Source organism: Haemaphysalis longicornis, unplaced genomic scaffold, assembly GCF_048455015.1.
Source record: "Haemaphysalis longicornis isolate Haplotype H1 unplaced genomic scaffold, Haemaphysalis longicornis Haplotype H1 scaffold_7, whole genome shotgun sequence".
Classification (NCBI taxonomy): Eukaryota; Metazoa; Arthropoda; class Arachnida; order Ixodida; family Ixodidae; genus Haemaphysalis; species Haemaphysalis longicornis.
Window position 1 is genome coordinate 26,243,996 of NW_027526422.1, and position 120,646 is coordinate 26,364,641.

A 120,646-nucleotide genomic window follows, 5' to 3' on the forward strand; every position below is an offset into this window, starting at 1 on the left:
CGTGGTGTCATGTCTTTTTCAGCTGCGTGGTATAAGCGGCGTCAAATTATTTTTTTTTCTAAGCAAACTTACCTGCGCGTTACAATCAAGGGTGCTTTAGAATCGTGCAGATACGGTGAGATGAGTGCAAAACTATGCTTCTGCACCACGGCCTGTTCTGTGTGCACGTTTCGTGCTGGTCCGCAATTTGGCGTCTTAGTCGCCAGCTTGGTTTCTGGAGTTTGTTAGTTACGCATGAGTCCTGTGCAACCGCAATAAATCGACTTACTGACCGACACACAATTCTATAACAATATACATAAAGAGAAAAAGACGCACAACAAAATGGCTTTTCGTATGTATCGAGTTCTGTGCTTTGGTTCTACCTCCCATGCCGCCGTCCCCCCTCACTTTTAGGGGCTAAGATACCGAAAAAAAAACTGCGGGCAGCCGTCATAAATGTAACTGTCGTGAGTACTTTTCCTTCATAATTAATGATTATGTTCAGTGACGTTTACGTTAGTTGTTATCCAATATAACGCATAATCGAAAGAATATTGAGAAAGGAGTGGGTTCTCTTCTCTTTTCGAGTGCGCCATATGCATGTGCGTAGGGAAAAATGAGAGAACGAGACAGGTAATGAATAATTTTACAAATTTCGGAACCAACGTTTTAAAGATTTACCCTAGCTTTCCGTCCACATCTACGCTTTCGGGTCATACCAAGAAAAAAAAGTGGACTAGACCACTTACCTTCCAATTTCAGAGCACCCTTTTAGTTATCCCACCTTTGAACGTTTACACTGCTTACAGGTGCTTGTTTGCGCTGCTTGAAGGTTGCCATTGCGCACGCAAACAAGTAGAGGAGAGGAAGAAGGGCCAGAAGGTAAGGAAAGGAGAGATGCCATGACGGGATAAGGATGAAACGAAGAAAAGCATGCAGATATGATTTTGTGCCTATATTGCGGTAATGCATCGTAGTATTCAATATCCGCGCACACAGTGGAAGCAGCATATTTGGCTTGCTCGGGTCATGCATAAAACAAAAGTTCGCATATTTGATTGTACATTTCCTTGTGTTTTCAGTGCCTATATTGGCCAGTAAACTGATTCGAGAAGATAAGTCCACAACACTCCTCTCCCAGAAAAAAGACGCATGCACAAAGGTTGTGCGTACGAATAAAACTGACGCCAAAAATTGTTTGGATAGAGTGAATCAATCAAAATGCATAGCCTCTTGTCAGAAACAGTTTCTGACCTTAGCGCGAGACTAGGAATGGCCACGGGGGAGTGTCTAGAAACGCCGCCATTGGTCGAACTGGGAGATGAATATTCCAAAGCTGTATATCGAGACGCTGATTTTGCAATGTTTTCTGCCGCACGGTTGGCATAAAAATTTCCCAATAAATAAGGATAAAAGGCGGAACCAAAAGAAGCGTCAGAGGATCATACGACTACGAAATCCAAAACAGTTTCAGGTAAAGCTTTATTCAATTTCAGTCTGCAAACCAAGCTGCAGTGGTGGAGCGGAGTTTGGCACGTAAGCGTTGCATTTCTTTGCTAGCACTCTTGCTGTATATGTATAGCGCAAAAAAAGACGAAGGACAGAAAGGATGCACAAGGACAAAGCGCTAACTTTCATCTAATGCTTTATTGACGGCAGCACTTATTTATTTGTGCTCCTGAGCATGAGGACGTGGGTTCAATTTCCGGCCGCGGCGGCCGCTTTCCTGATGGAGGTGAAAAGCAAAAATGCCTGTGTGTACGAGATTTTGGCGTACGTTAAAGATCCCCAGGAGTCAAAATTATTCCGGAGCCCTCCACTACGGCGCGCCTCATCGCCTACTTTGCTTCTGCGCGTTAAACCATACAATCAATAAATGAAAGCACTTGGCAGAAGTCGGTAGCAGTCTCTTTACTGGAGAGGCTCAATAAGCTAACTTGCGACGATCCGTACATGATCGAAAATTCTGAAGATGTGATTAATATTTCAAAATGCAATGAGAAGAAGAGTCCAAGTGCGTTTTCAGTTGATATTGAGGACCTATTTTATTCGTTGCCTCATGCTGTCATTATTAGTTGTTTTGAAGATGCTTCTGACAGGTATGGTGATGTTTCCTTCCAAAATGGTTCTGGGATCAATGTAGCCGGTTTTTTAGAACTAATCGATATCTATTTTTAAAGCACCTACGCGGGAATGGCACTTACCTGCAAAGAAACGGCATTTGTATAGGCTCATATATCGCCCCGGTCATTAGGGATTTTACCTTGGGTCCTGTGTCAACGCGCTGTCCGAAAACTTGGTTGACTCTGGTATTGTTAATGCTTTTAGATGTGTCAACGACTTTTTAATATTAATTGATGCGGCCGACGGCCCTGTTGAAAACTTGGTTAAAACAACTTTATCTGTTTTGAGTCAATGTCTTAGCACTTTTGCTTTAACGCACGAGTTTCCCGAAGGGAACAACATAAAATGCCTAAATCTCAGGATCCGTTTTTAGCAGTACCACGTGCGCTGGCTTTACGAGCCGCATGCCAAGAAGGCTTTTTTTTTTACCCGCCGCGGTGGCTCAGTGGCTAAGGCGTTGCGCTGCTGAGCACGAGGTCGCGGGTTCGATTCCCGGCCGCAGCGGCCGCTTTTCTGATGGAGTCGAAAAGCAAAAACGCCCGTGTGTACGAGATTTCGGCGCACGATAAAGATCCCCAGGTGGTCAAAATTAATCCGGAGCCCTCCACTACGGCGCGCCTCATCGCCTGCGTTGCGTCGGCGCGTTAAACCCCACAATCAAATCAAATCAAAAGAAGGCTTTTTTACCATTTAACTCTGCGCATTCGAAGCTGGTTAAGACAAGTATTGTGCGGCTGTGCTTCAACAATACTCTAGAAAATTGCGCACCCACACGATAAAAGAAAGTTTTAGCAAGGAAGAGGAACGGCTTTCTGCCTCTGGGTATCGGAAAACTTTACTTTTTCCAGTGGGTCCGCAAAACTTAAACATGGAGCTAAAAACCAAGAGCAAGCGCGCAACGCTGATGAACCACGTAATGAGAGCGTCGCAATACCATATTTTCACAGGTTATCCCAAAATCTTAAAAAGGTTAGAAAGCGCGCAAAGGGTGACGTTTTTCTTTCGTGCCAAATAAGCTATAGCGGCCCTGCAAACAGACGGATCCAGTTGCTCCAAAACAGAAAGGGTGCTCGATAAAGCACAAAAACCAGTTTTTACCATGCGCAGAAGGTGTGGTGTACTCCTTTCCTACTCGGTGTGGCAAGGAATGCGTAGGCCCAAACCGGTGGATGCATAAACTGCAGATTGAGGGAGCATAACAATAACGTGCGGCAGAAGCAGGGACACATTGGGCAGCACTGTCGGGATTGTGGATGCGTGCCTTTGTTTCGAAACTGCAAGATATTGATAAAAAGCAAGAATCAGACAAGTAGACATAGTGGAAGCGCTGGAAATTTTTACAGCCGGAGACAGATGTATTAGTCAAGTATCTATTGCTTTATCGCCAAAAGAGATTGCTTATTTGGAAGCCTGTGACTCGAGAATAGGGCAATTATTATGCCTAGAGGGATATTAAATTTGTTTCTTCTTGTTTTTGGTTTATTTTGCTTAGGTTGCTTGCTTTTATGTACTCCGTTGATTGATTATTATTATTGATTGTAGGGTTTGACGCGCCGACGCAACGCAGGCGATAGGGCGCGCCGTAGTGGAGGGCTCCGGATTAATTTTGACCATTTGGGCATCTTTAACGTGCGCCGAAATCTTGCACACACGGGCATTTTTGCTATTCGCCTCCATTAGACAAGCGGCCGCCACGGCCAGAAATCGAACCCGCGTCCTTGTGCTCAGCAGCACAACGCTTTAGCCACTGAGCCACGGCGGCGGATTTATGTACTCTGTTGTTATAAATAAGTGCTTTCTTCAATAAACCAGTAGTTGAAAGTTAGGGCTTTGTCCTCGTTCATCCTTTCTGTCCTTCGTCTTTTTTTTGCGCTATATACCCCCTTAAGTATGATCGACCGACTAGCCAAACTACGTACCTTAATTGTTGTTGTTATGGCGAACAAGGCAACAGACACTGTCATAAACAACACTTTTGTGCGCGAGATAATTGAGGAATCTTTCTACGCTGTGGTAGGTTTTGTTTCCAGCGTCTTTATATTCGGCAGAAATTACAAAATTACGCGACTGTAATGTAAGCATGGCGTTTAACAAGGGTATATGATGCGTTAAAGCGCGCCTGAAACGCGTTAGCGTCCAGGGGTAATGCTGTAAACAAGTAGTGATCTATATAAGTAGCCTTATACTTAAGTCAACGTTTCGACCGCCTTGAAGAACAGTCCTTCTCGTGTGTTGCAAGCAGAGGCGCGACGTTCTTGAGCACACATACTCAATGTTAAGGACGGTATTTTGGAAATAAGCTAGAGAGGTGTTTTTCTCAAAGAAAGAAGAAAACGAAAAAGACAAGAAAAAACGAGAGACACAGACGTCAACTTCCATATAGTACAGTTTGAAGTTGGCGCCTGTATCTGCTGTTTCTTGTCTTCTTCGTCAACGTCTAGTTTGCGACACGTTTTCTCCTTTCTTTAAGTATGTACCAACTGGCTCAGTCACAAGTTTTGCCAAATGGTATTATTCTCTTCGCTGATGTTTTGTACATTCTTCCCCCCCCCCCCGCCCCCTTGTCACTTGACGGAATCACTTGGCCGCCGCGACACGAAACTGCAACCTGTGATTCGCACAAAAATGTCTCCGCTCCTTGAATTCCGAGACGTACCAAAACCCCATTCCAGAGTTGTACAGCACAGAACAAAAATAGCCTTTATTCATTTGTTTTGTGATGATGGCTGTTCAGATGAGTTGCCTATACTCGATTGGAAGCTTGTAATTCGCCATCGCATTCTATTCTGCGATAGCACACTTTATTTCTTTTGTATGGTGCACAGCTTGTAAGATCACAGCGAGTTGATTTGGACACTTCCTATTTTTCGCGGGTCTCCTTGGCTTACTTCAGGTAGTGACACGCAGGTCAGTGCCCAGATGCTAGGAATACATACACATACGCAGAAATTGGTGAGTCTGCCTGAACACTCCTCGCCCAGCCCACTAGGTAGGGTTGAAGTTTTACTGCTACTAGGGGCGAGCTCACGTCACGAATTCTTGAAAGCTATTCCGAGGGCCTATATGCTACAACACACCTACGGCCCCGTTGCAACGATAAACTGCTGATATGCAGAACTGTATGCCACCCCAACACCAAACAAGTGCTGGCTGTCTGAACGCACTACGATACCTTATTAAAGTTCTTCTCAGAGGCTAACAGGTTACAGAACACCTGTTCTCAAGTACAACTTCTGTATTATGCTGCAGAGCAAACTTTTGCTACCACAGCCTTGCAGGGGCAAACATGCCTTTGAAAGAAACCGGTTTTGAAGTCTCTCACATTGGCAATGCGAAGATATAGTTGAACCAATATGGTTTACTCTTTACTTTGACACGGAAACAAAATTTGGAGCAGCAAAGACAAGGACGGCGAACGGACACGACGGGAGCTAACTCGCAACTGGATTTTATTGAAAACATTGCATGCATATATACTTTCGGCGTAATCACATATGTGCACAAAAAACCATACAGGCTTCCCATGAAGGCAAACAAAAAAAAACACCAAGAAAATTATCAAGAAACGCACACTCTTTATCGTAGATCAACAACGATGGCACGCTCAGGCAATCATGTCCCTTTCGCTTGATGTAGAAAGCTTCCTCTACTTCACGTGCCGTGACCTCCCAACATCGTTTCCGAATTTGGTTTTGTACAATTCGGGTAAACTGTGTCCTTCTTTGCGGTGGTGGGATTCGATACCGTTTTTTATAGAGAGGGCCGTCTTTGTCTTTGCTGTGCTAAATCTTATTTTTTTTATTATGAACAGACTCGCCCAACAACACGTCTTACTGATTTACTTCGACATTGTCTCCTTATCATGTGTGGTAAAAGCCATAGAAAGTGGTCATAATTTAATGCCAGTCCAAGCTTTGGTAGCTTATGATTTAAGAGCCTGGGATTAATAAATTTTCTAACGCATACATTTCAGACTGGAACACTTATAAAAGGCAATGGGGCCAAATGCATTGCGTTTAGGTGGCAAAGTCATTATTTGTCAAATTATAATTGCAATCTTTTGGGTTCCCGCTTGTGTACGAGCGGTAGACAATAAGCCAGCGAACGAAGTTAAGCCAGGAGGTAAGTTTTTTTCTCTTCCTACTATATGAAAGCACAGAGAATAGGGCCGAGAATGAAAAAAAAATTATCTGCGGGAAGAATTAGCAGGCTGCAGTATTTTCTGGCATCGGATGTCTTTTTTTTTTCTGGAACATACATACGAAAATCGTTTATTACGTCAATATTTTCCGCACGGAAAGCATTTACATTCAATAAGAACCAAGCAAGAGAAGGGCTTTGGGTGACTAGTTCTGAAATGCTGCTGCTTAAAGAGCAACACGAGATTTCTTTCTCTATGGAATGCTGTAGAATGACCACCTCAATTTCGTAATGAGCCCACAAAGGGTTTTATATTTACTCCTAATTGTGCAGTAAAGCTTTGCACAACGCTTGTTAAATTTAGATATATTAATCATGAAAGTAATGCAATGATCTACGAAGCTGACATGTCTTGATTGATTGATTGATTGATTGATTGATTGATTGATTGATTGATTGATTGATTGATTGATTGATTGATTGATTGATTGATTGATTATGTGGTTTAGCGCGCCGACGCTACACAGGTGATAAGGCGCGCAGGAGTTGAGGGCTCCGGATTAATTTTGACCACCTAGAGAACTTTAGCGTGCGCCGAAATTTCGAGCACACCAGCGTTTTCGCTTCTCGCGCACATCAGAAAAGCGGCCGCCGCAGCCGGTAATCAAACCCGCGTCCTTGGGTTCACCCGCACCACACGTTAGCCACTGAGCCACCACCGCGGGTAGCTGATATGTCTTGCGGCGCTACAAGGTGGAGTCAAGGTTCAAAAAAATTACTCGCATATCTGCTCACTTCGTCGCCTGGAGCCACTGCCAAGTAAATGTTTCCCTTCTTTTCCCGCTCACATCTCATGCTGTTCCTCTGCCGTTTCGCTCCTCCCAAGATAAATAGGCCAGCGGTTTGCTCAAGTCAATTTAAAATTACCGTGTTCCACTGCTCCACGCCGAATGCCTTGCCGATTACCGATAGCAGTACGGCGGATACGGGCGTGAATTGACGCACCCTACTTAATCCCCAGGTGTTCCAAGCAGAACGAGAAAACTATCTAGGGAAACTTTTCGCTACTGCTGCCGTTTGTCTCAATACCCCCCCTCCCCCCCTTCGCCGCTATAAATACTCTTTGTAAGATGCGTATCTAATTGTACAACCTGAACCGATTACCTAAAAAAAGAAAACGAAAACAGAAAAGAGACTCCGTATGGTTTAAAAATACGTCGAACAGGCGCGAGATAAAAGCAATACTATAATACCTGTGATTCTATGCACGCTAGTCAGCAAGCTTAAACGTAATGACAATATAAAGAATAGAACCATTTGTTGCGGCCCTTCACGCATCACTGAGTCTTATTATTTCTCTCAGGTGGTGCTTCCCAAGACGACAAAAAAACTTGTGAGGATCTCGAGTGCCAAAAAATGTGTAAGATTTATATTTCTTCTACAGTGTATTTGATGCCCTTACTACATGCTTTTCTACGTAAATTAACTTTGCTGATTGTGGATAAAACGTATCACCGTTACCCATGTGATACTCTGTTTATCACAAGTTTACTTTGTAGTAAACCTTTATCTCTTGTGATGGGGGAAACTTTCATAACACACTGGATAAGTGTTGGGTAAGCCAGGGTGAATGGGGATAAAACACTACGCCATGGCACTGAAGGATAATAATTCTATATGGCACTTAATTAACTCCGATAATTTTTTTCTCTACTATAAATAAAAGCCATATTTTACTATGGCGGGAGAACCTTCACTAGTCTTTTAAACATAAATCCATGTAACCTGCACAAATTTTTACGTTGTAACACTGAAAACGTACTTTTGAAGGCGTTCTAACAAGAAATTGTGTTGCAGCTGAGATGATTCTACATCAAATGGGAAACGAAACGCCTTGCGATGATTTTCATGGTTACGTCTGCGGAAATTGGACAGGCGAAAAGGAACTGAAGCCAACCGTTTTGAAGAAAAAAGTTGTGTTTACCCTTGCAGGCAAGTGAAATTCTATCTAAATATGCATAAACAGGTTTAATACAGTGGGAAAAAATAAAAAAAGTATGTATTTCTGCGGTCCTTTGAATCCTTTGTGTTCTTACAGTATCGACACATTGCGCGTTCGTTCCCTTTGAGGCAAAAGTTTCAATTACTGAGAAAGAAAAAAAAAAAAGACGGCGCTGCACTACAATAGATAAGAGCAAAGATTTCGTGAGTAATTTCTCAACAGTGAAACGTATTATGTAGCTCTATAGCATAAAGAACATCAGCAGTAAGGGATGTAATATATTTTTAAACAAGGTGGGTATCGCATAACCTCCACTAGCCTTCCGTGCACCGCTACTATGTGTAAGATGAAAGCATCGGTGTTCTCAAACACACAATTGTACAATGATAAAAAAAAAAAAAAACAATGTTTTGTTGATACTGCAACGAAAAGCGTTTCTGACTCAGTGAGGTTAATGAAATTTCACAAGCATAGCTACCACAGTAAAAGCTCGCAATTCTAACCGAAATGGGATGTCATCTCATTTCGAATTTACGAAAGCTCAAACTAATGAGCGCGTAGGATAACACCAGTACATCGTCATTGGGAAGCAGTACGTCATTTCAACCAGTAGATGTTTGCAGAATTGCGTGATTGCAGTCTGTCTTTTGTCCTCGAAGGCGACAGCATGCACTTCTTTCTTTTACGTGCGAACGTAGCGAAAGTCTTCGTCTTTGCCGTCTTCGAAACTGGAGCAAAAACGTGCGGTTAACCCACCACTGGCCTCAATACTGAGGATCCTTTACAAACCCTGATTTCCCGGTTTGCCACCGCAGCGACGCGATCGCCGACCTACACCACATGCTGTGGTCCTGTTTCACCTTGAGGCCGACGAGACTGCGGCACCTTGCGGCGATGGGCCTCCGCGTAGATGACGCCTCCGCATACGCCGCATGGATACATAGGCGCCATCATCGTTCACTCCTTGACTTCATCCGCGACGCGAACATTTTCTTTTTCATCTAATCGCCATCAACTCATACCCCCATATATACGCCCTGTGGCAAAATAAACGGCCATAAAAAAAAATCCGGCCATTACTTCCGAGCAGACAACCGCGCTAGTGCTTCGTCCTCATCGTCGTCGTCACTGGCATTCACAGTTTCTGCTCTTCTGACCTGAAAAATGACGTCCTTACAGGTCAGAGCACCACACGCACCGCTACTCCCGCGTTTACGTTCATATAGTCCGCAGAGAATACGTCTTACAAAATGGAAGCTATGGCGGTTTCATATTGGTTTTTCTCTTTTTTACATTCTCCCTCCGCTCTTCTCTCTGTTCAGAAGCTCATGAAGCTTCGTATGCAGGCATTTGGCGTGTGTGCAGTTATCGGGCTTCATCTTGTTAAGACAGAGAGGAAAAAAACAAGCAAAAATGATCTCAATCGTGCGATAAGTGATGCGTGACGTCAAAGCGTACGACTCATTGTAGTTCCAGCATGCCCTCTCCTGGACTGTATTTTGTTCGTGACGTTCAATATCAAGACTGTTTGAAATAATAAAGAAAGATTTTAAATATGCTGATCATAACATAAGCATTAGAACCACTGGTAAATACTGTTACTCATTAGTATAAACCAGTTATTTTACCCACCCCTTTTTTATTTGCTGTAACGTACCCACTAAACAAGTTGTTCTGCCACAGGTCTCTTAACGCAAGTCTGGGAGCCATTTCAAGAATCGAACGCAACAAGTAAATTGCTTCGCGCTTTTTATTCCTGCAGATATATGGGTGAGTATTCTCCCTTTGCTGCGTATCTTCTATTTAGCAGGAAATTAACAGCACAAATTTAAGAAACAATATTACGTTATTACTAGACTCAATTTTATGCCAGGAACGGCGGCTGCCCATGCAACTCGGAAAAGTTACATTTACAAGGTTAAGAAAGTATTTAAATACGCGCCAGTGAAATCAAAGCCCTGTAAAAAAATAACACAATAAATGGTAAACACTTTTTGCGACTTTTGACTTACTTCGTTTAATTTTTACTTTCGTGAAGGCAGAGACCAAGACGCCCTAGAAGCCTCAATAATAAATGTCATTGCTCAGTACAACATGTCATACAAAACATGGCCAATCGCTGAAAATAATCAAACTACGTCACCACGGAAAGAAAGCAATGGTTACATAAATGTTCTAAAAAAAATGGGGCTTCGCCCCGTGTTCTCTTATTCTGTATCGGAGCAAAATGGTAAACCCATCCTTCTTGTAAGTAAACTTTCATTTAACAGCTGTTAGCTTTCGTCGATCGCAGTCACTTTGTATTAATTTTGAACGTTTCGTTGCGCAGCTGACCAAGCCTAAAGAATTTTACGTATTTGATTTGGAGGAATATGACTCCACGATCATGGATGGCGAAGAAGAGACCACAGGCTCAACAGTGGAAAATTACGAAGACTACTACGATTTGTTAGCCGGAGATGAAAGAGCGTACAAAGAATTCATCGTAAATACCATATTGTTGATAAATGAATTGTTCAGCATAACAGAGGCGAAAGATGTTGCAGATGGCATCATTGGGGTTGAGAAGGGCCTCTCAAAAGTGAGTTTGCATTTAATAATTGTAATCATTTAAATAATGCACTGATCGTACATACTAACGTAGTAAAAAACTTGTAAAATGTACATCGCCGTAGAAACTGTGATGCGAACAACTGCAGCTTCCGTTCCGCCAATTCTGAAAGAGAATAATTCGGCCGAGTCATCTTGACGCGTGCATCCAGAGACAATCAGCAGTCTACCTTCAGCCCAGAAAAGAACTTGGAGGCAGTTGCCTCCAAACGAGAGCAAGTGTAAATGCGTCCTGTATAAAAAAATTACGGCGTCTTCACCCTTTGATAATGATAAATGTGACTTCGAATAATGGTGCTATATAATAAACTCAAAAGTGGTAGAAATTGCAAATTGAACCTGAACATCTATTTGAAACATTGGCCGATGAATTACGTTTCTGCGTAATGCGATTTTTGAGTGCAGCTGGCATTACAACACAAATAAGCAATTAATAGAGCATGCTTCGCGGCGATATAACAGCCTCAAGTGGGAATAAACGTGACTGCTGGGGCGGTCTGTCAATATTCTAACAGTAAGGACTGTAATCGTTTTTTTTTTTCAGTTGGCCAGTGAGGCGACAGAGAAAAATACAACAAATATGAGCCTTTCGCAGCTGGAAAGTGTCCTAGAAAACAAGGTAAGTGCACCGTGCGTTGATTCTTGTTTAGTGCAGTGGCCACTGAAGCATTTCCCGTGGCCTGTTGAATTGAATGTGAAGAGGCTTGCCTATATGGCAGACACATAGCTGTCATTTCCCGGTACTACCAAAACCAGCTGAAAAAAATGCTGCCGCGCGAGATTGAACGTAAAGCACGCAAAATGAGATACCAAAATCCTCTTTCCTGAGAGTATATTCTCTACACGGGAAGCTTCGATTCCCGGCCGCGGCGGCCGCTTCTCCGATGCAGTCGAAAAGCGAAAATGCCCGTGTGTTGGAGATTTCGGCGCACGTTCAAGATCCCCAGGTGGTCAAAATTAATCCGAAGCCCTCCACTACGGCGCGCCTCATCGTCTGCGTTGCGTCGGCGCATTAAACCCCACATTAGATCCATCAATCAATCTATAGGGGAAGCGTCGAAACCACGTTCCACTTGTTTTCGGCAACCTTAGGCAACTATAATGCCGGATTTGACGTATGCGCCGTGTGCATTTCACTCAACTTCAGAAAAGAAAAATTTGGGTATTCGTTGCGAAGAAATACAGTTTCATGGCATGCGCTGCGACAGCGGGCGTAATATCGGACAGGTCATATACGACCTCTTACGTGTAGAAGTAGTGTTCACTTCCCACCATTTACGGGCTCGAACAAGAAACCACATCATTTTGGCCCAAACAGCAGTGCTATAGGCCTCGTAGAATATATGTGCCCGGTGGAAGGTTACGTTTTCGCTCGAGAAAACTAATTCTAACCACGGTAAGCACCGAGTTCTTGCAGAAGGACAACTTCGCATTTTATTGTGAAACTGACGCGTCTACAACAGACGCACGCACACGCAACACACGCGCACGCATATGCATACGCATACGCGCACACACACGCATACTCATACGCGCGCCCACACACCTACACACGCGCACGCACGCACGCGCACGCACGCACACACATAGCTTCGGCCACCGGGCCGACTGCAGGGCATTCGTTCGAGCAGTGAGCGATTTCACATCGGTTTCGCACCCCGCCGAGCAACAAGCAAGCCACACGACGTATTTGAAAACATAAGAGCGAAAAAATAAAATGAGTGCCCTTCCATGCTGTGAAGATGGATGACCTGCACAACTGGAAGCAGTCAATGGAGTTCATGAAACAAACCACGTTTGTTTGTAATTTGCGATTGATCATACTTCCTAGCCATTTAGCTGAATGAAAATTGGAAGGACTCGAGCTTTATTCTACCGAAAAAATCCCGGGCCATCTCCACTAACGTAAGACCTCGGGAGGGGTGAAGCATGCAGTGTGTAAGTGTATTCTTGACGCCTTGGCGTTTTTACCAACGGAGATGAAACCGTTGGGGCGTAGAGGTATACAGCTTTGCTGTAAAAATCTCGTGTCATTGAAGCACAAAGCGTTCTAGCGCGAGGCGTTGGAAAACAAGTCTCCCGGTGTTTTAGTACCATGACTACATGAAATGACGACGACGACAGCAGACACCGACAGCCTGAGCCCCTAGGGGCTTCGCCCCTAAAAACATGGGATTTTCTGTTACCCTACTGTGTCGTAGGTATCTTACTGTTTGTGTAACACACCAACAAATTCCGCTCGGCCATTGAGAGGACACCGGGCAGGTCACACTGGACGGTTTGACACCCACACTTAAACCTCCCGCCAGAACAACGCACATGCCATCAGTAAGGGCATGAAATCTATAGTGAGGATGATGATGATGATTTATATTGGTATTTTCTTTGTAGCGGAGTGATGACGTGTCATCTTACAAAAAAAAAACTGAAAAGAAACTAATGTATCCATGTTTTACACTCTTCGTTTAATACTAGCGCGGCTCTTAGGGCAGGCCCAAACTATTCAAGGTGGGCCTCGTGCGATCGCCTCAGCGTTCGTCATGTGCACTGACAGGGGATGTACACCACTACGTAATGTGTTGCCCAGAGCATGACGTCGAGCGGACTGCAATGCTCAAAGCAATCTGGAAGCTGGCAGCTCCACACACCACTCTGGACCACATCGTCTTTCCAAGGGGACATTGGATGCTGCGGGGAGACGTGTCGCGCCTTCTCCTAAGCTTCTTCAGGAGACGGAACTGGCGAACCCGTGGTGAAAGGACCCTACCATGGGCTAATTAGGAGCAGCTTGGACGGAGCAATTGCCGGCATATCCAGCCAGGGTCACCCCGCCTGATCCTACACAACAACAACCACCACCACCACCGCAAAAAACTTATTAGGAACAAAATGCTTATTTTTTTCTGTTACAGGTGGTAGTTGTCCAAGGCAATATTTTCATCTATGCATTTCGTCCACCAGTATTCTAATCTACTTTTCGTCACCTCGACAGCCTCTTGAAGTTAACTCCCTCTGTGCTACCCTTAAATCCTAGGGCTTCTGGAAGCCGAATATGTTCCTCTAGATGTGGATGAAACCCTCGCATTCTAACACCATGTGCCGCATAGTTTCTGTTTCTTTTCCGCAGACCACGCATACCCCATCAATTTGTGTATACTTCCACAAGCTCTTAGTTCTCAAGCAACCTGCTCTAGCCTCAAAAAGCAAACACTGCCTTTCAAATTATGCTTGAAATTTTCCTTTCTGATGTCTAATTTCTCAGCCGTGTACATGTGTAACGAAGTTTTAGCTTCTATTTTTTTCTCTCCATTTATTCGTTTCTATCTGCGTTGCCCCTTTTTTTCTTTCCGTATTTCATAGTCAGCCTTCTAGTCTTCCTTAGCCACTGTTTGTCCACGCTTTTCATGTTTAGGCACCTAAAAACGTTAGCTGTAACCTACGTTGATCTATTGCTCTCAACCTCCTCTCACAAAACATTTATTACTGCGCATTTCTCGAACTTCAAACGACGCCCAACCTACGTCTTCTTGCACTGCTTCGTTAGTTGTTTTTTCAGGCGCTCCTAAGGCCAAACGGCCTACCGTTCTCTGGTTCACTACAAGGCCTGCTAGAGCGTCTGATATTAAGCAGAGTACTGTATTCGCAAACGTGAGACCCGGAACCATTACTCCTTTCCACATTCCTCTCACTACTTCATATTTGTTATACCCCACAGAGCTCCATGCTTCATTATAGCTGCGTTTCGCTTTTCCTTACCCTATAGTATAACGGGTACACCCCCTCCTCCATCCAATCCCCGCACGTGCATGCATAAACTGGCAACCGCTCTTGTGCTCGTGCTTAAATGGGAAAGACACCGACAAAAAAAGGGGTCTGCGGTGGCGAAAAGGAACGCCGGAGCGGTGCCAAGTAAAGTGGCTTCACCGGAATGAAGGGGTTCAACATATACTGCTTCGCCGTAAAAAGAATAAACAGCAAAGTGAAAATTGTCGAATAAACGCTTAAGCCGCTTCGCGGTACAGCGAACGACTTGAAATTCGGCTTGAGTACTGCGCGAATGTGCTTAGCTGGGAAGACATTTCTCTGGGGCTATATAGGAGCTCTTACCTCATGTATCCCCAAGGAGCACTGTACACTGAGCACTTTACAGTTGGCTTCACTACGATACACAAGTGTAATAATGTATGACGGCCGAAGGATCATTTAATAAATACGTACAAAATACCCCAAGTATGCTTATTAAATCCTGTACACAGAGCCCATTTAAAGTTTGCTTCATACACACATGCGTCGCTAGGAAGATATTTTCGGCGGGTAGTAGGAGAGATTTGACATCAAAATCATGGCGTCACGAACCTAAACAGAGCCCCGCGGGAACACTCACCCAAACAGAGGCTTCCAAATGACGCAGTGTTAAAAGAGAATTTATTACAAACCGCACATCAGGGCGCAACGAACCGTGGTAATAGCGCTGTCCTCAAAACAGAAAAAAACCCTATCAGTTTCCAAGTACTCCGTGCATTTAACAGACTACACAACAAATGTGTGTGGTGGGGAAACCAGCTACTGCAAAATCAATTCACAGAAAGCTCACAGGTGTCCAAAGAAAGTTCAGAAACTAGCTGAAACTCAATACGGTACTATAGATATACTCAGAGTCAGGATGTTGTTCCTGACCACTATGACGCGCGCGGTCAAGCGTAATAGAAAGGCTTCTTCGCCTAGAGCAGCCTACTCGGGCTCTAAGTGACTCATCAGGATCGACCGTACTCACCACAGCAGTGTGAACATAAATTCCGTTTCGGTCAGGCTCGAAGAAACGCGGCTGTACGATTTCGCTACAATACAGAAGCACCAGCACACATCAGAAAGTTCACCGACACGCCATTTGAACGTGCGCTAATTCGAAGTGTGAGACCAAACAATCTTCTTAACACCGTCCAAAACGCTTCCGCTACACGACACTGAAACAAGGCATGTTGTCATGTCTCAGTGTGACCGCAGTGCGGGAAACTTGCGGTACGCTGAACGCCGAATCTCGCCATACGGTCACACATCGGATGAACTGCCCAGACAGGCAACCATCCAAAATACCGGGAGTACCAATATCAAGGGAGCTGATGCCAACGGATTCAGCGTGATCTTGCTATCTGTTCATTGTCTATTTAGTTTATTGCCAATTTTTCGCATAATTCGTTCGCTGTACTTTCCCTAAAATGTATGCATGGCAAGGTAGACTGGAAGTTTCTCACTGTTTTGACAACGTAGGCATAAAATAGCGGCGACTTCTGTGCAGACAGACCAGCAATGCGTTCTTCACACTGAGTGGGAAGTTCCCAGAAAATACTGCGGCGGCGCCCTCTCCGGGTACTTAGTTGTGTCTACAAGTTCGAACACTGTGCGTACTGCCACCTGGCTGCACATGGTTTGCGAGCAAGGTATACTGAAACCACCCATTGAATTGCACTGTTTCCGTCTTGTCCGCCCAAAGGAACGCCTTAAACTTTTTTTTCTTTATTTCCAAACGTGTCCCGATCGTACGAACAGAAGCAGTAGTACAAACAAAATAAAGCTGAACTACATAATAAAAAATCACAATACCCACATTGAGGTATCGCGCCAGTGGCTAAAATATTTTCTTCTTTGTTAGTCGTGGCGAGCTGACGGGTGAACCGGCGCGGCGGTTTCGCTACGCGTGATACATAAAAAAAGCGCCACCGAGACGGACGACTTAATTATGTTGCGTTGCCCTGCAAGTGAAAGTCCGAACTTTGCTGCAACCACAAAGCGATGCTCCGCAGTCTCGAGGAGACACTTCCTCGTTCTACGCGCCACTTTACCTAAGGAATGGAACCCCACATCAAGCACTAGAACATTCATCGCCCATTTTACGTCGCTCGCCAAGCCAGACGCAAATGTGCCAAAGCGCACCGCCATAGTTTTGCCCCTGCTCTTTCGAGATCTAGGCAGCTCACCGTACTCATTGAATAACACCATATTTCGGGATCTAGGCAGCTCACCGTACTCATTGAATAGCAGCATAAACGCTTGATAGCTATCCCCGTACCGGATGAACAGAGACACGTCGTCCGCATAAGCGGACACCTTGACTTGGCCTATGCCTGGCAACGGGAAGACGCGGATGCCGGCGTTCGCATGTTAGCATCAATACGGGTGACAGAGATCGGACTACTTAATAGCCGGTTGAGAAGGTGTCGAATACTCTCGTGTCGCGTAGCTGAACAAATCCCGCGTCAATGCCAGGGACGAGAAAATCGGGCGACCCTCACGGAAGGATTCTGGCCTCACTCAGCGCACCGTGAATGGCCGTGAAAAACGGCTCGTAAAGTCCCGCAGGAATCCCGTCAGGCCATAGCGCCGACACACCATCCAATTTTTCGACACACTCGCAGAGCTTGTCAGCATCCACCGAAGCACACAGCTATTCAACAAGGTTATCTGGCACGCACGGCAGCACCCCACAAAATGCGCTAAGCTTGTCCTCAAAATCCTCTGCATCCCATGACGCGCTCTCGGTCGAGAGAAGGGTGGCGAAATGTCCTTCGAATACATCGGAGAGAGAGAATCATTTTAATGAAAACCAGTGATGTTAGCCGAGCCGCCGGGCTAGCTTGCTACGCTAGATGAGAGAAGAAAAAAAAAGAAAAAAAAGAAGACAAATGTGAAAGCGAATAGATGTCATTTGATGCGGCCAAAATTTTCAATCACAAAACTCTGTCCAGTTCTGTGCTCCGAAGAAACTCCAAAAGAGCTTTGATTGCACGCGCAGGCTGACTGGGACCCGACCATGGACCCAAAACAGCCCTCAGCTCAAGTCCCGCACCAAGCTGCCTGCACAAAGATAATATGAGTTTCTGTCTGTGCGCGGTGTACTTTGGACACACGCATATAACATGATGGATGTCTTCTCGTGAGTCACATCTGGAACAAAGAGGTGAAGATGCCTGTTGGATTTTGTACAGGTAATGTCCCGTGTAGGCCACATTCAAGCGCAGCCTATGCAGAATGGCTTCCTTGCGCTTGCTAAGTCCAGGTGGCATTCTGAAGGTGCACTTGGGATCAATCTCATGAAGAGGTGCGTATTGCTGCCTTGCATCAGTCCAGATAGACATCTGCGCATTTCATGCGGTTGATGAGGCGAGTAGTACCGCATCATTTCTCATGAATGGGATCGGCACAGCTTGAGTGCAGAGACTGTGATCAGATGAGGCGGCTTTGTCAGCTGCGTCGTTGCCGGCAACTCCGCAGTGGGCAGGAAGCCACTGCAGACCTATGCTGTGTCCCCTTTGTATGGCTTGCAAGTGCAAGAGATTGATTTCCCAAGCCAGCTGTTCTTTTGGAAGCGTCTTCAAGCTTTCGAGTACTGACCTGGAGTCTGTAAATACAGCCCATTGATTGGCCGGCTGCTTTAGAATATACTGAAAAGCAGCGCGCAGCCCAGCCAGCTCAGTAGCTGTCGTCGAGGACTTGTGGCTCAATAGGGCGCAGATGGTAGTGAGCGACGAAGGAATCGAGATCCCTATCGTCGACGATGTAGCCGTCACTGAGCCATCTGTGTACACATGAGTGTGGCCTTTGTATTGGTAGTTAATATGCTCCAAGGCAAAGAACTTTAGAGCCGGGGCTGGTATATCCGCCTTCCGCTTAAATCCAGGTACCATGGTGACAATTTTCATAGGAGGGAATAGCCACGGAGGGTGAGGAGAAGAGGCTGAAGGCTGACACTGGGAGGGCATAGCGTGCTGCACTTCAGAGGCCCAGGCGGCAGCAAGAGGATGCCCATGTTGCCTTGCCACAACGCGCAGGTGCGTGCGAAGTTGCTCCATTGCCTGCAAAGCAGTGGGCGGAAGTCGTCTGCTCTCTAACATGGTTCCCATTGTGGAGGTGGTCTTCGGGACACCAAGACATATCCTCAGTATTCGGGCCGGCAACCCCTCTAGTATTTAGAATTCCCTTTGGAAAGAGAAGTCAGAGCTGGGAGGCTATAGCGAAGTAAGCCTTCGCAAAGGACGTCGTATAGCCATAAAAGAGAGGTGATGCTACATCCCTCAGTGTTGTTGGAAAGCATGCCGAAGATGTGCGCGAATGACGTTAACTTCTCTTTTAGGCTTCGGATGTGAGCCGCCCATGTCAGATGGCGGTCGAAGGTAACACCCAAAAACATGTGATGGGTGACACACGGTATCGGTACGCCTGCGGCCATTAACTGGTAGTTTGAGTCGTCCCGCTTTGTAAAGGCCATGGCCATGGCAGCGCACTTGACCGGTGATATCGCGAGACCGCGTGTCGCGGGAAAGTTTTCAATTGAACTTACTGCACGCTGAAGTCTCGACTGGAGCACACGCCTGTTGCGGCCAGAGCACCAGATACAGATATCATCAACGTACATCGAGATTTAAACAGACTTCGGCAGGCATCTCTCAAGGCCAATCATTGAAATACTAAAAAGAGTCGGGCTCAATACCCCACCCTGAGGGACACCACGTGTCACGTTATGGAGGGATGTCTCACAATCCGCTACAGACATGTAGATGGTCCTATCAGAGAGGTAATCAGATATCCAGTCGTACATTCGTCCCGCGATGCCTATAGACCTCATTGCTGTCCGGACAGCGTCATGGCGAACAGAGTCGTATGCCGATTTAATGTCAATGAAGACTGCAATGGTAATTTGCCGTTCGATCTTTGCGTGCTTCACATGTGTTGCAAGGACAGTTACGCTGTCAATGCTGCTCCGGCCCTTGCGGAAGCCCGACATCTGCGACGGATAAACGCTTCTGTCATTCAGATCCCAGTCTAGGCGAAGCAGTACCATCTTCTCCATGAGCTTCCCAATGCAGCTTAGAAGCGCAATAGGCCGATACGAATCAATATCCGTGGGGTCTTTCGCAAGTTTTAGAACTGGCACGATACGAGCTCGCTTCCACCCAGGCTCAAGACGGCCGGTCTCCCAGGAGCGGTTGAATATTGATAAGCCACCGCTTCGAATTGCCGCCTAGATGACATAAAACCGCATAGTTTATCCCGTCTGGGCCCGGAGAAGAGGCTTTGTTAACTGAGCACAGAGCAGCTTCAAGTTCTGCCATAGAGAATGGTTCGTCCGTGTAGGGTGTGTTCGGTGATGGGTTCGCAGCCCTGGAAATGGTCGTTGGTGAAGACCCCGGTGCGGAAGTAATTTTAGTGCAGAAGGCTTCACCGACATCTAAGTCGCTTACCTTCATTTGCAGAGAAATTGAGTTAAAAGGGTACAACTCAGTTCGCGGTGCACGGAGACCATGCACTAAACTCCATATCCTTGTCAGCGGTTTCCGAGGGTCTAGCTTTGAACAAAATTTACACCATCTTCCCGCGAGGGGAACCATGGGGTAGGTGCGACGTATCGGGGGTTGCCGTTGCGTTATTCAAACCATCGGACGATGTCATCGGAGTGCCGGCGGGGGAACGACTGAGCGAAGCGGCGCACTTACCGCGTTTATATGCAGCGGAATGAGAGAGAGCAGCGCATAGCAGCGCATAGCAGCGCATGCGCATGTGTAAACCCAGCGCAAGCTGCGCGCTAACACACAGCTGGCACGGCGACGGGAGCGAGCTGACTGTGCTGACACACAGATGGCGCTGCGGTGAGAGCGGCGGAGCGCACAGCTGCCGCGCCGAGGATGCGGACTACGCCGCGACAACGACGCGGGACAAGGCGAGTTAGAGATGCGTTGCATCTAAACAAGGACGTTTATTCACGTTAGGCAAACTTCTTGAGATGCCTCTGAATGAGCTTTTGCCTGCTTCTGGCTGCTCGTATATCTTCTACCGCGGAAAGTTTCTGTGCGCGCCTTTCTGCCCTTCTACGAATCGCCCTGAGATTTTCATACTCGACGTCAGCCACTGTATACTCTTTTGGCAGGCTCGCGGTTTTGCTGCACAACCTCCGCGTATTTGCGATGCTGTTAATAGCGTCGTCGTATGACGAGAAATCACCAGCGGTTGTCTCGACGTCTGTGGTGAAGTTACCCCAGTTGACAAATTGAACGGCAGATTTACGGCGACCAGCAGGCAAACCGTCGACAATAATGTAAGTTGGTACATGGTCGCTTACATGAGACTCAATGTCTGCATACCAGCTTGTGGTCGTTGACAATGCTGAGGAAACCATCGTGACGTCGATAGCACTTGACATCCGTCCACAATAAAACGTTGGTTGCCCAGTGTTAATAACACACAAACAAGCGGTCTGCAATGTCCAACATGCGACGTCCTTTGGCCGTCGTTTTCTTACTTCCCCATGACGGATGATGAGCATTGAAGTCCCCCGTGAGGATGTGTGGAGGTGGTGTACGACGAATTATGTCCTCGGGGCGCTGAGTGTTCAGCGATGCGTGGGGTGGAATATACACAGCGATGACAGTAAAGGAAACGCCTGCGTGTCGCACGGTAGTAGCTGCGAGTTCGTTCAACGCGTTAGGCGGCAGATTGTGTTGCATGAATTTGAGGTCGTTTCTCACGCATAGCAGGACTCTCGTCTTTGCCACATCAGTTGATGAGCGCAGGACTGCGTACCCGGATAGCCGTACATCTGTGGAAAGGCGGTACTCCGAAATGGCAACAATGGGGAACTGGTGTTTTTGCACAAATCTGCGGAAGTCTGGAAGTCGCTGACCAAATTCACATGAGTTTCATTAAAAAATTGTTGCTTTTTGCCGAATTTGCTGCACAGAGGGGGAACGTGTAGTGATGGGTGCCACTACCGCCATTGTACTAGGAGAGGCGAAACGAAGTCGAGGAGCGTCACGACAGCTTTGGCCACTGGGGATGCAAGAGAGCCGAGAAAGAGGCGCACAGCTTCCACGATGGAGTAGATTGCAGAACCGAGGCCTGTCGAGTTACGTTCGGCCTGCGACTCGCGTTGTACTTTGAGGGAAGCATAGGAATGAGCTCTAGAAGACCGAGCAGCAGGGATTGGAGTGACAACTGGTGTTGATGCCGGCGCCCTCGTAGTCGTGGACATTGGTGCTGCTCTCGGAGCTGGTGAAAGGGCCTCTACTGACGCCAGAGGGGGTGTAGCTGCAGGAACAGGTGCCGGCGTTGTAGCTGCAGTTTCAGCTTTTGGCGGTGCTTTACGTTGTGGGGATGGTAGGGCAGGAAATTCTTTATCCAAGTCCATAGAGATGGGCTTCTCTCCTTCCCGTGCTTGCCCTCTTGAAGATTTCTTGGGTCCAATGGCATGCTGCTCTTGTACAGCTGCTTTCGCAGACTTATAGTCAGTATTATGGACCATCTTATATTTGTAGATCGCCTGGTCGTCGCGGCGAGCCGAGCAGCTTCCAGAAGTCGCTTCAGGCTTCTTCCCGCAGTTAGCACAACGGAGACTTTCGGTGTTGCACGTGGTACGACCGTGGTTGCCACCATACCGAGTGAATCGCATTGGAAGCTGGCATACTTCGGACACATGCCGAACCGCAGATATTTAGTACACTGCCTGGGCGTTTCAACATATGCGTATACGCGGTAGCGCGTGTAGCCTATGATGACGTGTTCTGGGGTTGACTCTGTGGCAAATACTATTTGCACACTTTCAGATGTCTTGCCAAATCTTAGGACTGGTTTGACTGGGATCCTCTGACGTAGTGCCTCAAGAATCTCAGGTGGTGTGATGTCTTTAGCTACACCTCAAATTACGCCGACACCACATTTGCTTGGGCGTGGTTCATAGGCTTTCACGAGGATTTTCGCAATGCTTGATATTGTCAACAAACGCTCGGTAGCATCAGTACTGCGTGTGTCGATGGCCAAGAGATTAAGCCGATGGTTCGGCCGCACTTGAAGCACTCCATCGGGAGCTATCGTTTCTAACCCATCCTTAACAGCTAGTGGGTTGAACCTAGTTATGATTTTTGAAGGATCCGTAGGCTTTACAATCACCACAAGTCTGTGTCTCAGAGGGTTCTTCGGGGATGCATGTACATCCAAGGGTTTGAATACGCTCTTAGACCATTGACGGCGCTTTGGAGCTTGAACTGTCCGGAAGGGTTCAGAATCGTCTGCGAGGTTGTTGGCCTCCTCCGCGTGTATTGCGGTGCCAGAAGGAGAGACCTCCGTCATGTCGGAAATATCATCCTCGTTGTCTGGCAAAGGTTGTTTCAATGGAGAGAGATCGTGGCTTACTTGTCCCGGAGTGATCATGGATCCTGAGGGAGCGCTAGGAGAAGCCGATGATCCAGAAGAAGCCTCTAGCAACAAAGAAGCAGGCGCAGCCGGCTGAATGACCATGCTGGGCGCGACACCACGCAGGGGGTAGGGAACCGACCAAGGCGGCGACACACTAGGTGCTGCGCCCGCCGCAGGGTCCATTTCTGGTGTTAAATGCAGCAGAATATTCAGAATAGAGCACTAAACTTGCCAGAAACGGCGAAAAATTACACACAGCCGGTTCAGACAGACCGAATGATATGATCTTCGTCTATATCTTCAGCCCTCGTGCTAACCGACCCATCGGCAAGTGTAACGTCTGGAACAGTGTCTAACCCAGCCTCGTCAAGCGAGCCCGTTATATTATGCTGGAGTACGGAGGGGCCGAAGGAGAGAGACATAATATTTTATCCACAGGTAGAAAGTGAGGAGGAGTTGTAGGGAGCGCTGCGAGATCCAGAGGCCTCGGTCCAGGCTTCTGCTGACGGCTTCTTGAACGAAGTCAATCAGGCCGCGTTGCTCCACTTCTCTTCTAGGTGAGGTCAGCCATTCTCTGGAGTAATGTTTTCTAATTTGGATGTATTGAGGGCACTGCCAGAGAATGTGGTCTTGGTTATGTGTAATGTTGCGCTGTGAACATGATGTTAAGGGTGTTGTTTTGCCATATCCGATGAGATGTAGCCTCGCAGGTGTTTCGAATGTTCCGGTCTGTGCCTGTCGTAATGGGGTTTGTTGCTGTCTTGTTAAGTTAGGGTGGGGAGCTGGGAGTAGACTATTCGCTGTTTTGTGTTCTTTAAGGTGAAGTTGCGGGTGAGTTGGTTCCTGAGATGCCGGACTTTGGCAGCCGTTGCTTGGAGCCCGGATGTATGCGTCTCGGCCAAGCTGATTAGCCTTTTCGTTTCCCAGTACCCCGGCGTGGCCAGGAATCTAGTACAGCTTCACTGTTCTTTGAATACGCTTGAATAGGTGTGCCGCCTAGTGGTATGTATGACCGGAGTCTAAGAGTCGACATGCCCTCTTGTTGTCGGTATAGATATTGAGGGGACGGGCTGGTTGGGAGAGGTGGATAACTGCTTTGATAATGGCGTATAGTTCCGCTTCCTCTGCTGAGTTGAACTGTTTTTAGATGCGAACCATCTCTTGCTCGGGGGATGTCCCGCGTCCGTGCCCCGTCCGCAGCGCCTCTGATGATGATTGTGGCAGGATGCCCCTCCCTAGGGATTGGCCAACCAAATAATCCATCACGAGATAGCTTCGCGTTCAACCGCCGTCGTCATCTTCTCGTATGGGTACTGCTGAAGAAGAAGAAGAAGGAGAAGAAGACAAAGCTGTAAATCGGAGGGCGTGTACGTTGCTCTCAGCCGGTGCACCAACTTCAACAACCTTTACGTCACCAACGCTGACGGAGACTACCTATTCTACCACAGAGAGGACAACATTGACAAGAACATGATGTACGAGTTTCGGCGCCTCGAGAACCACCGCCTACTCACCGTAATACAATAGTACTTGCGTGCCTTTGCCACCGGTGTGGACCCACACGCGGAATTCCCTCTGGCGCTACTAAACACCAGATCACTCAACATAACGGCAACACAATGGAACCACACGGAACCCCCATGATGCTTCGCATCCTCATCAGGGTTCCCCACGAGAAGATGGTGTAATTACAGTGGCCCAAATAATCCCTGTATGTATGCCGAGTTCAATCTTGCCGAGCTCAATGGAACCACATGGAACCCCCATGATGCTTTTTGACCAATGCGAACTCTGCAGAAAGTGTTGTTATGCGGCGCCGTGATGCGCGCCTGCGTGCACGACCCTCCCTTACTAAAGGCACGCGCCAGCGGTCCTTCAACTCATCCCAAGGGAAAGAACTGAACTCGCGCAGAGCAGTGAACGAACTATTAAGTCTGCCGAACTGTCCCTGTCGGTTAGCAGACGCTCGTCCATTCGCCACGTCTGGTGGCGGAGCGCACATTTGCCAAGGCTAAGCGTCGCTAACACAGGCGACTGATCGCACACGCGCCGAACCACAGCCGGAAAGGAGGGGACGTTACAGCACTCCACGTGGAAGCTAACTTAGCTCTAGTGGAAAATAAAACTTATCTAGCCGACTGCCAGATCGTCCCCTCTCCCAAGTAGCGACAAAGCTGTCGCCGTAGAGCTGCACCCAAGCATCGGAAATATGTAATTGACCGATCCGGTCCTTGAACGTCTGGACACCGCTTTAGGACCGACCTTGCACACGTCACGGTACACCACGGTGAGGGTCGGTCACACAATTAAAATTGCCCACCAAAAATGTTGGGTAACGTTCGAGCGCGTCGAGGGATGCGAAAATGGGAACTAGTCAGAGTACGTACACAACAACCGCTAACCCGCGACAAGCGAGCAAGAAAAAGTCGACTGCAAGCACGCGCCCTCCGAACCCAAAGGTACAACGAGCCTTTCGGCGCAAGCTCTCGCGCAGAAATACGACGCCTACGCGCTAAACCATCCTGTCTGACAGGGTGAAAAAGGCTTGCACACAACAGCACTCGCGAAACAAGAGAACGTCGCGCGGAGTATGACAATTGCACTCCTGTAAAAAGAGAAGATCAACGCATTACACCCGAGCATAGTGCATCACCTCCAGGGCTGCGGGGTCCTAAGAACGAAAAGTCGCCGGGAAATTGCCGAAGGTAGCGCAAAAAATCACCACCTTAAACTAAATGTTTGAAAAAGAGCCAGAAAAGTCGCCATTTTCATGAAAGCAAAGCTAGAAAGTACGTTTACCGCAAAGCACTATACCTCTACCAGCCAAGCAAATTTCATGGCGTTGTCAGCAGAAAACGCCAGAAATAAAAGGAATTACTGGCACCGCCAGGAATTGGAACTGGACCCGAATAGAGAAACGGATCGAGAGCCCGTCGTCTTACCGGGTAAGCTGCGCCCACACGAGGAGACGGGAGAGACGAACGGTATACTCAACTACACAGCGGTGGGTTGAACACCTGTGCTCATTCAGAGCCTTTGTGTGAAGTACAAACCACATAATATATGATAACGGCGTCTGCGAATAATGCGAAGCACGTTCTTCTCCCCGAGTGTGTTTCCCGGTAAAGATTACCGTTGCGTACTATACGAGTGCAAAAGTACCCAACCGCATAGAAATCAAGTAGGCACGTCACCACGCTTTCACATAAAAAGGAAGACTGGTATAGCAACTCATTCAGTTCATTCCAGGCCACCAAGGGTAGACCACGGAAAGTAAAGACGCCAGGTTTCACTCTTTGTAGAGCCACGCGTGTGGGTTTAAGTGATCTCGTATGGGTAATCGTCGTGGGTGTCGTTTACAGCTTCGCAGTACAACCACCTTAACATCGTGGATTGCCGCGGGCTAAGTCGTTACAGGCATACCGACAGTTAGGCGTACTTCACAGCAAAGTAAGTACGGCACGCTTCCGCGCTTTCGCTGACGACAGGTAGCCCGCCTCCAATCCCCTGTGCGCCTCCGCCGCTTAGCTTCGACGCGCGGCCGCGCCGTTTGCGCTGGCGCTGCGCGGCGCACGACCACCCTGCGCCGTGCTCGCACCAAAAGTGGACGACCCTGTACATACATTACATACATCTCGAAAAACATTACATACATACATACATACATACATACATACATACATACATACATACATACACCCGCCGCGGTGGCTCAGTGGCTAAGGCGTTGCGCTGCTGAGCACGAGGTCGCGGGTTCGATTCCCGGCCGCGGCGGCCGCTTTTCTGATGGAGGCGAAAAGCAAAAACGCCCGTGTGTGCGAGATTTCGGCGCACGATAAAGATCCCCAGGTGGTCAAAATTAATCCGGAGCCCTCCACTACGGCGCGCCTCATCGCCTGCGTTGCGTCGGCGCGTTAAACCCCACAATCAGATCAGACATACATACATACGTACGTACATACATACACACATACATACGTACGTACATACATACATACATACATACATGCATACATACATACATAATACATACCTACATACATACATACATACATACATACATACATACATACATACATACATACATACATACATACATACATACATACGTACGTGCATTCATACATACATACATATTACAGTAATCCCTCGTTATAACGAACCGCTTTACTCGAAATATCGCTTTATTCGGAATTTATTCTTGTCCCAACCCAAACGCATGCATTTTAGGCCGCATTACTCGAAGTACACGAAGTGCTTGACCCGCTTAGAGCGAAGTGGCGAGCGGAGGCATGGCTGAGTGGCGGCGGCCCAGCGGCGAGTCAACCTTCAAACATGGCGGTTCAACGCAAGCTGGTCTTTCCCCGGCAATTTGCTCGAGCCGGTCATGCTCGATTCACGCCATCCGACTTTACACAAACGGTCCGAATGCGTGGTACAGTCATTGAATTTTGTTCCTAGACATTGATCAATGACGTGAACGCGACGCTGCGCGAACAACCACACTCAAACCGTAGAATTAGCAGTGTCGTCGACAACGGGGCGCCGAAAAACTCTTGTTTTGAAAACTTCACTGCTGCCCACCTGGGAAAAAACTTCCCAGAGATCATGCAAGGCCACTAGTGCAAATCCGGTCAGTTTTCATAATTGCGCTGTGTACCAAAATGAACAGCTAATCATTTTTTTAGCGCAACAAACGCAACCTCCGACTCCAGCGACAGAATTGGCGGCGCTTTTCAGAGAGAAACTCGCGCAGCGTTTCGTGACTTCGGCACGCTCCCCTGTAAATTGGCCACATCCACTGCCACTTTTATGATAAAGACCACAGCCTCATGCAATGCTTCGTCAAATTGGAGGAGGGGATTCTCGCGCCCGGCAAGAACTTTAAACAGCCAAAGCTAGCTGCCTTTTTGCATCTGAATAAAGCTTTTCTTCACTGAATACATCGTGTTTTGCTTTCTTTCAGTTGTGGGGCAATTAAAGCTCAACTACTTAAGCTTTTCTCGAGAGTTCGCTTATATCGAAATACCGCTTATAACAAGATTTTTCGCCGTTCCGCTGACTTCGTTATAACGAGGGATTACTGTACATACGTACATACGTACGTGCGTACATACATACATACATGCGTCAAACGCTTTGCTATGGCATGGGTAAATTATCAGTGTGCACAAAACAAAAATTGAGTTACACAATTCTTTCTTCCCTACCAGCTTCCAATTACCGAGATCCTTAAAAAGGATTTTGAAGGCCTAAATATTGACATCACCGGAGACACACAAATTTTGGTCGAGTATATCGACTACTTCAAGCGTGCAGTGATCCTCTTGAAGTGCAGCACCATGTAAGTATTCAAAAACTTGAGCCCGAGCTTGATACCACCGAAAAAAGGCGCAGAAGCTCATAGAATTGTCTATGCCCAGAATTTTTACACCACTTGTCTTCATTAAGATTTTTATAGCCGGATTTTGTGAGTAGCGGAATATGTGGTGTTGTTCATTTGTTTTCAACTTCTTATTTGGCTCTTTTTGCCCATGTTGCACATTTACGCTACTGTAGCGGTTAACAGATTCAACCTTGCCAATAGTGTAATTTATTGCAGATGCAACGCATAAGGTACAGTTGTTTTTCTTCACAATATTTTTGTTCGCGTTTCCATGGTTCTTGTACGGGCTCTCTTATTTAATCATTCGTTTTTTAGATATGTATAACAGCCATATTTCTGATTTTGTTAGTTCATTTTTATATACCTTTTATATTTTCTTATTTCTGGGTTTGCATAATTCTGTCCGACCAATTATTTCCATTGAAGCTATTATAACGATTAAATATGTGATTTCCGCCAAAGCTACATTTTTTGGGCATTAAACGGTTGGCCCGTTTTCGCATTTTTTTAAATTCCTGTTTAGAACGTCCTTTTCTGCGCTGTTTTACTTTAGTCAGCCTTTTTTAGAGGTGATGATTAAGATGCGTTTTTTTTGTTCTTTTTGTGAAATTTGCTTTCGTGAAATCTTTTTTTCTTTTTTTGCCCTTTTTGGGTAATCAAACTTTTGTGCAAAAATCATCCGCATTTTCGCTATTAAAATTATTAAGTGCGTTACTTTCACCAATTCTGCATTTTTGTGCAATTGCAGAGCGTTACCTGGTCCTGACTGGGGGAGGGGGGGGGGTATTAGACAAAGAATACTACGTATTAATATACGGGAGTATGTCGTGTGTACAGGAAGACGCGAATAATTGGAAGTGTTCCGCCGGGGTTAGTTAGTACAATACACGACCGAGCTTTCGAATTGTACTTCTGCCGTTGTCAGCACCTATTTCTCAGTCGAGATACATACGACCTGGCATGATGATATGCGGGTGTCTGTATGTTAAAATTAACAGTGATAGTTTCAAAGCAAAGTGAATTCAAATTATTGTCAAATTCAAAGTCAAATTATTGCCAACACGAATTACGCAACTGGAGGCTAAGACCCGGTAAGAGCTATGGAAATAAATTAAACTGTCTAGCCAGAACTGCCGAGTTTTAATGATACCTATACATGTATATGTTGTCCAGTAAGGCATAAAATCTTACCTCACTAGACGAAATACAAGTTCGAACTACAAACTGGGGTTTTAGTAAAGGTCGAGGATACACCTGGTTGTTAGGTACGGTGTAGCGAAGGGCTAAGGCGCAGCTCAGATTGAGGGGGTTTTATCTCAGAGGATCGGATGCGTACTGTCCACGGAACGAGCGGTATCGAGGCTTCCCAAAGCAACAGTATTGACTTCGCTGTGGTGTCGGCCATGTTAACACCGTAACCAAGGACGTCGATGTTAACGCCTTGCATTTAGTCACTGTAGGAAAACGTTAAGCAAGCTGATTAGGTCTCCCGGAGTTCTTAGTGCAGTGGTAATTAGTGCAGTGGTAACGCACCCGGATCCTGCTCTGCGTACCCGGGTCCAAACCCTGAGGCACGAATCCAAATGTGCTTATTTATTTTTTTCTACAGGGCAGGTCAGTATCAGTGGTGGCGCAAGATGGCGCTACAAGATTTTTTGTCATGGTCAATGGCACCGACGACGCCAGCCTTTCTGCACATGGTGCCCTTAACGCTGTTAACGGCCCCGCGAGAATGGTGTCGGAATATCCCAAAATTAGAATACATAACATTACGGTAATATACACTGATATTGCGTACAGCATGCATAATGCACGATTAAAAATTATTTAAGTATTTACGCTTGCATAGTACAGTAATACATCGTAAATTTGGAGTCGTAAAATCCACTAAAAATTTTGAAATTAGCCGAGTTTCCAGTTGAGCGAAACGCCGAAAACTTGTCGCCATGACACTCAAATGAGTATAGTGCTGGTAACAACACCTACACTGCACGGGGGAGCTTTCGTAAAAAAGCAAAGTATAATTCGCAGGAACTAATTTTTATTAGTCTGAATAAAGAACTGCATTTTGCAAAATTGTTATTTAGCTGCTTTAATTCATCGCATCTATTGTTGGTCACCACCTGTACATTTTGCTTGTTGCGAGCAAGCTCAACATGTTTTATTTTTGTTTCTGGCATTGTTGGCACTGCTTGAAGCTCCTTATGGTCCGGATGAACACCTGCGTCGTGCACTGAGTTCGCACGGAGCCCTTATCAGCTGACTGCAGCAGACCTTGTCTTGTGTCCTCTCTGTCAACCATTCGCGAGATCCGTGATCCCCAGGAAAAACGTCTTGATATAAATGGGCTCGAATACGTAGTACATATCAGATGTAAATACACGGCGAGAAAAACTTAACTGATACGCCGAGATATGCCAGTTCGAGTTAACGAGGATTTACTATATGTAGTTCCTTTTCAACCAGTGTGTAAGAGTAAACTAACTCCGTGGGACAAAAATATGCAGACCTACGTTATTATGTTGGACTGATTAAGGGATTCAACACACCGAAGCTGCACCTGGGCTATGAGGCGCACCGTAGTGCAGGGCTCCGGATTAATTTTGACCACCTGGGGATTTATAACGAGCGCTAAAATCTCGACACACGGACAATTTTCCTTTTCACCTCTACCAGAAAATCAGCCACCGCGGCAAAGATTGACAACCCGCGGCTTAAGCGCGACGCCTTAGCCACTGAGCCACCGTGAGGGAACTTAATTCATTCACCTGCTGCCAACCAAAAAAAGGAACCTGCACAAATTCAGACAATCGTCCACTAAAGCGCGGCATTTTCATGCCGCTTGTCTAGAGGGCGAGTTCTTTACAGCCAAGTATGGCTATGAGTAACTGAAGATGTTTATGCTTTTTAAGTTTTCTTTCCTTTCTTCTCGCCAATGACGTAAATTTATTCTAGTAGAGCGACGAAGTGTCCTTTTTTCCCTAATTATGTTTTTTTGAAGATGCAAGGCGTACTACATAGTTGGCCTGTTTACGCTATTACTTATTCGTTTTTCCAACGTTTTTTCGCGCATTTTCTTTGTCTATTCTTCGGCTGTTGGGGGGGCTGTATAAGACGCATATTTCTGATTTTTTTCGGACCATTTTTGTTGATTTGTTTTTGTCTAATTTTCATATTTTTGCTTACCGAAATTCCGTCCGATCAATTATCTTCATTAACGCTATTATGACGATTAAAGGTGGCCAGCAAATATGAATTTCTGTGAAAATGCAGGGCGTACATGGTTCACAATTCGCCATTTTTTATTTCGCATCTTGAGCATCCTTTTGCATATTTTCTTTGTGTATTTTTACGTTTTTGCGGGTGATATGTGTTGAATATTATTGATTTTGCAAATATTTTTGGCAAAATTTTTATTTTTCTATTTTTATTCCTTTTCTGGTTTTGAAAAAACTCGGTCCTACCAATTACCTCCATTTACGCTATTGCTATTGTTGCAACCGTGTCATCCCAGCGCTGCCACCAGTTGTTGCGACCGGGCGGGGGCACCCGATCCGATCTCCGTGGCCTCCGACATAAGAGTGGTAGCGCGTACGATGGGAGCGGCCAGCCGCTGTTGCAGCCGAAGAAGTAGGCTAACGTAACTGTTTACTTTTCATAGCGAGAGGTGAGCCGAAGCCAAAAAAACATACAATGCCCCGACGGGCCAGGTTACAATACAGGACTCGAGCAGAGTGACCGCATGGATTCGCTGCTCAGACAGGAATGAATTTCAGCGTTTTGGGCTGCTTCTATTTATACCCCAAAAAAAACAATGGTCAAACGCGAACAAGTAGCCACACGCCACGAACATCACAGACACACACAACGCTCTTTCCACAGTTCGTGAGTCATTCATAGCCTCGGCGCACGTGGAGTCCGAGAGAGGGGGGAGAGTGTCCTTGAAAGGTGCCGGGGCCGCGCTATCAAATGTTGATCGCGCCGATAGCGAAACGTCTGAGCCGGGCATGTCGAGGCGTGACTCACCGACGTGCTGGCACCTGACGTTTGTGGGGCGCACGTCCGTTAAGAACGCCTGGGCATGCCGCTGGCACCTGGGCGTGCCGCTGGCAACCGCCGGAGGCGCGTTGCAACGCGAGGTGTCTGACCCGGCATGGCGAGACACCAAAAGTATGATTCACCGACACGCGGGCGCACGTGGTGGCTTCGCACGTGGAGGCTTCGCACGTGGAGGCTGATGCGGGAAAATACGGCGGCGTTGGCCGATTCGTAACACGATTAAAGGTAGAACTTTCTTCTGATCTGCATTTTTGTAGAAATACAGGTCGTTACACAGTTTTTTAGCCTTTTTCGCCATTTTAATTTGTATTGTGAGCATTCTTTTGAGTACGCTTAGTCTTCGTTTTTTGAGGGAGATGTATAAGAAGCATATTTTTGATTTTGTCAGATGATTTTTGTTAAATTGTTAACTGTATTCTTTTTCTGATTTCCTAGTTTTTCATAATTTCGGGTGACCAATTATGTAACTTTACGCTATTTGACTATTCAAGGTGAATCTTCCGCCAAATCTGTCTTTTATGGAAATGCAGGGTGTTACGCGGTTCGCAATTTCGCCATTTCTCATTTCATTATTTTAGTGTTTTTTTTTTGCGGTCTTTGTCGTTTATTCTTCGGTTTTTGCGGGAGATGTATAAGTTGCATATATTGCCGTTTGTCAGATAATTTTTTATTGAATTTTATTTTTGCTAATTCTCGTATTTTTGGTTTTCAAAATTATGTCCCACAAACCATGTGCATTTAGCTATCATCATCCTCATATTATTTCTCGTTTTATTTCCTTAAAGACCAAGGGGTATTACACAAGGGGGGGATATACAGTGTATAAAGAACATTTGCCACATAAGGGGTGAATATACAGGGTGTAAAGAACATTTGCAACATAAGGGGTGGATATACAAGGTATAAAAACATTGCCCTTAAGTGGTGGATATACTGGGTATAATAAAATTGCCACAAATTGTCGCTGACAAAGATGACTGGTTACATTTTCAATGAAGGTTGATGGACAGGTGATTGCGACGATGTGGTTTGGGAGGCCGTTCCACTCCTTCGCTGCACGGGGTAAGGACGCGGAGAAGGTAGCAGTTCTAGCGAGGTAATGGGAAACTTGGAGGGGGTGGCTGGTGCGGTGCGAAATGTACGTCGGGGGATGATGTATGGTGGATGGTTGATGGGCGAATGAATCAGCTTGTGAAACAGGAAAGGCGTGGCTATGCGGCGTCGAAGGCAAAGTGGCGGTAATCCATATTGTGCTTTTTAGAGATGAAACGCTAATGTCATAAGAATATAACGAATGTATGAATTAGGCAGATGTATTCTGAATTGACTCGAGATCATTGATTGGGTATGTTTGACGCGGGCTCTATATAGCTGAGGCGTATTCCAGTTTTGACCTGATGAGGGATGTGTATGCGAGGTGTTTTACGTGTTGTGGTGCACAACGTGGACGCTTCACGAATTCTAATATTTTGTTTGCCGTTGAGATAACGTTTGTGACATGTGCATTCCAAGCTAGATCGGCCGACAGCGTTGCACTTAGATATTTGAAGCGCTGTACTGTTTCTGGGGGACTTTGGTTATTTGGTATGAAAAATAGAAAAGGGTTTTTGCGGTGAGTGAATGATAAGTTTACAGTTGTTGGGGTTAAGTGTCAAAAGCCAATTGTCACGCCATTCTTGAGTGTTATTTGGGTCGGGTTGCAGGGTTAGTTGATCGGAACCATTCGTTATTGTGCGGTAAATTACACAATCGTCGGCGAACATGCGGATTTTGCAATTCACAGTTTAGGGGTAGGTCATTTATGTAAATTAGAAATAATAAGGGGCCGTAGAAACACCCTTGCGGTACTCCTGACGTTACTTCGGGAGGTTCAGAGGATTCGTTATTTACGTGCACGAATTCAGAACGGTTGGCCAAGAATGCTTTATAACATTCTAACAGGATAGGGTCGAGATTTAGCCCGCATAATTTCTGTATGTGTTTGTTGTGTGAGCTGTATCAAAGGCTATTGCGTAATCAAGAAAAATGGCGTCGGTCTGCAAGTTTGTGTCAAGATTCGTATGTATGGGGTGAAGAAAGAGTGCTGATCGTGTTTCACTGAAAAACCCCTTGCGGAAGCCATGCTGGCAGGGGCGAAGAAACTATTCGAATCGAGGAAGTTGATAACAAAGGAATATATGACGCGTTTCATGATTTTGAATGGGACGCTTGTTAATGAAATGAGATGATAGTTAAGTGGGGACTTACTGTCATCTGCTTTGTAGACTGGAACGGCTTTGCCAATTTTCCGGTCATCAGCAACGTCGCCGGTGGTGGGTGACTGTGAGAATATGAGGTGCAAATATGCTACAATTGTGTTGGTGATGTTTTTAAACAGTCTTGAATTAATTTTGTCAAGGCCACATGACGAGAAAAGATTATTTTTTTGTATTAGAGAAGAAATGCCGCCTGCGCAAAAGTCTAGCGCCGGCGTTCTGGACGCCATCAGAGTAGTTGTGGTAAGGGAAGGCACACAAGGGTCTTTGGTGAACACCGACGAAAATGCGGTGTTAGAAATGTTAGCAAACTCGTCATCTGTGGTCATTTCACCTGATTCTTTCGTGAGCCTCATAGTGCGTGATGGCTTTGGATTGAAGACCTGCTAAAAGGTTTTTTTACGTTATTACTCAGTATGCTCGGTAGGTGTGTGTTAAAAAATGCATGCTTGAGTTGTGAATTGTTGTAAGATAGTCATTTGCGGCGGAGTGGTATTTATCGCACGCGAATGGAGTTCCTTTCGTCTTTGCCTGACGGAACAGGCGTTTTTTTTCTTAATGCTGAGTCAATTTAATGTTTTAGTATACCAGGGCCCTTGGTGCGTGGTACGAAATGAGAGAATCAACCTTTATTGAGCCTGAGCCCTTAGAAAAGGTTAGTACATGCAGCCACGCTGAAACTAAGCTTTTGTTTAAGAACTGCCTAATTTTTATGAACTAATTGGCTGTGGAAGTTGGCTTCTAAATCTAAAACGAAGCTTCTGCATTTGTTAATTTCAACAAAGTTGCCTTTATCGCATAAACCCATTATTGCTTAGAATTTCGCGTCGTTTTGGGGGAAAGAAAAAAAATCCACATGGATAACTTTATGGTAGCTAATACCTTCGAGATATTTAATCGACGATAAGCTGAAAGAATGGGTGGTTATAATGTGGTAAAGGATGTTTGCAGAATTGCTGGCCATACGCGATGGTTCTGATACGCGTTGCCATAAGTTTAAGTTGTAGCAAGCATCTATAAATTTTCTTGAGTCTGTGGGGTTTTCTGGTGAGGTTGTTCAGGTTTTCCAGTTATTATTACGAAGATTGAAGCCGCCAAACAGCAAAATATGGGCATTCGAGTGAGCTGTGGTGAGCGCATTTACCATGTTATGTTTTTTTGCAAAATCGGGATTTACGTTCGCTGGTCTGTAGCAGACTCCAAGTAGTATCGTTTGGCGTGGAGCCCGACAAAGTATCCTTATGATTTCTGTGTCAGATGCTATGGTTTTTAAGTAACACGCAAATGCCGGGCCGATGGTGATTGGTACGCCACCTACGCGAGGGCATTTGCGATCTTTTCGGTATAACTGAAGGTTAGGTAGATTTGCAAGAAAGCCAGTTTCCGTCAAGTCATCGGTAAGCCACGTTTCTGTGTGTACAATCAGATTGGAATTGTATGACGCTACAAGACTAGATATTTTTTCTCGTTTCGGTAGAAAGCTGCGTATGTTAGTAAAGGATACAAATAAAAAAGATTGTTTCGTGCTTGATTTTGGGGCCGGTTCGTATGTTTCTTCGTTTCACGGGTTTGATATGCGATTTCTTTAACAGTTTGTGAAGCATTGTCAAAAATGTAATGTCTCGAGCCCATTTGAAGGATTTTAAACGTATTCGAAACTTCGTTGCTTTTGTTTTCATGAAAGTAACTGTCTGTTCCTTTAAACTTGGAGGCATTCGTAATTATGGCCTCTTTGGTTTTATGAAAGGTGAACTTTGCTATTATTGGGCGGTGGCGGTTTTTGGCATGGTGTCCGAGGCGATGAGCACGATCTATTTTTTTTTGTGTCGATGGCTATTTTGTCGTGTTCAAGGCAGTGTCTAATAACTTGTTTCAGCTGGTTTGGGGCCGGGGAGGTTGTAGAATATTAAGTTATTACGCCACGAGTGGTTTTCAGCGTCTTCTAACCTAGCGTTCGGCTCGCACACAAACGGTTTGTACGGATCACTTCAAGATCTGCTTGCAGAGGTGAGAGGTTCTGGTAGTAGATTTCTATTTTATTCATGCATTTACTTAGGCAGTTGTCGTTTGGTCGGTCGTTGATAGCTGATTTTTTAGTTTTTGAACCTGAGTTGAAAGTTGAGATTCGGCGAGGATTTCTTTCATTTCAGGGCCAGGGTTAGTCTCGACGTCACCCGACAATAACCGCAGTAGACCGCAAGTGGTACGGGCACACTCAAGGATCATTTCCCAAAGGCACTGTGGGCTTGGCAGCTGCAGCGAGGAGTAGTTACTTGTCTTCTTCGGAAATAAGCTATTTTACTTACTAACCCGCATGACCAAGGCGAAGAAGTAAGCGCGCTGCGACGTGGCACAGCTTCCAAGCCCACGAAGTGCTGTCGACTGGCGCTGCTCCTTAGGGGGAGCGATGATGTTGGCTGCGATGGTGCTGTCAAGAGTAAGTAAGGGTAGGGGGGTCCGGTGGCGTTGTTGCCAGCAGTGATCTAGCCGGGCCGATAGCGTGTTGGCCAGCACCTTATAACCATTGAAGGTGGAACTTCTAACGAATCGGCATTTTTATGGAAATTCAGGGTGTTATACCGACCCGGCTGTGGGGGTACTCGGAAAGGAAGGCTACGCATTAAAAATTATTGTTTTAAGGACTCACGGTAGTATAAGTATTTGTTAAGTCCAATTCACGCAACAAGCTACCTTGGACTTAACGAATACTTATTAACTGGGGCTGTTTTGGGTCCTTGGTCGGGTGTCTTCAGTCAGGCTACACGTGAAATCAAAGCTCTCTTGGAGTGTTTTCGGAGCACAGAATTGGACATAGTTTTGTGATTGAAAATTTTGGGCGTATCAAAGGACATCTTTTAATTTTTATAGTTTTTTTTTCTTACTCATTTTTTGATATCATCTAGCGCAGCAAGCCAGTGCGACAGCTCGGCTAACCTCGCTGGTCTTTATTAAAGTTTTCTTTTCTCTCCACCTCTCGCTATTCGTTAAGTCTGATTGCATGTTTTTGGTGTGTTGTTCCACATTGATGAAAGATAGAGTACTTTAAAGTACTCCGTGTTATCTACCCCCGCTCACGAAATCTCTAGCCAAAGGGCAGGAGCACTACGCCCGGCTTCTCCAAATACCATTCCTTATCCGACCAAAGTCCACTTACTTCATTCAGCGCGGTACTTCCCGCTGTGCAGATTTTGCGCTGCCTCGAGCATCCTGTACCACATGGTATGGGAGTGTTCAGCAAACCCCAAAATTAAATTAATCGCGCACACTTCACGTGAGAAGTGGGAGAAGGAGCTGTCAAGCTCGCGTCTCGATTCCCAGCTTAGGCTGGTGAAAAGGGCCTAGACTGAGTTCTGGACTGAGGACCGCACACCACATCACGATGCTCTTAATAAAGTTTATTCTTTCTCTCTCAAAGGTAATGTAGTTGGATAAATAATTATTAAAATGACCAGAAGTAGTGAATGCATCAATTTGGCACCGGTGAGTTTTGTTCTGTTCGTTGTAGTAAATAAGCCAAATTCTTTTATTAGTTACGTCGGTGGATCTGTTAGCCTGTATAGATCGTAGATGAACCTAAAAGCTAGTTTAGTTTGTTCTTTAGCGAACCGTGGTGAAATGAAATGGCATTATCCTAATCTAGTATTGATCGGACCTGTGAGGTGTATGCCGGGTGCGTCAGTGGAGGGGGAGTCAATGTCTAGGAGTAATAAGCGCCGCAGCCGTAGTTACGTAATTTGTGCGTGAATCCAATCTTAGCTCGCCAGTTTTAATTATTCCCAGATATTTACGCTGGTTTACTCTAGTAATTGGAATGCTTTTAGTAGTGTAAGAAAATTTGACTTGCTTTTTTCTTATTAGGCTGCTGATAGAACGCTACACTCTTTTACATTGAGTGACGTTTGCCTTTTACGTCACCCATGGGAAACGCCTTTTAATGTAGTATTGAAAGCTATATGATAGTTGCAGGACGATATTTTGCGGTTGAGTGCGCAATCGTCTGTGAACAGGTTTAGTTTTACCTTAAGGTTCGTAGCCTAATAATTATTTCAGAGACAAACCCGAATGGGAGCCATGACGCAGCCTTGCGATACTCCAGAAGTAACTGGGATGACACCTATAGTCGCTTTATTAAAATTAAATTATATATTGGCGGATTTAACATGCCGAATCTACACCTCGGCTAGAACTGGGGACGTAAGGGAGGGCTGTGGATTAATTTCCACAACCATTTAACGTAGCCAAAATCTCGATAATATTTTTTACTCACTTCTTGATCCGAAACGTTCGCTTTTCTTGTTAATGATTACCCTGCCCGTGCATGTAAATGGCTCTGACAGTCTTGGTACGTATCCTTTACTCCCCGTCCTTCAATACTTGCAGTACTGCAGCAATGTATACCGTCTCAACGGTTTTTTCGTAAATTAAACATGCTGTTGTTTTATTAACTGACGGATAACATAAATGCGATAAATTGCTCGTTAGGTCTTTATAAACCCTAATTTCACGCCAATTTGAGCATTGTTTGATTTGTTTGTCGTTTGATTTGATTGATTGTAGGGTTTAACGCGCCGACGCAACGCAGGCGATGAGGCGCGCCGTAGTGGAGGGCTCCGGATTAATTTTGACCACCTGGGGATCTTTATCGTGCGCCGAAATCTCGTACACACGGGCGTTTTTTGCTTTTCGCCTCCATCAGAAGAGCGACCGCCGCGGCCGGGACTTGTTTGTCGTTGTTTTGTGTGCCATCTTTGGGTGCCATCTTTGATCAAGAGACGATGCCAGATTTTCGCCCTACCGAATCATTTCATGCTTTCGCGTTAAATTAATCTTCATAGGTCGGGTTCGTGAAGCGAATGTAGTTAAATAATGACTAGAAGAGCGTCAAATTATGAGATTTATTAGGCGACGAGGAGAAAGGACTTAATTTGTGCTCACCCTAGCCCGTCACCAGTAGTTCAGGAAATTTTCTAAGCTGCCCAGGCGTTTCCACCCTTCGTAAAGAGTTCTAAATAAGGTTACATACGTGCTTATGTAATCATTATCACATATTTTACTTACTTTATGCCGAAATCTTTGCTTAGGGGGAAATCAAGTTACTGTTACAAAGTGGGTGGCAACTGTGCGCAGTTGGTTGCGGCCTGAAAAACATGCCTATTTAAGGGATGCACAGGAGGTCTACACAGTGCTCTCAACAGAAAAGTATTATTTCGTGCACGTCTAATAAAATAAATCAGGGATCCTGGATGTTTTAAACGAAACCAAGAGAATTGGATCAACAATGCTTGCCGGATTTGTTTGCACACTGATTTGCCTGACGTCACCACCTGTATTACGGAGGTGGTCAGCCTGAGTGAAGAAAAGAGTAAACGGTGTGGTTAAACGTGCTCTTGTCAAGAAATCTCGATGTTTGTAGGATATCGCACTGTTCAACAAGTCTCCATGGGCGCAAACATTGTCATGCAGGGTATGTCGCACAGCGTACCCAAATGCTTGGCGGTGGGATGCGTTTCGAAAGCGTACGCACAACTTCGTACATCTGTCTAATGTTGCAACCCTTTGTCCGTGCGTGCCACCCTGCGCCCGCCATTGTGAGTGTCACGCTGAAATAATGTCGGTTATAGGCGCAGATTCCATGAGAGTAAACAAGGCCGGCTAGTTTCATCAAGCAATACCCTGTCTTGAGCAATTCATGCTGGAAAATTTGGGAGGCAGTAGTTTAGAGATTCCTTCCTTACTTCTACCTCTAAGCTCTTGCCCAAGCCGAGTAATAAGAGCATACTGATTGCATCTTAGCCTCAGCAAATGCATGAGCGAAATTTAGAAAAAAAAGAAATGATCCCGCCAATATCTACCCTTAAATGTTTTCGCCGGTCGGTCATACCAAACAGTTTCCACAAAATTTTAAGTCGTACTGCACAAGTCCAAAGATGTCTGCACTTGTCTTCCATTTGAGAACGGTTAAGGTGAGGTGAGGTGAGAGCGTTTGTCTTATCAGCCATACAAAATTGAAATAAGCATTCTCATAGACATTTAACTAGCTCCTCACATGCGCCACCACGACAGTTATACTTCGTTTTCTTCTTTTCTTAGGGCGTCGCTGTTTAACTATATCTTCTGGACAAAAATCCGAACAATGTCGGAAGCAGTAGGAACGCTGCTGAACGACCTCTATATGGTATATAGAAACAGCACGCCTCTCCTTCATGTTAACCAAGTGGAAGCCAGATATGATGCAGAAGGGGCTGCGAAACCAAGCAATTTAAGCATGGATTGCGTCCATCAACTGCTTCATCCCGACGTCATGTACACTGCTGTAGCTCATTATTACATCACGGCCAAATTTAATACAACCTTCAAAGACGACGTAAGTGTGATGTTTTTGAGTTAAGTGATTCTGAGTGCGCAACGAAGCCTTGTACATTTTCTTAATTCTTCACAGGTGTTGAAGATAATGAAATTTGTCAACTACAGCTTCATGTATGTTGTGCAGAACAACACCTGGATGAGTACAAGCACGAAAGAAGCAGTGTTTAAGAGGGTGAGATAATAAGAGCATATTTCCAATCACGGATACTATATCATGAAGCCGGGGTGAATTGCTTGGATATGAAGCAGTTTATCACGCTATTGTTTTTTGTTTCCCTTTCTTTCTCGTAATATATAAATCTAACCACACATTGTTTGGTTATACTTACAGCTAAAATCCATGACTGCTGTTATTGGTTACCCCGAATGGATGTCGAACGACACCATTATAGACGCCCTGTACAAATATGTAAGTTGGGTTTTTTATGTGTTATCAAGAACAATTTGGAACGATTGCGCAATGTGTACAGGGCAGTTAATTTCGTGAACACTTGGTTAAGGCTGTTGTACCGGATTAAGCTGTACCGATACATTAAAAAAAACTGGTAGCCGTTTTTTCAACCCTTCTAGGTATCCGTTTTTAGTGTCTTTGTAATACAACTCCGCACTTCCATTAATCTTTTTGTTGGTCCGTGGTATTTCAAAACATCTGAAAAACACACACCCACACATGCACACACGCAACCATGACCACACGCGCGAGCCCACCCACATTACGTGCACATACAAACGCACACACACACACGCAAACCACATTCGCCCGCGCGCACACACACACACACGTGCTCAAACGCATGCACGCACGCACAGTAGTTCCTGTTTAAGAACGCTTCCACCTCATCCAAGGAACCGTACACTCCACGCTTCGTATTGATGGTGAGAGCTTCTTGTTGAACCCCAAGTGGTGTCGCATGATCACCATTATCACCGTGGCATTTATGCACGCCGGAGTATGCAGAGAAGAAATCACTGTCGTCGTCATCGTCGTGTTTTTGACGTAGAATACTACTGGCCGCGAAGTTAAATGTTTTCTTCATGATGTTGTTTATTACCTGCAAAAAAAAGCCTCTATGGATTAGCCCGACGTGAGATTGCGTTCGCGATAGGCCGCCCCATGCGTAGAGCGCACGTGAGCTGCGCTCTACGCAACTCATGTACGCAGCTCACTTAAAGCGGCTAATTGAAAATGATTTTAATCAATTGCGATCAATCGTCCATGTCAGTAAATCAATAAAATTAATGAACCCATCATGCTTAATCATTTAATTAATACCTCCAATTATACGTTCGGGTTAAGTTCATGGGTGCGGTAATCCATAAAATGATTTTTTTTTAAATTAACATGCATTCAGGCAAAACAAAATGCGCTTTCACTCTTTAGATGTGTGGAAAGAATATGGAGTGACCATGGGCGCCTTTTCAGGTTCCAATGTTGAAATATAAAGTGTCTTTCGTGGAGCACTATCACTACCTGCAGGAGAACTATTTTAAACAGAGCCTTCTTCTACTGGCACCAGGAAAATATATTAACAGAACGTAAGTATGCGATACGTAGGGGTTCGGAGTTAACAAAATTTATTCTGCGAGTTAATAGTGCTGTTGGTTTTTCAAACGGAAACCTTTATTTTACTTTTTGCACAATGTATTTATTCCAGTCACACTTTTCAGTTGCTCGTTTGTGTTGGTATAAGTCTTTCAGTGCGGATCGATGTTTAGTTATCTTTGTCTACACTTTTTTTCGCTTCGCTCCTATGGAGCTTAGAAGCAGTCTATCGAATCCGAGTTAGCCAGTTGTTATACCTTAGAACATAAGCGTCACATAAAAAGGTGACAACTCGTTAACGCAGTCGTTAAGATTAAATTTTGATAACGATACATTTATCAATGAAGTCTGTGTACCTTAGCGCCGGCAATTCTTAATTACTATCGTCAGCGTCAGTATTAAAAGGCATTCACCAAATATAATTTAAGACAAACATTTCATTTGTTCTGATAATCAGCGAGGTTGCATTTGATGATTATAACAAACATACCCGAAGTTTCTCGGAGTTTGACTGGAAATGATTGCGTACCTCTTTTTCAACCACACTGATAAAAATTTGTGAGTTAGGGAGGTACTTCAAAACGTGACACCGTAACCTTATAAGAAGTCGTATATCTGAACTGTAAATGGTCGCCACATAAAGGCACCAAGGAATGCCGAAGCGGTATCAATATTCGATGAAGAGCTTCGAAAGAATGTAAAGAAATGAAAGCGCAAAGCTCACTTCAAATCAGGTCAAAGTGCAGGTCCATGCTGAACTATTTTGGATCGAAACCTATCAATCGAAGGTTGTTTCGCTGTTCTATAGAGAATGTCTCTAATATCAAAAGAAAAAAAAAGGCAACAGAAACCCTAATCCAAGCCAACGTCCAAGCACATCAGCAAAAAACAAAGGTCACGGGGGTTCTGCATGAACCAGTCTTGCTTGAACTTAGATAAGCAGGGAATGGTAATAACGATCTTTTACATTTTTCTAAGCTCCTACTTATAAAGTTATTTTTGTTGTTTTTCTTCTAGGGACGAAGACATCCCTTTGAAATCGCACGCGTACTACGCGCCACGCACTAACACAATAGGTATGTCCTTGATTTCCTACGAAATAACAAAATATATAATGTACACGCCCCTAATTAGGTGTTAATGCCAACTTCAAGAAAGGGAAGCGATAGATAACAAATTTTTAAGAGCTATCGAAGTAATTATAAACGGTCGAGTACAAGAGAATGTGACTCAATCATGGTCGACGCACTGGTTCCTGCAAACATTACGTATAGTTTTTATTAGCACAAGCGTATGATAAAAATAAAAAGTAAGCGTTCAATGTTTGTGAAAACAAACTCCCACAGAATACTACCTAGATGTCACTGGATTGCCCTTCTTTGCATATCGTTTCGATTACCCAGTATAGATTTCCTGGGGAAAAGAGGGGTAAGGTCACAGAACCTTTGCGGATTCTCACTTCTTTGTGCGCAAAATAAAAATAAACCGCATTTCGATTGATTCGATTCGAGTAAAATCAAGTTTACCGATGGCGGGGCAATACACCTTCCTACCGACGAACAGCTACTCCTGCAAAGGGTGACCAAAAGACACCGGAGGGGACCCCGTGCGATGATTGTTGTACGTTCCACCTAGCGCCAGGGTTATCTGAAAATAGGGCATTGATGGGGCCCAAACGAACAAAACTGGTGCTTGCATCCAACACGATTATGTCGTGCCATAGCTATGGCGTTACAGGATTAAGGAAGTTATATTCTCGACCAAGGGCTATATTCAGCTGCACAGAGGCTAAGCTCAAAAATACCTATTTGTGTCATATCTTGGGGCAGGTGCGTGCTTGCGTGCGTATGCGCATGCGTGTGTGTCTTCTAAGTTGTAGGCCTCCGTCAACCTTTGCGCTGCAATCGGTTCCATGGTATGTGAAAGCACCTACCACCGGCCATAATACGTTCCGTCCTTTTCCAATATATGGCGAGCTTTTCTTTGATCGGCTGTAACTCTTTTGTGCGGGCCAATCTCCGAAGTTATGTGGCTGCTTAATAGGGCATCGTATCACATCGTATATATTAAAATTTGGAAAGAAATGGAATTTATGTGAAAAGGCTCGCTGCCGGAGACGCAAAAATTTGCTGGCAGTTTTGCCGTCCACACCTTAGCGATATGGAAGGAATTGGCACAAGACGCGAAGGGGGGAGGAGCCCGAAAAACATTTTTTAGGCGCCGTACAAGATGTCTTTTTATAAAAATCTGGGCGATCTAACATGAAACCTGAGGAGGCCCGAAGCTTGCACTGCAGAAGTGCATTCAAAGATTGTAAGTCTTTCTCTTGCCCCACAGCGCGCGCTGATTGGGCGCCGGAGAAGCGCCGGGGGGAGGAGCCATCGCGCACTTGCTGAGGCGGCGACGCCCTCTTTTTCGTTGAACCGGATTTCAGCAATTAAATAAGAGACATACTGGCCGTAAGTTTTCCCACGGTGATGAAACCGTTGGGGGGTAGAGGTCTACAGCTTTATTGTAAAAGTTTCGTGTCTTTGAAGAAGGAAGCCTTCTATCAGAAGGCGTTGGAAAACGAGTGTCCTCGCGTGTTCTCTTAGTACACGTTACGTTCTAGCCCGAGACGTTGGAAAACGAGTACCCCGGTGTTTTAGTACCGTGACTACAGGAGACGACGACAGAAGACGCTGACATGCCGAGCCCCTAAGGTGCTTCGCCCGTAAAATCTTTATTGATGGCAATATTTCAGCGGAGCCGCAAAGCTGCGGAGAAAGGAGCAGCCACTGACAACAGCAATTTTTTCCGTTGACCTTGCGGCGAATGTGTTGAGCGTTACGAGACCAATCGTTATCGTCAGAATATCGTCATAGAACAGATATGGAATTCCGCACTTGTTCGTTTACGGTCGTTAGGAGGTGTCATGGTCGCCGTGGGCGACAACTACCACAGAACTCTTCACATAAGACTCTTCCCACGCTGTTGCCAGCGCAATACTCTCCAGCTGAACGAAAAAAATCCCGGGCCGTCTCCACTAACTTAAAGTCTCGGGAAGGGCTAAGCACGCAGTGTGTAAGTGTATTCAAAGGTTGTACCTCTCTTTCCACACTGCGCGCGCCGATTTAGGGCCGGAGAAGCGCCTGTGGGAGGAGCAATCGCGTGCTTGCTGAGGCGGTGGCGCCCTCTCTTGCGTTGAACCTGATTTAACCAATTAAATGAGAGACAGACTGGCCGTAAGTTGTCTTCGTATCACACCCCGCCGCAGGCTAAGTATGCATTACAGGAGAAAACCTGGCGTTTGATAGCACTTAAGAGACGGGATTTAACAAATTTTTGTTATTGAGGGAAATCAATTATGAATATGTCTGTATTATAAATTTGTTTAAATCATGTCAGTTTATTTTGAACAGATTTTATTCATTATACACTTGTTTTTTGACCATTGTTGACAACTTGATTTTCCGTGAACACATTACACGACGACAGGAGACGCCGACAGCCCGAACCCCTGAGCTGCTTTACTCCTAAAATAATACCGCCTACCCTTACGAGTGTTTCTGGGTCTTGTTCCTCAAGTTTTATTCGTTACATTCTGCCTTTAACATTGTTCTTTTGCAGCGTATCCTGCTGCAGCCCTCGTGACTCATTACAGAAGCCCTCCAATTCCCAGGTAAACCATGCATATAATTGCGGATAGAGAAACCCCGTATGCATCGTCCCAATTTCGTCCACAGGTCTGCAAACTATGGGACAATAGGAACAATTATTGCCCAGCTCTTCACTAAATTAATGGACAGATACGAATGTACGTATTTTTAAATATTTCCGCTGGTGTAGTGGCACATTTTATTATGCGAGTTCCTATTTAATCTATTGCTCTCTTTTCAGTTTTAGGCCCGTATGTAGGGAAGTGTTAGATCTGTTACGAATGTATTCGCCGCGAGCTCGACATGTAGGTGGCGACAGCGTCGCGCTGCTAGTGTGGATGCTCCGCTGAGCAGCCCGTAAAAATGCACACTGCGGGCGCGCTTCGTGCTTTTTTCTCGTCGTATGTGCGCACGAAAGGTGCAAAAAAGAGTGGTATGCAGTAGTTCGGTTCCTCAACGTTCAATGTATAGCATGCAAGCGGCATTCAGTTTTCATTACTACGCCAAAAAAAGCGACGACTCATCGGGAATCTCAGAATGGCCGTAATTGTGACAATGAACTTCTACGCTGTGGCTCGTAGCAAGCTCCATCTTTTCAGACTATGGCTTCGAGCCTTCAATAAAAGCATAGCTAGAAACAAATCATGAAGCCTCGATCTCTGAAATTCAGTTTACAACGGCAATATCAATCACTTTTACTGGTAGCATGACGCATTCCTGCATTTGTGGGATGCCCTGAAATGGTAACACTAACTACTTAACTGCCTCGAAATTCTTTCTAAGAGCTTACGATATTTTTGTGTGTTCAAAAGGCAACATAAAATTACTGAATTTTGATCTGCGCAGAGATGTAAATGTAACCGCTCTAACGGGTCTTTTAAATGAAATTTTAGCCACTCTGAAGGAAGGTTTGATGAATAACGGTTTCAGATCACTTATTTACGGCTTTCGTCGCAAGTGAACTTGAGAATTGAATTGTCAACGCACGCAGAACAATCAGCATCTCATGTTTAGCTAGGTTTTTGCAAAGTGACAAGCAGGTTTACAGTGTGCAAACCAAGCTTCTGGGGCCTCACAGTGAGCACAAATTTTCTGTTACGGCTGCTCTGTTGACCATTTGCGTTCCTTTTAAAATCTAACAGGTGCCTGCAACAGCGAGATGTGTTTGCATTCTTGCGTATAAGGTCGCTTACGAACCCTAAAGATGGCAAAAATGAAGTTGCGCTGTTGCAGATGTAGTAAAACATTTCCTTTTTATTTGTCGTTGCGAATCAGCGCAACGGGTTCCCGGTAACTACTTGGTTTTGTAAACTGAATATCGCCTTTGTCTTGGTATTTAATTCTTAAGGATTGGTTAAAAATAAAATTCTGTGCATTTCTATTTTTTTTTTCTGGAAGAGGGGGGGGGGGGGGTGGAGGTCCTGCTAACGTTGCAAGAGCAGCGGGAAGAGAACGCATGTAACGCGAAGAGCCAAACTATGGTTATCAGTATTACTTACAATCGAAACTACACTAGGCGTCGTGTTCTGTAGCGGTGAAAAAGCAGTACTTTAACTGGTATTTTCAAAACTGATTAACCCCCCTTTGGTCCGAGATTGTCCAGGAATTGTGGCTCGCCTTTTTCAAAATTGTATTGAAAGCAAGTATTGTGGGGAAAAAATTAAAAAAAAAACAGCGAGTCATGGCACACACCCCTCACACATGTGGGCAACAACGTGCATTATATTACGCGTTTTCTTCGCTTTCTTTAAACTTAGGTCCACCTTAAGAGGTTAAGACGTTACCATATTAGGTATTTGGTTATGCTGAGTGAGACACGTTTCTGGACAAGGTGATTCATGTCGGATTTGAAAATGATATATATGAAAATGACACACGAAATGCCACATGACAGACGCAAACTCACAACTGCTTAATTTTACAGAAAAATACCCCCTCCAATACTCTTGCGCATCCATAGAACCGTTTTTTAAATAATGCGTAAAATTAGCAACTCGATACAGTTGAATAAATGTTTATTCCTCCTCCTCAGTATAAAAAACGACTGTCCAAAAATGGTATTTATTTTAGGAAAGGTACGGGAAGGACACGATCCCACAGGCGCTTGCGGGTGTAAAGTACGTGACCGGTAATGTATGGGAGATAGCGCACTGGTCGTGTGCAGTGTAAATGTTTTTGTTTGTTTCTTCTTTCTATAAGGACACAGCGCAATTTTACAAGGGTGTGGAATTTGCACGTGTATGCACAGGTCTTGTCGCTTCTTACCCGTTTCGCGTACTAAACTTTTATCCTTTAAATGATCACCACGCCACCTTTAAAAAGCACCCTTCGACGTTCCCGAAACGGTAGACGACTGCACTCAACAATACGAAAAATGCAATGTGTGGAAGCAATGTTTATAACACGTTTCACACTCAAGCGGTGACCACGGCGAAGATGTTTCGTGGAATTAAACCAGCGTATTAACCCTCAACGGCCGCTGATTATTGCGTTTCTAGAGGAAATGCACAAGCAGAGGTAACTATGTCATTGCTTACTGCCAAACGAGCACACACATTGGTTGTTTTGTCGTGTGCAGCACGCGTCTTGCGCCGCACGCAACGTGAAAAAGCAGACGACGTGAGAGCGCCATCCACACTAGGAGCGGTTCGTCCCGCCGCCGCCAGGGGCCGACTGTGTTCGCGCTCGGGGCGAATATCATGGCTTCTTTACCACTAACAGAGTTCAACCCTGCGGTGGAAAGCCCAGGCGGCGTGTTTGTCGACATAAATGTGACTACTTGACATGGTTGCATTCCTAGCTCAGGTTCATGCGAGCAGTGTGCAAGGAATCCACAAACAGGGAGTGGGTGTGCTGCTGGCTAAGGGAAACATAGCCTTGCAATGAGTCGTGGGCAATTGCTTATCCTCAGCGGCATCACGCCGTACGGTAAACAATAACCTTTCAAGGCTTAAAGGGGTACGGCACCAATTTTCGGTGTTGATATTATTCGCTTTGTTTTCTCCCGTGGCTGGTTCCTAATCGTGCATAGAGCGCACCACGTGGCAAAAGACAATGATGACAAAGAAAAGAAACAAGCGCGGTCCTCCAACTACGTAATAATTGAAAAATCTACCGCACTTCTATGACTCCCAAATCACGGCAACTAAGGATCCCCTCCCACCTCAAAAATAAAATAAAAAGGAAGGAAGCATGACCGCATATCTGCGTGCTTCGCAGCAAATGTCGTTGAACAACGATAATACATTGTTCCCCCTGCCACGTCACTCCTTATCCTCTTTCCCGCTACCATCGCTCACGCTATTACCCTCCCTTCTTGCTCCGACAATGATGAATGCAATGAAGGTTTCCTGAATTATTTAATTCTCCTGCATTCGCACTGTCTGCGTCCTATCATTTAAGATAGTGCGCGGGTATTTCTTTCTATTTTGTTTTTGTTCTGCTCGAAACAGATAGTGATGGGCGTGTTTTGTCTTAGTCTTCTTTAGCGACGCTGCATATGCCTCGGCTTCCTCATATGGCGTCCGCGGGCGAATCGGCGTAGCACGGAAATTTTTCGTCTCCCAAGGCAGTGTTTTGTGTTGACTTCTTGAAGGACTCCTCGAGTGACGTACAGGCCGGCGCTTTTTCCGTACAGACCCGAGTACATTGAAGGGTTCCCAGCCGACGTTTTGGCCGGTGTCTATTCCGTCTAAGTACGCGAACATCCCCGGTAACCCTTTAACACGTGCAATTGTCCGGAGCGGGATGGGGTGGGAGTTGGGGGGGGGGGGGGGTGCGAAATGGGGGCGGCGTGCACGAGCAGCAAGGCTTGTGCTCGAGCGGTTTAGGTTGGCGTGTTACGCAGACGGTAACACGCCTCCGACGCGGGAGTAAAACATAGAGAGAGAGAGAGAGAGAGAGAGAGAGAGAGAGAGAGAGAGAGAGAGAGAGAGAGAGAGAGAGAGAGAGAGAGTTCAACTTGTATTTGAAGCCTGTGTCCAAAGGACGGCTTGGCGTCTTGGTAGGGTTACGGGGACTTACGTAGTCCTGGCGTGTTTTGAATGTAGTTCACTAGCGTGATCCAATACAGCTCTTAAAGCTCCGTAGGTGGTGCGGTGTACCCATGCCTCCCAGCGAGAGGGGTGCTTTGTCGCAGAAATTGGCTGGAGGGAAGATCTCAGGGTGGCTTGTATGCTTGGGCATGTCCACAGAGTGTGTTCATTGTTGGGGTATTATGAGCCCTTATGACGCCGAACTGTGAGAATCGGCGCACCAGAAGCCCGTCTATCTAGTGTTGTGTTGGTAGAGTGCAGGTTTGTGCTCGTCGAATGAGGACAGCGCCTGGGCGGGCGAATTTTCTAGGGTAGGGAAGGATGGTTCTTTGATCTCTGACTACCCGTAAGTACTGTTTGTGAGTGTGATGCATTGTTTGCCCTCTAGAATAAAACTCTATACCTTCTTCCGTCCAAGTATCAGTCAATTCAGAAGACAGCCTGGACTAGGGCTGCCCGGATGGCCACCACCTGTTCCCAAATAAAGTCTTCTGTTTCTCTCTCTCTCTCTCTTGCCCAAGTTCTTGCCCAGGACGCCTAGCGTATGCGTCTTGCCAGGCAGGACCCAGCATTTGCCGCATCTTTGGACACACTTCTGCTGATGAAATGCCGTTACACGCGTTATCTTTGATTCGCATTCGGAACGACGTCAGTCGCGCGCAACCGCAGAGCAGGAAGGACAAACGTACCAGAGTTGAGCGATTAAAACACATCAACAAGAGAGGCAGAGGGAGAATACATTTATTGAGGTTCTAAAGTGGGTCTTGTGGCTCGTTGGGAGTGGTTTCTTGTTCACTGAAGCCCTTATCACGTCATGGCCGCTTGCGAAAAGTTGACCAGCGCCAGCTGGGTCGCCAGTGAGGAGCTGGACATCGAAATCTCTCATTGCTCTCTAGAAGAGGGGGTGGGGAATGAAGGAGGGGTGAAGTTTCTGTGCTATAGTCGCACTCCCGAATTATGTGGCGGAGTGATCCTGTTTTTTTTTTTAATTTTGCATTCGGCAGAATATTGCTACTGGAACATGAGGTGTAGCCTTGTTGGGCGGGGGAAGGATCCAGACTGAAGGAGGCGAAATTTTCTGCTGCTGTTTACTAAAGAGAAGCTAGGATTAGGTGGAGGGAGTGTGTGTCTTTCTAGCCGATAGTGTTGCGTTATTTCGCTGAAAGTGATGAGCGGGCAGTACTCCCATGCAGCCTTCCTCCGCAGCCTGGGTTACGAGTGCGCAGGCTTGTTTGTGGGCAAACTCTTTACCTTCCATGGACGCGTGAGAAGGCGTTCACACCAATTTGATTTTTCGATTTGCTATTTCGTTCTGCAGAAATCCAAGGGTCTATAAAGACGCCTATCGATTGGTACATGCGATATGCTTGTTGCGAGTCGGTGACAATCGTTTGTGCTAGCGTCTGAGTGAGGGCCAGAACAATTGCCATCTCCTCCGCTTCAGTGATGTCCATGAACTTGACTGTTGCGCTTACAAGAGACTATTCTCGGACGATACCGTTGTCGTTGCGTAAGGCATGCCCCTGCACCAGGAGGCGTCGGTGTATACGACTTTAGGGTCTTTTCCGTTCACGTTGAGCGTCCATGAACCGTCGCAGTGTAAACAAATGTCACGTAATGCGAACTGACTAATGATCATGACGGCGGTGCACAGAACGATAGGAAAAAAGAGTGCCGTACTATGTACCCTTATATAGTGACACTAGCCGAGCGCAACCGACAAGCTAATCGAGCCGAAGAGAAACATTTCTTGCCCGCCTTCATCACCATTTGTAGTAGTTTACAACAACATGGCTGGACATCCACTTTTGAGGGCGGGATGGCGACCAATTTTGTTGGTAGCATAGGTGTTTCTGTATCACATTATTTGTAAAAGTTTGATGGATTGATTGCGGGGTTTAACGCGCCGACGCAACGCAGGCGATGAGGCGCGCCGTAGTGGAGGGCTCCGGATTAATTTTGACCACCTGGGGTTCTTTAACGTGCGCCGAAATCTCGTACACACGGGCGTTTTTGCTTTTCGCCTCCATCAGAAAAGCGGCCGCCGCGGCCGGGAATCGAACCCGCGACCTCGTGCTCAGCAGCGCAACGCCTTAGCCACCGAGCCACCGCGGCGGGTATTTGTAAAAGTTATTCAATCTCAACTTTAAAAATTCAGACTAGCTTGCACTCACGCGCTAGACTTGAATGGCGGAGCTGTTGTAGGTGAGAATTGCCGGACATATAGTTAAGCCCCAGTATCATTGTTTACCACTGTACGTTTAAGATGCAGCGATGGCGTAGAGGTAGAACACCCGCCTCGCGTGCAGAAGGACCGTGGTTCGAATCCCGGTGCCGGACAATTCCCACCGGATTAAAAAAAAAAAATCCGCGTATTGATGGAATTGCACAAAGGGGCTTGGGGTGCGGCCTGACCCCGGCGACCATTGCCGGTAATGCACTCCCTCACCAGAGCAGGATTGGCCACCCTGGTGTAGTACCGGCCACAACCTCCCATGAATACGCCAACTAACCCTCGGCCCTCAGTCCCCAGCGGCTGCGAAGCAACTGACCACGGCGGCGGTCAGACCTGTGACGCAGCAGAGGGTGCTAAGAATCACTGGATCCGGACAGGCCGCCAATGGAATCTGAACCTGGCAACGTTTAACGTGCGAACCTTATCTAGCGAAGCAAGTCTCGAGGTGTTGTTCGAGGAATTAGAGGGCATTAAATGGGATGTAATAGGGCCTAGCGAGGTTAGGAGGGCAGGCGAAGCCTTTACGGTGCTGAAAAATGGACACGTCTTATGTTACCATGGTCTAGAGGACAGAAGAGAACTGGGAGTGGGATTTCTAGTCAATAAAAGCATAGCTGGCAACATAGACGAATACTACAGCATTAACGAAAGGGTAGCAGCTCTTGTAATTAGGCTCAATAAGAGGTACAAGCTCAAGGTGGTGCAGGGCTACGCGCCCACATCCAGCCACGACGACCAAGCAGTGGAACGCCTCTATGAAGATGTGGAATCGGCAATGTCTAAAGTACAAACGCAGTATACTGTAGTTATGGGGGACTTCAATGCTAAAGTAGGCAACAATCAGGCTGGAGACAAGGCAGTTGGGAACTATGGTCTGGGCTGTAGAAATAGCAGGGGGGACCTACTAGTTGAGCTTGCAGAACGGAATAACCTACGCATAATGAATACCTTCTTCTGTAAACGGGAGAGTCGGAAGTGGACCTGGAGGAGCCCGAATGGGGAGCACAAAAATGAAATAGACTTCATATTATGCGATAACCCTGGCGTCGTGCAGGATGTGGAAGTGCTCGGAAGGGTAAGGTGTAGTGACCACCGTATGGCAAGATCTCGAATTAGGCTAGAGTTGAGGAGGGACCGCAACAAGCTAGTACGAAAGAAGCCGATAAATGAGCAAACAGTAAGACGTAAAGTAGAAGAATTCAGGATCGCGCTGCAGAACCGATATTCCGCCCTTAACGAGGAAGCCGAGCTTACGACACAGGAAGCCAGCGACAACCTTACACGCATTCTCACGGAGTGTGCAGTAGAAGTCGGGGGCACTATGGCTAGACAGGATACTGGTAAACTTTCACAGGAGACGAAAGATCTAATCAGGAAACGGCAAACCATGAGAATCTCCACCGCAGCTGACAGAATAGAACTAGCAGAGCTCTCGAAGTTAATCAATAAGCGCAAGACAGCTGACATACGGAAGTATAATATGGAGAGGATCGAATACGCTGTAAAGAACGGAGGTAGCCTGAAAGCAGTAAAGAGACGTCTTGGCGTGGGGAAAAATCAGATGTATGCACTTAAGGATAAGCAAGGCAATGTCATCACAAATAGGGATAAAATAGTCACAGTGGCCGAGGAGTTCTATAGGGATCTGTACAGTAGCCGGGACATACAGGATAATGCCGAACGAGACAGTAGTTCAGAGGAGATAGACATCCCACCAGTAACGACCGAAGAAGTAAGGAAGGCTTTGAAAGAAATGAAAGGGGGCAAAGCACCTGGTGAGGATCAGATAACAGCAGACCTCCTGAAGGATGGCGGAGAAATTGTACTTGAAAAACTGGCAAACCTGTATACGCAATGCCTAATGACCGCAATGGTACCGGAATCTTGGAAGAACGCGAACATCATCCTAATCCATAAGAAAGGCGACATGAAGGACTTGAAAAACTACAGGCCGATCAGCTTACTGTCAGTCGTCTACAAGGTATTTACCAAGGTAATCGCTAACCGAATCTCTGCAACCTTAGATTTCAGTCAACCTAAAGAACAAGCAGGGTTCCGTAAAGGTTATTCAACAATGGACCATATTCACACGATCAATCAGGTGATAGAGAAGTGCGCTGAGTATACTCAACCCCTATATATAGCCTTCATAGATTATGAGAAAGCATTTTACTCGGTCGAAACCCTAGCAGTCATTCAGGCATTACGGAACCAGGGGGTAGATGAGCATTATGTATGAATACTAGAGGATATCTATAATGGGTCTACAGCTACCATCATCCTCCATAAGGAGAGCAGTAAAATACCTATAAGGAAGGGTGTCAGACAAGGAGACACAATCTCTCCAATGTCATTCACAGCATGCTTACAAGAAGTATTCAGAACGTTGGATTGGGAACAGGTGGGAGTAAGGGTTAATGGAGAATACCTCAGTAACCTCAGATTTGCTGATGACGTTGCCTTGCTAAGTAACTCGGGGGACGAATTGCAAAGCATGCTTTCCGCACTGGGCGAACAGAGTAGAACCGTGGGCCTGAAAATTAATATGCAGAAAACTAAAGTAATGATCAATAACCTCGGGACAGCACAGCAGTTTGAGATAGATGGCGAGGCAGTGGAAGTGGTAAGCGAATATATATACTTAGGCCAAGTTGTGACCCCAGATCCCAACCATGAGGCAGAGATAATTAGAAGGATCAGAATGGGGTGGGGTGCATATGGCAGACATTCTCAGATAATGAATAGCAGCCTACCATTGTCGTTGAAGAAGAAAGTGTATGACAGCTGCATCTTACCGGTACTCACCTACGGGGCAGAAACTTGGAGGCTCACTAAGAGGGTTCAACTTAAATTGAGAACGACTCAGCGGGCAATGGAGCGGAAAATGATAGGTGTAACATTAAGGGACAAGAAGAGAGCGGAGTGGGTCAGGGAGCAAACTGGTGTTAAAGACATATTAGTAGAAATTAAGAAGAAGAAATGGACTTGGGCAGGGCATGTAATGCGAAGGCAAGATAACCGCTGGTCATTAAGGGTAACAGAGTGGATCCCTAGAGAAGGCAAGCGCTGCAGGGGGCGGCAGAAAGTTAGATGGGCAGATGAGATCAAGAAGTTTGCGGGGATAAATTGGTCACAGTTGGCACAGGACCGAGGTAATTGGAGAATAATGGGAGAGGCCTTTGCCCTGCAGTGGCCGTAGACAGGCTGGTGATGATGATCATTGTTTATTTGCATTGTCGCGGTGCTAGTAATCACCCGTTGAAGTGGCTCAGTGGCTAAGGCGTTGTGCTGCTGAACCCAAAGACGCGGGTTCGATACCCGACCGCAGCGGCCGCTTTTCTTATCGAGGCGGAAAGCAAAACCGCCCATGTGTTCGAAATTTCGGCGCACGTTAAAGATCCCCAGGCGGCCAAAATTAATCCGGTGCTACAATGGCGTGCCTCATCTCCTGAGTAGCGCCAGCGCGTTAAACATCACAATCAAATGAAATCGGTCAAATCAAAAGTGAAAATTAAAACACTTCAAGCGGTCGAATAGTACCTGGGCCCCTGGCGTTATAAAGCCGAGCTATATCCCATTGCGCCATTCTCGCATGGTCGAAGCAGTTTGGATTTGGAGAGGGCTGCCTGGACGTGCAAAATTAGACACAACACGCAGCTTTCCGTCTGACGTCGACAGTGGCGTAACGCTGGGGGAAGCTGTAGAACGCCCGTATCAGTAAAACACTAGAGAGAGCTCAATCGCAGTGCCGTAAACCATCTTGATAAGAAGCAGGGGCTTGCTTGTGGGCTCGTTCGTTTGGTGTGGGACTCGATTTTGAAAAGCTTCGCGTTCACCCCTCGTTGTTTCGACAGAGGGGTCGTTGAAGCTGCTTTCTTCCCCCGTAAGGTAACCGACTGCAATAACTTGCCTATATCTGCATTAAGGTATACTGCTGTCATAAAGCTAGCACTGTGCTGTTTTGCTTATTAGCGGTTGCTTGGTTTTTGTACTGAATTGTTTTCATGTATCGTTCTAAGTTTGGCATGCCATATTTGACATAATTTGCTGCTACTCTTGTGTGCTGTATATTTGTTCGTGTTTTATACTGAGTCGGCCCTCCTGCTTGGTTCAACCCGGGCTAGTACTATGGACTTAAGGAATAACAGAAATAGGTTCCTGTAGCACAAAATTGTTTTGACCCGCCAGTGTAAACAGAAAGTATGTCTCATTACTGAATGGTATTTGGACTTCCGCAATCGTACTCTCTCTGAGTTTCAACTTGTTGACTCTATCTGACTCAAAACAAATTAACACGTGATTTTAACAACTACGTGTTTGAAATTTCGAAACTAAATGCAGATCTCTCCAAAGAAACAGGAAGATACAATAAGAACAACTGGGACAACGCGACCAGAGATAACTTCTGCAATAGGTCATCGTGTCTGAACAATACAGAGGAATGCAATGATACAACTGTAAGTGCTAAATATTGACCAAATTTAATGCGTAGCATTCTTTGCCGAGTACCCCATAGCCAGGACCGTGTAACGCACTGCATTCGCACAAAACTGGAGAATTGCTGGCGGTAACAGCGTTGTAATAGCGTAAATGGAGGTAATTGGTCCAGCGGAATTTTGAAAAATCAACACAGCCAAAAAATCTGAAAAAAAGAAACATGTAAAAAAAAAATGAACTGACGGTATAAAAAATGTGCATCATAGACATTTCATCTAAAAAACATCGGTTAAACAAAAACTGCCGGGAAAGAAAAGAACGCTGGAAATACAAATAACAAATAGCAAAAATTGGCAAACCGTGTAAAACCGTGCATTTGTACAGAAATTGAAAATTCGGCGAAATCACAATTTAAATCGTTATAATAGCGTAAATAGAGAAAGCTGTTCCGACAGAATATCGAAAATCAAAAAATAAAAACAACTCTTTTACTAAAAAAACTATAAAATTAAGGCCAAAAATATTTATTTTAGACATCTTGTGAAAAAAATATTATCAAACTAAAAACGTTCCTAAAGAATATTGTAAATACAGATGAGAAATAGCGAAAACGCACCTACCCCGCACTTCGCCTTGCATCTGCGGAAAAGACCTAATTGGCGAAGTAAAGGCGGGCAGCAACCAAATTTAATTCATTGACGAAAAGAACCAAAGGAAACTTGAAAACAATAACAATAAAATGACCCAACGTCTTTGGCTACGCATAGCCACATTTGGACCCAAAGGACTCATAATGTATGCAAGCAGCATAAAATGCTAAACATTAGTAGACACTCCTCTGATTTTGTGGAAATTTGTTGCCATGTTTTATTTTAAATATAAGAATTTTCGATTCTATGATATCATAATTTGTTTCTTTTGTGATCCTATTTTTTCTAGAGGTATTACCGTTAGCTGACTTGATAAAGCGCGATTTGTTGTGCACAGAAGACCCACATTTCTTTGCGCTGAGAAAATGGAAAGGTTTACTTATTGGAGGAAGCTGACTCGGGCATCCTCCCACTAAATACCGATACGATTAACATTTTTGCTGTTAAATCAAAATTCTAATGGAAAGGGGGAATAGTAGGCCTTGTTTTATAAGTCTGACTAGTATATTCGCAACAGATAGAACAACGTTATTACTATTATTTACTGTCCCATGCCTTCATTACCTGCTACAGCAGCAAGGCGCTTTCATAAAAATTATACGTCTAAGCAGACAATTTTATTCTACATTCTATAGTGCAGCCGCGCTGACGAACTAACCATATTTCTATTATTCGGCGGCCTCGTACAAAACACCCCAAGACGCATTAGCAGTTGTGTCGCAGAAGTTCCCGCTTGCAGTTTAGTTTCCTATGCTTCATTTCCTTCTGTTTGCGTTTTTCTTCTATAGATCTACCGCACTCACAAGCTTGAGACGATGCAAGATTACCTTGGAGTACGGATTTCTTACACGGTTTGTACATCTTATTTCAGCCCTCAATTTCTTTGGTTGACAAACTTTGCTTATTTCAGCTGGGCTCACACAACAACCAAAACAGGAGCAATAAAGTGTCTGAGATGTAATTGGCCACAGGCGAGAATAGTGCCTCTTAAAATTAAAAGGAACTAACATTTAGTAATAACTACTTAACGTACTATGAAGCACGAAAGTGTGTCAGGTGCAGTGTCCCCAACCAAAGTTATTCTCTCCACTGTCTGGCGCTGAAGAATCTGGTGAGGTTAATGCGATTCTGTTTTATGCATCACTTGCGAATAGAAACCAGAAATTATTGCCACAGGGCAGAGCAGATGTGTAATTTACTACTGAAGGTGCGTCCCACAGGCTTCTGTTCTAGATAGTACATAATTTGAATGCGCGTACCTCCTTGCAGATTATTTGCAACAGTTTTTAATTTAAGCAGCTCGCACCAACCGTCCTGTTATGGCCCCACCTCCCCAAACCTATTCCGACAAAAACAGCATGTTCGCGTTGGCATATTAGTAATGCAAAAGCATGAAATGTTCCATTGAGGGAAAAAAATTATGGAGAGGAACTTAATACTGCTGACGTGAGGGAATGCCAGCGGATGTTACGGGTGCTGCTAAAGTGGACCTATACAAACTCTCTCATGTGCGCTGATAGCATAATGAAAAGACAGGAGACAGTTCATTCGCTTTTAATCAAAGTTCTAGGTATCTGGGATGCACCGACAGACCCGTGCACGCGCCATGACATGAACCTGTCACGCAATATGAAGTCAGCGTTGCACGCACTAAGCTCACTGTCTCCACCTCAAGTAACGGGCTGATTGAGCATCGTGGGAATGCCCTCGCCTCCTACTCTGCAGATCCGGGCTTGATTCCCACGCGAACTTCAACGTATTGAATTTTCTTTCGCAACTAATTGATTTAGTTTATCGAAAACAATCCCCACACGCCCTCTCATTGTGCGTTTTACTATTTCCAGCAGCGGAGATTTTCTGCACAGAATAACAGCAAAAGTTTTTCATGCTATGAAGCACCTAATGCTCTCGCATTAAAAGCCAGTGTCGACGTTGTAAGCTGTTAAACGGATCCTTGGGAAGCATTCCATAGCGCATACCCCGAGCTTAACCACGACAGTAGCGAGACGACAGTGACTGTCCGTGCCAGTACGCTCCAGATGAAGTAAGAGGGCGGAAGAATGCAGCCAAACGAGCCAATAGACATGAAACAAAACTCACACCGTCTTCGTCAACTCTCCAACTGCGCGAAGTTACAAGCGGTCAGTGGGACAACGCGTAGGAGACAGCTTGAAGGCGTTCGAAAGCGTTAAGGTGGGTGGCGAAGCAAAACATCTAAATTTACATGAAGGATTGTGAAGTCCTTCACAGTGCCATAAAATGGGTGTTTCTCTCGACAACGCCAGGAGAAAGCAAAGTGTGTTAAGCGTTTAATTCGAAAAAACACTTTTCCATTCACAACCAATCAGACGTTCTTAGGTGTCCTCGAAATTGTATCGTTTTGCAATGTGTGAAATCTCTAAGAACATACAATAGTCCAATGATGAGCTTGATAAAAACATTGAGCAAAGTGACATAGTTGTCTGCCTGCACAAACCGAGTATAACCGGTAAGATGAAAGGAAATTAAACTCGGGTGTCAAAATGCATTAAATTTACACTTACACTGGTAAGGCTGTCGGAAAGGAACATGCTCCGCCGCACAGTCCGAAAAAAAAAGAAAAACCTTGCCCTCCCAAATGGCCCTACTCTTCCCTCGTTGTTGGGCGATTGCATCTCTAGGAATACAAACCATGACCTCATCTTTAGTCTCAACTGCAAAATCCCTGCATGGTGCCAAGTAATCGGTACTCTCTGTAGTGGTCAGCTGATTTAATTTCCCCTAGTAGCCTTTCCCAAAATGCTGTCTGAGCATGGACAGCCAAACTCACGAACTAGACAGCCCTACTAGCACTCCCGGAACTTCTGGCTCCGATTCAGGACGGTAATGATAAATCTGCTTTTGAAAGACAGCGCATCATCCAAAGTAAATTTTCCTCATACACACCACTCCCGTGGCTGACACCCACCTTGCAAGATGCCGTTTCGGCATTAAACTTTGCGCCAAGCCTCAAAATTTGGTGTCGTTCTTTTACCAAACAGGACGCAGTCCTTCCGCGTTTCGTTCATTTATATTGGTCGAATCCGTTCCTGAAAACAGGATGCAAAAGAGAGATAGATGGCAGGATAACGCTGGGGCCACGTTAGGGCGCAGCTTCGTAAAACGATTGAAATAACTGTGCCACAACCAACCCTCAGAAAACGCATACCCCTTCTTCCTCATCAAGCTCATGAATATACCCACACTCTACAGCAACACAAGTGGAGATCTTCTTACGGCCAACTTAAATGAACCCTCAGTAACAAATAAACTTGACAAATGCTCCACTACTTCACATATAGCTCTCATTCTCGAGCCGCCACCAACTGCAAGATTCTGCAGCTCATATGCTCCAGGCTCCATAATTCTCCACGTGCCTTTGTACACTCGTTGCTGACCACCTCTTCGGTAACCCCTCCACTCATTCTTCCGTACGCACCCAACCGTATACAAGACGACCCAACCCCAGTCCGGACAAACCCTTTACGACAGGAGATCAACACCAAGCACCAGCCAAACGCGCGCAACATCACCCAAGGAAGAAAACATATCACTAGCCCGCCTTCTCCTAGCTCTGCTCCTGCCACGTACTCCTTAATCAGCTCATCATCACCACCACCATCACCACTACCATTACCAGCCTCATCATGGTCACCATCATAAGCCTGGTTGTGGCCACTGCAAGACGAAAGCCTCTACCTAAAGTCTCCATCCATGCCTATCCAGTTTTAGCTGAGCCCATGATATGCGCCCGAAAGTTTTGTAGCTCATCTCTCCATCGAGTTCTCGGCCGACCCTCATTGCGTTTTCGGTGCTCTTACCTACCATTATTCTACTCTTAGTCTACACAGCCCGCATACCCGCCGCGGTGGCTCAGCGGCTAAGGCGGCCGCTCAGCGGCTAAGGGGGCCGAGCGCAAGCGCCGCAAGCGGGCCGACAACCGTGCATTCGCACTTTCACATTCTCCCCCTCGGGGAAATGCGGGGGAATTTTTTTCCCCTACTGCCCCTACAGTGACCCGTGTTTCTTGTTTTGTAGTATAGGCTACCTGACCAGACGGTATGCCGTCCAACCATCGACTTCATCAGCTTACTGCCCCTTCTGTATCGGGCTAAAATGCGAGGAATTGCCACAGGAAGAGGGTAAAAATGGCTGACGATTGCTATAGCCCCTAATGAGAAATTTGCGCGCAGCGCGAACTGCTCTCTTCTCGGACCAAGCGCATAGCTGCTGCGTCTCAGGAAGTGATCACGTGATCAGTGAACATGTGGCGGCGCACGCTCTCTCAGCGCATCGCCGCAGGCTAACATATTGTAAATCGTCTTTGAACCCTCCGAGCAAATGTCACGTGGTTCGGATGAGGCGCGCAGCAAAAGGAGAGAGAGTTTACTTATTGAAAGAGAAAGGAGCAACGAGGAGATCATCGAAGGACCTATGTACGGGCAACACGCAGCGCGTGGTAGGCTTCCGTGACGCCACCTTGGCATACCGCCCTACCCCTCACACTTTCGCCAGACTTTCTTCATCCGTTTCCCTTTTGTATTCGGTGTTTCCTTCGTTCGCTCGATTGCGAGGCTGACAAAGCCGCCAAACCACACTAGCCGACGCTTACGTGCTGCGCAATAAAAACAGAACACTTTCCCTTTTCCTGGAAAAGCCGTTGTGGGCATCAAATGCGGAAATTAACCCCGAAAGTTGGGCGAGTTGGTAAATCATCTTGAAAGAAACACACAGAGCGCGCAAAAAAACAGGACGAAAGACGGAGGGATGTACAACACAAGCGCTGTGTGTTGTACATCCCGACAACCGACGGCGATGGTCGAGTGGTAAAACACTCGTCTCGTAAGCGGGAGATACCAGGTTCGTATCCTCTGTCGCCGGATACCCACCGGTTTCTTTAAAGGGTACAAGCGTCCCCGTACCGCAGCTTGTCTCGACGGTGGAACGAACGCTTGGCGCTTGACCACAAGCAGCCGTGGTAGGCGATGTGCGAGGTCCCTCGAACCCCTTCGCGCGGGTTCAGGAACCGCTGGGCACCCACCAGCCAAAAGGGTACAAGCACCCCCTGTACTTCCTTGGCAGGGGATAAAGGGCTTTAGACACGCTCTACCACTGCGGCATACGTGGGAGGCTGCTGCTCCCCGACTTCAGTCACTGGCCACCCACCAGTTTGAAAGTGGGAACCGGCGCCTACTTTGCGGGGTTCCTGGAAACCGTAATACCACGCCAGACCGTATTACTGGGTTACAAGAAAGTGGTAGGTACTTCGGTATCGCTGGGCACCAACCAGTATCAAAATTGGTACAAGCACCCCTTGAACAGGGGATCCAGTGCTTGGGAAGTTACCCGACTTTGCCGGAAAATGCCCCAGTGGAAGGGGTCGTAACTTTTAACCGCAGCAGTGGCTCAAAGGTACAGCACTTGCCTTGTATGCGGAAGGTACTGGGTTCGAATCCTGTTGCCGCCGGGCGCCCACCTGTTTCTTTAATGGGCACAGGCGTCCCTGGTCGAGTTCGGACCCTTGAAAGGGGAATCCACGTCTGGAAAGCGGTCTTTACCCTATCGAGGGGCCCCTGACCCTTGTCCATCTGGCGGGGCCCCCGACCATCATGCCGCGTTGCGCCATTGCCGGGGGTGAAAAAGTCTGGTGGCATGTCCTGCCACAGGCGGTTGCGAGTTGAGCGTCCATCGTGGCTGTGGAAGGCACCATGTGAATTCGTGTTCCTTGGTGGCGCCGGTCACCTACTGGTAAAATAGGCACAAGCGACTCCCCGGCCTGGCGCTCGGCCCTTGTGTGGGACTACAACGCTTGGGAAGTTCACCCGGCTTGCACGGGAAATCGCCCCAATGGAAAGGGGCGGCTGCAAAAACGCAGGAACTTTTTTTTGTGTGTTGCACATCCCTCCGTCTTTCGTTCTGTTTATTTTTGCGCGCTGTGTGTGTTTCTTTCAAGGAAATTAACCGCATGGCTTAGAAAGCCAGCAAGCAAAGAAACCTGCGTTGGCGGCATGTTGCGGGGAAGTTTTATTTATTCTTGGTCAATTCCAACCGTGCGTAGGTCCCATATTTCCCGAATGAAACGATTTCTTTTTGTAAATAGTTGGTAACTTAGCAGATATTCCTAGCAACCTATTGAATCTGGCCAGTTTTTTGGGCAATTCCTGGAATAGTATTATCAGGATTGCTACGGGTGCAGTTTTTTACGCTTGAGGATACTCTTGAGGCACTTCAACATTATTGCCAGCAACGCCCCGTGTTTTCGCTGTTTCTGAATTCAGTTGAGGCCCACTATACGAAATGGTATGATTCATTTTTATCGACGCGGATGTCGTCGTGACGTAAAGCATTCTAACGAAAACCCGTAAGTTTATTCCTTTCAGCCGACTGCATGGTTGGGGCCGAGTGGTTACATAATTACGACTTTAAAACTCGCGGCGACTTGGTTGGAAACCCGGCCCTGGCAAATGGGCTTGTTTGTGCCAGTGTTTTACATTTAAATACTGTGCTAAATATGTCCCAGCAGGCACGCAGGAACGCATGCGCACTCACACGCGCGCACACGCACGTAAGCACAATAATTTGAAGACAGGTGGGGCAACGGTAGAGGAAATTTACTCTTAGTGAGGACCTGGAATTAATAATTCAGGCAAAAAGAAAACCTGAGAAGATTTTTAAGGCAAGTAATTAGGTCGCGCTTGAGAAACATATTTTTCGAAACTCTTATTTTACAGGCCTTGAAAAACAGCACAAGCAATTACACTCCTCCGTTCCTACTACCTGGTGAAAAGCTCAACTCGGAGGAGAAGATATTTTTTATTTTATTTGGAAGCGTGAGTAATCACTCAGTCTTGATAAAATTGTTTCTAGTGCAAAATTCCCGGTTGTCTTTCTTGTAAAACTCGCGAAAAAGATTACTCGATGCACCGACAGGGTACCTTTTAAACGGCAGGAATTTGCAGTTGACGCATATTAGCATTTACGTGACCGTACACCAGTCTGACGCTGCGAAGTTACATGATGCAATATCTTAAATGTGAAATAAAATCAATTTTATTCATTTAAAAAAATATAAACACTCATAAGGAGGTTGCAAAGCGAAGGGCCGAATAAGTACCTTCTGCTTGCTTTTGGCAGTGCTAATGCTTGCCGTGATTATAACATTTACTTATCTGTAGCGTAGCATCTTGATTTCATCTCACACATCCTACATGCGATTTTCCAGAAAGTTGCCAACAAGACATGAACGCTTTTAACAAAAAACTTACTAAATACTCTGGCATGGTTCTCTTTTCTTTCTGACTTACCAGAACGATTCAATCGGTATAAAAATTTATTGAATTTGTGTTGCAGTTGTACTGCCCATACAGCCTTAATGAGAACCGCATTCAAAGTAGAGCTGACGATGGAGATAAGTTCCCTGATAAGTAAGTTGTCATAATATTTTTTTCTTTGACGTGTACTTCACACATTGTAATTTTTCATCAGCCAACTAAGCAAGAACCCTTCACGCAAGCATGCGCTGGAATAGGGATATTACTCATCTACAATTTTTGCAGTGCAATGCATGTGTGCTTCTTTGATGCCACAGAATGCGTTACGCCTGAATGATGCTAAGACTGTATGCGCAGAAATCAGCGTCCATCATAATACAGCGAAAACAACACCATGAACAATGTCATTGCCCGGCTTCTCCGCATAACACGCGACGGACTAATCACTGTAGTAAGCACAGCGAATTCAGAAGCATCGGATCCAACCAAGATATATTATATGTGGTGTTGAATTATCTAATTAAAAAGTTGCGCTTAATTGAGCCTAATTGAAGGGCCAGAGTGCATACCACAATTTTAAATCGGATGTTACGCTGATCGTTCTAATTCGATATTTTGCCATTCAGGTTGTTTGTGGGAAAGCAGACATAGATTCACAGCATAGTGCATCAAACTCTCCACCGTAAAATTTCGTTCTCTAAGAGAAAGAAAAAAACTCAACTAAGTACAATAATGGAAGAACTTAAACCTTGATAAATCCGCGCCTGTCTGCGTTCTGCGCTGATGCGTAGCCAGAACGCACAGAGCACCCGCCGCGGTGGCTCAGTGGCTAAGGCTTTGCGCTGCTGAGCACGAGGTCGCGGGTCCAATTCCCGGCCACGGCGGCCGCTTTTCTGATGGAGGCGAAAGGCAAAAACGCCCATATGTAGGAGATTTCGGAGCACGTTATAGATCCCTAGGTGGTCAAAATTAATCCGGAGCCCTCCACTGCGGCGCGCCTCATTGCCTGCGTTGCGTCGGTGCGTTAAACCCGTCAATCAATCAATCAATGAATCAGAACGCGCAGAGCGCGTGCTGTGGTGGTTGATAGTTGAGGCCGGCACTGGGAATTGAATCATTCATGCTATCGAGTAGAGCGTATTTAAAACAGAGCCAAAAAAATAGGGAGAGGGTGAGAAGGGGAAAGGGCCAGGAAAGCTACCAATAGCAATAACGCACGAGCTCTGTTGATGACCCAGGAGGCTAAAGATATCACCACTAGTTACAATATGAGCAATATCGCTACGCTTCATATGAACGAGTAAAAATTTGTGTATACCCAGGATTACACACTCTTGCAAAGTTATGCTGGACATCCTCCTCTTGAAAACGTTTCCTTGCAAAGCTCGGCCCACCACAAGCAACAAAAGTAGCAGGCTGTATATACATACTTGGCCGAAGGACGCTTCATTGTGAGGAGGCTTATTCCTCCGAAAGCCCGGATTCATTACACGGGACTCGTCGAAGGCAAGGTATTCTTTGCCGCGAGGGATAATGGCGTGCATCGCGTACCACACATTACCGTGAAGTGGCGTAAGAAGTGGTTTTACGGTCGCCATCTCATGTTAATTATCGAGTAAATAGCATAAATAGCGGAGCATCCACGCTGGTGCTAAGTTCGGGGGAAGGACTGTAACTACAGGAACGTTGATTCCAGTTGTTTCTATATACGGGCCGTAGTCTCTGGCGTCGGCGTCTGATTAGGAGCAATGTCATTTTGTCCCACTCCCTGCCGTTGCAATGATAGGGACAAGAAATGGGGAGGTATACATGTAATCTCAAACCCAGACACCCAATCACACCAAAAATCTTTTAAAATTGGTCCAGCAAAAGTATGAAATAACGTACGAAATAAAGAATGCGAACACAATGTGCTCTTGTTCGATGCTGCATGGCTGGAAATAAAACAAGCCTGACAGTTAAAAGAACTGCCGGAATGTGATTAGAAGAGAATTTAGGTTGGGCTGCGTAATAGCAAACTAGCAGAAGACACGTAATTTCTAATTAATATACTTTTTATTAGCAGCATGCGATGCAAAACCTTTGACCGAAATGTGCAGATACTGAAAACGTGCTTTGAACTTTCTACTTATAAATAATCTTCAAGCATTTGCACTAAATATTTTATTTGTTATTTCAGATTGGACGAAGTTGTATACACGTACCAGGTATTCAACAAGACCTTCAGCTGCAATCTGACTCAGGGTGCAGACACGTGTTCTCTGATGCCAGAAAAGAAACCACCCAATCCAGCTGGTTGTTGAATAAACTTTGCATCTGCATTCCCGTAATTCCAATATTTTTGTGCAGAGTGGTTCATCGGCCTGTAATAAACGCCTACTGATTTTTTGTACAATATTTCTATCAGCTTTAATTTTGGCGGTCGAAGCATCTGGGTTCGGAGAAATGCTCGAACCCACAAACGTATTTCCCACAGTAAACTAGTTATTTCGTGAGCGATTTGTTTCGGGTTATGGTGGTGTAAAGTTTGCTAAATGTTAATACCCATTGTCTGTTCTTTTTTCTTGCGAACGTCGTTCAGTGGCTAAAACATGAAATCGAAACATCCCAGTGAGAGCGTCCGCAAGTCCGCATGTAAGCGAGGCCTTAAAAGCATGCGAATGAGCAGCGGCTGAGTGTGTAGACGTGCTTATGGCTGATTTGACAGGCGGGGGAAGGAATGAATGAGAGACAGACATGCAACTCTGTATAAGAGGTAGAGAAGGCTCTACGCCTGTTGCGGAATCTCAGAGAATCGTCTAACAATGCGTTGCATTCTGATGCTATTGTCTAGAATGTAAGTTCTTTACAGCCAATAATGGATATATCAGTAGCAAAATACGCTGGAATATTTTAGTATTTCTAAGTTTTCTTTTGCTCCTTTTCGCCAATGATGTAAATATATACCATTATGGCGATAAAAGGCGTTTACTTCACTAGTTTTTTTTTTTTCGAAGATGCAAGGCGTAGTGCAGAGTTGGTCCATTCACGCAATTTTTTATACATCCTATGCTCGTTTTGTGCGCTTTTTTTTTCGTTTATTCTTTGGTGTGGGGGATATGTATCAGATGGATATTTTTTATTTTGTCAGGTCATTTTTGTGAAATATTTATTTGTAGTATTTTTCTTATTTTGGGGGTTTTCAAAATTCTGTCTGGCCAATTATCTTCATTTATGCATTTATAACGCTTAAATGTGGAACTTCCGCCAAATATGCATTTTTTGTGGAAATTCCGGGCGTTACACGGTCCTGGGTTGGGGGTACTCGGAGAAGAATGCTGCGCATTAATAGGTTAAACGATGGATTAAGATGCAGTAAGTTCTTGAATGCGGAAGGTCTTGGTTTTGTCGTGGGCCTTTTGGGAAAAGGAGTAATGTGGGGATTGTATTAGGAAGAGGACAGCATGCCCGTCGTACTAAACTGCTTCTGCAAGACCTCTTGAGAATCCGAAAAAGGCAGTTAGGTGATAAGTGGGAGTGGTTACCGTGGTTACCGATTGTATGGTTACCGTGATAATTTAAGGGTAGAGAGAAAATTTCATGATCAGTTAATTTGGGGCGAAATCAGAGGAGGTGAGGTCGATGAGCTTTCGTGGCGGCGTACCACTAGGTACCATGTGCCATGTAGCACTAGGTACCATGTACTGGGTACCATGTACCCACGTGCGTACCATGTGGGAAAAGTTTCGGATGTATGACGGGCTTTAACTATAGGTGGTTGTTAAAGAATACCTCCACAGGTAGTGACAATTTGGGAATAGAAGGGAGGAAGTCACGCGGAAAGGAGGGAGGTTTTTGAAATGCAGTATCATTTCTCCTATTTTATAACAGTTTTTGATACCGATGGCGACGGTAAGGTGTTAAGCAAGGCACCCGTGTGTAGGTAGCGGAAATATTAGAACACAAACTCTTCTCAGCAGCTGTATGCGCAGCTGCACGAGATTATCCGTGCACTGCGGCCTCCTGACTAGGTATGCGGTTGTAACAAGTGTCCAAGACACTCCGGTAGAGTGCGGTCACATGATGAAGGATTTGGTTTGCGAGAGGTTTGTGGTTGTGCGATCGTTGATGGCTTCTAACGCTTCAAACGAAACTGTTAGGATGTGTTAATTATTGTTCCCGGAAGTCCCAAACCAAGAAATTCAAAGCAGGGGGTATCATGCAAATTTCTCCTTCGGTTGGAGTTGCATTAAAATGTATTGCATGGGGGACCCATTAATTGGTGGTAGATCAAGACATCCGGGTTGTGCTGACTGCTGAGTACAAATGAAGGGACACTGACATCTGTAAACACACTACTTTCTTGGATCCGTTTAGTAGACCGGACGGAATGGGCGGGCAGTGGGCGTGGCCAAGGAAACAGTTTGACTGCAGAAAAGGAGTTATAAACAAGAGAGTTTTATTCAATGTCATACGATAAGGTCGAGGTCAGATTTCGAGTCTATCTGAATCATGGGTTTAACTTCGAAATCTCTTCTAAGAAAGGTGGGAGCACTCCCTTCGCATCCCCGACCTGCGGACCTACGACCCGCTTCTTACGACGTATCACTGCGGTCCCGGCAAACTCCCCATAAAAACAATGGATTAAAAACCTTGATGATATGACGCTCGGGTGCACACAGTCCGCTTCATACGACGGACCCTGGCGCGGATAAACCGGCGTTTTTCTAATATTTTACAGCGTTTCGCTGCCTCGTGCCGACCTTTCTTCATTCTGAACGCCCTTTGACGCTGCTTGATGTGCAATGGTCCACATGTGAGCCAGACCACTTACTGAACAGACAAGCAAGCAGGCGGGTACTCGTGAGCAGGAGTTAACCTTCGATGGCCCCACGCGGCAGCAGTACGCCAATGCGCGAGCCACAAGAAATCGAAAGTTCAGTTGGCAGGTGGACCGGGAATTTGAAGTTCCCATTGAGCCGCCAACGAACGCGAAAATACATACGACGCAACCCCACGGCGATGATCGAACACCCGCGTTTTGGAGACACTTGTATATATGTTGGCACCGTCATTTTGGGTCACTCGCTGGCCGCCACAGCAAATCACCGTAGCAAGACCACGCTTTACTCGCGAAGTTTGAATCATCTTATCTATTTCACCTTGCTGGGTCTTGTGGGAAACGAAAGCAGCTACGCGTTGAGCACTTTGACCCACTAGCAACGGCACGGACCGTTCAAAGAGTGTCTCCACCATTACGGCAATGCCGTTTTTTTAACATCCGCCTCGTACTATCGCTCGTTCCGCTTAGCCTTGGTAGTGTATCACTCCCTTTTTCCCCTCTCAATTTGTTCGGCCACGTCGGCCTTATCTCGCTCGCGCAAAGCGCGGGTCTGGCGGGCTAGCTCGAACATCGTGGAGGGGAGGAGGGCACAACATAGGACTTTCTTTTTAACACGAAAGTATTTTATTCCCGGATACGGGAAGATTTCCCATGCGTCTTATCCGTCACAGAAGTGACGCCAGTACATTGAAGCACGCGGCTTGTAAAGAGTGCACCCCTGCAGACAGGGTCTTCTTGCGGGGAAGCAACCTTTAGTATAAAGAGAACGTTATACTTAGGGTTCTCGTTTTCTGGTTTTATATTGTCACGGGACCAGTGGACAATGCCCCATAGCGGCATAGCTCGGCGTGGAAGACGACGAGAAAGAGGGCGCGCGCAGACTGAGCGGACTCGGCCATGGGCGCTTGTAAATACTGTAAATAGATCGTTTCACCCCATTCCATCGTTCGTCTCATCTGTGTCCTGCCGCCACGTAACATTTTGGTGGAGGGTGCGGGGTACAGTCCCATCCCGGCCCCCAGCTTCACCCCGCCTCGACTCATGCAGCGCTCTCACCCTGGCTCTTGGAAAGCGTCGGCCCGCCCCAACCCAGTGAGCCGCGGACGCGAGCATTCCCCAGCCCCGTGTGCCCTGCCCATGAACCGCCGAGATCAGACGAACTGACCAGCCACGACCAGACGTACCGCCGACGACGTTCCCCGCCCACATCTCCAGCGCTTCTTCGAGGACTTTGGACGCTGCCTCGTGGGGTCGGTGGTGGTCACAGCTGTTCTGGAGCCGGTGCTTATCACGACCATCACCATCATCTGTGGCGGCAAGGACTTCACTCTATATACTCACCCCATCTCGTCCTCACCGCAGCTATCGACGTCGACACTCCGTGGCTGTGCGTCGACATCATCGAGCACAGCCAAGACAAGGTCGAGCTGCCGACCCAGACCCTCGCAGGCGAAAGGAAGCAACGGCACCGCCTTCGAGTCATGTCCCTATGGCCTCGGGGAGGGGGGGGGGGGGAGGGGTTGTGTCACGGGACCAGTGGACAATGCCCCATGGCGGCATAGCTCGGCGTGGAAGACGACGAAGAAGAGGGCGCGCGCAGACTGAGCGGACTCGGCCATGCCGCTTGTAAATACTGTAAATAAATCGTTTCACCCCATTCCATCATTCGTCTCATTTGTGTCCTGCCACCACGTAACAATATTTTAACACGAACTTGTTTTATGCCGGAATACGCCAACATTTCACTGACGTCATATCCGTCACTGAAATGACACCAGTACACCTTTACCGAAGCGACCCACCAGCAGGACATCGCTCGCCAAGAACACCCACAAGGCAGCCGCCGTCCCGCAAATCATGCTCAGCTGCAGATTTCCCTGCACATTTCACTTTCTGGTTTCACCGATTCCAATGACAATCCTAATCAACCACAGTATTTTTTAAACTTGGGATTTCAGGTAAGAATCCGCAAATCATGCGAGAAGACGCTAAATATAGTGGTTAAGTAAGATCCTAGCCCACCTGTCGATAGAGAGCGTCTACTAGGCCGGCATTTACTCGCACCCCGGTCGTACGACACCCCGGTGATACGACGTTTTCTGGCGGCCCCTGAAAGTCGTATTATCGGGGTTCCACTGTACCAGTCTTCACATCCCACTTCTAGGCCTCCTACTTCTGGGCTTACATAATTAACACACTGGCTGAAATGATTAAAGCCCAGACCAACAGTCAGCATGAGCGACTTCGACTAACAGCTACAGATAAATATGTTGTAAGCATTTTTGGTTATTTCATCGCGCCAAACAATCAGCACCCTTGAGCACATAAGAGGGTCGCAGCGAGCTGCCACACGGGTGCTTCCAGGGCGAAAGCGCATGCAGCCGACTTCCGTTTGTCGCAGGCAACACCGCGCACGGCTTTCACAGCGAAATGTACCACTGACCCCGAAGCATGTTACGTGGACGCTGCGAGCTACCTTTGTCGACAAACACACGCGGTTGTGGTAGCCCTGGCGAATGGTACCACTTTGGCAACAACGTTGCTCACTAGCTCTACAACCAAGGGTGAAGAAGCGGTCATCGCCTTAGCGGTGAAGCACGTCCCGACTTCCAAAGTTGCCGTGCCCACCGACTCACCGCAAAAACTGCCGTTTTTTGCGACCGGAAACGTCACCTGCCCTATGGCTACCATTCTCCAGCAATGACCAGAGCTGCGCATACCCTCATTGTCAGGCAGACGATATCAGACATATATCCTTTGAAAACGCGCGCGCCTTTTGACATCCGGGTCCATCACTTAGGCGGAGTGATACCGTACATGAGCTATGGCCATTCTTAACTTGTTCCCGAGTATAATTCGTATTGTGGGCCTGAATCATAATATGCCGAAAACTAGAGTAAAGCTCAATAGCCTCGGGAGAGCATGGCGGTTTGAGATAGGCAGTGAGACAGTGGTAGTGGTAAGCGAATAGTATATCTACTGAGGCCAAGTGGTGACATTGGATTCCAACCATGAGGTAGAGATAATTAGAAGGATAAGAATGGGGTGGAGTGTATTTGGCAGGCGTTCTCAGATAATGAATGGCAGCCTACCATTGTCCCTGAAGAAGAAAGTGTGTGACAGCTGCATCTTACCGGTACTCACCTACGCGGAAGAAACTTCGAGGATCACTAAGAGTGGACTACTCAGCGAGCAATGTAACGGGAGATGATAGGTGTAACGTTAAGGGACAAGAGTAGAGCGGAGTGGTACATGGAACAAACGCATATTAAGGACATATTAGTACAAATTAAGAAGAAATGGACGTGGGCAGGACATGCAATGCGAAGGTAAGATAACCGCCGACCATTGCGGGTAACAGAATGGATCCCCAGAGAAGGAAAGTGTGGCAGGGGTTGGCAGAAAGTCAGATTGGCAGATTAGATCAAGAATTTTGCGTACATAAGTTAGTCTCAGTTAGCACAGGACTGGGATAATTCGACATCTATGGGGGGGGGGGGGGCTTTGCTCTGCAGGGGGCGAAGACAGGCTGATGATGATGGTAGTTCGAAAGTACACAACGCACTCTGACAGTTCTTAAAGTCCGAGAGCAATGGCAGCTAAGGAAATGGTCTGACCTTCCGTAGAATGCGTGTCTAGTGAGCCGGGCGAGTGGACAAATGGAGAAGCGTGTAGTCCGCGTAAGCCTCGAGTGCGGCCACGCTGAACCAGGAACGGCGGCACCCAACAGTTGGAACGAAGCGACTCTTCGTCGCATCCAAACGAATACGTTCGTCCATAAAATTCGCTTACACCACATGTTTCCCACTCAATTTCCCGCCCAACGCACTTTTTGCTCTAATCCTAGCCCACTAGTTCGTATTTCATTAGAGTGTGCGCATAACCCCGACCTCCCACATTTTCCTTCCCCCCTCACCCGCCATGAGCTGTGAGAGAACCTGATTACCAGCGACCACCTGGATGTCCAGCAACTTCTGGCATCTAGGGCATCGGTCGCCCGATCATCACTTGGATTCCCGCACTTGGATTCCCGCACTTGGATTCCTACTTTATGGCTCATTAAAGTTTCGTACTACTACTACCACCAGCAGTCAGCGCACCAGCGCCACGATGACGGTGCCCCAACGCGCTTTTGAGCCTTGGCTGCGGTAACGACGGTGTTATTCAAGGGGGCCCGTGCACCAAGCGTCACACGGGGTCGTTTTCACGGTACCGTGCCCTGCTCCGGCGCTTGGCTTCTGGCCGTCTTGGTTCGCGTTCCGGCGGTACCTCCTCACGCAGCACTTCCTTTTTGGGGTTCCAGGACTCCATTGCGCAGCAAATCTCTTGCCTGGCCATTCATCTCAGCGCGGTGAAAGATAGTGCTGGGGATCGTCGTCAGCGCGGCTTCATAAAGAGGTGACCGAATAACTGGCAATGCTAAGGTCTGCACGACCCGGCCTCGGAGACACCTGTCCGCCGCGACAGCGCCACATGCAAGAAAAGCAAGCGGGCAGCTAGTCGTAGGTGGAAATGTTCAATTATTGTCGGGAGCGAGGATGTTTCTTTTGGAGCCCCCTATCTGGCTTCCAAACGGTAGCTTCCTCTATGCTAGAATTGACATGCCGTCGCTAGAACGACCGATGCGGAAAGCAGTGCCACGTAGCCAGTAGTAGGCGGAGCATGCACGCCAGATGGTAAAAATAAAAAGCCGCACAGAAAACCGAGCGAAGCCACTGCCTGCGCTTAACTCGGAGTTTTGTGGGTTTTTTTTTTTGTTAGCAAACCGTAGTTTGTGCAAGCAATGAAGCTGCCAAACGCTAGTTCTTTCAAATTAAACTTATAGCGCTTTCAAATTAAACTTATAACTGCACCCAAAGTGCTCTAGCGTGTTCTGGCGTCTTCCAGTTGTCGGGCAGAAGCAGGGGCGTTGTGTTTCATTGGTCGATGAAGAGCACTTTTTTGGCGCCGAGAGCAGCCGAGAGCAGTTCTCGGTGCTCCGTCGCGAGCGGCGGAGTAACAGTGAACGCCGAGGAAGTCACATGACCTCTTTTGCTTCACTTCTGGTTTAATCCCAGGGTGGCGGAGGGAAAATGGCAGAATCCAGCAGCCGCGGTAGTCGCTCAGTGCGTACGGCAGCAGCTAAGCGCGGCCGTCTGGACAAGGAATTGCTGATACTTTTAGATGATGAAAGCACCACCGATTCAAGCGCAAGCTCATCATCGGACAGCAGCAGCAGCGAAGACGACGACTATTTGACATTGCATGAGTTTATGTTCGAGCACCTGTTCACCCCGCCGGAGCAGCGACCGAAGGTAGAGTCGTATCTAGAAAAGACGGTGGACGCTGTTATCGTTCGCAGCTAATTTTTGGGAGACACGATGGTGACCTCTTTATCATGAACATGAACATCCACTCGGCTTCTTCATTCGTCGCCATGCGGAAGGCAGACACAAAACCACCGGCACGTATCTGCCAAAACTGGCGAGGAATAACTGCGGGCGGACATCACGAGCGCGCGAAATTCTCCGGAAAGCGAGCGCGGGTAACGTTTGGTCACATGACTCTTGACATCTCGCCCTCCCCCTCTTTTCACTGCTCCCGGAGCAGCGCGAATGTTTCATTCGCGGAACGAAAGCACACGTCCCCGTTACTCCCGTGTGCTGCTCTGGCTGCTCGCTCCACTTGCTCCTGTTCGCCCAATGGAATTCGCCATTAGAAAGAAGAAACCAGAATCAAGGCGAATTAGCCGAGATGGCGGTGTTTGACCTTCTTAATAAAATATGTAGGTTACGCATTTTTTAAAGCAATGCTTTCCATGCGTCACTGATGGCGTTTACGTTCGAGCCGAACAAACCGCAGGAAAGCCAAATTTACCAGTATGTTTTACAAACGGTATATCATTCATACACCTGATAACATAAGAATGTGATCTTTTTGCACACATAGCGAGCATCTCGTAATGCGTAAAATATATAGTTCAACATTACGCACGGTCTGCGATGATGATGATGGAATACATTCTCGAAACAAGGTTGGTCTTTCGCTTTGGACTATGGTGGTGTGGGGTCGGACGTTGGCTTTGGGCATTGGATGAGTGGACTTTGTCTTTTAACGTGGCAGTTCGGATTGTGGACTTTGGGAGATGAGATTTTGGAACTTGGTTTTGACAAAGATTTGACTCAGGGAAAAAGCATCGCTTTTCCATCGTAATTCTCGTAAGAAAAAGGCCTTAAATTTTTATTCATCTCTACTACTGAACTTTGAGGTGCTCTGGGTGGATTCCCGTCGCTGCGAGCCGACGAGCCATCGGTGGACAGGGTTACTCGCTCCATACCTTTTACGTAATATCTCCGCCGAATAAGCGGAATCCAGCGAAACGGTAAGTCATCTGGTCGTTGTGTACTCATAAGACCGATATGAAGAGATTAGATAAAAATTTTACACAGAGGTATTTCGGGTTTCTGTTTAAAATACAGTTTATAAGAAACTACCACGACATGATTTGCACAAAAAATTAGCTTAAGATGAACTTAGAACACAGAAAAATAAGGTGTACGCCTGGCTACTTACACCGCATTTATTTCATTGCGCTGTGGCTGATTTAAACTGAAACCATCCTAAAAAAATTAAGAAAGAGGACCCCGGAGCATATTTAAAGAAGACAACGACCATGAAGAAAACATAGGCTGAGCAGGAAAGTGCGTTAATTTGAAGCGCTCTCCTGTCTATGTCTGGTTCCTTTTTTGTGCTGTGTTTTTCCGCACTGATTTTCAATGATGAACGTTCACCAACTCGACCCAATCGCAGTCCTCTTAAACCAAGACTTCAGGAGGCTAAGCCAAGCTTTCGCTTACATATCCAGGGTTAGCTAAAGCACAGCATTTTTTTTTCCGATATTTTCTTTTTTATCGATTGGGGAGGTATTGATCATCTGCATTTGCAGTATCATAGCAATTTTATGAGTTACCTTGACCAAATAGGCACTTTTTCTGTAGACGTACTGCATTCCGATTGTGCGAAGGGTTTCTCGCCAAAAATGCTTTTTTATTGAAGAAGAAATGGAGCCCACTTGCCTGCACAATGTAGCAGCTTCTCATGTGATCCATTCTTCCGGGAGATGAAGATCGTGGGTACACGCTGTGATCAAAGTGCGCATCTTAGTAGGGAGGAACGTGAGGAGTGCGTCAGTATGCCCATTAGTGTGTTTTCGTCGTAATAATGAAATGTTTGTGGACTTCGATTTTTTGAAGAATATTTTTATAACAGAGAATTTGCTGTGCAGTTTGATCTTTTCTGCACAATAAACACAGTTGGGATTGAGAGCTAGTCATGTCTGTTCTTTATGCTTCCTGTGTCTATTTCCTGTGCCGACATTCAAACTAAAATTACCCACTCTCCCAACAAGTACAATTAACGTGCTCTTCGCATAAACCACATACACTGCTTAGGAAAAACAGAAGAAAAAACGGAATTAATTTATGTAACAACGTTTTATAATGTGTGCTCTATTCTCACAACTAAACAAAGTAATAGACCTATATCGTAAACATAACCTTGATGCGCGAAATAAGTGTGAAATGATTCTGTGATGCATAGGATGTTTTATTTCAACAATAGCATACTGCTGAGACAAATTGAAAAGGATGCGTGTCGTTAAACCGACACGTCGGGTGCGTTCAAGTCTGTGCTGTTACAGCTTGAATGGATACAGAGTGAACAATTCGACGTCTTATTTATAGCTGCATTTTGCAGCTTAACGCTTACTGCTTAGCGGTAGTCAAGAGTTCGAATGGGCACCGGAAGGTAACACGCCATGCGGCGTTCGCGGCCGCCCTACGAACGGCCGAAGTGGGGTTACACTAGTATGCAATGTGTTTTCAAGCTAGCTCAGCCGTCAAAATTTTGATTTTCACGCATTCCAGTGTAACTGTCGACCTCTTGTTTGTTTACGCTGGGATTCTACGGATTTGAAATGCCAGCAGTTTCGAAAGGCAGCCTGGAGACCTTCCCCGTCTGTCGTGATAGAAAACGTAAGAAAATCGGCGGGGAGAATGTTGTTAGATGAAGGGCACGTTCCAGGGCAGTTTTCTCGTTCAAAAAGATTTGTTAATGTGCAGAAGATCTGAGAACAAGGCCTACACATTCCGTACTTTAATTCGGTGAGGTAGTTAGAAAATACGCTCAACTATATTCAGTGTCCTTTAGATGGCTTAGGTTATTGATGTGAACGTGTAGTGAACGCCATAAGTACTAAATCAAGCCGACATTTTGGCAGTGCTGAGGGCTGCTTCCTCTTGTGCCCGTTTCTAGAAGAGTCGTGAAGTCTGCGCACATGCTTAAAAATTTTATTTTTGAAATCTGCAGAAAGTAAACCCGTAAGAAGGGTAATTACCTTGGCGATATTCGTACGTCACTCCATGCCACTCGGCCAAATCAATCAGACATTCAGCTGCTGCCAGCCACACGCACTTCAGCTAGCTCCCTTTCTAGCGTCCGGACATATAGGCCTAAATCATGCGATAGCTGCACTTGAAGAAATGGCATTCCGGCATGCTATGACACATGACTGATACCCGTTGTCACTTTCTGTTTCGGTAAAGATGACTGTTACGCTAGTAGCCTACAGCCGACCGGGCGCTTGTTTTCAATCACCGCGACGTTGGGCTCTGTGCAGTCACGCCATGTGTTCTTTTCATTAGGTGACAACAGCTCGTAGAATTGAAACAAAGTTCGTCATACAAGCTGCAGAAAGCAACGAGTTGATGATTTTAGAGCAGTGTTGGCTCTCCGGAAGTCACTTTGGGGTATGTGCTGTAGCAGGATAGGGGTGTGGATGTCAATATGCTGCTACTCGGAGTACGTCACCATAAGAACAAATTGCTACAACCGACCACTGGCCGACTGACTGACTGACTGACTGACTGACTGACTGACTGACTGACTGACTGACTGACTGACCGACCGACCGACCGACCGACCGACCGACCGACCGACCGACCGACCGACTGACTGACTGACCGACCGACCGATCGACCGACCGACCGACCGACCGACTGACTGACTGACTGACTGACTGACTCACTGACTTACTGACCCCGTTTGTCCTACACACTTCAAATTTAGAGAGCACATCTATTCTGCGATCTTGAGGGTCAAAAAAGGAGGATTTTACAAAATTTCATTCCGGAGGGTATTGGAAAAGATTTAAGGGTGCTTTCACAAATCACTTATGATGTCTTACGCTAGTAAAGTTAAGAATCAGTTTCTGTATGCTCGGATTCCTCAGAGGTATATAAAAGGAACGGAATTCCGTAATATTACATTTGCTTGTAGCCCATATTTTCTCAAATCGTTCTGTATTGTCACGGGACGTTTGCGAGCTTTCATAAAGGAAACGTAGTCAGAGACTGGCAGCGTCGTGTATATGTGGTACAACTGATTTATTGTGGTCATATGGCATGCCGAGCCGTGTAAGTGGCATCAAAAACACATAGGGAGTTAAACACTCGCTCTGCCATCTGGTTGGGAGGGGCCACAACAACGATAAGTAGTTTCCGGTCGATACGCTTTGTGTTTCTTCATCCCGTAAATGTTGTAAATACGCCGTATCAAACACTTGAACCGCAACCACGCTTGTTGGAGCAGCTGAAACCCCGCTCCATCATCACGGATCCAAGGAGCAGGGCAGAGGCTGTATCGTGATGGCTAATGCATCCCATCCGGGAGGCACCACCCCAGTGGTCATCCCGTGACAGCATTTTAATCCTGGAACTTCATCAGCTAATCGTGACACCGATTTTCTTGACTCGGTCGAATAAGTAGGAATATGTGAGACGCTCACATCCAACATCCACTGGGAACCAACTCTCAGGCTCGCAAAAGGCATATTACAGGCATTTACAGTACTTGCTGTATGGGAATACCGAGCGCCAGACTCGAGTAGATGCGGTTGGTTACAGTTAATCCTCTTCGTCCTAGTCCCTGATAACCTTGCATTATAAGCAGTCACTACGTGCTGATTTTTCCTTCATGTGGCCTCACAAATATCTTGGGAAATATATTTTATGCTCGAACAGCCTTAAATATTGTTTTTATATAGAGAAGGTTTTTATATTTCGAAGAACAAATTCTGGGATTCCTATATTTTATGTTCTGAACGGTGTTTGACGAAGGATTTAACGCATTCTCTTCAATCCTTCAATATCTCACAAAAGTGCGAAGTTATCAAGCTGCTTTGTCTGTATAAAGGTTACCCATCGCTACCACTCAGCAGTGACACTTCGCGTTTACGTGAATTCGCAAACATTCCTCACGAGCGACAGTAAACTAATGATGGTACCAGTACGGTGATAGCGCGGTAACCATTGCAATCGTCAAATACCAAGGCAAAGGCAGTACCGGCTGTTATGGCGAAGCCTGCATGTTCTAACAATTTTCTGCAAACACCTACATGTGGTCGCCTCCGAGACGGTGGAGCGCTCGTCAGACCGTTCCACTGAGCACCGTGCGATGGTTTCGGGAATACCCACTGTTAACTGGACCAGTTGGAGTTGTTTTGCTTATTTGTATTTGCCTACGCTTTAAAAAAATCGTGTTTGCGCCGCGCGAAAACGGACGGTTACGATTTGCAAGTATATCTGCTCGCTCCTCGGCAAGAACTGCGAATGCATCTTGTACAGCGCTGAAGAGCGTTACTCTACCTGTTTGAGTTGTCATGCGCACCACAGTGTTCTGTAGCGTCGTTTTTGTCTTTTTCCAAGGAGTAAACTATTTAAGTTGGTCCTGTGGCTCTTCATGGTCCGTACGAATGCAATGCTTGCCCGCGAACAACTCTTTAGGCACGCTACCTCGACGACGCGGGTCACGGTAGTGCGCCCACCCGTAAAGGCCCAACCACATGCACGCGTAAAACCGGCGTACTCGCGCAACGACGTAAACCGGCGTAAGCGCGTAAGGAACCGGCGTACTCCGGCGTACGCCGAATGCATTGGTACGCGCTTGTTACGCCCAAGTCAGAGCGCGCCACATATCGACGCAAACTTTCGGGCGTACGGTGTTGACGTACACCTCTGGCGGTGATGTTATCGGCAGTCAGGTCGCATAACAAGACAGTGAATTGATAAATAAGCTAACTTCACTATTTATTATGCGATAAAACGAAGTAATTTGTAAAATACGGTGACCAAACAACCGGACAAAACACGCGAAGCAACGAGCAACTATGGGAGCAAGGCAGTTTTACGCCAAATGTAGCGGAAGGAATTCGTTAGTTTTGTGCCTGCCAAGTATGCATACTAATCCTTAACGTTTTTTAATGTCCCGAGAACTGTTTTAGTTGTTTCTGTATTAAATATACGTATATTTGTGAGAATAGGCATTATTTGCTTTATTTGAGTTAAAATGTAGTTGAACTGGTAGCCACAAAGCTGAGTCCGAAGTAGTCGAGCCACACTGCGCGGCGCATTGGTTTACGCGCGCGTTGCGGCGATATGTGGTTACTCGCCCTCTCCGACGTCGTCGGCCGGCGTAAAGGCAGCGGCGTATGCCGCCGCAGGCGTACGTCGTTGCGCGAGTACGTCGATTTTACGCGTGCATGTGGTTGGGCCTTAACACTGTGAAAATACAGGAAAATCAGTAAGACACCTAAGAGGGCGTACTGTTCCGCCTTGGCACCGCCACCATCGTCCGCGCCACCGTTCCGCGGTGGGAGAGCTCCACCGCAGCCGCCTGCTAGACCAGCATTCGGCTTGGCGAACAGAGCGATCTAACCGGCTGGAGCTCACCGTAACGACTGTTCCGGTATTTTTTAATGGCTCCAATTAAGAAAAAGACGTCATACTTTACGACAGCAAGCACGCTTTCGACGTGTCCGAGGAACGCGGTGGTGCACAGTGCACCATTGTCTAGAATCGCTGCGTACGCCAAGGAAGAGTAAACAAGGAGGCTTACGCCGTCAAACTCATTGGTGTAACAATTATTATTTCACATTAGCGCTGTCTCCTTGTAAATTAGCAAAGGTTAATGCGACCGATCGACACAAGTAGCCCATCTATCTTCGTGTATAGCGAATACGAACGGTTCCTCTCTGCGTCTTTTTGCACGTGGGAAGCAGCGCGAGCAATACACGTGGATCGACTGGTCGGAGTTCAGGAAGATCAGGGACCGAGAAGAAGCGGACGTCGAAGAGATAGACGACATCGACGAATGGGCCGACAAAATCGCACGCAACGTGCCAGAGGCAACAAAGGAGATCGAAACGGACGTGCAAACGGAAGCCATGGATAGCAGGCTGGCACACCTGATCGAGGCGAAAAAAGCCATCCAAGACAGGTGGAAAAAGCAACGACTTAACAGAAGACTGCGAAAGGAAGTGGCTGAGCTCAACAAAGAAATCGAAGACCACTGCAGAGTCCTGAGCAACCAAAAATGGAACGAGATGTGCTGCGCGGTCGACGGCCAGCTACACAACGGTAATGCGTGGAATCTCCTCAAACATCTCATGGATGAAACCAAGACTAAGTCGCATCAACGAGACAGACTGTCCAAACTCCTGCACCGGGAAGTCACCGAGAATGGGCCGTCACACATAAGTTGAGAGACAGGTACGTACCGACGACGCCCACGGTGGTGCACGGCCCGTACCGAGGCCGATCCAACGAGCGCCTCGATCGGGACATCGAAGTCGAAGAGGTACGAACGGCGCTGCATTACCTGAACACCAGGTCGGCACCCGGGCCGGATCGCATCACCTACAAAATTCTCAGGAACCTCGACGACAAATCCATCGAGAACCTGACAGCGTATTACAACAAATGCTGGAGAAGCGGCAAGCTCCCAAAACAGTGGAAAAAATCCAAGACAATCCTCATCCCCAAGCCAGGGAAGCCACTGAGCACAGACAACCTCCGCCCAATCGCACTAACATCTTGCATGGGCAAAGCCATGGAGCACGTCCTACACAATCGGGGGCAAGAGTACCTGGAGGGAGAAGAGCTGTATCCGGAAACAATCATCGGCTTCCGACAGCACCTCAGCACACAAGACGCAATGATCCAAATCAGACATCAAATCATTGACGATAAAACAAGAGACAACAAGGCCATACTAGGACTAGACCTGGAAAGCGCCTTCGACAAGGTCACGCATGCGGCGGTCCTAAGACCAGTGTCGGAGCTCAACATGGGCGAACGATCATACCAATATATCAAGGACTTCCTGACGGGCCTAACAGCGGAACTCAGGGCAGGAGAACTACAGGCAGACGAAAAGGAGCTGGGCAGCCAGGGCACCCCACAAGGGGCAGTCATCTCGCCCATGCTCTTTAACCTCGTGATGATCCGAGTGGCCAAGAGATTGATCCAGATCGAAGACCTGTGCCATACAATCTGCGCGGACGACATTACCCTATGGGTGAATGGCAGAAGCGACGCGCACATTGAGGCCACATTGCAAAGGGCGGTAGAGGTGATAGAAGAAAGCTTGGAAGGGTCGGGCCTGAGATGCTCTCCGAGCAAATCAGAGCTGCTGATCTACGAGCCAACGAAAGCGCACCGAACCAAGAACAGAGAGAGCGGAAAATCAAGATCAGAACCGGCGACGGCAATGAAATCCCAACAGTCAACAAGATCAGAATCCTCGGTATGCTTATCGAAGCACACGGAACCAACGGCGGCACCATCACACGACTAACAGGCAAAGCAGCAAACGCACTAAGAATGCTCAAACGGATCACGAACAGGAGAGTCGGAGTGAGAGAAGACAACCTCACAAGGCTAGTCCACTTCTTTGTGATATGCCATATCACGTACGTGGCAGCGTATCACAGATGGAACCAAAGCGAGAAGAACAAGCTCAATGTGCTCATCAGAAGAGCGTATAAGATGGCCCTAGGACTACCAGAAAACACGAGCACGAAGAGACTGCTCCGGCTAGGCATGCACAACACGCTCGACGAAATAGCGGAAGTGCAGCGTGCAGCCCAACTGGAGAGACTCACTACAACAAAGGCCGGAAGAAGTCTGGACAATCTAAACATAACGTATCAACGACAGCAAGGCCCCAAATGCTCAATACCGGACGAAGCCAGAAGATTCATCAGGGTGGACCCTCTAACTCGGAACATGCATCCATAGCATAACGCGGGCAGAAGGCAAGCCAGAGCGAAAGCGATGGTGGACACGCACGCAACGGATACATATGTCAGATACGTGGACGCGGCGGAGTACGCCAACAGAGACAGCTATGCCATAGTAGTGGTGGACAACGAAGGGAAGACAAGAACAGCAGCCAGCGTGAAATGTAAGAAGGCTGAAGAAGCCGAAGAAATAGCCATTGCCTTGGCCCTTGCTGATCAAGACTGCAGGACAATCGTCAGTGACTCAAGACAAGCAGTCAAGAACTATGCCAAAGGAAGGATCAGCCCTAAGGCCATCAACATCCTAGAGACAACATAAATAAAAAAACGAAACGTCAGAATCAAGTGGACACCGGCACACACCGGAAAAGTATCGGAGGAAAACACAAACCACAACGAAACGGCAAATGCTCGGGCGCGAGAGCTAACGGACCACGGCCGAGAGGAATGCCCGGAGCTGTGGTACATCAACAAAGACTGAATGACAGGATACGATGAAATCACCAAACTGTACAGACTGGCAAGGAGACAACTTCCACAACCACACAAGAGCCTAAACAAAAGACAGGCTGTCCCGTTCAGACAACTACAAACAAGAACACTGCCGAACCCAGCAGTACTACACAAGGTGTACCCGGACGCGTACCCAGACGACAAGTGCAAGGTGTGCCGTGACGAAAGAGCCACCATGGAACACATTCTGTGGGATTGCAAAAAGCATCCGGATGAAGCACGAAGACGGATGTTCCCGCCGTCGCTCGAATGGGCGACGCGGACAGAAGACCAAGAAACGCAACTCAAAACCATCCAGCGGGTCATCGAGGCGTTAGCCAGGCAGGGACTCGGCGAGCCTGAAAAGGCGAGTCGAGACACTTGCAAGCGCGCCAAGAAGACGACGTAGGCCGCGTCTAAAGCGCGCGCGCTTTACTGCAGGTCAAATAAACGTTTTTCCAATCCAATCCAATTCAGATAGAAAGAGCATCATGTTTTTGTTCTTTTCGAGCCAACTTAACGAATTCAGCATTCATATGATCAATATGGTCAAGGAGAAAGATTTTTACTTCGTCTGGCCGTCACCTTGACAGTCCCTACTGCCATTTTTTTTGGGCGGCCCATTTTTCCGTACACCACCGTTGAACTACCGCTGTCAATATAAAAAATGCTGAAACAGCTTCTTTTGACTGCAGTTGTCCTTGCCTTTCGCGTTGCCTATTTTTTTGTCATTCTTCACCAACTTGATCAATCTTCCACGTTAGGATGTACGCAAAGCGCCCAGCTGCCAGCCAACCACCCGGGGAGAAGGGGGGGGGGGCAGTGTAGGTGTGCGGATATTCGAAACTTCACATACTTTGCGAATAGTGTTTGCTATACCATTCGCAGCGCAGATTTATCGTTCGAAATATTTGAGGTTTGCGGAATAAAAGTAGCACTGAAGCACGTACATGCCTTTTAACGGAGAGGAACAGCGCAAAATTGGACACACAGGAGAAGAATAAAACGACAACACAGCGCTGACTTACAACCTTGGCTGACTTACACATTGGGTTGTAAGTCAGCGCCGTGTTGTCGTTTCCTCCTTCTCATGTGCCCAATTTGCGCTGTTCTCCTCTGTCAAAACCGTGCACCAACTTGTCCAAGCCTCAATCCTGACGTACATGCCAATTAAAGGTTCACGGCACGACATGCCCTTCTGTGTTGGCTTTCTTGCATCGTCCCAAAACTGAAAAAACGCCTAGCACGTGTGGGCATTGCGTGCAACAAGTATATTCTGACCAAGGGCGTAGCCAGGGGTGGTGTTTCAATGTCAGAACACCCTACGAAATTTTCTGACCGCTTTATCCCCCTCACGCTCCTCTCGGCCATTTTTTCTCGCATGCTTTTTACTGCATCCATCTATTAATATACAAAAAAAAAAAAAATAAGGCGAGTGTTGGTTCGCTGTTTGCGTGCATTAAGGCTTTGCTAAAGAAATATCGAAAAACTAAGAAAATAGGAAATATATAAAATAATTACGGAAACTGGCGAACCGTGTAACGCCCAGCATTTCCACAACAATGCAGATTTCGTGAACGTTCTAAATGTAATCGTTATATTTGCGTAAATTGAGATAACTGGTCGTACGAAATTTTAAAAACTAAAGAATAAAAAAATATATAAAAAATTACGGGAAATCGCGAAACGTATAACGCATGGAATTTACACAATAATGCAGATTTCTCCAAAGTTCTACTTGTAATCGTTATAATACCATAAATGGAGATGGTTGGTCGAATGAAGTTTTGAAAAACTAAAAAAGAAAATTATAAAATAATTACGAAAAATGGCGAACCATGTAACTCCCTGCATTTCCACGATAATGTAGATTTCGGTAAAGTACTACATGTAGTCATTATAAGACTGTAAATGAAGGCAATTGGTCGGACAAAATTAAAAAAAAACTACAATATACGAAAAAATATCAAGAAAATTGCGGAAAATGGCAAAACAAATAACGCATGAAATTTGCACAATAATGCAGATTTCGCAAATTTTCTACCTGCAATCGTTATAATAGCGTAAATGGAGATAATCTGTCGAACGAAATTTCAAAAAACGAAAAAAAGAAAAAGAAAAATAGAACATAAATTACCCAAAATAGCCAACTGTGTAACGCCCTGCATTATCAGAATAATGCAGATTTCGGGAAAGTCATGCCTGTAGTCATTATAATAGCGCAAATGAAGATAATTGGTCGGGCAAAATCTTGGAAAACTAAAAATAAGAAAAATATTAAAAATTACGGAAAATGGCAAAACGTATAACGCGTGGCATTTCCACAATAAGGCAGATTTCGCGAACGTTTCCCCTGTAATCGTTATATTAGCGTAAATGGCGATAATACGTTGAACGAAATTTTGAAAAACTAAAAGAATAAGAAAAATATAAAATAATTACGGAAACTGGCGAACCATGTAACGCCCTGCATGTCCAAAATAATGCAGATTTCGCGAAAGTTCCACTTCTAATCGTTATAATAGCGTAAGTGGAGATAATTGGTCGGGGAGGATTTAGAAAAACCAAAAAATTTGGCTGGAAAAAAAAAGTCATACTCAAGACAAGCGGCATAAGATTGCTACGTATTATAGATAATTCTCTGAATTTCTGCAGAATTTTTTAAACGATATACACATGACCACACGAGCCTCAAAATTTTCCTAAAGTAATGGTTTTTATTTGGCGAGTCTATTGGTCAATCCCATGTGTGGTATTGCCGTAAGCTGTACGGGCACAGTTTTTTTTTTTTTTTGGCTCCTGATGAATTTCTAGCTTTATCAAGTAACGGTCTGTATTTTTCCGCTACAGGTTCCACTTGGGGCCAGTCATGCGAACTACAACTGATTATTTTTTCTCGCTTTAGACTTCGTAGCGACGTAAAATTGGCTCAAAGAAACAAGAAACGACATCCATGCCAGGAAACTGCATGGTTGGGGCCAAGTGGTTACAGGATTCCGGCTTCACACCCCGTGGCGCTTGGGCTGGAAACCAAGCACTGACAAGCGCGCTTATGGGTGCAAGACGAAGCATTTTACATTTGAAAGCTTTGCTAAAGCACTTTCGCAGGCCCTCACGCGAGCACTCACGCACCTAAGCGCAAAAATTTGATGATGGGTGAGACACTAGTAGAAGTATTTTTGCCTAATAATGTTGTGGAACTAGTAATTTTTAAAAAAATCGGCACAATATTGTGAATATAAATAGTTTAGTCAGGCAATACAATCATTTTTAAACACTGATTCTGCGGGTCATGATACGCAGCCAGCGGAATTACACCCCTCCATTCCTACTATCTAATGTGAGCCTCAACTCAGAGAGCAAAGTAGTTTTTTCTATGTTTGGAAACGTAAGTGATCACTTAGTCATGCTTGGTGATCCCTTTTTGCACGTGCAAAGCTCCGGATTGTCGTTCATTAAAGAGTTTTTGGATGCTTACTATATGCACCGGCCAAGCAACTTCTAAACAACAGGCAATTTGACTGGCGCTAAAAGCACTAACGAAACAATTTAGCAATCTGATGTGAAATAATACGACCAGATAACCTAAATACTGCTTCATTCACTGCTCTCAACCTTCGTGGTGCTTTCCCTGATTATAATATTTAGTTATCTTTAGCACAGCTCACTGATTTCATCTTACGTACCTTGAATGTGATCCTCCAGACAGCTATTAGAAAGCCATGCATGTTTTTATAAAAAGAAACTTTGTATATGCTTTTTTCCCGTATTTTTTGAGAGGAGGTTGAGAGCAATGGATCAACGTAGGTGGGCAGCTAATGTTTTTAGGTGCCTATACTTGAAAAGCGTGGACACGCAGTGGCTAAGGAAGACTGGAAGGCTAACGATGAAATAGGGAAAGAACAGTGGAGAATCCAAACCATCCAAAACAGCCAAAAAAGAGGCAAGGGAGTTAGAAAATAAATAAATTGAGAGAAAAAAAATGGAAATTAAAACATCGGTAGAGATGTACCGGGCTGAAAAATTGGACATCAGAAAGGAAAATGTTTACGATAATTCCCTGGGCAATGCCTTACTTTTTGAGTCTAGAGCCGGTTGCTTGCGAACTAAGAGCTTTTTGGGGAAGTATTCACAAAACGATGGGGTATGCGTGGTTTGCAGAAAAGGGAGTCGAGTTCAGGTGGCGGGGTTGGGCATGAAACCGACCGGCGGATCTACGAAGCGACTCGATACCTCACATACTTGCGAATCACGCGTTCAACACCCTCAAAGTGGCTATAAGTGCTTTCGGGGTCAGTCTTCTTTGAGTGGACAAAGAGGGTGTCAACAACATTTTTGTATCCCAGATATGTGAGTTGAAGGTATATAGAGAGAATATATTGTTAGCAAGGAGAAGGGAGCAGGCATAACAACGAATCGATCATCGGGGGATGACACGACAGCTGCGCACAACCCCCTGACTTTTGCAGAGCCGCGCAGAAGCCGAAGCAGACGCCGCAGAAACTCGGGTTGGAGCCGTGTTCCGCTTACGAGGCTGCTTAAAAACGTATTGCATCGAGCATTTAGCCATATGCATTAGTACGCTGCGAAGTGCACTTCTGACGCTTTTTTAAGATTGAGGAAGAATTTGAAGGCCATGCTACACCGAGGACAGGACGGAGACAGGTTCTGCGGACGACGGCATTCATGTGTTGGGGTTAGTCTGCATCAGCGCTTCCCTTTTGCTAGAAGTAACACAGTTTTTTTTCTAGAAGGCTGTGAGTTTTTGTTTTGTAGTTTTAAATCTTGAGGCCACAAGTACAGGTTTTGTAGCTCTGAATCTTACAATTGACTGACACTATGCGGCCTTCACAAGTTGCTGTTTTGTATGTGTATGTGTGTGTGTGTGCGTGTGCGTGTGCGTGTGCGTGTGTGTGTGTGTGTGTGTGTGTGTGTGTGTGTGCGTGTGCGTGTGCGTGTGCGTGTGTGTGTGTGTGTGTGTGTGTGCGCGCGTGCGTGCGTGCGGACGGGCGGGAGGGCGTGCGTGTGTGTGCGTGTGTGCGTGTGTGTGCGCGCGTGTGTGTACTTGCGCGCGTGTGGGTGCGTGTGTGTGTGTGTTCGTGTGTGTGTGCGTGTGCGTGTGTGTGCGTGTATGTGTGTGTGTGTGTGTCTGTGTGTGCGTGTAGGTGTGCGAATTACGACTCCTGAGAGATCGTATTTTGGTTGCTTGTTACAGGAGAGTCACACTCAATGTCAGTGGCTTTACAGCTCCCCTTAGACTGATGGTAATCGCGGACCCGCCGTACCTCTGTTACGTCAAGTTTTGAGGTGGGTTAGTACAACGTTCTCGTGTCAGCAGTGAGATATGGTATATTACACGCACGTTAAAGAAGTTTAGCAAAAACAAGCTTTTACGTTTATGCTTTTGTTCCACAGACGCAATGAAAACAAACGCGAGTACGCGTTTCTTGCTACTGTGTGGATTGTTTGCGCCATTCAGTGGAACGCTTGAAGCTTCGCTAACATGTAAGTGAAACACTTTTATCATATACTACGGATTTTAAAAAATTCTTTCTGCGAATAATGGTATAAGCAAAATTGGCCTTTCCCAGTAGAAAACCTGTAGATTGACCGTACCATCCATGTTGCAAACACGAATTAAAAATTGGAAGGGATTAAGATAAGGGGTATAACAATGGAAACAAATTTGGCGAGTATTAGTTGGATGATATTTTTTTGTCCCTGTAATGAAGGAAATATACCGTGGCAAGGTAGCGATAACTACTACGATAAAAGCATTTTGCCACGAAGGGTAAAGAAAAGCGAATGAGTCTAAAAAAGGCCCGCTTTTTTAGTACAGTTTGCCTGTCATGAAGCATTCTGAACTTATTGTATTATCCGGGGGTGCCAAACTTCTGTCACGATATGGTGCTAGACAAGGGTGTAGCCCGAAAGAACCCATTCCCGTTTGACCCCTTCCCGTTTGAACCCATTCCTGAAACGCCCTTCCCGCTTGACCCGTCCCGTGTGCGCCCGTTCCCGAAACGACGTTCCCGCTTGGGCGCTTCCTGTTTCAGCCCGTTCCCAAAAGGCCCTTCTCATTTGAACCCGCATCGTTGCAACCCATTTAAATTTCTGAAAATATGCGTTACCGTCTTCGAAACTGTTCCCCAAAATGTGCTTACAAGCAACGGGTCATGCACTAAAAACTTGTATGCACCAAATTTTCTGGAATCGACCGATATTTACGGCCGATAAAAGTTTCCGAATGCCTTAGGCCGATACTGCCCTCTTGACACAAAATTTGTAGCGGCGAAAGTGTACTAGAAATATCTTGAGGAATGCACGCATTGGATTTTTCTGCAGTTGGTGTTGGTACGTGCGGCTGAAATTTATTTATCAGCCGCTCTTATGCTCATTGTTTGGAGCGGAGCTTTGTCTTTTGGTTGGAGAGATCTGTAGATCAAAGATGTCCGTAGGAGAGACTTTAAAAAAAGGCAAAAACGTGTAGAAATCTGAGAATTGGCTACAAATGCCTTTCCTACGTGAGTAATGGGCAGATATTTTTATTTATTTACTGATAATTTACGGCCTGGTCGGGCTCCTGCAGGAGCGAACATAAAAACACATCAGTATTGGTTGGCGTAGTTTAAAAACGCCCCACACAAATAAGTAAAAGACATAAATATGTAATAGAAGCAAAGGGGTCCGAACAAGGATATGCATTCGTAATGTATTCCAATTTTTAAAATACGACGATTCAACCAGAACACATATTTACAATACGTGGGGAAAATTCTTCTAACGATACCGAGTTAGTTTAACTGTTCGTTCAGTTAACTTATTCCAGTAAGAAATTGCACGAGGAAACAAAGAGAACTTTCGAATAGTAATTCAGCTGATTGGCTGCCTAGTCTTACTATGATGTCTTCTCGCTGAACGTCTGAAAGGCCCTTGGAGGTAGTATTCCCGTGACAATTTTAAGTTTCTCTAGTAAAGAAAATTTAGGCTAGAGACGACCCTGCGCTGCTTAAGTTTTTGAAGGTTTGCCCTACTATGCAAACTGAATACGCCAGAGTGACGGGAATGAACAGAATCAATAAAACGCAAAGCTAAGTTTATATTTTTCGCCGCTTCTCATGACTGCGATTTTTTATAGCCAGATGTGGCATATGTATCCAGATACATAGGGTTACTTTATTTTTATACATCTTTTTATCTTTTATAGTTTTCATCTGTTTCTTTTCGACATTGATGTACACTTGCGCTATTATAACGATTAAATGTGTTAGTCCGCCAAATACGATTTCTTTCAAAGTGAGGGTGTTTTTGCGATTTTTTATTTGTGCTTCCGCGGTGCTTTTCTGGGCTTTTTTATTTTATCGTTTTTTGGTTTGTTAGTTTAAAAGACTTGTTTGTTAATTTAAAAGATTTGTTTATTAATTTGTTAATTGTTACTTTGTTTGTTAGGCTTTGTTAATTTAAAAGATTTGTTAATTGGTATGACGAATTGTAACCAAATGTCGTCGTCTCTAGATTCAAAAAGTGAAGCCCAGGTTTGAAAAGCAGTCAATTGAGGACTCTGAATGTACTGAGCATGCTATCGCAGAGGCTGTGAACAAACGGAAATGAATGAAAAACAATATGAAAATGTTTTTTATAACGTTTCATAAACTGGGTACGTTATTCCGGGAACGGGCTAAACGGGAAAATGTGAAACGGGAAGGTTCTTTCGCCCCGGATTGAAATGGGAAGGAACAAACGGGAAGGTTAAAATGGGAACGGGTTCAAACGGGAACGGGCCAAGTGGGAAAGGGCGAAACGGGAAGGTCGTTTTGCGCCGGGTTGAAACGGGACGGAACAAGCGGGAAGGGTGAAATGGGAATGGGTTCAAACGGGAACCTCCCCTAGACAATTGCGTGGTAATACCTCCTATTACATTGTGCGCTTCCAGAATTTCAAACCCTTGCATCAGTTAAGCCATCGTGATATTAAACAATATGACCAGTTAAGCATTTCCATGTGGCTGCAACGGGCTGTCAAGTTGAGCCCCCGCTAGCAGTACAACTAGTGCAGCCCGCCACCAAGCCCATTAATCACCCGGACAGAGCACGCTTATTTTTGTTAGAAGGTTCAACGGCTCTATTCCTTAACGATAATACAGCAATCTTCCCGAATCGCCCCATTCCTGTCTCTTTCAGCTGAGTCAACAGCTTCAGACCACCGCCCGACAGAGACCTGCATTGAACACAGTAAGCCGTCTGAACACTTTAACAAGACATCGCATAAAACGGAACCATTGTACGCAGATCATAAAGTATCAACACGGTGCCATTTTTGTTAACTTGCAGTGAAGTACGCCAGAAAATTCATGAGCACCGCAGCTCACCCTTGCGTGAATTTTGGTGAATACGTTTGTAGTCCCCCCAAAGAAACTTATTGCGGACGTAGCCCTTTCCAACATCCAGGTTCTTATTCAGAACGATGGGTGAGAGTCCAGAAAGAAATAATGGGTAAGTTTGAGCTTCCCAAGCGGCATGTATGTTGCATGACAAAGTAGCAGCATGGCGGCCATATGTTATACGAGGATGCCTCAAGGAAAGCTAATTGTGCCGTTTTGCTTGTTTTATTTGAAAAAAAGGTTAGGTGCTATGAAGTTTGTGTGTGAAAAGTGGACATAAGTACTACGAGAAAATGAAAAACATTTTAAATCAACACCATCAGTTTAGGGCAGTAACCAAGCCACCGAAATAAATATCCGCGCTGCGAATTTACTTTTGACCTGTGTATATGAATTTTCACGTGTTGCTGGGTTGTCGATCAATTTTTCGTATACTAGGGATTCTACGAGAAAGTGGGAGTGGAGACTTTACTGAAGCAAATGAAGCTGCCATCGCTTACCAGTGCTGCATGAATGAAGGTAAGTAACGCCCGACGAATAACTTTTATCGACAGCCAACAAGTCACGTCGAAGATAAAGCATAAACAAAAGCCTTCGTAGTTTTCCTTTTGTTTTACTTCACGCAGACGCCATACTATCGTGTGCACTCCCGTTTAATGAAAAAGCAGGGAACACATTAAACTGAATGTTTTACACAATTATACACCCGTTCTTGTGCTTCTCACAAATTCTCACACACCGAACTGCGAAAATTTTATGCCTTAAGAGTAATCATAAAAACATGACGGCACCAGTAACGTTATATTTCTTTCGAGATATCATTTATGAATAAAGTTTCTACATTAAAATTCACGCATTAAACCATATGGAGGCCTTAATGTAAATATGTATGCTCACAATCATTCGCGCTAAACAATAATTCACGATAATAACGCAGGTGTTACTGCCGCCTGAGCAGCTTGGCCACGGAAAAACTTTTTACCTATAGCTGGAGCCCCCTCCCTCCTGCAGGCTGGCAAACAGCGTTCGCGTATCTCATAAAAACTCCAAGAAGTTCAAACGTAGAGGTACTGCTGCGGGTAAAACACTAAAGTAAATTCTTACTCTGAATCAGAAGAAGAGGGAGCTGTCTTCGGCGCCAAGAAACCCCACGCTATCTAGTTAAAGTCGTACTATTTTACATGCCCATACCGCACACAAAAACTAACAAGTCAACACGCAACGAGAAGCCTAAGACGGGTGTATTCGTGAATACGCATATGCAATCGTAGTCACAAAACATAGACAACCACAACCACAAGGCTGTGGACGCGACTTGCAATTCTCAACAGGGACACTGTTCTGTACTACTTTAATGCCTTGCCGATGAAAACATTCATCGGGGCACTTAAGTGCGCTTACTTGCTTTGAAGGCAAAAGTCTGGCGATACCTATCAAACACTTATTCAATAGAACTGAAAGACGGGCTAGGCGGTCATGAAACACTTCTTCACTGATCTATTCTTTTTGAATCTCTTTGATTGCTTTCCTTTCTTCGCCTTTCGGAGGTATTACTTCCACAGGCTCCTTCACTGATACGTTCTGCTTGCTTTTGTTTTTAGGGACGAAGCCTATGAGGGGCTGGGGCTCTTGGCGTCTCCTGTCATTGTCGTAATCGTCGTCTCATGTAGTCACGGTACCAAAACAGCAAGAAAATCGTTTACGCCTCCCGCTACAACGTAACGCGTTCTAGAAAAACGCCGGGACACTCGTTTACGCCTCCCGCTAGAGAGCTTCGTGCTTCAAAGACAAGAGACTTTTGCAGCAAAGCTGTATACCTCTATCCCTAAAAAGTTTCATCTTCGTTGGAAAGAACGCCAAGGCGCCAAGACTACACTTCTACACTGCATGCTTCGCCCCTCCAAAGGTTTCACGTCAGTGGAGATGGCCTGGGAGTTTTTTTCACCTTCGTTTCTTCGTCTACAGGGGCGGAATTATTCTACAAGCAGTCTTACAGTACACGCTACAGGATACGAGTTTTCGGTGGATGGGGTGTTCCTGTTCCTAGCGCACTCTGCTCCTACCCTAGAGGAAAGGAGGATGGGAGAAAAACGTTTATTGAGACCCTAGTTCAAACCCCCTATGAACTAAAATGTGTTTTTATTTACTGTTTGCACCGGCAGCCCCTTTTCGACAGGACAACTACAGCAACAACGTCAGGTTGTCGCAGAATGCGGCCTTGCTTTCGTCTTAACGGCATATTCTTGCTGAAGAAAGTTTATTTCTTGTGGACATAGTTCTAGCAGCCAAATCTCCACGTGTAAGCCAGAAATGAAGCGAGAAGGGAGTGTCGTCTAGAAATTCGCGATTTCTTGTCTTACGGCGTGCAAGGGTAAGGTGATGACGGGGTATTCGCTGGCTGCATTGTTATTTCTGGTTGTGCCGGGGCATACACATCATATACTTTGCTTCAATTGCGCATGGCATATCCACTCAATTGTCTGATATTTCCGCGTGATAAAGTCCGCTGCATCTTGAGAGGGAGTTGTCACTTTGCAATTAAGCTCAGAAGCATCCGGATGCGGCTTATTCTTGGTTCAAGCTCTTGTTTAGCGGGTCCTGTAATAAAGCAATAACAAGTCGGTAATCTTTTTCTAAAACAGCTGTCCTAGTTTACTAATGAGGTGTACCGGTTTTGCGTACCTGTTTTCAGACAGCAGCTTCGAGCTAGATAACCTTAGGGAGCTTTTGAAAGATCGTGGAATACCTGACTGGCCAATGACGCAGCGCTCACGTGAAGAGTACCATATTGAGGACTCCATGGATGCAATTACGCTTGAAGCATTTTTTCACTTCCAAGCGGTTCAAGACGCCTCCGACCCCACGAAGTACATGCTTTTGGTAGGTATTGCTATTGTTGAAATTTGGGTTGTCGGTATAATACTGGTGCTGAAACAGCCCCAGCAGGACTTCATAAAAGTAGAGGGAATTTCACTCTGACTACTTATTGCCATAGATAGAGGAAATAAAAGTGGAGCACAAGTATCAGGGCCTGAGGCTGATAAAATACCGTCTGAAAACGTCGTACAGAAATAAATCGTATGTTTGAGACGCAACCACGGAGCAGTCACTTGGGTATCAATTAATCTGAACAGGCCAAGAAGTCAAAGCTTGAATAATTTGTGCACCGAAAAAACGTGCGTGCAGTCGTGCAGTGCTTGTACACTTGGAGTTATGTGCAGTCATTAAACATACTTTTAAAGCAAGTAGGCTAATGCGCAGGCGAAGGTCGGGTTAAAGGAGGTTCACTGACTCTGAACTAGCAGTGAGAACTAGTTTTGTATGAACAAATTGAAACGTGTTAAGTTTTACATCGCAACTTCTTTCCTGTGCGTTCCAGGTCACCCAGCCGTCTTTTCCTGTTGTGTATCCAGGTGTCCTGTCAAATCTGCGCAGTTCTGGAGAACAAGAAATCAAACTCTCTGTGAAAAAGGATGTCATCGTTAAAGACATGGAGCAACCTAACAAGCCAAGGGATACAGAGGCCTCTGGAGCGACGATAAGTCACAGACGAAGCGAAGAACCCAAAAGCAATAACCCAAAAACTGTCGGTGAAACACTTGGGAGCAGAGAGATGCTCATCAGTGATGCGTACCAAAGCTACGCGGAAAAAGTGATCCAGAAAATGAAACGTATACCTAGCCTGCATTCAAGGGAAATAGCCAAGGAAATCGTTGTCTTTGAATCGCACCTGGCGAAGGTTTGATTTAAGCTTATTCGGTGGAGGCTTCAATATAGCGAGGAGTGATTAGATGAGTATTTTGGATTACATCCAGGCACTATACAGGCTTACACTCTACAGAGCTAGAGGCTTACATTTCGTAGAGAATAGCGAAAGTACATGAGCATATCCTGCTCACAGGACTGAACTAAACAAATATCTTTCCACTATGACTGTACTAACGTGCAGCTTCGAGAGGCCTTTTGGGGACAAGAGGACTGTGATTTTGGGGAGTTGGTGAACGTTCATAAATGAAAGTCTCCACATAATGAACGTCCCCAAAAGGGACGTTCATGATGAACATTCCTTTTGGGGAAACGCTTTCGACACTTTATTGCTGGGAGTCGGTGTTTCGTGTTATAACTTTTAGTGAACTCATGCCGATCCCTTTTTCAGTTCGCAGAAGCAAGTTCAAATGCCGTAGAGAAGAGTCCCATTCACGTCAATTTAAGGCAACTCATCGACAAATATTATAACGTAAGTACAATTCCTCTTGCAGTGCTCGAACAGTGGAAATAACAACGGCATACCAACAATAGAATGCACTCCAGACAAATGCGCTCTAATAGGTCTACACCATCCATTATTCCATCTGTGAACCGTGTTTTTTTCGTTGACATACAGGACAAAGAGGCTGAGCTGTTTTTGCCGAACATTCTGTGCCCAGGCCAAATTTCGTAGACGGAATATGCTGCTAATTTGTGGTGTTGTTTATTCCTGCGTGATTTGTTTCGTACAGGAGTCCACCCCGGCCACCCTGTTGAAAAGATATCTCCAGAGGAATGGAGTACCCATCGATGATAGTATGAACATTTATATCGCAGAGCCAAAGTACTTTGAACTAGTCTTTTCCTTCATTGAAACTGCCAGAAGGTGAGAACATGATACTTGTCATTATTAAAATAACGCCATATCCTCATGGCGTTTTTTAGTGTAGTGGCTGGGGGCTCTTACAGTTCATTTAATCTAGGGGACATACTCTACAATATAAAGTCACTTACTGCTGTATTAAGCCAAGAAAAAAAAAACAGAATTAAAAATTACAGAACTTGCTCATAACAGGAAGGAGCACAAGTTTCTAAAAGCAATAAGTATGAGCTCTGCAAAAGTGGCATCAATAGAAAGCCATGTTTTTTTGCAAAGGAAAGCAATGCGCTCTGCAACTTTCTACAATTATAAATACGTACAAAGAATAGACTCACGCATATTAGTAAACATGGCAAATGAACGAAGGCCATAGCTTGCAATAATAATTATAACAGTAAACGTCACACCGAAAAAGTTGCATTTTTACCATTTTTCTTTCTCAGATATCAAGTAAAGAACTATGAAGGTTGGAAGGTAATTGCTTCCCTGGCACACCTTGTGGCCCCCGTACGATTGCTACATCAGGAGTTTATGCATTTTTTCGAGCTCCAGAAGAAGAACAAAGAAGAGACTTGTGCGGCAGCCATAGCCGGCAAGGGCAGCCCACTAGAAGGCTTGGTCTACAGGGCCTACGTTGAAAGAAAATTCCCCTTCAAAGCAAAGAAAGACGTAAGAGAAACCGATTTATGCAACCAAATCTAACCGAAATTTTCATGGAGTTCTGAAAAGGATATTTGAGAGTTTGGGTTACATTAATTGGAAACAAAAAGTAAATTCAAAAGAGGTGTTTTCGTGGTCTTGTCGTCCAAAAAGAGGGGTTATTAGGCTCATGCTTACTTATTTTAAAAGCGGTCCGGTTTCTTGTCTACGTCGAACAGAAAGAGCCTTTGGATGAACAACAATTTGTTTACAATTAAATGGGGCCTTTATAATTGCATTGTTGCATTAAAGAAAAAAAACATTGTCTGAAATCGTAAAAGGCGGTGCTTACAAAATATTCTAAAATAAAAGCTCCCAACGACAAATTGATATGTGAGCTTCACACAGGAACGACACTCGGTAGCGGTGCGAACTTTGATACACCTCTCGGATAACGCTTCCCGCTTTATCGCTTAAAAATTACTTTTGGCACTGACACCCTCAGAAATCTTAGCCTCTTTCTGCTAGAGCTATGACGGAGTTATCTTAAAGTATGTAACATCGGGGACTGAAAGAGATCTTGCATAAATCATGGGTACAGAAACAAGGGGATATCCGCCAGCAATCGCACCAGTTAAATTTCCTCAGTCTTCTACGTACTCACCACAGGAGCCTGCCTCCCAACAGGTACTGCACACACGGTTCGCTAGCCAGTCGGTGCCTGTATACTATGTACTGCTTAGGAGAACAAATCTGCATCGCAACGCTGCTGAGTGATAGCAAATCAGCCACTCACCCAAATAAAAGCATCGACTACCTCAGCACCTGCTTGAAAACGTGTTAAAAAGGCACGAGATGGAATATTACCGTTGCAACTAGGCTCCATGAAAATATAGTTTGCTTTTGAAGCACTGAAATTTGGGTGAAGGCTGGATATCGGAAGAGTAATTTAGGGGGCGTTCCTGTACAGTGTTTACGATAACGCTACGTAGCTGCTTTAAGAAACCGGGCACACAAACACACAGACGAAATCAAGAAATATAGCTCTACTGCACCCCACTCGGTTATCATTTATAGACTTGTTTAGTAATAATATAAGAAACACAACTGTAATGCTGATGTCTAATTATGTCAATTTTCCACGAACTTTAGGTTGAGCAGATGACTGCCTTCATACAAGAAGAAATGGAAGCAATGCTGTCCCGTTCTAAGTGGTCAAGTGGTTACGCACGAGAACAAGCTCTCGCAAAGGTATCGCTATCTGGCTCTGACTAACTTTCGAGATTAATCTATAAATTTCTCCGCAACAGGTAAAGAATCTGGCTAAACAAATAGGCTACCCTGCGTGGATAGACAACAAAGGGAGGAAGGTGAGCGATTTTGTGAAAATGTTTTCAATCGTGATGTCCGTTATATTGTTGCAGTTTTTGTCTAAATGTCTTTTTTTATCTTTTGTGCTAGTATTCACAGACGGGACAAAAAATTCACTTGGTAGACAGATGTTTTCAACGGCTCCCATTTGTTTGGTTTGTTTGGTTATGGTTAAGGCTCTCCATACCTGAGCTTCACGGTACGCTTCCCAGTGTTACTTGATTTCTTAGACAACAAAACTGAACCTAGAAGAAGAATATACTAAAAAGCCTGTTATTAGTTTGGCCTCGATATAAAACACTCCTTCAAAGGCGTGATTACCATTTTCATATGCATTCAGATTTGAAACAAAATTAACTGGAGTTATTTGAAAATATGTTGCTTTAATACATTCTCTCCCTGCTTGACTGCGCAAGGTACACAAAATAATTGTCGGCTTTACATTTGCTCACTCCGACGCAGGTGCGCAGTTTCTCAAGAAGATCGTCATTCATTCGAGTCCTTGAAGATTACAGGAAGGCCACATTGGAAAACTCTATGAGGAAGCTAAGCAGCCGATTTTCATACGAAAATGAGTAGGTTGTTTTGTGGCACAAGATATTTTTCTGTATAATTCGTTTAGCAACAAACAATGTTTTCACTCGAAAGAAAACGCCTTAGAAGACCCCTTTGGCGAGTAATAATCATTGAGCCTTCTTAAGAAATTTGCAGCTCATAGTATGAAGCATTCACCTACAACATGGGTGTGGTTTTAAAAATCACGCGTTCTTGCATGCACCGGTTGATGAGGCATGCGAACAAACTGACCGCGCCATGGCGTGTTGGCCAAGGGTCTACTCCGGCATTTTCTAACAATCGCTATGTTTTGGAGTTATAGCCCAAAGAAGAGCCCATTTAGAGCTTCAAGAAAATTACTATTCAGTTAAAAATCGTTCTATTTTTTTTATCCGTGGTACACACCTAGCTGCTTTTCTTTCTTATAAGCAGCGCATAAAAATAATTCAAAATATACCTTTCTCGTATGCAGGTGGAGTGGCACACCCCTCGATGTCACATTCGGGTACGACTCCTCATCCAATTTGTTGTGTAAGTGCCTTCATTGTTCATCTCACTTGCTCATTTGAATTAAAAAGCCGCGTCATCGGGGCCAGTAGCACGGTTTATTCAATTGGCGTTATTACTGAAACATATGATACATTTTTTTTTTCAGTTTTAGCAATAAATACATCGTACGATTCGTTCCAAATGTTTTTGCCTGTGCCCAAGATTGCAACGAGTACCAGAAAATTGGTGTTGTATAATGGCATGGGAAATAACTGCGAAGAAAGATAGCAAGCAATGGGACGGGAGAGCATAGCGGACACGGACACAAGCGCTGACTTACAACATGAGTTTTATTTGTCTTTAGTAAGCGGTTATGCAGGCTTCCGTCAACTACAAATGAGAAAACACGAGTGATTAGAATAAAAACTTTACAAACGGAATGAAATAAGGCATAAGTAGTGCCTGTACAGTCTGTGCGATGAAAAAATTAAAGCCGTTCCAGTCACCGTGAAAGCTGTCGGAAGTGCAGAGCAATGATTCGCCATAACGGGGTGTAGCGTGGTTATCCGCTCACTGCTGCCACATCTCACGCTGTTGCCCTCCCTGTCTCCCTCCTCTCTTGATGAATTGAACGGAGGTTTACCCGGTGCAGAAACTTGGAGGCTCACTAAGAGGGTTCAACTTAAATTGAGAACGACTCAGCGGGCAATGGAGCGGAAAATGATAGGTGTAACATTAAGGGACAAGAAGAGAGCGGAGTGGGTCAGGGAGCAAACTGGTGTTAAAGACATATTAGTAGAAATTAAGAAGAAGAAATGGACGTGGGCAGGGCATGTAATGCGAAGGCAAGATAACCGCTGGTCATTAAGGGTAACAGAGTGGATCCCTAGAGAAGGCAAGCGTTGCAGGGGGCGGCAGAAAGTTAGATGGGCAGATGAGATCAAGAAGTTTGCGGGGATAAATTGGTCACAGTTGGCTCAGGACCGAGATAATTGGAGAATAATGGGACAGGCCTTTGCCTTGCAGTGGGCGTAGATAGGCTGGTGATGATGATGACCCGGTGCAGCTCAAATTTCCCGCCTTCGCAGTGTCGCGCGCCCGCTGCCTGGAACAGCGCGGGCGGGAGTTATGTTCTTTTAGGGGTGAAGCACCTTAAGGCCGAGGCTTGTCCGGCGTCCGGCGTCCGTGCTCACGGCACAGCACTGTGTAAATTGAGACATCTATGGACAAAAGGTTCACAAAAAGTTAACAAGAACGAAATTAAAGGTTCACAAAAGGTTAGAGAGAGAGGGGGGGAGAGAGGGAGAGCCGTGCTGCGCATGCGCGAGGAGCATTGGATTGGATTAGATTGGATTGAATTGGATTGGCTTAAATTGAATTGTATTGGATTGGATTGAAAATCGTTTTAGCAACAGTAAGCACTCCCACGGATGATGTACGGTAAGGACGATCCCCAGTGCTTCGCCCACTCGTCATGATTCACTTCGTGGAGATGCGTGAATTTTGTAGTGCTTGCTTTCATCCCGCACTTGCCGGCGCCTGACTGCGCAGTATGGCACGCGTCGTTCTCGGCGGCCACTTTTTTCGCCTACTATCGTAAAAACCAACCCAGCGGGGGTTCCTACCTAAATGGACGCGGGGGCTGTCGGTTATATACACAGATTTTGCCTCAAATGTACCTGCGGTTTTCTGCGGCTTTTTGCGCTAAACAACTGGGAAATATATGACAAGCGTTAGCGGTTCAGGAGTTTCGAACGGTTATGTCAATATAAATCACTTGTGTTTCGAAGCCTCCGTTTGGGTCTATTACGCCGCAACGCCGTGGGGCTTTACTTGGGTTCGTTATCTCGCTGGGCCGCCTTGTTCCGGCAGTCGCTAGACATTGTGACAGCGAATGAGCTACGACGACAAGGCTGGCCCGTAAAGTGCACTGCCATTAAACCTTAAAACAGCGTGCACATTTACCATGACGACAATGAGAGAGAGAGAGAGAGCGAGAAAAAACGTTTACTCGAGCAAACGGTGGTGGTTGAGCTGTTTTTCAGTGGGGTGGGGTGGCCTCAATCCAACTGACCTTGGGCCTTGGCCGCAGCGCTAGCTCGGTGGCCAGAAAGATCCTGTCACCGTGATTTGAGCTCGTCAGCAGACCCTCATACGGCTCGGTGGAGGGTATAGAATTGGGGGTGAGCGATGGGGCGTGTTGAGAAACCATCACCATGCGGGAGGTAGTATCAAGAGAGGGGCAGATGCGACAGTTGAGGTGGCATTAGGTAGGAGACCTAGAGTCGATGATGGGTGGGTTGTTGCAGATGCTTCTAAACGACGCCAGATTAATGCTTTCTCCTTGGTTAAGCGAGGGTGGAGTTGAGGCAGGGTGCTGCAAAAGTTGCGATAATGATGGAACATGTCGTGGTAGCCTGATGGAAAAGCGGGAGGTGGAGAAGGCTGACCCTGAGGGAAATGCCCGGTGTGGAAGGGCGAGGGCAGCGGCGTGAGCCCCCTAATTTTCCGGGATGACGAAAACTGTTTTTTTTTGTTTTCGGGGGGGGGGGGGGAATAGTAGTAATAGAGTTATTTATTAAATAATATGGCCTCAGGCCTATTTGGGAAAGGGAAGGTTGGTAGGAGTTCAGTGTGGATCAGTATGAAAGCCTCGTAGGCGAAACTTCATAGTGAACTAAGTGTTTCTTTGACGGCAGTTTGTTCCAATATTCAGGGTTCGTACGAGATCACCGACGCGGGCCGACGCTAGTCGCGGATCGACCGGAGACCCTCGCACTCCCAAACGAGGGGACGCACGTCCGGTGTCACTTCACTGGCACATTCGTAGCACTCTATTGGCGGCGGTGATGATGGGCTGTCGGGGTCCCTCCGTGTCCGGCCCCACTGTCACAACGCTATTATGTCACCTGTCATGGGGTAGCCAGACCGGGATTTATTGACGAAAACTTGGGCTTCCCGAGACAGTCCTTTGGGTAACGATCGGCTTCGGGGATGGCAGCTTGAAGGTTGTATCAACGATGCTGTTTCATTTGCCGCCTTTCGTTTTTTTTTTTTATGAGGGAAGGGGGGGGGGGGGGGAGCTTTGCTGTAGAACTCCCCGAGTTGAGCTCGTGGGTTGGGAGCGGTAAATAAGTTGTGCCTCGCTCCCCAGCCCGCAGGCCCGCTGGTTACCGCGGTTGCGTGCGTGACCGAGCACCCACTTAATGAGGGTTAAAATGTCGCGCTCTCGGAGGGTTCGCCCGCAAGCCCTCTTATTGTCACGGGCTGTGGTGTAAGCGTTGCGGAAGTCCATTGACGTCCTAAATTGCCATAGTGCTGTCCAAAGAAATGGGAATTTCTCCAAAACGAATACGAGGGTTATGCGGGAACATGCCCTCCGTTCTGCCCTAGCTTCCACTATTGCAAAAATGTATAGCTTTTTTGCATTACGCTTTCAACGAAGGTCCACTACTGCTTTTGATCACACAGACTTCCCGCATTGCTTATAAGTTGGTTTCACCGTATTGTTTGCAGCGTTTTAATCTGATCGCCTGTAGTTGCCCTATTTGTAGAAACTGAAGCCTATAGCAAAACTATGCCAAGGCAACCAGCGCTTAATTTGTAAGTCAGCACTCTTTGTACGTCACATTTGTTTCTTATTCGCGCTGTTTTCAGTTCAGTTAATCGTGAACTAGTCGGTCCCAGCCTCCGGATTAGTACTAAAGAAAGTGCGATCGCTGTGGTGAAGCAAGTCTGGACAGCTGTAAGGCGGAAAACTTAGGTACTGGTTAGTCTTTAAAAATTGCAAGTGTATACTTGAAACGTAATCGTGTTGTAGCCAATCACAGAAAGAGCATCGAGTTTGTAGTAAGGCAAATATTTTCAAAAAGACCCTTGTCGTCTTCGCTGCTCTCGGCCAAGCTTTTGAATACCATTCATGAATTTCATACGTTTAGAGGCCGTAACAACCGATACAGCTACTTCCGGCAACGTTGAAGACCATGAAACGTGAAATTTGCGTTTGCGCACATACTGAATTTGTCAGCCGTTAGCACTTGAAAAACCCCAAAGCCAATCAGGTAACAGTTGCGGTCACGGTGGTTGATTCATGGACAATTCTAAAGTCGAGTATAGAGCCCTTGCTTTTAGAATCTCTGATTTTCTGGGTGAATTATTATTTCCCCGCAGGAATTCCTGTTAACTGCTGCTTCTGTAAAAGTGACGTCATCGGTGACGCGGTCCCCTCGCGCCTCTGAGTGATGAAACAGAAACTTTTGAGACTGGTTGTGTAATTTATTGTCAGTAACTCACAAGCTGCTTTAATAATTGCTTAAAAATTAGGGTACGTATAAGAGCAAGAACAATCAGAGAAAAAATTTGGTTCCAGCGCTCATTAAGACCAGTGCGTGATTCTCATCATAATGATCTCTATTGTATCTCTATTGAGCTCGTCTGTTAAAATAAAATATATTCATTTTTATGTGTGCAGTCTTGCCTGCGGGATTTCTACAACCGCCCCTTTATTCTGTGGATCTCCCAGAGTAAGTTGCCGCTCCAGTAAGGACGTCTCCAGGGAGCTCATCTGCACATTGTGTTTACCGCAGGGCGGTGAATTACGGCACTGTCGGGCTAATGGTAGCACAAGAAATGGTGCGAGCCTTCTTAAAAGGAAGTAAGTGCTTTGTTATATACAGCAGCCTCTGTTTCACACAGTATTTGGGGCCCAGAATTAAGTATGAGTATTCCACCAAAATATTTCGGCGTTTTTTTAAAGCTAATGAAATCGGTGGTTGTGTAATATTAGGTTTCGGTGCGTTAGTAATTGATTGAATTTTTTCCATCACAGTTTGCAGCAGTGTCGGAATATCCGTGTAACGTTTTCACTCCGACAGGTGTGGGCTACGGCTTGGACAGCAATTCAAGAGCTTGCCTGAAGGAGACATTAAAAATGTACATTGAACGTACCTACTTGTTACGTGGAGCCTTTTCCGATAGCAGTACAGAAGTAAGTGATAAATTATTTTTTTTAAATTAAAGGCAAAGCATTCAATTAAGAGTGAGGGCAGCATGATCTGACGCATTCCGCATCCTAAACATATGAGCGATTCCGGATATCCGTCTTGTAAAGACAGACTCTTCGGTAGGCACTAAAAAACATGGAAGCAAGGAAAGGCATGGAAACATGGTAACACTGATATGCGCTATTTTTATTATTGAAATATCATACAATCCAGACTCTCAATATTCATTAACGGTTCCATTCAGAGAATTGGGCTTTTTCATACATCTACTGTAGAAAAACAGACTAATTAAACGCGGTGTTGGGCTACCATGGTGGAGGCCTATGAGGGGTAAAACAGGGTGAGTGTTTATTTACTAAACAAAATGCGGGTAACGTTTTCATCCACTGATTTGCTTAAACCGAGCTAGGAAAAGTTTTGATAAAGTGAACACTTTGCACCCCTAGAATCACACCAAAGATAAACCATCTTCCCGCCTATTTTGCGCAAGGGACGGCCGCGCAATAATAAGAAGCGTTCCCTCGCATAGAATGACACTGAAATGATTGCATAATGCTGCCTTTATTATTTCTTATGCAGCACTACGCAATGTGTCAGCTAACAGTCAATTTTCTTACAACATATTGGGCACCTTCAAATGACCATAACGTTCAGGTAGCGATACCTCTAGCCCAGATACGTTTTGATATGTTTAAGCTAATACAGCTAAGCGCCTGTGCAACGAAGCGTGTGGAACCGTGGGAATTGTTCGTTATACACGTCACTTCGTTATATGCGTCGCGCACTTCACTGACCCCTACACGGCAGATAAGTATACTTAGTGAAACAACCATTAGATTTAACCATCATGACTGACACTTTGTGCTGTGCCTTTTCTCCATGACGGCGTCCACAATGTCGTCGGTTTTTTGGTCAGATCAAATCAGAACCGGGTCGTCCACTGAGACGTAATCGTCGGCTTTCATAACCGATGATGCGCCGCAACACGCGCTGTTCGTGTTTATTGATTGCTTCAGCTCCGCGAGCAAGCTGTATATCTCACGGTCATCGGCACACCTATCACATGCGTGATACCACGCGCGCAGCTAGGCGTAATCGTTATGAAACAATTCAGCGATTGGGAACGCATGAATTTCTTCGTGAAACAGGCAAGTTCTCTGTAGTGGTCTTCGCTGTAGTGGCGTTCGCAATACCCAGGAAACATAATAATCTGGCCAGGCCATATGGCATTCTTCGTTGTACAGGCTGTTTCGTAGTAAAAGCGTCCGTTGTAGCGGCGTTTGACTGATGAGTATAACGAGTAAATTAGAAATACCAATGTTATCAGCAACAATAGTAACATTTTCGTTAGCAAGTAGAACAAAACAGTGTCCGCATATGCCCGAGAATACAAAGAGAAGTTGCCAAATAAATAAAACTCTGTAGCACTACCTGATTTCAGGATATTACCCTCCATTAATTAGTGTTCAGAAATAAAATATTCGGGTCTTAATCCGCATTACACTCAAAGCTGCAAAACAAGTACAATTCTTCACTTCGTCACTGCCCTGTAAGTGAAACACCGGGTGGCGGTGCCATGGATTTATTTGAGGTGAATTTCCGACATGTACGGTTTTCAGCTTATTCGACATGAGATGAAAACATCGATAATTCACAAAAGGTGCGTCGCAGAACACTACCGAAGCAGTTCATCCTCTGTTTGTAGTACGCATTCGTTGATATCTTCAGAAGGCTGTGTAAAACTGCCTGGTACTGAATAAGAAATGCGACTGGTCCAAAATTCTAATACACCTTGAAGCATCTTGCGGAGCCACGATAACATACATTGCCCTAAAATTTTTGATGTCACCTACACTGTTTTCTTTTCTTTTTCATGTATTCAACTCTATACCAAAAAGCAGGATCTACTGAAAAACAACGAAGAGCTAGATGAAGATAATTACGTTGACAAGAAAGCAATAGAACTTGCATGGAAGGTAAGGACACGTGTCTTACAGCAAAAAACGTACGCAGACTGGGAACAACTTTCGTTTTTCATTTCAGGCATTCTTACAACACACGAAAAAGAGTTCAAGCAAGACAAATACGCTTGATTTGGGAAAAAATATAACACAGGAGAAACTTTTCTTTATTTCAGTAGGATTGGTGAGAAATTTTACCTCAGCCTTCAATAGGTTTTTTTTACTTATCTCATTTCAAAAACTGCCGATTTCATATCGAAAAAGCGCAAATTCAAGCCAGTGAAAAAGCACATTCGGTCGCCAATGGGTGCATGTCGATCGATGAACATATAATTGGGCAAGCATCTCTCACTTTTGGTATTTGGGCAGGCCTTGATCAGCCTCGGTTGTCTGTTGTCCCTGCCTTTTTTCCCCCTGAGCCAGTAAACAGGTGCATCCCCCGTACAAGAAAAAGTATGTTTGCAAGAAATGTTTTTTGTCGTGCATTGAACACGTAAGAAAACTTCAGTTGATAATGATAGCTCTGTATCAAAAATATCAAAGTGTAAGGAAATGAAAACTCCAGCATGAAGATATCAAATCGGTAGCACAGGACGATAAACCACTCAATTAGAAATTTAGAATCTTCCTAAATTTTCTAAACTGTTGTAAACATTGTACACGACTCCACCGAATAGTTAAAGTTTTACAACAACAATAACTATGGTTATCCCATAAACTGGAATTCATGGAACATTTCATAGAGCTCTATTCTCAAAAAAACAAAACAATCAAGGCCCCATTCTCAAGAAAAGGATGAATAAAACGCTAAATTTTCTTCCATGATGCCTGAGTCAAAGTCAAAGTCCAAAATCTAAACTGCTTCGACCACGTCGGAGTGGAACAACCGGATAAACTTCGGCTTCAAACGCTACATACCTAGGTTCGAATTCGACCACGGGAAGGCTTTTTTTCTTCAGGCGCATGAGATGTCTTCGCTTATCATCATCATCGTTTTGTGAAATCCATTGTGTAAAGTTGGCTTTCCTTCAGTGCGTTTTGTAGCGACATCGAACGCCATTAGTCAGGCAGATAAAGCTTCGCTTCAAAGTGCTTTGTTTCACCGCTATAAAGTTGCAATCATACATCAGTACCACTTTAAATTGCATTTTACACGTAAATGTCATTTTCATTTTCGTGTTGTTATTTCAGACTTTGTGTATAATCAAGCCACATTATAGTATGGAAACTAAAATACACGAAACCTATTCCGAAGAAAGCAGGTATGTCATCATTTCCAAGCCAACACCCAGTTCCCCAACCAACAAAGTGCCGCTCCCGGATATGCCGTTTTATTTTTAATTGATGGTGTTTTTTTTCGTTTTACAGAATCAACAGGTTGCTGAAAGACATGCCGTCATTCCTCGAAGCATTTGATTGTAAGGCTAAACACTAGTCGATGTTGCAATATTGAAACAGCGTGTACTACTGACTACAAGTGACTACAATGCGCATCATGCCAGAGGAACGGCGGCGTTCATTAAGTGAGAACGTGTTCGGAAAATAGTGTGAAATTTCGCGAACTTACCGATTCACAATAACGTGCCTGGGGAGTAGCCACAACCACTGACCTTGATTTTAGTCGTAAATTATTGTACGAATGGGCCGATATTGACACTAACATTTGCTTGCGGTGAACACCACCGGCACTATCGAAAATCCCGCCCCACGCTTAGTTCCCAGGTTTTCTTCCAGATGTCGCAAAGAGTCAACCGCCTTTCGACTCCCAACCAGAGGAAGCGGCCTCGTCTTGAGAGTGCACCCGAGGATGCGAGGAGCAGGGCGGGGGAGGCGTGGTGCTTTAGCGTACGCTGAGTCGCGGTTCCTTTTCATCCGCATGTATGGCGGGGGTACGTCCTGATATTTCAAGTAATAATGCGGAAGCCCATTAAGCGAAATAGCCGGAGTTCCCGTCTGGGAGGCATAAACGGCTCGCTGGGAAGCGTTCCATAGCCCGAGACGTTCCATAGCAGGAGCTCAACCACGGCAGTAGCGAGGCGTGGGCGTTGTACACATAAGATGGAGGGGAAAGCGGAGAGCGCAGCTACACGAGTGAAGAGACAAGCACCAAAATTAGTTCGTTATCGTCGTCAACTTTCCGTTTATAGTGTGGCAGGAATGGATATGTAAACATTAAAAACTTTGAAAAAAGAACGTTTTTTGTAGGTGCTTTTTACCATGATGACATTATAAAAAAAAACAGTTTTCCGGTAGAATGTGTTGTGATGCGACCAATCTGCAGTGAGGGAAGCGTTTTCTGAAATCAATACCTTGACGTGAAATCGGGAGCAGGCTTCACTCAGCATAACCAAATGCCTTATATTGTCACGTCTTAACCTCTTAAGGTGGGCCAAAGTTTAAAGAAAGAGGAAAAATCACGTAATATAATGCAAGTTGTTGCCCACATGTGTGGAGGGTGTGTGCCATGACTCGCTTGACTTTTTTTTTTTTTTCCACAGTGCTTGCTTTCAATACACTTTTGAAAAGGCGAGCCACAATTCCTGGACAATCTCGGACCAAAAGGGGGGTTAATAAGTTTTGAAAATACTGGCGTCTACTTGTTGAAGTACTGCTTTTTCACCGCTACGGAACACTACACCTAGCGTACTTTCAATACAAGTAATACTGATAACCAACGTTTGGCTTCTCGCGTTACATGCGTTCTCTTCTCGCTGCTCTTCGAGCGTTGGCAGAAACCCCCCCCCCCCCTCCCCCTGTCCCCCAAGAAAAAGAAACGAAGTGCACAGAAAACTTTTACCCTTGCCTTTTTTAACCAATCCTCTAGAATTAAACGTTAAATGTCAAGTCAAAAGTGAGGTTCAGTTTTCAAAACAAAGTAGTTCAACTTCAACTTCAACTTCAACTTTATTGAGCATTTCGTACATAGAAATGCGAGGACAAACACAAAAAGCTGCAAAACTGCAGCTTGACGAGGTGTTTGCCCCTTACGGTGTTTGCCCCTTACAGTTACCGGAAAACCGTTGCGCTGTTTCGTAACGAATAATAAAAAGGAACGTTTTACTACATCTCCAATAGGGCAAAGTCTTTGCCATCTTTATGGTCCGTAAGCGACATTACGCAAGAATGGAAATCTAACAAAAAATCTGTGCTCACTATAAGGTCCGAGAAGCTTGGTTTACACACTACAAACCTACTTGTCACTTTGCAAGTCTAGCTAAACAGGAGATGTTGGTTCTACTGCGGGCGTTAGCAATTTAATTCGCAAGTTCACTTGCGACGAAAGCCATAAATAAGTGATAAGACAACATTATTCATCAAACCTGCCGTCAGAGTCGCTAAAATTGCATTTTACTAAAGCTGCGCACAAAATATCCGTTTAAACGATTGCATTTATATCTCTGCGCTAGTTAAAATTCAATAATTTTATGTTGCCTTTTGAACACAAAAAAAATATCGTAAGCTCTTAGAAAGAATGTCGGGGCAGTTAAGTGGCGTTACCATTTCAAGGCATCCCACAAATGCAAGAATGCGTCACGCTAACAGCGAAAGTGATTGAAATTTCTTTTGTAAACTGAATTCCAGAGATCAGGGCTTTATGATTTGTTTCTATATATATGCTTTTATTGAAGGCTCAAAGCCACAGTCTGGAAAGATCGAGCTTGCTACAAGCAACGGCATACAAGTTCGTTGTCATTATTTCGGCCGTTCTGAGATTCCCGATGGGTCACCGCTTTTTTGGCGTAGTAACTAACTTATTGCCACTTCCATGCTATACATTGAACGTTGAGGAACCGAACTACAGGATACCACTCTTGTTTGAGCTTTTCGTGAGCTCATACGGCGCGAAAAAGGCACAAAGCGCGCCCACAGTGTGCATTCTTCCGGTCCGCTCAGCGGAGCATCCACACTAGCAGCGCGACGCTGTCGCCACCTACATGTCGATCTCGCGGCGAATAGTAAGTGCAAATGTCCGAATTCTGCGTCAGTTACAGAAACATAAGAGATATATTCGTACAATTCATCGCATACAGAAAATGGCTGCAGAGGTAACCCCGTTCACTTGCTGCACACAATACAATTCTACAGAAACAATGTTTCATAAAAACACGCGTTAGTGAATAATGAAATGATTATAAATGTGGGATGACCAGCACATTTTGACACCATGAACAACTGCTCCATTATCTTATTCTCGTGAACTTGCTAGCCCAAAAAGCATTTAATTGCTAGCGAATTTTCTTTATAATTCAGCCATACGTCACACCTAGAAAATGAAAGAAGTACCACCCTGGATATCAGTAAACAACACGCAAAGCGAAACAAATATTGAGAGTGCAAACAAGGTACTACAAGAAATGTGTCCTGGCACAGGTTGAAAAGCGAAGCGCAGCTCGGCTGTCGCGCGGGTAACTTGAACTTCTCGTAACACGGAATGCAAGCGGTCAGATGTAATGTAAATAATTTTGGGGGCTTCTTTCGTGTTAATAAACATAAGGTGGTAATTTCATTATAAGAAACTGGTCGTCGGAATGCTATAAGCCAAACCAGCTCGTTAAAGAAGCATTTAAGAACATTCGGCGAACATTATTTCCAAGCTTTACTCTGGTCGAAAGAAAATGAAGAGCAGCCGCTTACCAAACGGATACCGAAGCGAGTTTTCCGTCTGCGTGCCCGCTGGCATCAGTCGGCTCATGAGAAACTGTTGACAGGTAGCTTCACATGCTTAAAACATTGATGACAAACGCGTCGTAACAAACCAATTCACTGTAAAGCAACAGCAGAGGATTTTTTGGTTCGCCCTTCAGCTTTTGTTATAAGGATAGCGCTTGCTTCTTCATAACTTTGGCTGAATAAAAAGTGCGCTGAACTTCCGTCCTCTGGGAAGGGGGAACATTTCGCCGTGCTATTACTTCCTGAGTTGTCGCACCGCACATAAGCGAGGCACGCGTTGTGTCCTTTTCTCCGTTTCTCTGTCATTTCGAGCCTGTTTCCACTCACAGACACCAAACTTTTCCTCTTCAAGGCATACTACAAAACTTTTACACGTGCACACAGTGAATGCGGCAGGAGCAGGCGGACGGGATGGCAGAAGAGATAAGAGCGAAAGCACCGCCCTATGAATGAAGCAACTAAACAAATAAATAGGGTGTCAAAAAAAAGGAAATAGCTAAGAACACATTTTATTTCCACTCATAAGAGCATCACTACACTTTATTGCTGCGTATGTTGGAAAAATAAAACCACGTATGCAAACGTTGCTGAATTTTCGAGGCACTTTATTTCCAAATACCGAAACTAGCCGAAGTGTCCGGCCACTGCTTTTATTACACACAGCTCATATATAAGTACCGGCCGAAACACCGCCACTGCGCACGCGCAAAACAATAGGATAAAGCTTACCGATAAAACTACAAACAGCCCAACTCCGGTCATCAATAAACATCATCTCGCTGCTGTGAAAACTAATCGATATTTTACTGACGCACTCATGACCCAACTTTTTTTATGTGATAAGTCTCACGTATCTCTCTCGCCCGGCTATCACGGCACCGACACAAAATCTTAAAATCCTTCAGAAGTGGCTTAGACGGCTAGCACGTGCATGTCGAGCAGTGGAAGCCCGCATGCGCTGTTCTGTATCGAAAGTTCATGCTCTCATAATCACAGATTAATGCCTCTTCCCATTTGGCGCACGTATACCTTGCCACATGTTAACAGTATTTGATAAACCACCCAACACATCAATCTACTTATGAATTGGTGTGCTTTTTTCCGCACCCTTTCCATCCAGCGCGACTTTTCCCGATGCGCGAGCACATCACGCCTATATATCTTGACCGGTGGTGAAAACATCACCTGAGCACCATATTCAAGTTCTAGGTGAATAAAGCATTCTATCTTACCGGACAATCTCTAGGGGCACTATAAACCACCAAATATTTCGAATAAAACAAACTTGTATTTTGTTTTCATGGCCCCCTTAAGGCGAAGGCCTAACATATCTTATTTGAAAGTGACCTTGAATGACCCCGGCGTCGACATGAATGGTTCAAAAACCCAAGGAAGGCCAGAAAAGAACCACAAAACCTCCGCCTTAACAGTTTATCGATGACCACTGAATAATTGACTAGTGATTTATAGCAGTTATAAGGATGGTGCTTAAGGTGGGATTAATGCGGATTAAGAATGAATACGTAGAATAATCTAAATAAACATGGATTAAGGCTGATTAAGATAAATTATGATAGATTAATGATTGATTAATAATTGACCCTAGTGATTATTACGGTGAGATTATTGTGTATTAAGATGAACATAGCTGCATTAATATGAATTAGGGTGAATTACAGTAAGGATTTGGGTGGATAAAGAGTGATTGAGGAAAAGTTGGATAAAATAAGGGAAATTTACCTGGGTATTACGATTGAAATGGAGGTGAGAATAGGGTTAAAAACAGGGGCGTCGATGTAGCAATGAAACGGTGAAATTGCCTGGCTGCTGTGTCATGCAATTTAAGTATTTTTAGGCTCTCGTCTAAAAATATTTCAATTGCTTAGAGGCATTGTTCTATTTTTTCCAGATAGAAAGTGTAAAGGGAATGCCGTTACTCTAAAATGCCTTCTTCTACGGCCGTAAAGCCGGCTCGATAAGCAGCCAATAAATATCCTGGTGGTGATATGTAGCGCAGAAAAAACACACGGGGACGAAAAGCATACACACGGAGACGCGCTTGTCCGTGTGTCCGTGTTTCCGTATGTATACTTTTCGTCCACGTGTGTTTTTCCTGCGCCACATATCACCATTACGAATAACCAACTAGCTCCGTCAACAGCTTTACAAAATAAATATCCGTTTAATTTGTATTTGGGCTACTTCGTTAATTAGTTCGTTAAGTTAGCTGATGTCACTGACATTCCCATTTCGCCCCAGGCAGCGACTGAACCGTTTTTTTTTTGTGTAATTGAATAATTGTTCAAAATCTAATCAGTAATTGTTCAATCATTCAATACTGAATAAGAGAAGAAAACCTATGAAACTCGAAGTCATTTCTGTGTCCGTAGAGCAGATCTGTGACGATACGCAATAAACAGGCCGGATGTATCATAGGGCCAGAACGTTGCGAGAAGGCGATGCCGAAAGAAACGTCGAATGAATTCGGCGCAGCGCCAACTTTGCAACCGGTGACATTTTACTGCCTTCGTGGCGTCTGATAGCAACCCGTTAACAATCATTTGGACGACTCGGCCATGTCGTGCTTACATATTGCTACCACGAAGAATGTGCGCAGAACATGGCACCGCGTCAAAAATTTGCAGAGAAAAGTAACATTACTTATTCCTTAGACGTGTCCTAAACCACGACTCTTGAATTAATGAATAAAAATAAACTGATATTTTTAAGACATTTGCCGGTAGCATCAATTTATTCTCGCTCGCATGTGAAATATCTTCCTGAGACACGAATTCTCTTCTTGGGCAAGTTTTGCCTCTTGCACTGCCTTCTTGTGCAAACGATAAACTTTTGACACCGGCGTTCCATTTGCCCCGCACCTGGCTTTGAGTTCCAAAAGGCGCTCTTTTCCTTCGAAGGATTTCTTAAGCCCGAGCTGCTTACGCTTTCGCGTCATTACGACAAGTGATTGCGAAATACTGCCTACATAAATGCACTAGTTCTGACCGACAAGTCGTATTTCCTGGTACCATCCAGCGTTGTCCTCTTCCGTCTGCAAGTACGCGCCTTGGCTCATTGGCGACTTCAGGTACGTGTGAATTGAAGTGGCTACCCGCCCTCTCGTCAACCGCTTTTTATATATTTATTTAAAGGTTACTGCTAGCCTTGGGGCAAGGCTTTAAGCAGGAGTGGGCGATACAACGAAAGGAAACAGCACAACAAAGAAAAAAAACACGTTCATTCAAGCGCAAATCAAGTACGTTTTGGTGGGTTTGGGAGCTAACGCATAAACGATAAAACATCCGGGCATTGTACAACATGTGCAGGCAACAGGTTGCATTCACGTGTTGTTCGTGGGAAAAAAAGAATTTTGGTAAGAGATAGTTCTGCATGCGTAATCACTGACGTTTCTCGGGTGATGCGAGCGAGTCTGCCGACGAGGGAACGGGGTGATGTATTTCTGGCGATAAAGCAAATAAAATGTTTTCAATCTATCGCGGTATCATCTAACTGCGAGACTTTCTAAATTCGCGATATGCAAAAGCACTGTAGGGGACGCGCGTCTACTGTGGGAATTAAAAATAAATCTTGCAGCCTTTTTTTGAACGTTCTTCAGTTTCGAAATGTAGGTTACACTGTGCGGGTCCCATATGACTGAGGCGTACTACTCCAGTAGAGGTCCGATGTAAGATTTAAAAGCTAGAAGCTGTGCAACCGGTAGAACCAGGTGGCACGCGTGAAGCACGGCGAGCCATGACCGCTATTTGTCAATCGCGGCCGCTGATGACAGGGCCATGCGGCACGCCCTCAAGCACGGCCGCCGTGATCGGTTTGCTGGCACGCATTGTGGAATATTGGCGCCGTATATGTAGTGTAAATAGAAAAAAACCTCCCGCCTTTCTGGCTAACTTGTCGCACTGGACCGATGCAGTCTAAATATGGCGAAGCAAGCGGAGAAAAATAAGGCATTTAAAACTGACAAAGCCCGGCACGGGCAACATTACAGTGCCCGTTTATGGCAAGCCCGTAGCTTAAGCGACAAATGATAACTAGGGCGGCGGGTTTCCAGAATAATCCGAAAAAATCTGAAAAACCCTCGCCGTGAAATTTCGGACAGTTCAGATTTATCCGATACACACCAATTTTAGAGCACACGGAGGCGAAAACAAGATCGAAATTCGGACTTCAGTATATCCGATAAGTTAAGGGAACAACTGGCCATTCTCACTTTTTTGGCGATAAAAATTACGGCGACCAGTCCCACAAGGGGGATTCTTTGTCCTCTTTCAAGACCAGTACACTTGTCGAAACAAGGGTTGTCTATATCCTCATTTGCTTCGACAGAAAAAGCTTCTGCGACATCACACGCGTCGGGTTCACAGTCACAATCTGTTATATAAAACGCAAAACATAACTATGTCCTGCTCTTTATCTCCACGGCATGTCCTCAAATGCGTTCATTTAAACATAGGTTGGTTTGGCCGATATAAACATTAACAAAGGTCAACAGTATACCTTGTAGATTACGCCTGGCGCACATGTAACCAAGGGCTTGGCATGCTTCTTGTCCCATTTGTGTGCACATGATGTTCGGGCGCTTTTTGCGAGCAAAGCCTGGCAACATTTAAAGGGACGTGTCTCTCTTTTTAGACGATTTGCGGTAGCCCCTTATAAAACAGCATTGATTTTTCTTAGCCCAGTTTCAGCAGGGCAATGAACATCGAGCGCGGCAAGCGTGCGGTTTGAGGCCTGGCCATCGGACGCCTACCTGCAGCGTGTGAACAAAAAGTTGCGAAAGAGCACTGAGGAGAAAACGAAAGCGTTCCATCGAGTACGTGAAGGAGATCAGAGATTTTGAACAGTCAATGTCGTTTGAAGCAGTAATTGTTGGCCAGATTTGCCGTGTCATTTCACCTATGATTTGGAGCACTTAAAATACAGCGGAATAAAATCTGAATTTCGGAGAATTGGATCTTTACGAGACAGAAACTCCGAAAAACACCGAAAGTTCGCTAAAAATTGAGCTCCGAAGAACACCCTCAGAATTTTATCCCCCAAGAACTTCGAAAACCCGGAGCCCTAATGATGACATAAAACAGTTAACACTGCCAACCTGTCTTTGAACCATTGTGATCATTCGAACAACACGCCTTGTTTTGTGGCTGTGAATGATGCTCACGCTCCATACTGTGCATGCCTGCGTTAACACGAGAGTAGCTTGGAAAGGGTGTGCTTAAATGGTGTGTTATGAATGACTCCCATACTGGCATTTTCCACACGTCTTATCAAACGCGTTCGCCTCTGGTCATGTGGATTTCCGTATAATGACGTCATTTCACGCGCACGACAAGACCTACGCAGGAGTAGTTGCTTTTTCGCCAATATTTCTGGCCTTTGCTCGACCGGTTATACCTATTGGCTAAATAAAAACTACTCCTACGGAGATCTGAAGCGCGCTCTTTGTGGCTCCCGAACGATTTCTCAGGGATCCTCCCCAGATGTATCGACATCTTTGTGTGCCTCCTCCACTTCTACCAGCGTGCATTTGATACCACCATAGGCGTAACCAGACCTGATGTGCTCGAGGGAACGCTCTAAGTGTCGTGAAGAAGCTTTCTCTGAACCATCTTCCCCACCCTTATTTTCATATACCACAACAGGGACTCTGGGTGTCCTTGCTAGAATGAAGTCATCCATCATCCATCACTGGCCAATATCCTGAGCCAACGAAAATGGCGACGACAACGTAAATGATAAAAAAAGCCAAGGAACAATAATATTTAGAAGAAAACAAAAAAACGTAAGAAATCAATAATCAAAACAAACACTTCAGGACGCTTAGGGGCTGCTGTAGTTATCTCCCGACTGGAGGACTTTTTTTTCCCTGACATTCATCGTAAAATGGCTGATCATAGCGGTTGTGGTGAGAACAGTCGTCGAAACCACGAAGGCTTATAATTAGTGCATTCCTTGCCACACAAAAACAATTACCAGTAGCTGTTATTCAATGATAGGCGGAATCAGTAGCATCGTTCATACTATTTCCCCTAGAAACAACAATTTTCGCGTGCAGCCCCCTTCCCCCCTTTCAGAGGAGTGTGCTTCGCAGTGTGCTTTACAGAATTGTTATATCTGTTGTGGCGCTTATATTAAACCCACAATGAATATAAAACCTAAGAGAATATCATGAGCTCACCTAAAATAGAGCATTGTTTAGTGCCGTAGTTCAATTTTCTTTGTAACGAAAAGAAGCGATTAAGGACAAAGATAATACAAGTGCCGGGAAGACGAATAAAGACTTTCCGTAAAATCGTAATTAGAAAAAGACGTAATTGAAAACGATTGTAAAGTGCAGAAACAAAGCCTTACTGAACCCGCCTGGTGGTACTTACTGGCGTTATTTGACATTGTGCGACAAAATTCGACCCTCAAATGCGCAAAAAAAGGCAAAAAGAAATAACGCATGCAAAACTGACAATTTATTGAGCACGTCCATGAAATATTGAACAGTCATTGAATTGAGCCCTCTAACGTGTCTGCGCTTCGCTCTCCTTAGAGTCAACTCATCTGAAATATCAACGTACCTTTTCATACCAATCTTCACAGTAAATGAGCCAAATTCCAAAAAGCAGCCTAAAAATTACGCCCACCTCCCCTCGCGGGAACCCTGGTGTGATGCAACGCATCTCATGGGGGGTTCCAGCAGAATGGGCGCAGGGAGAATTTGCTACCCATGAAACTGGGGAGCGAGCTCACGTCTTATTAAGGCAGCTCACAATGACGATTTTTGTCGATCTCCCGAAAAAACTTTGTATCGTGCTCGTGTACGAGAAGCATCGCATATCCTAAGTCGTGTAACGTTCAATATTATTAAAAATAATAAGCAGCAGGTAAATCAAATACGGCTCTGCGGCACATCATAAATTTATTCATGAGCAGACTGGTTTGCGGCTGCCCAAACATATTTGTAACGTGTCGCATGATAGGGAGGGTTATGATAACCAGTTCGGTGAGTTCACGAACACTCACGCGGCACCAAGTGACAAAACTTGAAAACTCTTTGGTCGCGTTAAGCTAAACCAAAAGTTTTAGACAATATATCATTCTTGACTCGAGATGGCATGAACCTGCCGGCGTCCTGGGAAGCATGCAGGAAGAACTTACTGGGCAAAGGTATAAATTCAAGCACCAACGAAGAGAACAATAACGGAAAATCATGCACACCTCTGTCTAACGACGACGATGGTTGAACGCGAAGCTTTCTTTAATGGATTCTCTGGTTTGCCAATCCCACACGGCGAGTATGTGCTACTTTGGAGGTACGCCCGCTTTTCTAGAATACTCCCAAAAACTCTTGGGTGTGCACTCCGTAGGCCTAAAGTTTGGGTTTGGAGTGTATGGCGTGAATCCGTGACTGCTGCTTGGCGTTCGCTTCGATCATGTCGAAATGGAGCAGTCGTATTGACGCCGGGTTCATGACGCGAGGGTCTCAGGTTCGATCCCTGCTACGGGAAGCGTTTTATTCTATAGTCAAGCTGCTATAGCGCAGCTTTTTTCCCCCTTTCCATGCCACAATTGTTTCTATTTTGTGCAAACCACGGTGTATCGTTGTGGTGAAATAAACTTCAACTTCAACTTCACCCACGATCATTCATCATCATCGTCAGAAAAAGTTTGCTTTCCTGCTGGGCGTATTGGCGTATAATGACATCAGTGAGGACACTACAGCTTCGCTTTAAAAGTTAAATACACTGTGTCTATCCCGACATGGGCGGCAACGGCTGAAGTAGCAGTATAAGAATCGAAACAAATGTGTTCCAGTTGAAAAAAATTATAAAGCGTACAAATACGTTGTGACAGTTTATGATAAAGAACAAAAGTGTTCCAACAAAGCTAGCTCAAATTCATTGGGAACCGGCGACGAAAGCGAAAATTTTCCTTTTTGGGGGGTTCCCAAAATTTATGTTTTGTAAAATGTAAGAACAATTGACGTTTCCCGCTGTACGGCGAATACAGGCATGCAAAAAGAAACATTAAGCATTCAAGCTAGAACGAGAACAAATTGTCAAGAACAACCATTTCCAATGAGACATGGGATGTTCTCCCAAGACTAGGAGCATCTCGGTTTTAACTTTCGTGTTGCTTAGGCGATGTCACGTTCACAGAAAGACCGAAAGGGGATGTAACCACATTTGCCAAGTTTATTCCCCCCCCCCCTCTCCCGAACACACGCCTAGTGCATTGCTCGAAAGAACTAAACAAATTTTATTGGCAAGCGCAGTTGCAATAACCTGACAGCCTTTGAAAAGGCCGTATGTCACATAGGACACAGTTGTTATCACCGACCGACCTAATGAGCCATAATGCCTGGCGTAAACCCAGAATCGCTTGGGAGCACGTGTAACATATGTTCTTTTAATCAATTTGGCACGCGAATCCTTGTCGCTACCTCCGGCACCTTTGACCTGTTTGCATAGATCCCTAAACTTGGCATTCCTTGCCGGTAACTTGGCGTCTTTAAATTTCATACGGTACCTTAGTTTCCATAGGCCACGAAGTTTTTTAAAAACAATAGGAGGTAATGTTTAA

General features: G+C 45.5%; 3 protein-coding genes and 1 long non-coding RNA gene across 14 annotated transcripts in view; all 4 read left to right on the top strand.

The window, feature by feature from the left end:
* Nucleotides 1-6,085: 6,085 nt before the first annotated feature.
* On the top strand, nucleotides 6,086-8,237 carry LOC144144988 (uncharacterized). Its single transcript, XR_013317394.1, has 3 exons — nucleotides 6,086-6,228; nucleotides 7,610-7,666; nucleotides 8,104-8,237. It is a non-coding gene; the product is annotated as an uncharacterized LOC144144988 (long non-coding RNA).
* Nucleotides 8,238-9,948: 1,711 nt separating this feature from the next.
* Nucleotides 9,949-67,255, top strand: LOC144147355 (neprilysin-11-like). Its single transcript, XM_077679468.1, has 17 exons — nucleotides 9,949-10,018; nucleotides 10,287-10,495; nucleotides 10,578-10,829; nucleotides 11,403-11,477; nucleotides 28,252-28,382; nucleotides 40,829-41,102; nucleotides 41,178-41,276; nucleotides 41,436-41,513; nucleotides 42,528-42,640; nucleotides 43,665-43,723; nucleotides 46,257-46,308; nucleotides 46,373-46,443; nucleotides 56,897-57,012; nucleotides 58,431-58,493; nucleotides 64,392-64,490; nucleotides 65,011-65,084; nucleotides 67,111-67,255. The coding sequence occupies exons 1-17, from the start codon at nucleotides 10,015-10,017 to the stop codon at nucleotides 67,232-67,234; spliced, it is 1,893 nt and encodes a 630-aa protein (XP_077535594.1). The 5' UTR covers nucleotides 9,949-10,014; the 3' UTR covers nucleotides 67,235-67,255.
* Nucleotides 67,256-88,841: 21,586 nt separating this feature from the next.
* Nucleotides 88,842-109,559, top strand: LOC144144876 (neprilysin-1-like). Of its 11 annotated transcripts, none has more exons than XM_077676366.1 (22): nucleotides 88,842-89,057; nucleotides 89,577-89,668; nucleotides 89,777-89,866; nucleotides 92,542-92,592; nucleotides 92,692-92,853; nucleotides 93,180-93,260; nucleotides 95,434-95,621; nucleotides 96,121-96,480; nucleotides 96,898-96,978; nucleotides 97,241-97,374; nucleotides 97,812-98,037; nucleotides 99,160-99,258; nucleotides 99,318-99,377; nucleotides 99,841-99,953; nucleotides 100,406-100,464; nucleotides 104,894-104,945; nucleotides 105,009-105,076; nucleotides 105,297-105,409; nucleotides 107,324-107,401; nucleotides 107,469-107,570; nucleotides 108,578-108,648; nucleotides 108,755-109,559. In XM_077676366.1, the coding sequence occupies exons 3-22, from the start codon at nucleotides 89,782-89,784 to the stop codon at nucleotides 108,819-108,821; spliced, it is 2,250 nt and encodes a 749-aa protein (XP_077532492.1). In that variant the 5' UTR covers nucleotides 88,842-89,057; nucleotides 89,577-89,668; nucleotides 89,777-89,781; the 3' UTR covers nucleotides 108,822-109,559. The 11 variants fall into 11 exon arrangements, 9 of the variants coding, with proteins under 9 accessions (XP_077532492.1, XP_077532494.1, XP_077532490.1 ...); XM_077676368.1 differs by lacking the exon at nucleotides 89,577-89,668 and having other exon boundaries at nucleotides 97,812-97,842; nucleotides 97,921-98,037; XM_077676364.1 differs by lacking the exon at nucleotides 89,577-89,668.
* A 5,492-nt stretch (nucleotides 109,560-115,051) lies between these two features.
* The window catches only part of LOC144144879 (neprilysin-1-like), a 119,605-nt gene continuing 114,010 nt past the window's right edge, over nucleotides 115,052-120,646 (top strand). Inside the window, exon 1 of the mRNA XM_077676379.1 lies at nucleotides 115,052-115,145. The gene's annotated coding sequence lies outside the window, so the exon portion shown is untranslated. The remainder of the gene's footprint in view (nucleotides 115,146-120,646) is intronic.

What these genes read in the sequence shown, in the direction of transcription:
- LOC144144876 (XM_077676364.1), top strand. An exon ending in GCTTGAAGCTTCGCTAACAT is followed by an intron (nt 89,867 to 92,541) that starts GTAAGTGAAACA and finishes TGTCTCTTTCAG; the next exon opens with CTGAGTCAACAGCTTCAGAC. An exon ending in AGTCCAGAAAGAAATAATGG is followed by an intron (nt 92,854 to 93,179) that starts GTAAGTTTGAGC and finishes TTCGTATACTAG; the next exon opens with GGATTCTACGAGAAAGTGGG.
- LOC144147355 (XM_077679468.1), top strand. An exon ending in TAGACGCCCTGTACAAATAT is followed by an intron (nt 41,514 to 42,527) that starts GTAAGTTGGGTT and finishes GCGCCTTTTCAG; the next exon opens with GTTCCAATGTTGAAATATAA. An exon ending in GGAAAATATATTAACAGAAC is followed by an intron (nt 42,641 to 43,664) that starts GTAAGTATGCGA and finishes TTTTTCTTCTAG; the next exon opens with GGACGAAGACATCCCTTTGA.